Genomic DNA, 144,179 nt, shown 5'->3' with positions numbered 1-144,179 from the left:
ATTCTGCTGGTGAGGTCACTGTGTACATACATTACATTACTTATCCTGTACTGATCCTGAGTTATATCCTGTATTATACTCCAGAGCTGTACTCACTATTCTGCTGGTGAGGTCACTGTGTACATACATTACATTACTTATCCTGTACTGATCCTGAGTTATATCCTGTATTATACATACAGAGCTGTACTCACTATTCTGCTGGTGAGGTCACTGTGTACATACATTACATTACTTATCCTGTACTGATCCTGAGTTATATCCTGTATTATACTCCAGAGCTGTACTCACTATTCTGCTGGTGAGGTCACTGTGTACATACATTACATTACTTATCCTGTACTGATCCTGAGTTATATCCTGTATTATACTCCAGAGCTGTACTTACTATTCTGCTGGTGAGATCACTGTGTACATACATTACATTACTTATCCTGTACTGATCCTGAGTTATATCCTGTATTATACTCCAGAGCTGTACTTACTATTCTGCTGGTGAGATCACTGTGTACATACATTACATTACTTATCCTGTACTGATCCTAAGTTATATCCTGTATTATACTCCAGAGCTGTACTCACTATTCTGCGGGTGAGGTCACTGTGTACATACATTACATTACTTATCCTGTACTGATCCTGAGTTATATCCTGTATTATACTCCAGAGCTGTACTCACTATTCTGCTGGTGAGGTCACTGTGTACATACATTACATTACTTATCCTGTACTGATCCTGAGTTATATCCTGTTTTATACATACAGAGCTGTACTCACTATTCTGCTGGTGAGGTCACTGTGTACATACATTACATTACTTATCCTGTACTGATCCTGAGTTATATCCTGTATTATACTCCAGAGCTGTACTCACTATTCTGCTGGTGAGGTCACTGTGTACATACATTACATTACTTATCCTGTACTGATCCTGAGTTATATCCTATATTATACTCCAGAGCTGTACTCACTATTCTGCTGGTGAGATCACTGTGTACATACATTACATTACTTATCCTGTACTGATCCTGAGTTATATCCTGTATTATACTCCAGAGCTGTACTTACTATTCTGCTGGTGAGATCACTGTGTACATACATTACATTACTTATCCTGTACTGATCCTAAGTTATATCCTGTATTATACTCCAGAGCTGTACTCACTATTCTGCTGGTGAGGTCACTGTGTACATACATTATATTACTTATCCTGTACTGATCCTGAGTTATATCCTGTATTATACTCCAGAGCTGTACTCACTATTCTGCTAGTGAGGTCACTGTATACATACATTACATTACTGATCCTGTACTGATCCTGAGTTATATCCTATATTATACTCCAGAGCTGTACTCACTATTCTGCTGGTGAGGTCACTGTGTACATACATTACATTACTTATCCTGTACTGATCCTGAGTTATATCCTGTATTATACTCCAGAGCTGTACTCACTATTCTGCGGGTGAGGTCACTGTGTACATACATTACATTACTCATCCTGTACTGATCCTGAGTTATATCCTGTATTATACTCCAGAGCTGTAGTCACTATTCTGCTGGTGAGGTCACTGTGTACATACATTACATTACTTATCCTGTACTGATCCTGAGTTATATCCTGTATTATACTCCAGAGCTGCACTCACTATTCTGCTGGTGGAGTCACTGTGTGCATACATTATATTACTTATCCTGTACTGATCCTGAGTTATATCCTGTATTATACTCCAGAGCTGTACTCACTATTCTGCAGGTGGGGTCACTGTGTACATACATTACATTACTGATCCTGGGTTATATCCTGTATTATACCCTATTTTCAGCCTCTGAATCCTACAGAATTGTGAGTGCAGCTCTGAAGTACACTGCTCAAAGAAATAAAGGGAACACTGCGATAACACATCCTAGATCTGAATGAACTAATCGTATGAAAAACTTTCGTCTTTACATAGTTGAATGCGCTGACAACAAAATCACACAAAAATGATCAATGGAAATCAAATTTATCCCCCCATGGAGGTCTGGATATGGAGTCACACTCAAAATCACAGTGGAAAACCCCACTACAGGCTGATCCAACTTTATATAATGTCCTTAATACAAGTCCCAATGAGGCTCAGTAGTGTGTGTGGCCTCCACGTGCCCGTATGACCTCCCTACAACGCCTGGGCATGCTCCTGATGAGGTGGAGGATGGTCTACTGAGGGATGTCCTCCCAGACCTGGACTAAAGCATCCGCCACCTCCTGGACAGTCTGTGGTGGATGGAGCAAGACGTCCCAGATGTGCTCAATCGGATTGAGGTCTGGGAAACGGACGCCCCCCCCCCCTAAAGAAATGCCACCCCACACAATTACTGACCCACTGCCAAATCAGTCATGTTGGAGGAAGTTGCAGGCAGCAGAACGTTCTCCACGGCGTCTCCAGACTCTGTCACATGTGCCCATTGTGAACCTGCTTTCATCTGTGAAGAGCACAGGGCACCATTGGTGAATTTGCCAATCTTGGTGTTCTCTGGCAAATGCCAAACATCCTGCATGGTGTTGGGCTGTAAGCACATCCCCCACTTGTGGACATCGGGCCCTTATACCACCCTCATGGAGTCTGTTTCTGGCAGTTTGAGTGGACACATGCACATTTGTGGCCTGCTGGAGGTCATTTTGCGGGGCTCTGGCAGTGCTCCTCCTGCTCCTTCTTGCACAAAGGCGGAGGTAGAGGTCCTGCTGCTGGGTTGTTGCCCTCCTACAGCCTCCTCCACGTCTCCTGATGTACTGGCCTGTCTCCTGGTAGCGCCTCCATGCTCTGGACACTACGCTGACAGACACAGCAAACCTTCTTGCCACAGCTCGCATTGATGTGCCATCCTGGATGAGCTGCACTACCTGAGCCACTTGTGTGGGTTGTAGACTCATGCTACCACTAGAGTGAAAGCACCGCCAGCATTCAAAAGTGACCAAAACATCAGCCAGGAAGCATAGGAACTGAGAAGTGGCCTGTGGTCACCACCTGCAGAACCACTCCTTTATTGGGGTGTCTTGCTAATTGCCTATAATTTCCACGTGTTGTCTGTTCCATGTGAAATTGATTGTCAATCATTGTTCTTCCTGAGTGGACAGTGGGATCTCACACAAGTGTCAGTGACTTGGAGTTACATTGTGTTGTTTATGTGTTCCCTTTATTATTTTGAGCAGTGTATATACATTGTGTTGGTTACGTGTTCCCTTTATATATTTTTGAGCAGTGTATATACATTGTGTTGTTTACGTTCCCTTTATTATTTTGGAGCAGTGTATATACATTGTGTTGTTTATGTTCCCTTTATATATTTTTGAGCAGTGTATATACATTGTGTTGTGTAAGTGTTCCCTTTATTATTTTGAGCAGTGTATATACATTGTGTTGTTTACGTGTTCCCTTTATGTTTTTTGAGCAGTGTATATACATTGTGTTGTTTATGTTCCCTTTATGTTTTTGAGCAGTGTATATACATTGTGTTGTTTATGTTCCCTTTATGTTTTTTGAGCAGTGTATATACATTGTGTTGTTTATGTTCCCTTTATGTTTTTTGAGCAGTGTATATACATTGTGTTGTTTATGTTCCCTTTATGTTTTTGAGCAGTGTATATACATTGTGTTGTTTATGTTCCCTTTATGTTTTTTGAGCAGTGTATATATATTGTGTTGTTTACGTGTTCCCTTTATATATTTTTGAGCAGTGTATATACATTGTGTTGTTTATGTTCCCTTTATGTTTTTTGAGCAGTTTATATACATTGTGTTGTTTATGTTCCCTTTATGTTTTTTGAGCAGTGTATATACATTGTGTTGGTTACGTGTTCCCTTTATTATTTGAGCAGTGTATATACATTGTGTTGTTTATGTTCCCTTTATATATTTTTGAGCAGTGTATGTACATTGTGTTGGTTACGTGTTCCCTTTATTATTTTTGAGCAGTGTATATACATTGTGTTGTTTATGTTCCCTTTATGTTTTTTGAGCAGTGTATATACATTGTGTTGTTTACGTGTTCCCTTTATATATATTTGAGCAGTGTATATACATTGTGTTGTTTACGTGTTCCCTTTATTATTTTGAGCAGTGTATATACATTGTGTTGGTTACGTGTTCCCTTTATATATATTTGAGCAGTGTATATACATTGTGTTGTTTACGTGTTCCCTTTATGTTTTTGGAGCAGTGTATATACATTGTGTTGTTTACGTTCCCTTTATTATTTTGGAGCAGTGTATATACATTGTGTTGTTTATGTTCCCTTTATATATTTTTGAGCAGTGTATATACATTGTGTTGTTTACGTTCCCTTTATTATTTTGAGCAGTGTATATACATTGTGTTGTTTATGTTCCCTTTATGTTTTTTGAGCAGTGTATATACATTGTGTTGTTTATGTTCCCTTTATGTTTTTGAGCAGTGTATATACATTGTGTTGTTTATGTTCCCTTTATATATATTTGAGCAGTGTATATACATTGTGTTGTTTATGTTCCCTTTATGTTTTTGAGCAGTGTATATACATTGTGTTGTTTATGTTCCCTTTATGTTTTTTGAGCAGTGTATATACATTGTGTTGTTTACGTGTTCCCTTTATATATTTTTGAGCAGTGTATATACATTGTGTTGGTTACGTGTTCCCTTTATATATATTTGAGCGGTGTATATACATTGTGTTGTTTATGTTCCCTTTATATAATTTTGAGCAGTGTATATACATTGTGTTGGTTACGTGTTCCCTTTATTATTTTTGAGCAGTGTATATACATTGTGTTGTTTACGTGTTCCCTTTATATATATTTGAGCAGTGTATATACATTGTGTTGTTTACGTGTTCCCTTCATGTTTTTTGAGCAGTGTATATACATTGTGTTGTTTATGTTCCCTTTATATATATTTGAGCAGTGTATATACATTGTGTTGTTTACGTGTTCCCTTTCTGTATATTTGAGCAGTGTATATACATTGTGTTGGTTACGTGTTCCCTTTATATATATTTGAGCAGTGTATGTACATTGTGTTGGTTACGTGTTCCCTTTATTATTTTTGAGCAGTGTATATACATTGTGTTGTTTATGTTCCCTTTATGTTTTTTGAGCAGTGTATATACATTGTGTTGTTTACGTGTTCCCTTTATATATATTTGAGCAGTGTATATACATTGTGTTGTTTACGTGTTCCCTTTATTATTTTGAGCAGTGTATATACATTGTGTTGGTTACGTGTTCCCTTTATATATTTTTGAGCAGTGTATATACATTGTGTTGTTTACGTGTTCCCTTTATGTTTTTGGAGCAGTGTATATACATTGTGTTGTTTACGTTCCCTTTATTATTTTGGAGCAGTGTATATACATTGTGTTGTTTACGTTCCCTTTATTATTTGAGCAGTGTATATACATTGTGTTGTTTATGTTCCCTTTATATATTTTTGAGCAGTGTATATACATTGTGTTGTTTACGTTCCCTTTATTATTTTGAGCAGTGTATATACATTGTGTTGTTTATGTTCCCTTTATATATATTTGAGCAGTGTATATACATTGTGTTGTTTATGTTCCCTTTATGTTTTTGAGCAGTGTATATACATTGTGTTGTTTATGTTCCCTTTATGTTTTTTGAGCAGTGTATATACATTGTGTTGTTTATGTTCCCTTTATGTTTTTTGAGCAGTGTATATACATTGTGTTGTTTACGTGTTCCCTTTATATATTTTTGAGCAGTGTATAAACATTGTGTTGTTTACGTGTTCCCTTTATGTTTTTTGAGCAGTTTATATACATTGTGTTGTTTATGTTCCCTTTATGTTTTTTGAGCAGTGTATATACATTGTGTTGGTTACGTGTTCCCTTTATATATATTTGAGCGGTGTATATACATTGTGTTGTTTATGTTCCCTTTATATAATTTTGAGCAGTGTATATACATTGTGTTGGTTACGTGTTCCCTTTATTATTTTTGAGCAGTGTATATACATTGTGTTGTTTACGTGTTCCCTTTATATATATTTGAGCAGTGTATATACATTGTGTTGTTTACGTGTTCCCTTTATATAATTTTGAGCAGTGTATATACATTGTGTTGTTTACGTGTTCCCTTTATATAATTTTGAGCAGTGTATATACATTGTGGTGTTTACGTGTTCCCTTTATGTTTTTTGAGCAGTGTATATACATTGTGTTGTTTATGTTCCCTTTATGTTTTTTGAGCAGTGTATATACATTGTGTTGGTTACGTGTTCCCTTTATTATTTGAGCAGTGTATATACATTGTGTTGTTTATGTTCCCTTTATATATATTTGAGCAGTGTATATACATTGTGTTGTTTATGTTCCCTTTATATATATTTGAGCAGTGTATATACATTGTGTTGTTTACGTGTTCCCTTTATATATATTTGAGCAGTGTATATACATTGTGTTGTTTACGTGTTCCCTTTATATATATTTGAGCAGTGTATATACATTGTGTTGGTTACGTGTTCCCTTTATATATATTTGAGCAGTGTATATACATTGTGTTGTTTACGTGTTCCCTTTATATATTTTTGAGCAGTGTATATACATTGTGTTGTTTATGTTCCCTTTATATATTTTTGAGCAGTGTATATACATTGTGTTGTTTACGTGTCCCCTTTATATATATTTGAGCAGTGTATATACATTGTGTTGTTTACGTGTTCCCTTTATATATTTTTGAGCAGTGTATATACATTGTGTTGTTTACATGTTCCCTTTATATATATTTGAGCAGTGTATATACATTGTGTTGTTACGTGTTCCCTTTATATATTTTTGAGCAGTGTATATACATTGTGTTGTTTATGTGTTTCCTTTATGTTTTTGAGCAGTGTATATACATTGTGTTGTTTATGTTCCCTTTATATATTTTTGAGCAGTGTATATACATTGTGTTGTTTACGTTCCCTTTATTATTTTGAGCAGTGTATATACATTGTGTTGTTTATGTTCCCTTTATGTTTTTGAGCAGTGTATATACATTGTGTTGTTTATGTTCCCTTTATATATATTTGAGCAGTGTATATACATTGTGTTGTTTATGTTCCCTTTATGTTTTTGAGCAGTGTATATACATTGTGTTGTTTATGTTCCCTTTATGTTTTTTGAGCAGTGTATATACATTGTGTTGTTTATGTTCCCTTTATGTTTTTTGAGCAGTGTATATACATTGTGTTGTTTACGTGTTCCCTTTATATATTTTTGAGCAGTGTATAAACATTGTGGTGTTTATGTTCCCTTTATGTTTTTTGAGCAGTTTATATACATTGTGTTGTTTATGTTCCCTTTATGTTTTTTGAGCAGTGTATATACATTGTGTTGGTTACGTGTTCCCTTTATATATATTTGAGCGGTGTATATACATTGTGTTGTTTATGTTCCCTTTATATAATTTTGAGCAGTGTATATACATTGTGTTGGTTACGTGTTCCCTTTATTATTTTTGAGCAGTGTATATACATTGTGTTGTTTACGTGTTCCCTTTATATATATTTGAGCAGTGTATATACATTGTGTTGTTTACGTGTTCCCTTTATATAATTTTGAGCAGTGTATATACATTGTGTTGTTTACGTGTTCCCTTTATATAATTTTGAGCAGTGTATATACATTGTGGTGTTTACGTGTTCCCTTTATGTTTTTTGAGCAGTGTATATACATTGTGTTGTTTATGTTCCCTTTATGTTTTTTGAGCAGTGTATATACATTGTGTTGGTTACGTGTTCCCTTTATTATTTGAGCAGTGTATATACATTGTGTTGTTTATGTTCCCTTTATATATATTTGAGCAGTGTATATACATTGTGTTGTTTATGTTCCCTTTATATATATTTGAGCAGTGTATATACATTGTGTTGTTTACGTGTTCCCTTTATATATATTTGAGCAGTGTATATACATTGTGTTGTTTACGTGTTCCCTTTATATATTTTTGAGCAGTGTATATACATTGTGTTGGTTACGTGTTCCCTTTATATATATTTGAGCAGTGTATATACATTGTGTTGTTTATGTTCCCTTTATATATATTTGAGCAGTGTATATACATTGTGTTGTTTACGTGTTCCCTTTATATATTTTTGAGCAGTGTATATACATTGTGTTGTTTATGTTCCCTTTATATATTTTTGAGCAGTGTATATACATTGTGTTGTTTACGTGTCCCCTTTATATATATTTGAGCAGTGTATATACATTGTGTTGTTTACGTGTTCCCTTTATATATTTTTGAGCAGTGTATATACATTGTGTTGTTTACATGTTCCCTTTATATATATTTGAGCAGTGTATATACATTGTGTTGTTACGTGTTCCCTTTATATATTTTTGAGCAGTGTATATACATTGTGTTGTTTATGTGTTTCCTTTATGTTTTTGAGCAGTGTATATACATTGTGTTGTTTATGTTCCCTTTATATATTTTTGAGCAGTGTATATACATTGTGTTGTTTATGTTCCCTTTATATATTTTTGAGCCGTGTATATACATTGTGTTGTTTACGTGTTCCCTTTATATATATTTGAGCAGTGTATATACATTGTGTTGTTTATGTTCCCTTTATGTTTTTGGAGCAGTGTATATACATTGTGTTGTTTACGTGTTCCCTTTATGTTTTTGAGCAGTGTATATACATTGTGTTGTTTACGTGTTCCCTTTATATATTTTTGAGCAGTGTATATACATTGTGTTGTTTACGTGTTCCCTTTATGTTTTTTGAGCAGTGTATATACATTGTGTTGTTTACGTGTTCTCTTTATGTTTTTGAGCAGTTTATATACATTGTGTTGTTTATGTTCCCTTTATGTTTTTTGAGCAGTGTATATACATTGTGTTGTTTACATGTTCTCTTTATGTTTTTTGAGCAGTGTATATACATTGTGTTGTTTACGTGTTCCCTTTATATATTTTTGAGCAGTGTATATACATTGTGTTGTTTACGTGTTCCCTTTATGTTTTTGAGCAGTGTATATACATTGTGTTGTTTACGTGTTCCCTTTATATTATTTTGAGCAGTGTATATACATTGTGTTGTTTACGTGTTCCCTTTATGTTTTTTGAGCAGTGTATATACATTGTGTTGTTTACGTGTTCTCTTTATGTTTTTGAGCAGTTTATATACATTGTGTTGTTTATGTTCCCTTTATGTTTTTTGAGCAGTGTATATACATTGTGTTGTTTACGTGTTCCCTTTATGTTTTTTGAGCAGTGTATATACATTGTGTTGTTTATGTTCCCTTTATATATTTTTGAGCAGTGTATATACATTGTGTGGTTTACGTGTTCCCTTTATGTTTTTTGAGCAGTGTATATACATTGTGTTGTTTACGTGTTCCCTTTATGTTTTTTGAGCAGTGTATATACATTGTGTTGTTTGTGTTCCCTTTATGTTTTTTGAGCCGTATATAATGGATGACAGTGGAAGAAAGAAAAAAATCTCTAAGCCTAATAAATATCTGTCCCTTCGATTCACCAAAACTGAGTCTCCAGCTGAACCATAAAAACCCTTATTTGATACATGGAAATTCTCTTTTTTTTCTTTTACATTATTTCTGTGTTGTATATTATTTGGTGACTCTTCTCCCTATTAACCCTTTCCTCCATCATGCCCTTCACTTGTCCCCTGTATACAGGAACGCTCTCATACCTACGATGTTGGACCAGTCGGCTTCACTCTCCTTTGGTCGATACAACAACTTAATGGATGAGATGGGTCCGTCTCCTGTAAACTTATGAAGTGGAGCGAGGATCAGATGCCGGCTGCCCCGGGCCAGCACACGGGGCGGCTCCAGAGGTTGGGGCGGCACTGCGATAGAGAACAGAAAGAACAGTACAGCATCAATAAGGTGGGTCAAAGGTACAAAGAGAATGGCAGAGGATACGCTGTATCCACATTTTATCTCCAAAATTCCGTGTAGTACTAAAATGTGCAGTACCAGCTATGACCACTAGGTGTTCAGTGAGTCAAGTGACTGCACTTTCTGGCATGTTGCAATCTTTACATTACATTGTTTAATTACTGTATATTGTGTCTCCAGACGTATCCATTCGCACGCACTTTATATTTCCATTGTTAACCCTTCCTGCTTGTTTTCAGTGAATGGGAATTTTTTTTATTGCATTTCAGAAACGTTCCTTGATCACACAGTGGGTGGAGAAGTCATTCTGCTGTACTTCAACCTGATAGATCTAATAGGCTACATTCAGTATTCTAGTCATCTCCAAACTGTGGCCCTCCAGATGTGTCAAAACTACAATTCCCAGCATGCTCGGAATTGCAGAGAGACCCTTGTCCAGCCTTCTTCTCTCTGACTAAAACAAAACACTCCATCTTGGAAATGAAAAACTTATAGACAGGATTTTACCCAGGTAGAGCATATGTGGCCAAGACAACTAACAAAGTGGTCCTGAAACTATGGACTTACAGATGTTGCAAAACTACAACTCCCAGCATGCCCGGACAGCCGTTGGCTGTCCGGGCATGCTGGGAGTTGTAGTTTTGCAACATCTGGGAGGGGGGGGGCACAGTTTGGAGACCACTGTTGTAGATCAATAACCATAATGATTTACCTCTGACCAGCACTTGAAATTTGCGGCTGTCCTGCCCCCCGCTGGTGGAGACGCGACATTCCCAGAAACCGTGGTCGGACAGCGTCAGTGCGGGCACGCTGAACTTACAGGTGCTGCGTTCGGAGTCCAGCACAGCCTGACTGGCCTGAAATGGAAAAGAGAAATCATCACTGGTCCTTATCTGGCCAATGTCATTGTTTATAAAGATAATATGTTATATAGTAGTGATCTACAGCCTGTGGAACTACAAGTCTCAGCTTATCCTGAGGCTGATTAACTGGGACTTGTCATTCCACAACAGACCACAGCTATATAGAATCTATATACAGTATAAGTGTTTATCATGAGTTATAAAAGCCCCATTGTGTCTTGCCAGTCAAACTGTGACTCCCATCATGTACTGCCAGTTAAACTACGACTCCTATTATATCTTGCCAGTTAAACTACAACTCCCATCACTTCCTGCCAGTTAAACAACGACTCCCATCACGTTCTGCCAGTCAAACTACGACTCCCATCACGTCCTGCCAGTCAAACTACGACTCCCATCACGTTCTGCCAGTCAAACTACGACTCCCATCATGTCCTACCAGTCAAACTACGACTCATATCATGTCCTTCCAGTCAAATTACGACTCCTATCATGTCCTGCCAGTCAAACTACGACTCCCATCATGACCTGCCAGTCAAACTACGACTCCCATCATGACCTGCCAGTCAAACTACGGCTCCCATCACATTCTGCCACTGAAACTACGACTCCCATCATCTCCTGTCAGTCAAAGTACGACTTCCATCACATTCTGCCACTGAAACTACGACTTCCATCATGTCCTGTCAGTCAAACTACGACTCATATCATGTCCTTCATGTGAAATTACAACTCCCATCACGTCCTGCCAGTCAAACTATGACTCCCATCATGTCCTGCCAGTCAAACTACAACTCCCATCATGTCCTGCCAGTCAAACTACAACTCCCATCATGTCCTGCCAGTCAAACTATGACTCCCATCACGTTCTGCCAGTTCAACTACGACTCCCATCACGTTCTGCCAGTAAAACTACGATTCCTATCACGTCCTGCCAGTCAAGTTATGTCATCCATCATGACCTGGCCCATTTTTGGCTCGCCAGGTGTTAAAAACTACACCTCCCATCATGCTCTCAGAATAATACTACAACTAATATCATACCCTGCCAGTCAAGCTACAACTCCCATCATGCTCCTACCAATTACTGGTCTACAACTCCCATCATGTCCTGACGGTAAAATTACTTTTGTGAGCACAAGATTATACTTTGTGATACTTTATAATCTTTAGATACTTTTCTATATATGAAAGTAGTTTTGTGCTTTGTCAGACAATGCTCTGTAATCCCTCTTGTCCCGGGACTTACACTGAGGACGACCCCGTCGGGGCGGCGCAGCACAATACTCTCCCGCACCGGCTGAGGCTTCCCGGACGCTGCACAAATCAGAATCGCAGCGGAATTCAGGTTATACTCAACCTGGGTGGGAAGATCAATGATCTGAGGAAGATGATCTGCCGGGAGGAAGAAGAGGGCAAAATAATAAGACGTCAGATAAGATGCCTGGATGTCATCATAGGGTATAATAATAATAATAATATAATTATAACAACTACAATAATAATGATATTAATAATAATTATAACAACTACAATAATAATAATGATATTAATAATAATTATAACAATAATAATAATGATAATATAATTATAACAACTACAATAATAATAATGATATTAATAATAATTATAACAACAATAATAAAAATTATAATAATAATATAATTATAATAACAACAACAATAATAATGATATTAATAATAATTATAACAACAATAATAAAAATAATGATATTAATAATAATTATAACAACAATAATAATAATGATAATAATAATAATTATAACAACAATAATAATAATAATAATAATAATAATATAATTATAATAACAACAATAATAATAATAATGATATTAATAATAATTATAACAATAATAAAAATAATGATGATAATAATAATAATATAATTATAACAACTACAATAATAATGATATTAATAATAATTATAACAACAATAATAAAAATAATGATAATAATATAATTATAACAACTACAATAATAATAATGATATTAATAATAATTATAACAACAATAATAATAATATAATTATAATAACAACAACAATAATAATAATGATATTAATAATAATTATAACAACAACAACAATAATGATAATAATAATGATACATTAGATAAACTGCACCCCATCATGGATGTCATCATTGGGTATAATAATAATAATAATATCATAATTATTAATAGCAACAAAAACAACATCAATAATAAATCAAATAAACTACACCCTATCATGGATGTCATCATTGGGGATAATAATAATAATGATATTATTAATGTTGTTATTATTATTATTATCAACAACAGCAATAATAATAATATTAATAATGATAATAATTTAAGCTATTACACTGTAACAAACCCTACCCCGCTGGACAGGCTTTATTTTTCTATTCACTTACTGCAAGCAAAGATCTTTAAATTGGTACAAAATATTAAAAGCTATAGGCTATGTTCAGTATTCTAGATCAGTGGTCTCCATCAGTGGCCCTCCAGATGTTGCAAAACTACAACTCCCAGCATGCCCGGACAGCCTTCATCTGTCCGGGCATGCTAGGATTTGTAGTTTTGCAACGTGTGTAAATTGATAACCATAACGATTTACCTCCGACCAGCACTTGAAATTTGCAGCGCAGCACGATACCCTCCCCCCATAATAATATAACAAGAAATACTGAAATACTCTGTGCTGCTGGGCTACTCTGTGCCCCCCCCCCCCCCCCCCCCCCCAAAAGGTCATCACGATCATCACACTATTACACTGCTCTCCTGAAATACTTTGTGCTGCTTTGGGTCAAGTCCTGGAGAAAAAAAGTGAGGGAACTCACCCAAGATTTCCACTCAAGGGCTGGTCCTGCAGGACTCCTGCTTATGGGAACAGTGTTCCTGCTAGGAAAAAAGTGCAGGTACTCAGTTTCCATGCATTCCTGCAGGACTTGAGCCCTGACCCCCGATCCTTACAATATGTCATTCTCAGTGTGTGTCTTCCCGAAAGATCAGCTCCCCTGAAATCCTCTGTACAGCTTGGAACCCTATTTCTTTCATTATTTTACTTTCATTACACTTCCCCTTAAGTACTCTGTGCTGCTGAGGCCCTGCTCCTTCCACTGCTTAAAGTGGTACTCCCATGGAAAAAAAAAAATTCTTTTTTTAAATCAACTGGTGGCAGAAAGTTAAACAGATTTGTAAATAAATTCTATTCAAAAAATCTTAATCCTTCCAGTACTTATCAGCTGCTGTATGCTCCACAGGAAGTTGTGCAGTTCTTTCCTGTCTGACCACAGTGCTCTCTGCTGACACCTCTATCCATGTCAGGAACTGTCCAGAATAGGAGCAAATCCCCATAGTAAACCTCTCCTGCTCTGGACAGTTCCTGACATGGACAGAGTTGTCAGACTGGAAAGAACTACACAACTTCCTATGCAGCATACAGTAGCTGATAAGTACTGGAAGGATTAATATTTTTAAATAGAAGTAATTTACAAATCTGTATAATGTTCTGGTACCTGTTGATTTAAAAAAAAAAAAATGTTTTCCACCGGAGTACCCCTTTAACTCAACTCACATTCTGTAATCCCCTGCCCCGTCCCCACACTATCAGCACGCCTTTCTCCTGAATTACTCTGTACTGGTGGAGACCCCTTTCCCTCCCCTTTGTGACCCCCCACATGATCAGCCAGTTGCTGAAATACTTTGTACTGCTGTGATAGTTCCCCTGAATAACGTTCTATCAAGTCTCCATACCTGACTTCTCGCAGTGCTGCCCATGCCAGCCGTTGGGGCACACACAGCCACTGAACCTGTTACAGGACCCCCCGTTTTGGCACTCGCACTTCAGGGCGCAGTTGGCTCCGTACATTCCCTGCAGACATTCTGTGAGAGAATAAAAACACAATCCAAGAAACAGGTTGTAAGTCAGGTGTGAGGTGCCAGGGCGATGCCAACTGATCCTCAGGGCAGGGAAATACATCAAAACCAGTTTATCAGTAACTGAGATTAATCAAAACCGTGCCCACAATGCCAATACTACATCTATATCAGATATGTGGATGATGGGTGACATGCTGACGCCCAATGCATTAGCTTCTGCCTTTAAATTGGCATTGGCAAAAAAAGTGGCCTAGGGCGGTAAAGTAAGAAATCATTACATCCCTGTTGGGCTAGGGCAGTAATCGTATTAGTGGTATCCACCCTAGTGGAGATAAGGCAGTGAAGGGTTAATTCTAATATTCCTGGTGGTCTATATAAGAGAAAAGTGTTAATAATAACATCCCTGGTGGTTTAGGGCAGTGAAAGGGTTAATTATATAATCCCTGATTAATAATAACATGCACTTTGGGCCAGTGCAGTAAATGCTTTAGTGATATCCTCCCTGGTGAGATAAGGGAGTGAAGAGGTTAATGATAACGTCTCTGGTGTTCTGGGGCAGCAAATGGGTTAATAATATCATTCATGGTTAATAATATTATCCGTTGTGGGCTTGGGCAGTGAAGAGGTTAATGATGACATCCCTGGTGGGCTAGTACAATGAAGAGGATAATGATATAATCTCTGGTGGGCTGGGGCAATGAAGAAGTTAATTATATCATCCCTGGTGGGCTGGGGCAGTGAAAATTTTATCATATCATCCATGGAGGGCTAGGGCAGTGAATAAGTTATGATATCATCCATGGAGGGCTAGGGCAGTGAATAAGTTAAAGATATCATCCTTGGTGGGTTAGGGCAGTGAAGAGTTTAATGATAACATCCCTGGTGGACTAGGACAGTGAAGAGGTTAATTATATAATCCCTGGTAGGCTAGGACAGTGAAGAGGTTAATTATATAATCCCTGGTAGGCTAGGACAGTGAAGAGGTTAATTATATAATCCCTGGTAGGCTAGGGTAATGAAGTATTAAGTGTTAGGATGTTTAATGAGAGGCACAGTAATGGCAGCTTCTTAAATCTTCAGGAAGGGTTGCCCATTGCTGGGCCTCAGTGGTCATCATGGGACCCATAAGCCCAGAGGATCCTTTTGCCAGCCCAGTGACACAACATACAGGTTGACCCTAATGTCAGGACATAAACTAATTCGGTACCTGTTTGGCAATGTGTCCCGGACCAGCCACTTCCACAAGAACATCCGTAGGGGTCGGGAAGACAGAAGGTGAGACCCTTACACCCGTGGGGTCTCCGGCACGTCTCCTGGCAGTTTCTGCCAAAGTTTCCTTCTCTACAAGCTACAGAATACGATGGAAATAATAGAGGACTTAGAACATTCCAAAATAATGGAGGACTTAGAACATTCCAAAATAATGGAGGACTTAGAACATACCAAAATAATAGAGGACTTAGAACATTCCAAAATAATGGAGGACATAGAACATGCCAAAATAATAGAGGACTTAGAATATTCCAAAATAATGGAGGACTTAGAACATACCAAAATAATGGAGGACTTAAAACATGTCAAAATAATGGAGGACTTAGAACATTCCAAAATAATGGAGGACTTAGAACATACCAAAATAATGGAGGACTTAGAACATTCCAAAATAATAGAGGACTTAGAACATACCAAAATAATAGAGGACTTAGAACATTCCAAAATAATGGAGGACTTAGAACATACCAAAATAATGGAGGACTTAGAACATGTCAAAATAATGGAGGACTTAGAACATTCCAAAATAATGGAGGACTTAGAACATACCAAAATAATGGAGGACTTAGAACATTCCAAAATAATAGAGGACTTAGAACATACCAAAATAATAGAGGACTTAGAACATTCCAAAATAATGGAGGACTTAGAACATTCCAAAATAATGGAGGACTTAGAACATGCCAAAATAATGGAGGACTTAGAACATTCCAAAATAATGGAGGACTTAGAACATACCAAAATAATGGAGGACTTAGAACATGCCAAAATAATGGAGGACTTAGAACATTCCAAAATAATGGAGGACTTAGAACATTCCAAAATAATAGAAGACTTAACATTCCAAAATAATGGAGAACTTAGAACATTCCAAAATAATAGAGGACTTAGAACATACCAAAATAATGGAGGACTTAGAACATACCAAAATAATGGAGGACTTAGAACATTCCAAAATAATAGAGGACTTAAAACATTCCAAAATAATGGAGGACTTAGATCATGCCAAAATAATGGAGGACTTAGAACATTCCAAAATAATGGAGGACTTAGAACATACCAAAATAATGGAGGACTTAGAACATGCCAAAATAATGGAGGACTTAGAACATTCCAAAATAATGGAGAACTTAGAACATTCCAAAATAATAGAGGACTTAGAACATACCAAAATAATAGAGGACTTAGAACATGCCAAAATAATAGAGGACTTAAAACATGCCAAAAAAATGGAGGACTTAGAACATTCCAAAATAATGGAGGACTTAGATCATGCCTCCATTCATGTCTATGGGAGGGGGCATGTCTATGGGGGGATGTCTCACCCCCTCCCATAGAGATGAATGGAGGGGGCATGGCATGATATCACGCCCACCCAAACCTGGCGTTCTGAACATAAATGAAGACCCACAAATTCCGGAGGAACATGTCTCAAATTCAGTGATTCCCAACCTGTGCGTCTCCTCAGACATTGCAAAACTACAACTCCCAGCATGAGGCTGTCAGGGATAACTGGGGGTTGTAGTTTAGAGCAGCAGGAGGGGGATCACAACTCTAAATGGTCCAATTATGACATCATTTTTCTTCCACAAAGCTCGGCCCGTATAGATTACCCTGACGGTCCCCCTCACCCTTCTCACAGTGGGTTCCCATGAACCCCGGGGCACAGATACATTCCCCGCTGCTGTCATCGCACACTCCACCATTCAGACAGTCCAGGCAATCCTTCTGACACGATGGACCCCACTTATTGTCCGGACACCCTGCAAAAGACCACAAATGGGAACATTACAATGGAAGCCCAACAATTCTGTGGCCTGTGTAAGATTTGGGGACATTCCTGACCTCTTACGATGAGTCTGAAGAAGGCGCTGAAGAGGGGGCTCATCCCCATGAAGCCGGCGCTGTACACCCCACCTTGGCTGTGCTGCACCGAACTGAAGGTGAGCTGGGCCATCCCGCTATTCACGTCATTCCTGTATGTTGTCTTCAAGAAGGTTCCTGGAATGCAAGGGTTAATATGTGACAACTAAAAACCAGGACACAAACAGACATGGACAGAACAACTCCAAGTATTCAGTGATGGAGTAAGTCAAAAAGTAGAAAAAGCAATAAATAACAGAAGAATGGGGGCAAAAGTGAAGTCTGACCCCTGGCTGATCCTGTGATTCACATCTATGAACAGGTAACATCCCTGGTAGTCTAGGGCAGTGAAGAGGTTAATGATAACATCCCTGGTAGTCTAGGGCAGTGAAGAGGTTAACGATAACATCCCTGGTAGTCTAGGGCAGTGAAGAGGTTAACGATAACATCCCTGGTAGTCTAGGGCAGTGAAGAGGTTAATGATAACATCCCTGGTGGCCTTCAGTAGTGCAGAGGCAGTGGAATAGGGCAGTGAAGGTTTTAATTATAACATTCCTGGGGGGTTAAGTCTGTGAAGGGGTTAATTATTACATCTCTGGTGGACTAGGTCAGTGAATAAGTTAATTATGGGACAACAAGGGTAATGTTTATCCTTATGAAGGGGTTAAATATAACATTCCTGGTGAGATAGAGAAGTGAAGGGGTTGATAAAACACTTCTGGTGGGCTGCAGCAATGAAAGGGTTGATGATAAAATTCCTGGTTGTCAAGGGCAGTGAATGAATGAATTGTAACATCCCTGGTGGTCTAGAGTCGTGCAACAGGTTAACTACAACATTCCAGTTGGGTTAGACCAATAAAGTTACAGCAGTGAAGAGGTTAATGACAGCATCCCTGGTGGGCTATGGCAGTAAAGGGGTTAATGATTATATACCTGGGGAGCTAGGGCAGTAAAAGGGTTAGTGATCATATACCTGGTGGGCTAGGGCAGAAAAAGGATTAATGACAACATCCCTAGTGGGCTATGGCAGTAACGGGGTAAATGATTATATACCTGGAGAGCTAGGACCCTAAAAGGATTAATGGCAACATCCCTGGTGAGCTAGGGTAGGAAAGAGATTAATAACAGCATCCCTGGTGAGCTAGGGTTGGAAAGGTATTAATAACAGCATCCCTGGTGGGCTAGGGTAGGAAAGGGATTAATAACAGCATCCCTGGTGGGCTAGGGCAGTAAAAAGGTTAATAACAACAAAACTTCTCTGGGAGTGAAGAGGTTGATGCTGGCATCCCTGGTGGTCTAGGGTAGTTCACAATCCTCCACTATAGTCCACTACCATAGGTGTTCGGTTGTTGTTGTTTTTTTGTATCATCTTGGTGTTTGGCTGAGTCTGTCACCTCTGCCAAGATCATCCAGACAAGAAATTTACTCCAGGTAACATCTCCTCCTCGTCCTCACAAAGCCCCCAGACCACCAGGACAACCAATATACTGGCATAGGTTTCTATGATTTTGAAGGAACGGTGTTAGAACACAGAAATGAGATCCAGAGGAGGACAATATGTGTATAAGGACACCATTCAGGACCATGTGCAGCTACTATCTCTGCCCCCTATGGTGCTTCCTGTCTGGAGGAGACATCACTCTTCATCTGGATAATCTTTCTTTAGGTTATAATGCACAGAAATCCCCCATGGCCCATCACCCACCATTGTACTTCCACAGGATGTCCGGGTGCTGGGACTTCGTGACTTTGGCTTGTAGTTGGGCGTCTTGGTTCACACTGACGGTCACCGTCACCTTCACCGGAACCAGATCAGCTGAAGGCAAAACCGAAGAGGTTAGTACTGAGTACGGATGATACATTTACTCTGCCTGCAGCTGCCACTAGAGGGAGCTCAGTGCATACTGCTTCTATATTGAGCTCAATGATAACAATGTATACAGTATGCTGCCTCTAGTGGTGGCTGCAAGCAAACAGAATGTTATCATGCAACTCTATGAGGGGAATTTACTAAGACTAGAGCATTACAGGTAAGTCTTAGGTAAAATCTTGCGCCCATTTGATTTGGCAGATTATTTAGGAGGCGCCGTCCACTCTTCATCAGCTGCCCATATACCGCACAGTAATATCTACACCAGCTACATAGATGGCAGCTATGGTTTATGCTAGTTAACTGGCGTAAATCAGAGCTGTCAGCAGGTTGTTAGGGTATACAGTAAGGGCTGGATGGAGCATTTCATTACTGTAACTGGGTCATGTGATCACCAGTCTGACCCACACAAAAAAAAGCAGTACTTAATGTGTCAGAGGAAGTGGTCAGTCCTGGTTCAGCTGACTTCCTGTGAACTACAGGATGACATAATTACCTATCAGAACCCTGCTGCTCGCTCCTAGACTCCTCCCAGCTCTATCTGTACACTGCTGCTGCTATCTATATAAGATCAGGATATATAGTAGTCATGCACATCCCATCCAGCTCTATCTGTATACTGCTGCTGTTATCTCTATGGGATCAGGATAAATAGTAGTTATACACCCCCCCAGCTCTATCTCTATACTGCTGCTATCCCTATGTAATCAGGATATATAGTAGTTATACACTTCCCCTCCAGCTCTATCTGTATACTGCTGCTGCTATATCTATGGGATCAGGATATATGGTAGATATACATCTTTCCTCCAGTTCTATCTGTACACTGCTGCTATCTCTATGTGATCAGGATATATAGTAGTTACATACCTCGCCTCCACCTCTATCTGTATACTGCAGCTATCTCTATAAGATCAGGATATATACAGTATTAGTTACACACTTCCTCTGCAGCTCTATCTGTATACTGCTGCTATCTCAATGTGATAAGGATATATATTAGTTATATACCTCCCCTTAGGCTGTGTTCATAAATTGCATTTTCATTTGTTTTTGTTCATTTTTTTCCAGGTGCAGTGATCAGACTCCACCCTTCTCTCTACAAAGCCAGAGGATCCATGGGAAATGTAGGCAGCATTAGGAAATCATTTCAGTGATGGAAGTGTAATCAGTATAGATGAAAACTCCCATGCCTGCCACATCAGCTAAAACAGGTAGGCACCAGGCATACACAAGAACCTCTACGTTATTTTCTAATAATAACCTGTGCTGCACTATATAAGCAAAGAAAAAAATTAACCCTTTTATTGCAACGATTTTAAAGTTTTCAAAGATCTGGCGCTCTGTATCATCAGTTGTAACTTGTAGTAATCTGGAGGCCGCAGGCGTCTCGGACGCTTCCTTTGTTTTCGCGCTCTCCGCCTCTTATCTCTCCTTCTTTCTCTTTCCGGCTTTTAACAACTATCAGAGAATTTCTCCTGTAAAGTGAAAGTCGCTTCCTAAAAAATTTGTCGCCGTCAAGTAAATGTGTCACTTACTAATTTTACTCCTTGGGAACTGCTGGAAAATTAAAAGGGGTTATCCAGGAAAAAAAACTTTTTTTTTTTTATAAATCAACTGGCTCCAGAAAGTTAAACAGATTTGTAAATTACTTCTATTAAAAAATCTCAATCCTTTCAGTACTTATGAGCTTCTGAAGTTAAGGTTGTTCTTTTCTCTCTAAGTGCTCTCTGATGACACCTGTCTCGGGAAACGCCCAGTTTAGAAGATGTTTCCTATGGGGATTTGCTTCTAAACTGGGCGTTTCCCGAGACAGGTGTCATCAGAGAGCACTAAGACAGAAAAGAACAACCTTAACTTTAGAAGCTCATAAGTGCTGAAAGGATTAAGATTTTTTAATAGAAGTAATTTACAAATCTGTTTTTAACTTTCTGGAGCCAGTTCATATATATATATATATATATATATATATATATATATATATATAAAAAGGTTTTTCCTGGATGACCCCTTTAACTTATTTACTGCGTTTATTGGAGCGGCGACAAGACCTCCGCTACCGTACAGAACGGAGGAAGGAAACACAATCAGGAGGATAAGAGCCGGGTTCCACGGTTACTCGCAACAAAAAAATGTAATGCGAGACACAACAAGTCTGAAGAGGCCGACGGGGTAATTAGAGGGAATATCCGTGTTATGGAAAAAAACGTTTAATCAACGTATAATGAAAGATTCTGCAACTTTGGAATGTTCTTTGTGTTAATTTGCTGTTTTCTGGATCCTTCCAGTCAATGAAAGAATCGATAACCCGTTTGTTATAATTGTATCAAGTCTAGAGCTGAAGTCCTGTACTGATACAATGTAACAAACTGAGGAGAGGAGAAAGATTTGTGTTTTTTCTAACCAGAGTGCCTCCAGCTGTTGCAAAACTACAACTCCCAGCATGCCCGGACAGCCAAAGGCTGTCCGGGCATGCTGGGAGTTGTAGTTTTGCAACTGCTGGGGGCACACTGATTGGAAAAGACTAGTCTAAGGGTGCGTTCACATGGAGTAAATCAAGAGTAATTCACGCCGCAAAATTTACGAGCAGAAAAAAGAATTTAATTTTCGTGCGAAATTTGCACGAACTTTGCGCGGAAACTGCACGGAATTGTGCATGGAATTGCGTGCGGAAATGGGGGAGAAAAAAGTGAAGGGTTTTTCAGCCATTTCCGCACGAATTCCGTGTGAATTCCGCGAAAACGTTGTCTAGCGGAATTTTTTTTCCATTGATTTCTGCTCGCAGATTCCGCTTGAGGAATGAACATGTTATTTCTTCAAGCGGAACTGAATTCAGCGCCGGAATTCCGCTAGCAGAATTTCCGCAGTGTGAACAGGACAGTGGAAAAAAACATTAAAGGGGTATTCCAGGAAAAAACTTTTTTATATATATATGAACTGGCTCCAGAAAGTTAAACAGATTTGTAAATTACTTCTATTAAAAAATCTTAATCCTTTCAGTACTTATGAGCTTCTGAAGTTAAGGTTGTTCTTTTCTGTCTAAGTAATCTCTGATGACACGTGTCTCGGGAACTGTCCAGAGTAGAAGCAAATCCCCATAGCAAACCTCTTCTAAACTGGGCGTTTCCCGAGACACGTGTCATCAGAGATCACTTAGACAGAAAAGAACAACCTTAACTTCAGAAGCTCATAAGTACTGAAAGTATTAAGATTTTTTAATAGAAGTAATTTACAAATCTGTTTAACTTTCTGGAACCAGTTCATATGTAATAAAAAAAAAAAAAGTTTTTTCCTGGATAACCCCTTTAAATTATTTACTGCGTTTATTGGAGCGGCGACAAGACCTCCGCTACCGTACAGAACGGAGGAAGGAAACACAATCAGGAGGATAAGAGCCGGGTTCCACAGTGACTTGCAACAAAAAAACGTAATGCGAGACGCAACAAGTCTGAAGAGGCCGACGGGGTAATTAGAGGGAATATCCGTGTTATGGAAAAAACGTTTAATCAACGTATAATGAAAGATTCGGAAACTTTGGAATGTTCTTTGTGTTAATTTGCTGTTTTCTGGATCCTTCCAGTCAATGAAAGAATCGATAACCCGTCTGTTACAATTGTATCAAGTCTAGAGCTGAAGTCCTGTACTGATACAATGTAACAAACTGTGAGGAGAGGAGAAAGATTTGTGTTTTTTCTAACCAGAGTGCCTCCAGCTGTTGCAAAACTACAACTCCCAGCATGCCCGGACAGCTAAAGGCTGTCCGGGCATGCTGGGAGTTGTAGTTTTGCAACTGCTGGGGGCACACTGATTGGAAAAGACTAGTCTAAGGGTGCGTTCACATGGAGTAAATCAAGAGTAATTCACGCCGCAAAATTTACGAGCGAAAAAAAGAATTACATTTTCACGAAATTTGCGTGGAATCTGCTCGGAATTGCGCATGGAATTGCGTGCGGAAATGGGGGATAAAGAAATGTCGGGTTTTTCAGCCATTTTCGCACGATTTCCGCAAAAACGTTGTCTAGTGGAATTTTTTTTAACCATTGACTTCTATTGATTTCTGCTCGCGGATTCCGCTTGAGGAATGAACATGTTCTTTCTTCAAGCGGAACGGAATTCGGCGTCGGAATTCCGCTAGCAGAATTTCCGCAGTGTGAACAGGACAGCGGAAAAAAAACATTAAAGTCAATGAGCAGAGGAGATGAGCATTAATTTGGGGAAGAGAATTCAAGAGGAATGACTAGAGTAAATTCCTCTTGAATTAGCTGGGTTCAACTACGGTTCCCGCATACGTTTTCTATCAAAAACCGTATGGGAAAAAAACGGATGGAACAGTATGGGAAAAAGTAAACCGTATACTGTTTTTAAAAGTGCATACAGTTCCGTCAGTTTTTATAGAAAAAAAAAAACATAAGTTTTTTAAAATGTTGTCCATTTTTAATGGGAGGGGTCTATACGTTTTTCCCATATGGAACCGTATATATGTGCGTTTCCCATTGACGTCCATGTTAAAAAAAAACGTATGCGGTTGCAGTACGTATGCGGTTGCAGTACAGTTTTTAAACCGGAGTCAAAACCATGGTTGACCGTACTGCACGTAAGTACCGTACTGCAACCGCATACGTTTTTTTTTAACATGGACGTCAATGGGAAACGCACATGTATACGGTTCCTTACTGGAAAAACGTATACGTTTTTACTTTGCACATGCGCATTTGAATCCTAAAGTCCCCACCCAAGACCCCTCCCATTAAAAATGGACAAGATTTTCAAAAACGTATGTTTTTTTTTTTCGATAAAAACTGACGGAACTGTATGCACTTTTAAAAACAGTATACTGTTTAAAAACGCATGCGGTTTACTTTTTCCCATACTGTTCCATCCGTTTTTTTCCCATACAGTTTTTGATAGAAAACGTATGCGGGAACCGTAGTTGAAAAACGTAGTGTGAACCCAGCCTTAGTCCGTGTGAACACATGCACCGATTTTTTAGCGGGTTTTTCTCGGCTGTCTGCAGCAGATTTTCCGTGGCGGAATGTACACTGCGGAAAATCCGCCCCAAGCGCCATTGAAGTCAGTAGGGACTGTGGCAGATTTTCCGCAGCATAAATTCCGCCGCGAAAAATCTGCTGCGGACAGCCGAGAAGAGCCCGCCCACTTTCAAATACGCAGCGGAAGACCCGCTAAGAAATCTACACGTGTGAAAGTACCCTAAGGCTGTCTTGGCATGCTGGGAGTTGTAGTTTTGCAACAGCTGGAGGCACCCTGGTTAGAAAACACTGTATTAGCAACACATAGTTTGTTACATTGTATCAGTACAGGACTTCAGCTCTAGACTTGATACAATTATAACAAACGGGTTATCGATTCTTTCATTGACTGGAAGGATCCAGAAAACAGCAAATTAACACAAAGAACATTCCAAAGTTGCAGAATCTTTCATTATACGTTGATTAAACGTTTTTTCCATAACACGGATTTTCCCATTAATTACCCCGTCGGCCTCTTCAGACTTGTTGTGTCTCGCATTACGTTTTTTTGGTGCGAGTAACCGTGGAACCCGGCTCTTATCCTCCTGATTGTGTTTCCTTCCTCCGTTCTGTACGGTAGCGGAGGTCTTGTCGCCGCTCCATTAAACGCAGTAAATAACTTAATTTTCCAGCAGTTTCTCAAGGAGTAAAATTACTTACTTGACGGCGACAATTTTGTGAGGAAGCGACTTTCACTTTGTTTGTTTGGAAAACACTGCTTTAGGGCAACATGGTGACTGACATTTAAATCCAATATAAAGTAAAATATATGATTTACAACTTTACCTTGCTCTGAACTCCCAGCATATACAAAGCCATAAATTATTAAAGGAGATCTCCGGCGAAAATGAACCTATCCTGTGGTCGCAACAGAACACGCCCCATTCATTTCTATGGGAGCACGGAACAGACCTCAGTACAGCATTCGGGCATCATTGGCAGATAGGGGATAAGTTCATTTTCGCCAGAGTTCTCTGTCTGCCTGCAGCTGCCACTAGAGGGAGCTCAGTTCATACTGTTTCTATATAGAACTCAATAATAGCACTGTATACAGTATGCTGCCTCTAGTGGTGACTGCAAGTAGAGATGAGCAAATTTTAGAAAAATTCAATTCGACCGATTCGCCAAATTTCCCCCAAAAATTTGTTTCAGTCAGAATTTATTTGTGGCAAATCGCTATTAAAAATGGCTTTTTCTGGCCTACAGAGAGACTCAATAGGGATGTAGAACACTTTTTCTTGCTGTAACACGCATCGGGTGTGTGCTGGGTTAGTGAAATAATACTGTTATTCAGTATGACATGCAGATCAGAGGCGTCGCTATTAGAATCACTGTCGCAGAGCAGCACAATGAGAGAACCTGGAGGTGGCTGAAGCATGAGGAGAACATATGGTGGCTGAATGACACAGCCTGGAGGTGGCCATATAGTGCCTGTATGACACAGCGTGGAGGTGGCAGCAGCATGAGGAGAACATATAGTGGCTGAATGACACAGCCTGGAGTTGGCAGCAGCATATAGTGGCTGAATGACACAGCCTGGAGTTGGCGGAAGCATGAGGAGACCATATAATGGCTGAATGACACAGCCTGGAGGTGGCAGCAGCATGAGGAGACCATATAGTGGAAGTATGAGACAGCTTGGAGCTGGCATCAGAATGAGGAGAACATATGGTGGCAGAATGAGACAGCCTGGAGCTGGCATCAGCATGAGGAGAACATATGGTGGAAGAATAATACAGCCTGGAGGGGGCATCAGCACGAGGAGAACATATGGTGGCAGAATGAGACAGCCTGGAGGTGGCATCAGCACGAGGAGAACATATGGTGGCAGAAGGAGACAGCCTGGACGTGGCAGCATGAGGAGTCCTGAAACGGACCCGGTGACAGAATGGTGCAGTGGGTGGCAATACCAGTACCCGGTGACGAAGGTGGGTGAAAAAAGGAGAACTTGGCATCAGATGTGTGGCATCAGGCAGGTGGCAGGATCAGAATAGTAGCTGAGGCAGGTTGGCAGAAGAAAATGGTATGCACAAGTAAGTATTGAGGATATGCATTACATAAAACTTAACTTTTAATAATATTCTTAGGATAAAATATATGGACCGAAATTTTTTTTTTTTTATCAAACCAAAGGAAAGGTGTGAAAAAAAACCCATGTGCCACCTACACCACCAAGTATTCATGTGATGAAAGACCTCTAAAAGGGGAAAGGGAACAACGTATGGTCCATTGTAACCGTTGGGGGAAAACACTTACCCTGTAAGGCCCTACTCTCGCCCTATTAATTCCCTTCTTGGCAAGTGTTACTCACCCTAAAAAGGGCGGCCCCACACAGGAACCTCTCCCTATTTCCAACTAAAAACCCTGGGAAATGGCAGTGTTTGTAGGGGGAAATAGGAACAGGTTCCTGTGTGGGGTCGCCCTTTTTAGGGTGAGTAACACTTGCCAAGAAGGGAATTAATAGGGCGATAGTAGGGCCTTACAGGGTAAGTTTTTACCCCCACACTGGACCATACATTGTTCCCTTCCACCTTCTAGAGGTCTTTGCATCACATCAGTACTTGGTGGTGTAGGTGGCACATGGGTTTTTTTGCACACCTTTCCTTTGGTTTGATTTCAAAACAATTTTGGGTCCATATATTTCATCCTAAGAATATTATTAAAGTTAAAGGGGTACTCCGGTGAAAACCTTTTTTTCTTTTAAATCAACTGGTGGCAGAAAGTTAAACATATTTGTAAATTACTTCTATTAAAAAATCTTAATCCTTCCTGTACTTATTAGCTGCTGAATACTACAGAGGAAATTCTTTTCTTTTTGGAATGCTCTCTGATGACATCACAAACACAGTTCTCTCTGCTGACGTTATTATAATAATAGTAATGCTTTATTTATTGTTGTCCTTAGTGGGATTTGAACCCAAGTCCCCAGCACTGCAAGGCAGCAGTGCTAATCACTGAGCCACCATGCTGCCCTTAGCATACATCTGCTATGCATCTGCTATAAATGGTTGCTAAAATGGACAGAGATGTCAGCAGAGAGCACTGTGCTCGTGATGTCATCCGTGTTCCAAAAAGAAAGGAATTTCCTCTGTAGCATTCAGCAGCTAATAAGTACTGGAAGGATTAAAAAATTTTAATAGTAATTTACAAATATGTTTAACTTTCTGCCACCAGTTGATTTAAAAGAAAAAAGTTAAAGTACCCCTTTAAGCTTTAGCTAATGCATATCCTCAATACTTACTTGTGGTCTGATGCAGAGGAATGTCTGTAACTGGGGAGCAGCGCCTTAAACATGTTTGGCACTATCCATACAGTGATCCCTCAACTTACAATGGCCTCAACATACAATAGTTTCAACATACAATGGTCTTTTCTGGACCATTGTAAGTTGAAACCAGACTCAACATACAATGAAAATCTGGACAAAGACAGTCCAGATCTGTGAAACTTGTCAATGGCCGAGAGAACTGACCAATCAGAATGGGCAATTTACTGGTAAAAATCCCTGTATTACTGAAGTGTATGCACTGACTGATGTCTGGCAGCGCCCCCTACAGTACAGGGAGGTATTACATGTTCTGTACTCTTTGCCTGTATTACTGAAGTGTATGCACTAACGATGTCTGGTAGCGCCCCCTACAGTACAGGGAGGTATTACATGTTCTGTACTCTTTACCTGTATTACTGAAGTGTATGCACTGACTGGTGTCTGGCAGCGCCCCCTACAGTACAGGGAGGTATTACATGTTCTGTACTCTATACCTTTATTACTGAAGTGTATGCACTGACTGGTGTCTGGTAGCGCCCCCTACAGTACAGGGAGGTATTACATGTTCTGTACTCTTTACCTGTATTACTGAAGTGTATGCACTGACTGGTGTCTGGTAGCGCCTCCTACAGTACAGGGAGGTATTACATGTTCTGTACTCTTTACCTGTATTACTGAAGTATATGCACTGACTGATGTCTGGTAGCGCCCCCTACAGTACAGGGAGGTATTACATGTTCTGTACTCTTTACCTGTATTACTGAAGTGTATGCACTGACTGGTGTCTGGTAGTGCACCGTACAGTACAGGGAGGTATTACATGTTCTGTACTCTTTACCTGTATTACTGAAGTGTATGCACTGACTGGTGTCTGGTAGCGCCCCCTACAGTACAGGGAGGTATTACATGTTCTGTACTCTTTACCTGTATTACTGAAGTGTATGCACTGACTGGTGTCTGGTAGCGCCCCCTACAGTACAGGGAGGTATTACATGTTCTGTATTCTTTACCTGTACCAGGTTTAGCTGCTCCTTTGGACACCAGGTGAGGGCGACTCCATGTAAATTTTTTAGGACATTGCATGTACTGTACAGGACCCCGAAGAAGCTCCTGTCCTCTACATAGACCAGTGTTTCCCAAGCAGGGTGCCCCCAGCTGTTGCAAAACTACAATTCCCAGCATGCCCGGACAGCCTTTGGCTGTCCGGGCATGCTGGGAGTTGTAGTTTTGCAACAGCTAGAGGCTCCCTGCTTGGGAAACACTGACCTAGACAGTGATTTACAGCTCCCAGCAGATCTTTCTTACTTTTATATGTAAGGATTTTCTTTATCTATATTAGTTATCTACTTATTTTTCTTTAATTCTCACTTTTTCCTATTTTTGGATGACATTTTGGGGCTTTAGAACCAATTACCAGGTTTCCATAAAGTTCTGGTCTCAACATACAATGGTTTCAACATACAATGGTCGTCCTGGAACCAATTAGTATTGTAACTTGAGGGACCACTGTATTTGTGAAGTGTTGGTGGCGCCATGGTCAATCTACTCTGAGGCTTCAGGCATTGGTGGGTGGAAATCCTGGCTGATCCATCCCTGATTCATCTTCACAGAGGTCAGTCGCTCCACATTTTTCGTGGACAGACGAGTTCTCCTTGGGGTTACAATGTGAGAAGGTTTATTCCCACGGAACAGCTGCAAAGGATTACAGATCCATAGCGGGGAGTGCGAGCCGGCACAGCTCTCAGACGGGGGGCACAACACTGAAGGCTACTGGTGGAACGTCACTGCGGACGCTTCTTCCGGCCCAGGTGTACACGAGGTGCCCCTTGTATACGAGATATCCATGTACTCATATTGGTTATGACCGGAGTTGCCCTTTAGGTTCCCTCACTTACCGTAGGGGCCATTATATGGGTAGAGGATCTTCGTCTGCTCGGTTGGCCCCTTGGCGGTGCAGAAAAAGACGCCAACGAGTTCCTGGGTGGAGAATCCACTGGCCTGAACCTCCTTGTCCAGCGCTTTGGTCTTGAACGGCGGCGCAGAAGGGATGAGCACAATCTTATTATCGCGTTCGATGCGCAGATCCGAGCTCTTCATATCCCGCTCCCCGGTGACACATGATAACGATAAATCCACTTTACGGTGCTCGGGGGTGAAGGAAACCAACGTGACATCTAACACCGCGCCTGCAAGGTACAAGACACAGGGTTACACAGCGCCAAAGGCTGAATCCATAATTATTGTTATTACTATTCTAATTATTATTGTGAATATTATTCAGTGGGTACAACAATGGATCAACCACAGAGGTCACATGTTTGTTCTGTTCGCTTGGTGCAGAAGTGGTTACAAGTCCTTTACCCCAGAGCAGATGGTGGAGGAAGCTGATGGATCACTATAGCAGTGCCCTGCCGAAACAGCGCTGGAGGATCCACACAATACAGACGCCCTAATAAACCTGGTGGAGAGATAGAAGACTGCTGAGAAACTCCTCTCTGGGGCCGATACATCAAAATTGTTTCCTTGGGGCCCCGAGGAGGTATCATCATCTGGGGGGCAAAAAGCAGCACATTGTCCTATGATGGCAGAGCCCATGGAGTGTGATGTGACAAGACGATGCTCCCTGCACTGCTGTGCCAAACCAAACAGGGGCACCAAAATACTGTCAGGTGACTGTCAATGACGACATGGGGACTGCACTCAGAGACAAGGGAGTGATGTGTGTATATGGTGATGTACACTCCACAGCTGCACTCACTATTCTGCTGGTGAGGTCACTGTGTATATACATTACATTACTTATCCTGTACTGATCCTGAGTTATATCCTGTATTATACTCCAGAGCCGTACTCACTATTCTGCTGGTGAGGTCACTGTGTACATACATTACATTACTTATCCTGTACTGATCCTGAGTTATATCCTGTATTATACTCCAGAGCCGTACTCACTATTCTGCTGGTGAGGTCACTGTGTACATACATTACATTACTTATCCTGTACTGATCCTGAGTTATATCCTGTATTATACTCCAGAGCCGTACTCACTATTCTGCTGGTGAGGTCACTGTGTACATACATTACATTACTTATCCTGTACTGATCCTGAGTTATATCCTGTATTATACCCCAGAGCTGCACTCACTATTCTGCTGGTGTGGTCACTGTGTACATACATTACATTACTTATCCTGTACTGATCCTGAGTTATATCCTGTATTATAGCCCAGAGCTGTACTCACTATTATGCTGGTGAGGTCACTGTGTACATACATTACATTACTTATCCTGTACTGATCCTGAGTTATATCCTGTATTACACTCCAGAGCTGTACTCACTATTCTGCTGGTGAGGTCACTGTGTACATACATTACATTACTTATCCTGTACTGATCCTGAGTTATATCCTGTATTACACTCCAGAGCTGTACTCACTATTCTGCTGGTGAGGTCACTGTGTATATACATTACATTACTTATCCTGTACTGATCCGGAGTTATATCCTGTATTATACTCCAGAGCTGTACTCACTATTCTGCTGGTGAGGTCACTGTGTACATACATTACATTACTTATCCTGTACTGATCCTGAGTTATATCCTGTATTATACATCCAGAGCTGTACTCACTATTCTGCTGGTGAGGTCACTGTGTACATACGTTACATTACTTATCCTGTACTGATCCTGAGTTATATCCTGTATTATACTCCAGAGCTGTACTCACTATTCTGCTGGTGGGGTCACTGGGTACATACATTACTTATACTTATGTGATAAAAATGATTTTATACTGTATATATATATATATATATATATATATATATATATTAATCAGATTTTTTAAAATTTAATTTATATATATATATATATATATATATATATATACACATAATTAAAAAAAAGCTTTAATAATATTTATAAGATTTAAAAAAAGTTTTTTAATTATATAATTAAAAATGTATTTAAAAATCTTATATATATCAATAAGTTTTTTTATTAAAGTATATATATATCATTAAAAAAAACTTTAATAATGATTTCATAAAAAGATAAAAATATTTATATTCTTATATATTGGATTTGTACGTTTTTTTATTAAAGTTTTTTTAATTATATCATTAAAAATGTTATAGAAAAATTATTTTATATATATATATATATATATATATATATATATATATATATATATATATATATATATTGGATTTTTTTAAATTAAATCTTTATTAAAGTTTTTTTTAAATGATATATACTGTATATACTTTAATAAAAATGTCATTTAAAAAATCTTATTGAGATATATATATATATGATTTTTTATTACATTTTTAAATATATAATTAAAAAACTTTAATTAATTAACATTTTGATAATTTAAACTTTAATAAATAATCTAATATGTAATAATATATTTTTTTATTAAATCTTTATTAAGGTAAAAAAAATTACCGTATATACTCGAGTATAAGCCGAGTTTTTCAGCACGATTTTTCATGCTGAAAACACCCCCCTCGGCTTATACTCGAGTGAACTCCCCCACCCGCAGTGGTCTTCAACCTGCGGACTTCCAGAGGTTTCAAAACTACAACTCCCAGCAAGCCAGGGCAGCCATCGGCTGTCCGGGCTTGCTGGGAGTTGTAGTTTTGAAACCTCCGGAGGTCCGCAGGTTGAAGACCACTGCGGCCTTCAACATCATCCAGCCCCCTCTCACCCCCTTTAGTTCTGAGTACTCACCTCCGCTCGGCGCTGGTCCGGTCCTGCAGGGCTGTCCGGTAAGGAGGTGGTCCGGTGAGGAGGTGGTCCGGGCTGCTATCTTCACCGGGGAGGCCTCTTCTAAGCGCTTCGGGCCCGGCCTCAGAATAGTCACGTTGCTTTGACAACGACGCAGATGCGTCGTTGTCTAGGCAACGGCTCTATTCCGGGCCGGAAGCGCGGAGAAGAGGCGCCCCCGGTGAAGATAGCAGCCCGGACCACCTCCTCACCGGACCACCTCCTTACCGGACAGCCCTGCAGGACCGGACCAGCGCCGAGCGGAGGTGAGTACTCAGAACTAAAGGGGGTGAGAGGGGGCTGGATGATGTTGAAGGCCGCAGTGGTCTTCAACCTGCGGACCTCCGGAGGTTTCAAAACTACAACTCCCAGCAAGCCCGGACAGCCGATGGCTGCCCGGGCTTGCTGGGAGTTGTAGTTTTGAAACCTCTGGAGGTCCGCATGTTGAAGGCCGCAGTGGTCTTCAACCTGCGGACCTCCGGAGGTTTCAAAACTACAACTCCCAGCAAGCCCGGACAGCCGATGGCTGCCCGGGCTTGCTGGGAGTTGTAGTTTTGAAACCTCTGGAGGTCCGCAGGTTGAAGACCACTGAGGGCGAATGATGAGAAGAGGATGATGAAGGGGGGGGGGTGTGGGGATGATGAAGGGGGGTGGGGATGATGAAGGGGGGGGTGTGGGATGATTACAAGGGGATGATGAAGGGGGGATGTGTGGGATGATAAGGGGATGTGTGGGATGATGACAAGGGGATGATGAAGGGGGGATGTGTGGGATGATAAGGGGATGTGTGGGATGATGACAAGGGGATGATGAAGGGGGGATGTGTGGGATGATGACAAGGGGATGATGAAGGGGGGATGTGTGGGATAAGGGGATGTGTGGGATGATGACAAGGGGATGATGAAGGGGGGGATGTGTGGGATAAGGGGATGTGTGGGATGATGACAAGGGGATGATGAAGGGGGGATGTGTGGGATGATGACAAGGGGATGATGAAGGGGGGATGTGTGGGATGATAAGGGGATGTGTGGGATGATGACAAGGGGATGATGAAGGGGGGATGTGTGGGATGATGACAAGGGGATGATGAGGATGTTAATGACGGGTCTGGATGATGACAGGGGGGGATGAGGTATTTCCCACCCTAGGCTTATACTCGAGTCAATAACTTTTCCTGGGATTTTGGGTTGAAATTAGGGGTCTCGGCTTATACTCGGGTCGGCTTATACTCGAGTATATACGGTATATATATATATATATATATATATATATATATATATATATATATATATACACACTTTAATAAAAATTTTACTTAAAAATCCTATTCATATATGTGTGTATATATATATATATATATATATATATATATATATATATATTATACATATATCAATAGAATTTTTAAGTTACATTTTTATTAAAGTGTGTACATATACATATATATAAATTTTTTTACTTTAATAAAGATTTAATAAAAAAATATATTATTACATATTAGATTATTAAAGTTTAAATTATCAAAATTTTAATTAAAGTTTTTTAATTATATATTTATATATTTAAAAATGTAATAAAAAATCATATATATATATATATATATATATCTCAATAAGATTTTTTAAATTACATTTTATTAAAGTATATACAGTATATATCATTTAAAAAAAACTTTAATAAAGATTTAATTTTAAAAAATCCAAATATATATATATATATATATATATATATATATATAATTTTTTTTTTTTCATTAAAGATTTAAAAAATAATTATAATAACATTATCCCCATGTTGTCAACTGGAAATATTAAACAGTTACATATTGTAAACAAACATTTGGGGACATCACATGGAAACCACAAGCATGAAAGAAGTAAAAATCTTCTATATGTCCTTTTATATATAAGTACTGTAACCAAGGACATGATGTCCGAAACCCTTTGCTTATTTATTTTAAATGGGCGCTGTCAGATACAAAAACCTTTGATATGTTGTAAAGCAGGTATAACCAATAGGTTTTGCAATTTCTTTCATAAGAACATTTTCAGTATTTCATATAGAAAAACCCAGTCAAACAACTGTCCCCTCTGCCTGCCTGGACACATACCAGTCCTGCTGTGTCCATGAGTCATCACCTATGTCATGGACACACTTCCTTGATTGACAGCTGTGAGCTGTTTGCTAAGGCTAGGGGAGATGTGAGCAGACAGCATACTGAGGGAGGGGGCGGAGACCTGCACAGTGAGGCCACGCCCCCTCCCTTTTAGAGGAATTCAGACTAGTGATCTAAATTAAAAGTGTAATAAAATAAATAAATAAAGGTGCTAGACACATAAAAATTACATGTACATGGTCAGGATTAGGTACTGAGTGATATATTTGTTGGATCTGATGGGTACGCTTTAAATTTGATGTGTCTGTGTCTCTATTCTAATGGATCTTGACTAGAGATGAGCGAACTTACAGTAAATTCAATTCGTCACGAACTTCTCGGCTCGGCAGTTGATGACTTTTCCTGCGTAAATGAGTTCAGCCTTCAGGTGCTCCGGTGGGCTGGAAAAGGTGGATACATTCCTAGGAAAGAGTCTCCTAGGACTGTATCCACCTTTTCCAGCCCACGGGAGCACCGGAAAGCTGAACTAATTTATGCAGGAAAAGTCATCAACTGCCGAGCCGAGAAGTTTGTGACGAATCGAATTTACTGTAAGTCCGCTCATCTCTAATCTTGACGGTAGAGCAGTGTATCCTAACCAGGGTGCCTCCAGCTGTTGCAAAACTACAACTCCCAGCATGCCCGGACAGCCGTTGGCTGTCCGGGCATGCTGGGAGTTGCAGTTTTGCAACAGCTGGAGAGCAACAGGTTGGAGACCACTGATCTATAGCGTCTTTATTTGTTCATTTTGCAGTGACAGCCGAATCCTCATCGTCACAATCTGCAACAATTGCACAAGAATTACCTGGAACGAGTACGGCAATAAATTTAACCCCTTCCGTTCTAATCTCCAAGTCCTGGGCCACAGACCCTGGCACATTAGGATCAAAGGTTCTATTCTGGATGTGATCATTGTTAAAGGGCAACTCTACCTAAATTCCACACTGGGCGTTGTAGTTTTGTAACAGCTGGAGGCACGCTGGTAGGGAAACACTGGTATAGAAGAAGTTTTCATCCTTGTAAATCACCATCTAGAATGTTCACAATATCTGATAATGGTGACCGATTGATTCTATTCACCTGCCCTATAGTCTGCCTTGTCACAGCCTAACATGACTGACATTGCATTTATACTACACAGCAGATGAGATACAATATAATTAAGTGCTGCCCCTTTAAGAACCCTTTTCAATGTAACAATGTGGCTGTTGTTTCATCTCCCTATGAGAATACCGCCCATCCATCCTTTGTATCCTATTATATGTTCATTTTGTGTAACTTTTTAAAGGGGCATTATTATTATTATTAATTTTTTTATCAACTGGTGTCAGAAAGTTAAAGGGGAATTCCGGGTCAAAACTTTTTTTTTATATATATATCAACTGGCTCCGGAAAATTAAACAGATTTGTAAATTACTTCTATTAAAAAATCTTAATCATTCCAATAGTTATTAGCTTCTGAAGTTGAGTTGCTGTTTTCTGTCTAACTGCTCAATGATGATGTCACGTCCCGGGAGCTGTGCAGTTCCTATGGGGATATTTTCCCATCATGCACAGCTCCCGGGACGTGACATCATCAATGAGCAGTTAGACAGAAAACTTAAGCAGCTCATAAGTACTGAAAGGATTAAGATTTTTTTTTATAGAAGTAATTTACAAATCTGTTTAACTTTCCGGAGCCAGTTGACATATAAAAAAAAGTTTTTGCCTGGATAACCCCTTTAATGTTACTATTCATTCACAGCAAGCAGAAATCTTGGTAAGTAACTTAAAGGGGTTATCCAGGCAAAAACTTTATATATCTCAACTGGCTCCAGAAAGTTAAAAAGATTTGTAAATTACTTCTATTAAAAAAAATCTTAATCCTTTCAGTACTTATGAGCTGCTTAAGTTGAGTTGTTATTTTATGTCTAAGTGCTCTCTGATGACACGTGTCTCGGGAACTGTCCAGGGTAGAAGCAAATCCCCATAGCAAACCTCTTGTACTCTGTGCAGTTCCCAAGACAAGCAGAGATGTCAGCAGAGAGCACTATTGCCAGACAGAAAAGAATGACTCAACTTCAGCAGCTGATAATTATATGCAGGATTAAGATTTTTTTAATAGAAGTAATTTACAAATCTGTTTAACTTTCTGGAGCTAGTTGAGATAGTATATATATATATAAATAAGAAAAAAAGTTTTTTCCTGGAATACCCCTTTAAATGGGGTATGTAAGAAATATGCTAAATTTGTCATTTTATTACTCACTATTATCACAAACTCTGTTGTCAGTGAGTGGAAATTTTTCATTTAAAGGCTGGATGTCAGTCCATAGCTGGGAGTTGTTACAGTGTATCAGTATGGAGATGGATTCCAGGACAGGAGAAATAAATGTGACTTTTGTCTAGACTGATAGATTGTAACAAACCCATCAGCTGTGTGAAGGAGCATAGGTCAGGATGGGTTTTCATCTTTGAATTTAAAGGGGTACTCCGGTGGAAAACAAACGTTTTCAAATCAACTGATCCCAGAAAATTCGACAGATTTGTATATTACTTCTATATAAAAATCTTAACCCTTCCAGTACCTATCAGCTGCTGTATGCTCCACAGGAAGTTGTGTAGTTCTTTCCAGTCTGACCACAGTGCTCTCTGCTGACACCTCTGTCCGTGTCAGGAATAGTGTTGAGCATGAATATTCGCAATGCAAATTTTTATCGCGAATATCGGCACTTCGCGATTTCGCGAATATTTAGAATATAGTGCTATATATTCGTGATGATGAATGTTCTTTTTTTTTTGTTTAGGTTTTTTTTCAGTGGGTCTGTTTTTTATTTTTATTTTTTTTTTTTCACATGCAAATTTTCGCAAGGAAAAAAAAGTGAATGAACATAGCAAATATTCGAATTTCGCGAACATAGGACAAATAATCGTCAATATATTCGCGAAATATCGCAAATTCGAATATGGCCCCTGCTGCTCATCACTAGTCAGGAACTGTCCAGAGTAGAAGCAAATCCCCATAGCAAACATCTCCTGCTCTGGACAGTTCCTGATATGGACAGAGGTGTCAGCAGAGAGCACTGTGGTCAGACAGGAAAGAACTACGCAACTTCCTGTGGAGCATACAGCAGCTGATAATTACTGGAAGGATTAGGATTTTTACATGGAAGTAATTTACAAATCTGTATAACTTTCTGGCACCCGATGATTTAAAAACATTTGTTTTCAACCGAAGTACTTCTCTAAGCAATGTTTCTATTCACTCACAGCAAGCAGAAATCGTACTAAGCACACAGTACGTTAGAAATCAGATTTTTTCACTATTTTTAACGTCTCTGTTTTCAGTGACTGGAAACGTGTTTGTGTCTTTTTTTTTGTTTTTTGTTTCTTTATATACAAAAGGCTAAAACCCCATCCTGTTTACATAAAGGTGTTACAGTGTATCAGGATAGGTAAGTCTGGAGTGCAGGACAGGGGACATATAGAGGATGTGCTTGTATCTCACAGAGGATTGTTTAGACCAGTAGTCTCCAAGCTGTGAACCTTCAATGTCCAGGCATGCTGGGAGTTGTAGTTCTACAGTTTGGAGACCACTGGTTTTGACTTGTAACAGTGTTTCCCAACCAGGGAGCCTCCAGCTGTTGAAAAACTATAACTCCCAGCATGCCCGGACAGCCAAAGGCCAATATTTCCCGGCCAGAGTGCCTCCAGCTGTTGCAAAACCACAACTCCCAGCATGCCCGGACAGCCAAAGGCCAATATTTCCCAGCCAGAGTGCCTCCAGCTGTTGCAAAACCACAACTCCCAGCATGCCTGGACAGCCAAAGGCCAATATTTCCCTGCCAGAGTGCCTCCAGCTGTTACAAAACCACAACTCCCAGCATGCCTGGACAGCCAAAGGCCAATATTTCCCGGCCAGAGTGCCTCCAGCTGTTGCAAAACCACAACTCCCAGCATGCCTGGACAGCCAAAGGCCAATATTTACCAGCCAGAGTGCCTCCAGCTGTTGCAAAACCACAACTCCCAGCATGCCTGGACAGCCAAAGGCCAATATTTCCCAGCCATAGTGCCTCCAACGGTTGCAAAACCACAACTCCCAGCATGCCCGGACAGCCAAAGGCTGTCCGGGCATTCTGGGAGTTGTAGTTTTGCAACAGCTGGAGGCACCCCGGTTGGGAAACACCGACTTGTAGACTAGATCAGGATGATGAATATAAACAGTGAAGCAGAAATCTTGGGAAGTAATTATAACAAGGTTTATTAAAAAGTTGATTAACTTTTCATTTTACGGTACTGTTTTCAAGACCTCTGCTTGCTGTCAGTAAGTGAAAACATTTTGTTTTATGTTGATACAGTGTGAGTACGTGTATATAACAGGTAGTATCCATTGGCTTCACTGAAACATTGAAACAAAATCATCACTGGTATGAGCAGGTCCAAACAACGAATGTTCACTGACAACAAGCACAGGCAGAGATCTTGAAATTATAGGGGTTATACAGGATTTAAAAAAAAGCAATATATATATATATATATATATATATATATATATATAGACTTTATCTCAAAAACAGCACCACTCCCTGTCCTTAGATTGTGTGTGGTATTACAACTCAATGCTATACAGTTCAATGGAGCTGATCTGCAATACCATAAACAAACTGAGGACAAAAGTGGCGCTATTTCTGGAAGAAAGCAGCTATGTTATTTTTTTGTTTTGTTTTTTAAAGAAATCCAGGTTATTACTTGTCGTCTGCATTACTCTGGTGTAGTCCTATTCAAGATGAGGTCATAAATTTAAAGGGGTATTCCAAGAAAAAACTTCATATTATATATATATATATATATATATATATATATATATATATATATATATATCAACTGGCTCCAGAAAGTTAAACAGATTTGTAAATTACTTCTATTAAAAAATATTAATCCTTTCAATAATTATCAGCTGCTGAAGTTGAGTTATTCTTTTCTGTCTGGCAACAGTGCTCTCTGCTGACATCTCTGCTTGTCTCGGGAACTGCACAGTTTAGAAGAGGTTTGCTATGGGGATTTGCTTCTAAACTGGGCGGTTCCCGAGACAGGTGTCATCAGAGAGCACTTAGACAGAAAAGAACAACTCAACTTCAGCAGCTCATAAGTACTGAAAGGATGAAGATTTTTTTTTTTATAGAAGTATTTTACAAATCTGTTTAACTTTCTGGAGCCAGTTGATATATAAAAAAAAGTTTTTTCCTAAATAACCCCTTTAATGAGTGCCCCCCCCCCCATGAGATCACATGACGCATAATTTATCTAACCATTATTGGGAACGAAATCTTGTTTTTACCTATTTCCGTGGAAAGCAAAGATCCTATTACGAAAAGCAGATAATGGAGCCGCCTCCGCATTGTCCTAAATCCGATCCAGAGGTGAGAAGGTCCCGGTGCCGTCCACGTGTCCAGGAATCACATCCACATCTTGTCACCTCCAGACACTAAAGGTCAAAACACAAAAATATTCCAAAAATATCACCCCAGAAATTCCATCCAATACCAGAAAACCAGCGTCAGTGATGAAAGTGATGGCGGCGATATCCGATGAGATGGCGTCAATAATCGATTGGTTGTTACAATGTATCCGGCCGTGGACCCCCGTCACATGATCACCTGCTCCTCCATAGATCGTCGGCTGGTACTACAAATCCCAGATTGTTAAGGAGGAATATTCCTCAGCCGGACCCCCAGCTCTGCTCCCTGTGACTTTCTCACGTTCGCCCACCTCGGACTTCTATAGAGTTCTGGGATTTGGACATGGAAAGAGGAAAAAGGCGTCACAGAGGAGCGAAGCACAGGAAGCGCCGGAGCTCAGCACTCAGCACAGGCCTCGGAGTATAGGAAATCACAATGTGACTAAGTCTGGGAAAAGAAGATGACCGAGCCCCCCGCCCCCGACTTCCCTGAGAGCGAACACATTGTTATATTATACACCACAGACCGGGATGATAACAGATAGGACTCAGCCTGCAGGTGACCCCCCCTCTCCACATCAGAATATCAGATATTGATTGAACATCTATAGATCTATATGAGGAACCAAAGCATTGTGGGTAACTTCTTATCACAGAAAACAACTCAACTTCCTGTAATCCGGGCACATTCCATTATATTGTCCTGGAGAATAAAGACGTTTGTTTACTGCAGTGAAGTAAGAAGATCAGATAAAGTGACATAAAAAGTCAGAACTACAACTACTATATACATCAGATACAATTATATAGAAATCCAACTGTATTATACTCCAGAGCTGTACTCACTATTCTGCTGGTGAGGTCACTGTGTACATACATTACATTACTTATCCTGTACTGATCCTGAGTTATATCCTGTATTATACCCCAGAGCTGTACTCACTATTCTGCTGGTGAGGTCACTGTGTACATACATTACATTACTTATCCTGTACTGATCCTGAGTTATATCCTGCATTATACTCCTGAGCTGTACTCACTATTCTGCTGGTGAGGTCACTGTGTACATACATTACATTACTTATCCTGTACTGATCCTGAGTTATATCCTGTATTATACTCCAGAGCTGTACTCACTATTCTACTGGTGAGGTCACTGTGTACATACATTACATTACTTATCCTGTACTGATCCTAAGTTATATCCTGTATTATACTCCAGAGCTGTACTCACTATTCTGCTGGTGAGGTCACTGTGTACATACATAACATTACTTATCCTGTACTGATCCTGAGTTATATCCTGTATTATACTCCAGAGCTGTACTCACTATTCTGCTGGTGAGGTCACTGTGTACATACATTACATTACTTATCCTGTACTGATCCTGAGTTATATCCTGTATTATACTCCAGAGCTGTACTCAATATTCTGCTGGTGAGATCACTTAGTACATACATTACATTACTTATCCTGTACTGATCCTGAGTTATATTCTGTATTATACTCCAGAGCTGTACTCAATATTCTGCTGGTGAGATCACTGTGTACATACATTACATTACTTATCCTGTACTGATCCTGAGTTATATCCTGTATTATACTCCAGAGCTGTACTCACTATTCTGCTGGTGAGGTCACTGTGTATATATACATTACATTACTTATCCTATACTGATCCTGAGTTATATCCTGTATTATACTCCAGAGCTGTACTCACTATTCTGCTGGTGAGGTCACTGTGTACATACATTACATTACTTATCCTGTACTGATCCTGAGTTATATCCTGTATTATACTCCAGAGCTGTACTCACTATTCTGCTGGTGAGGTCACTGTGTACATACATGACATTACTTATCCTGTACTGATCCTGAGTTATATCCTGTATTATACTCCAGAGCTGTACTCACTATTCTGCTGGTGAGATCACTGTGTACATACATTACATTACTTATCCTGTACTGATCCTGTGTTATATCCTGTATTATACTCCAGAGCTGTACTCACTATTCTGCTGGTGAGGTCACTGTGTACATACATTATATTACTTATCCTGTACTGATCTTGTTATGTCCTGTATTATACTCCAGAGCTGTACTCACTATTCTGCTGGTGAGGTCACTCTGTATATATACATTACATTACTTATCCTGTACTGATCCTGAGTTATATCCTGTATTATACTCCAGAGCTGTACTCACTATTCTACATTACTTATCCTGTACTGATCCTGAGTTATATCCTGTATTATACTCCAGAGCTGTACTCACTATTCTGCTGGTGAGGTCACTGTGTACATACATTACATTACTTATCCTGTACTGATCCTGACTTATATCCTGTATTATACTCCAGAGCTGTACTCACTATTCTGCTGGTGAGGTCACTGTGTACATACATTACATTACTTATCCTGTACTGATCCTGAGTTATATCCTGTATTATACTCCAGAGCTGTACTCAATATTCTGCAGGTGAGGTCACTGTGTACATACATTACATTACTTATCCTGTACTGATCCTGAGTTATATCCTGTATTATACTCCAGAGCTGTACTCACTATTCTGCTGGTGAGGTCACTGTGTACATACATTACATTACTCATCCTGTACTGATCCTGAGTTATATCCTGTATTATACCCCAGAGCTGTACTCACTATTCTGCTGGTGGGGTCACTGTGTACATACATTACATTACTGATCCTGTACTGATCCTGAGTTATATCCTGTATTATACTCCAGAGCTGTACTCAATATTCTGCTGGTGAGATCACTGTGTACATACATTACTGATCCTGTACTGATCCTGAGTTATATCCCGTATTATACTCCAGAGCTGTACTCACTATTCTGCAGGTGAGGTCACTGTGTACATACATTACATTACTTATCCTGTACTGATCCTGAGTTATATCCTGTATTATACTCCAGAGCTGTACTCACTATTCTGCTGGTGAGGTCACTGTGTACATACATTACATTACTTATCCTGTACTGATCCTGAGTTATATTCTGTATTATACTCCAGGGCTGCACTTATAATTCTGCTGGAGAAATCACAGGGTAGTGTGCGGCTCTATCTTCTTGGCCTCATCAGCGCAGGACACTTCATATAGTAGACGCTGAATTTCGTTTTGGTTTATTTTTTGGATGGTTCTAGAAGTAGTGGGAGAGCGGAGAATATGTTCAGGAACCAAGGAAATGAGGAACAATAGAGCGAGGTAAAGTCTGGGCCACGTAGATTGTGCGGTAGATTTTACACATGGAGGCACATTGTTCCCTCCGCGCTCACACGATGGCGATCACTGGAGACGTCTTCTGTTTATTTTCTGGACTCTCTGATCAGCTTCCAGTGTTCTGGATTTCCCAGGATATGAGCCAAAAAAACAAAATGGCCCCTGGTCTCTGATCAGTACTAGTGGGGGTCACAGGGGTAAGTGGGTGGATCACAGGTACTACTGAAGTACAGGGGTCACTATTAATAATTCCCCCCTGTGCTTCCATACAGGATTAATGCCCCCAGTGCCCCATATAGTAATAATGCCCTCTTTGCCCATGCAGTAATAATGCTCCCTGGGCCCCCATAAATTAATAATAACCCTGGGCCCCCCATACAGTAATAATGCCCCTGGGCCCCCCATACAGTAAGAATGCCCCTGGGCTCGGCAGTTGATGACTTATCCTGTGTAAATTAGTTCAGCTTTCCGGTGCTCCCGTGGGCTGGAAAAGGTGGATACAGTCCTAGGAAAGAGTCCCCTAGGACTGTATCCACCTTTTCCAGCCCACGGGAGCACCTGAAAGCTGAACTAATTTATGCAGGATAAGCCATCAACTGCCGAGCTGAGAAGTTTGTGACTAATCGAATTTACTGTAAGTTCGCTCATCTCTATACACAACAACAGACAGAACCTGCCCCATTTATATGAGTTGGAGTTGCTAATGGGCATTCTCTGTGACCTTTTCAGAGGTCATTCTACACGAAGGTTGAAGGCTGATATCTGCAGTGAATGGTGGTGGATCCAGTGTTATCTATATATTGCTGTCACCTTTCACTGTGCTCCTGTCTGTGCTATGAAGAAAGGCATTATGGGAAAATGATCTGTACACAACAGGAAACTGCAGCTTAGATTTAGACCTAATGGCCAGAATGGAAACTGCAAAAAATGTGTTCAACATAAAAGCCTGATGTAACCAATAGGACATTTTCTGGTGACACTTTCCCTTTAATAAGAGGCACAGCCATGGGGGGGGGGGGGGGGGGGGGAATAGCAATAGCTCACTATCCCTTATCAAGAAATCCTTGAGTCTCTTCTTGTGTCAAGTTTTATATATTCTTCAGAGTCATTTCTTTTTGGGTGGATGACAACTAGGGATGAGCGAATCGAATCTGACGAATCCAAATTCGTTACGAATTTCAGGAAAAATCCGAATATCACCGTGATTCGATCGCACCAATGGTTTCATTAAACTCCATTTAGTGCGGTCCAGGCTCCAGGACATCTAAGATGGCGGCTCCACATGTCAGGACATCGGGCAAGGCGGGATGACCCTGAATCACATCGGTGTTGCGAGCGTTCAGGGTCCTGAAGCAGACACTGTTGGGGAACCTGAGGAGGACATCAGTGACGTGCACACAACTGTTGATGATGATGAATTGGGAGCCGGGTGCAGAAGGGGCTTCATCATCATCAGGAGAAGAGAGTTGCAGGTTGCCCCTGAGGCAGCAGCTGAGTCAGCAAGGCGGTAGCACGGTTGGCAGTCAGCATGGTGGCAGAAGTGGAAATTCTGGAGCCAAACGTGCCCGGGGGAGACCACCTGCTTCACAGCAGCCTACCTTCCCGGGAGGTAGTGCAACAGGGGTCTCTGGAGTTGGCGGCAGTAGTAGTGCAGATTGTTGGGGGGGAAATCATCTACTCTGCGGTCTGGCAGTTTTTCATCAAGTATCCTGAGGATGTTAACATGGCCACATGCAATTTAAAAAAATATCTTTAATCTATTCAATTGTGAGGCCCTATGGTCTCATCAGGCTGCGGCCACCTCCAGGCTGGGTCATTCTGTCACCATATGGTCTCCTCCAGCAGCCGCCACCTCCAGGCTTGGTCATTTTGCCACATTTTGGTCTCCTCATGCTGCTGGCACATTACATACAATTTTTAATGTTAATCTATTTAAAATCTTCAATTTTAATTTTAAAATATATCTTCAATCTTTTCAATTGTGAGGCCCTAGGGTCTTGTCAGGCTGCTGCCACCTCCAGGCTTGGTCATTCTGTCACATTTTGGTCTCCTCAAGCTGGTGCCACTTCCAGACTGTGTCATTGTGCCGCCATGTGGTCGCCTCATGCTGCTGGGACATTACATAAACATTTTCATGTTAATCTATTTAAAATCTGCAATTAAAATTTTAAAATATATCTTTAATCTTTTCAATTGTGAGGCCCTATGGTCTCATCAGGCTGTTGCCACCTCCAGGCTGTGTCATTCAGCCACTATATGGTCTCTTCACACTGATGCCACCTCCAGGTTCTGTCATTGTGCTGCTCTGCGACATTGATTCTAATAGCGACGCCTCTGATCTACATGAATAGCAGTATTATTTCACTACCCCAGCACACTCCATATGCGTGTTACAGCTCTCTCTAGGCCAGAAATAGCCGTTTTTAACAGCGATTTGCCGCAAATAAATTCCGACCAAACACAATTTTTTTTTCGGAAAATTCGGCGAATCAGCAGAATCAAATTTTTCAAAAATTCGCTCATCTCTAATGACAACCAATATGGCCGCCAGTTGTTTGTCATCTACAAGTAACAGCTGTACAGAGGCGACTAATAATCTCTTCTAGAGGTTCCATCCAGTGCGCACTGCGGAATTGTGTTTCTATTTTTATGATAATATTTCATTGTTGTTTTCTTGCTGGACCCTTCAGATGCTTCGGGGGCTCACGTGGGTCACTTCATCTCCAGAGCCCAGATACCAGAACAATAGGGAGGAAGTCTGGGTAATGTCTCCCCCCACGGCCGTCTTGGGTTCGGGGGTCCCTGGACTCGGCCTTAGAAGTTGTTTTCTTTCCTGTAATTCATCTCCGCCTGGCACGGAGCCGACTCCGCTCTATACACAGCGCCGCCATCACAGTCCTCATACGAGGATTTATAGAAAGAAGAAAATATTTAGGAGATAATTCTTGAATTCCTGGATTGTTTTTTATTCCTTAAATAAATGATATTATTCCTTATTGTTATATAACATCCTTACAGATTAAAGGGGGTTTTGAACCAACTAAATTGCAGCCGTATGGCCAGGACAGGGGTCCCAGGATGCATTGATGCCCACGTATTCAGAGAAACCACAGCCTAGATACAATAGTGATACATCAGCTTAATGATCATGTGACCATAGAAACCACAGCCTAGATACAATAGTGATACATCAGCTTAATGATCATGTGACCATAGAAACCACAGCCTAGATACAATAGTGATACATCATCTTAGTGTAACCATAGCCTAGATACAATAGTGATACATCATCTTAGTGTAACCACAGTCTAGATACAATAGTGATACATCCTCTTAATGATCATGTGACCATAAAAACCACAGCCTAGATACAATAGTGATACATCATCTTAGTGTAACCACAGCCTAGATACAATAGGAATACAGCCTCTTAGTGTAACCACAGCCTAGATACAATAGTGATACATCAGCTTAATGATCATGTGACCATAGAAACCACCGCCTAGATACAATAGTGATACATCAGCTTAATGATCATGTGACCATAGAAACCACAGCCTAGATACAATAGTGATACATCAGCTTAATGATCATGTGACCATAGAAACCACAGCCTAGATACAATAGTGATACATCAGCTTAATGATCATGTGACCATAGAAACCACAGCCTAGATACAATAGTGATACATCATCTTAGTGTAACCATAGCCTAGATACAATAGTGATACATCATCTTAGTGTAACCACAGTCTAGATACAATAGTGATACATCCTCTTAATGATCATGTGACCATAAAAACCACAGCCTAGATACAATAGTGATACATCATCTTAGTGTAACCACAGCCTAGATACAATAGGAATACAGCCTCTTAGTGTAACCACAGCCTAGATACAATAGTGATACATCAGCTTAATGATCATGTGACCATAGAAACCACCGCCTAGATACAATAGTGATACATCAGCTTAATGATCATGTGACCATAGAAACCACCGCCTAGATACAATAGTGATACATCATCTTAGTGTAACCACAGCCTAGATACAATAGTGATACATCATCTTAGTGTAACCACAGCCTAGATACAATAGGAATACAGCCTCTTAGTGTAACCACAGCCTAGATACAATAGTGATACATCAGCTTAATGATCATGTGACCATAGAAACCACAGCCTAGATACAATAGTGATACATCAGCTTAATGATCATGTGACCATAAAAACCACAGCCTAGATACAATAGTGATACATCATCTTAGTGTAACCATAGCCTAGATACAATAGTGATACATCATCTTAGTGTAACCACAGTCTAGATACAATAGTGATACATCCTCTTAATGATCATGTGACCATAAAAACCACAGCCTAGATACAATAGTGATACATCATCTTGGTGTAACCACAGTCTAGATACAATAGTGATACATCCTCTTAATGATCATGTGACCATAGAAACCACCGCCTAGATACAGTAGTGATAATTCATCTTAGTGTAACAACAGCCTAGATACAATAGTGATACATCATCTTAGTGTAACCATAGCCTAGATACAATAGTGATACATCATCTTAGTGTAACCACAGTCTAGATACAATAGTGATACATCATCTTAATGATCATGTGACCACAGAAACCACAGCCTAGATACAACAGTGATACACCATCTTAATGATCATGTGACCATAGAAACCACAGCCTAGATACAATAGTGATACATCATCTTAATGATCATGTGACCATAGAAACCACCGCCTAGATACAGTAGTGATACATCATCTTAAAGGAGAACTATCGTTCAGGAACACTTGTCCCCTATCCATAAGTGTCTGATCATGGGGGGTCTGACTGCTGGGACACCCTGTGTTCTCCTGCACGGCACCCCCGCAGTCCCCAGGAAGAGAGCGAGTCGACCCCTGCAGGAAGCAGCAGCCAACACCCCCCTCCATGTATTACTATGAGAAAGCCGGAGAGCCGGGGTCCCATGCAGGAGATTGCGAGGGGTCCCAGCAGTCGTACCCGCCACCATCTATAACTTATCTACTAACCTTTGGAGGATAAAATTTTCGGCCCGATATTTCACTTTTAATAATTGTGTAATATATATGTATTTATACAGAGTGTAAAGGGTTATGATTTCTACTTTTACTGTAGCAAGATGAATGATGCCTTGGTCACTTGATCCTCCTAACCAGTGGTTGGAAGGGAAGTCCCTCGTCCAACCTCTCTCTATAAAAAACGAAATAGTGGACCCAAAACCTTTTAGTGCAGGGGTCTCCAAACTTTGGTTCTCTAGAAGTTGCAAAACTACAACTCCCAGCATGCCCAGACAGCCATTGGACATCACTTTGTCAGTCATCTAGGCCTGGCTTATGGGAGAGCAACATCTCCTAGCCCTACGCAGTCACAAAGTGTGCACATTTACAAGCTCTGCTATTATTAGGCTTACTGTACCTACACAGTGCCGGAACGTCATGAAGGTTTTTTTTACTGCAACATTTCGGGTATAATGGGTGTAAATAAAAGTCTACATTTTGCCCATAATAAACCAATCTGTAAAGACCCTCAGCAGTAGTTTTAGTAACTTTGGGCTGAGAACATATTTCATCTGCATTAGTCATTAAATGTAATAAAATGCTCCTCAGAAATTGCTAAATTCACTAAAGCTGCTAAAACAGCATTTAAAGGGACAGTGACCAAATATCCATTCATCTGGCTCATAAGTTGTAACATTCCAAACTGTATCAAAACAATTGTATTGTACTGGAATTGCACAGAACATTTCAGTAAATATGTTAAAAAATATTTAATGGAATCCTTGTGTCTAGAGGTCTCATTCCTGCACCTCAGGAACAACTCCTAGACAAAAGATAGTAGTTGGGTCACAGAGAATATCTGGTTAGCTCCACCACCCTGTAATGCGGCTTAACAGTTGAAGGACTACAACCACTACTTTCCCATCCAGGGTGCCTCCAGCTGTTGCAAAACTACAACTCTCAGCAGGCCCGGACAGCCTTAGGCTGGTGTTTCCCAACCAGTGTGCCTCCATCTGTTGCAAAACTACAACTCCCAGCATGCCCGGACAGCTTTAGGCCAGTGTTTCCCAACCAGTGTGCCTCCAGCTATTGCAAAACTACAACTCCCAGCATGCCCGGACAGCTTTAAAGGAGTACTCTAGTGCAGAGTATTCCTGCTCCGTTCTGCCCGAGCTGCAAAATAAATGAAAATGAACCATCATTCACCTCCCTGGGTTCCCGCGGAGCGCCACTACAGCTGATCGGTACTCCAGTGCATCTCCTTCATACTTCCGGGTGTAACGAAGCGTCACATGGCGCTCAGCCTATCGCCGGCCGAGGCTGAACATCGCGGCGGCCGGCGATAGGCTGAGCGCCATGTGACGCTTCGTTACACCCGGAAGTATGAAGGAGATGCACTGGAGTACCGATCAGCTGTAGTGGCGCTCCGCGGGAACCCAGGGAGGTGAAGATGGTTCATTTTCATTTATTTTGCAGCCCGGGCAGAACGGAGCAGGAATACTCTGCACTAGAGTACTCCTTTAAGCCAGTGTTTCCCAACCAGTGTGCCTCCAGCTATTGCAAAACTACAACTCCCAGCATGTCCGGACAGCCTTAAGCTGGTGTTTCCCAAACCAATGTGCCTCCAGCTATTGCAAAACTACAACTCCCAGCATGCCCAGACAGCTTTAGGCTGGTGTTTCCCAACCAGTGTGCCTCCAGCTATTGCAAAACTACAACTCCCAGCATGTCCGGACAGCCTTAAGCTGGTGTTTCCCAAACCAATGTGCCTCCAGCTATTGCAAAACTACAACTCCCAGCATGCCCAGACAGCTTTAGGCTGGTGTTTCCCAACCAGTGTGCCTCCAGCTATTGCAAAACTTCAACTCCCAGCATGTCCGGACAGCCTTAAGCTGGTGTTTCCCAACCAGTGTGACTCCAGCTGTTGCAAAACTACAACTCCCTGCAAACCCGGACTTGGGCCATTGTTTTTAAACCGGTGATTTTCCAACTTTTCCAAAACTACAACTTCCAGCATGCCCGGACAGCCTTTGGCTGTCCGGGTATGCTGGAAGGTGTAGTTTTGCAGCAGCTGGAGGCACCCTGTATGGGGAACACTGCAGTAAGGCTGTCTGGGCATGCTGGGAGTCTTAGTTTTGCAATAGCTGGAGGCACACTGGTTGGGGAACATGGCAGTAAAGCTGTCTGGGCCTGCTGGGAGATGTAATTTTGCAACAGCTGGAGGCACACTGGTTTTGAAACACTGCCTTATAAGACAAAACCCATCCCGGGCCGGTGCCAGGATTCCGGTTTATCCTCATTTGACCAAGAAGTGTCAAATATTAATGGAGAAAATAGTTCTTGGTGTAATCGTCTTGCGGTTTGTTCAGGCTCCTCGGGGGGTTAAGTTCTTGGCTTCTCCTTCTTCTCCCTTTGTCTGGAGACGTCTTCCTGTTATTGTTGAGGACAGTCGTGGAGTTTTCTTCACATCCTGAGACTCCTTGTGCCGCTGATTCTCAGGCTGCAGGTCCTGGTGTTGTTGAGGATGTCACCGCTTTGTCTTCAGGTTCCTCGCGTAGTAAATGGCGCGCCCTCCGCTTCCTGCTCCAGTCCTAGAAATATGGAGGAGGCCACGAGGATGAGGAGGAGAAATTCATAACACAAATAGAGAAACACGGCCGCACATCCACCATTTGTAATTTCATCTACTTTCTTCTCAGGATCATTAAAAAACTAACAGGTTGTTATTAAAAAGTTTGATCAAAAAGTGCAAATCCACTCGGCACGTCAAGGCCACCTCGTCAGAGTGGGTCCCTAACCTGACACTGGCGTAGGGACCACAGCCTCCGAGACCCCATGCCCAACGGGGGGAACGACCCAGTGGCCAGGCAGCCCCACTACTGCCCGACCAAGCCCCTGACTCTGGGCTGCACCCACCCCCCCCGCAGACAAAGCATTACAGAAACAATGGCCGCCGCAGAGAACCGCACCAGTATGAAACCTACCATGTGCTCCCCGCCAGTATGTACATTTGTAGTTAGACAACATACAGCAGTCGGCACTTCAACCCTATTCTATAGCATTATTCCTTGGACACTGGGTTAGCACAATGCAGGTTTCCTCCCGGGGAACCGTGAAGCACTGGAGCTGCACCTGCTGCGCTGCGGAAAACCATCGAATAGGAAGAAGTCCTTACAAATCCAACAAAGCAGAAATAATGGGCCGTATTCACCAGCTTAAAAGTGCAGAACGGTGCTTGATTCTTTATTTTCAGAGGTGCAGAACATCTCACAAGAGCTCCAGCATGAACGCCTCATCAGACCCTGCCCTCTTAGGTGCATATCCCCTTAAATACTCTCACCTGTGACGTGCACGGAGGAGGGACCAGCAGGCTTACAAAGATAACATATGAAATACAATAAAACCATAAAAATACTCTTTAGGCAATGCAATTTCTTCTGTTTTTACAGTGTGTTGTATTATCTGGGCTCTGTATGGTTGTATTATCTGGGCTCTGTATGGTTGTATTATCTGGGCTCTGTATGGTTGTATTATTTGGGCTCTGTATGGTTGTATTATCTGGGCTCTGTATGGTTGTATTATCTGGGCTCTGTATGGTTGTATTATTTGGGCTCTGTATGATTGTATTATCTGGGTGCTGTACGGTTGTCTTATCTGGGCGCTGTATGGTTGTATTATCTGGGCTCTGTATGGTTGTATTATCTGGGTGCTGTACGGTTGTATTATCTAGGCTCTGTATGGTTGTATTATATGGGCGCTGTATGGTTGTATTATCTGGGCTCTGTATGGTTGTATTATCTGGGCTCTGTATGGTTGTATTATCTGGGCTCTGTATGGTTGTATTATATGGGCTCTGTATGGTTGTATTATCTGGGCTCTGTATGATTGTATTATCTGGGTGCTGTACGGTTGTATTATCTGGGCTCTGTATGGTTGTATTATCTGGGCTCTGTACGGTTGTCTTATCTGGGCGCTGTATGGTTGTATTATCTGGGCGCTGTATGGTTGTATTATCTGGGCTCTGTATGATTGTATTATCTGGGCGCTGTACGGTTGTATTATCTGGGCGCTGTATGGTTGTATTATCTGGGCAGTGTATGGTTGTATTATCTGGGTGCTGTATGGTTGTATTATCTGGGCGCTGTATGATTGTACTATCTGGGCGCTGTTTGGTTGTATTATCTGGGCACTGTACGGTTGTATTATCTGGGCTCTGTATGGTTGTATTATCTGGGCTCTGTACGGTTGTATTATCTGGGTGCTGTACGGTTGTATTATCTGGGCGCTGTATGGTTGTATTATCTGGGTGCTGTATGGTTGTATTATCTAGGCTCTGTATGGTTGTATTATCTGGATGCTGTATGGTTGTATTATCTGGGCTCTGTATGGTTGTATTATCTGGGCGCTGTACGGTTGTATTATCTGGGCGCTGTATGGTTGTATTATCTGGGCACTGTACGGTTGTATTATCTGGGCTCTGTACGGTTGTATTATCTGGGTGCTGTACGGTTGTATTATCTGGGCGCTGTATGTTTGTATTATCTGGGTGCTGTATGGTTGTATTATCTAGGCTCTGTATGGTTGTATTATCTGGATGCTGTATGGTTGTATTATCTGGGCTATGTATGGTTGTATTATCTGGGCGCTGTATGATTGTACTATCTGGGCACTGTACGGTTGTATTATCTGGGCTCTGTACGGTTGTATTATCTGGGTGCTGTACGGTTGTATTATCTGGGCACTGTACGGTTGTATTATCTGGGCTCTGTACGGTTGTATTATCTGGGTGCTGTACGGTTGTATTATCTGGGCGCTGTATGGTTGTATTATCTAGGCTCTGTATGGTTGTATTATCTAGGCTCTGTATGGTTGTATTATCTAGGCTCTGTATGGTTGTATTATCTAGGCTCTGTATGGTTGTATTATCTGGATGCTGTATGGTTGTATTATCTAGGCTCTGTATGATTGTATTATCTGGATGCTGTACGGTTGTATTATCTGGGCGCTGTATGGTTGTATTATCTGGGCGCTGTATGATTGTACTATCTGAGACCACTGTGTTGTAGTATTTGGGCATTATACAATATGTTATAAAAATGCAGCAAACAACCTAAAGCGGTGACTATCGGGCCCCATCTCTACATTCTTCTGGCACCGACCATATGATCTGATAATATAATGGGGTTTGTGGAGAGGGAAGTCCAGTCCAGCTCCGCACTATCCATAGACTGAGGACGACAAACTCTCCTGGGCCCCGGTCTGAGCCCCATAGCAGCTGCCTGTACAGCCTTGTCCACCATACGTTGGCATTGTACCCACTTAACTTGTATGTAGACCACAGGGTGAGGCCGGGTCTCCCATCCACATGGCTTCCCTATATTGTCGTACGCAGCTTCAGTTTGGGACTATTCCTAGATTATTGGAGTTTTTCCAGGCTTCTCCTCGAGCCGTTCAGTGTTGGGGTCAGGGGCGGCGGAGAGGTCTCAGGCAGCAGAAGTGGAGATAAAACTGCAGGAAATAGGAGGTGAAGGAGACAGATAATGGACCCCACCTATAGGGAAAGCGCTTAAAATAGCAAATCCATGGAACTGAGTGATAGTCACATTGTATTCTGCAGAACATTTCCAGGGATTCTTCATCCATGGGCGCAGACTGTTGTATGGGGGCACCTGGGGGCTGGCGGAGTATGAATGTCTCTGACACCCCTGGGGTGATTTGCCAGACGGCCTCCAATGACAGAACCCTTGGAATGGGTCATCCACACCCTATATACCTGCTTTGTTTCCATTCAATGGATAAACCATTGTTCTGACCCCGCTCCGCTCTCACAGCTGGGGGGTCGGTGCAGTGTCTCGGGCATAGGCAATCTTCTCTCATACTGGATTTCTGACTCCTGCTGACAAATTTTACAAACCCATCAGAAAGACTGAATCTAAGCAGTGAATATTTTTATCCACTGACAGCAAGCAGAGATCTTGAAAAAAAGTGCAAAATTGTGTGTAGTGTGAAGCCTATTAGACCGATATCATGTCGGGCATTTTATTTATTCACCTCTATATAGTAAAGCTTTGGTGTTTAGAGACTGTGATACATGTGACCCAAACTGTTGCAAATGTAATTAGACCTAGAAGTAGATCTAGGCTGGAAAGCTCTGCAATAGTGCCACCTAGTGGTCAGTCCCTGCAGCTGCAAATTCACTTGAGTTAACAAAACTGCAAGTGGTGAAGCTAGAGGCGCAGCCAAAAAGTACTAATTCACACCTTACGGAATTGTTGCAGATTTTTTTTTACTTAAACGCTTAGTGAACAGTAAGGCAGTGTTTCCCAACCAGGGTACCTCCAGCTGTTGCAAAACTACAACACCCAGCATGTCCAGACAGCCTAAGGCCAGTGTTACCCAAGCAGTATGCTTCCAGCTGTGGCAAAACTACAATTCCCAGCATGCCCGGACAGCCAACGGCTGTCCGGGCAGGCTGGGAGTTGTAGTTTTGCAACAGCTGGAGGCACCCTGGTTGGGAAACACTGCAGTAAGGTTAAAGGGGTACTCCCGTGGAAAGCATTTTTTTTTTTTTTAATCAACTGGTGCCAGAAAGTTAAACAGATTTGTAAATTACTTCTATTAAAAAATCTTTACCCTTCCAGTACTTTTTAGCAGCTGTATGCTACAGAGGAAATTATTTTCTTTTTGAATTTCTTTCCAGTCTGACCACAGTGCTCTCTGCTGACACCTCTGTCCGTGTCAGGAACTGTCCAGAGCAGCATATGTTTGCTATGGGGATTTTCTCCTGCTCTGGACAGTTCCTGATATGGGCATCAGGTGTCAGCAGAGAGCACTGTGAACAAGACAAAAAAAAGAAATTAAAAAAGAAAATAATTTCCTCTGTAGCATACAGCTGCTAAAAAGTACTGGAAGGGTAAAGATTTTTTTAAATAGAAGTCATTTACAAATCTGCATAACTTTCTGGCACCAGTTGATTTAAAAAATGTTTGCTTTAAAATTTTGATTTAAAAAGATTTTTTTTTCCACCAGAGTACCCCTTTAAGTTTCTTTTACAAAAAAATTTTTTATAAATAAATAAATGCTTAAATAAAAGCTGGCCTGTCATTTTGCTCTCCCAAGATGCAGTTTTTGTTGGTTTTTGTCTAGATTTCTGGTCAAGCGAATGCAAACATGCTGCCATTTTTTGAGAACTGTCACTGAGCCCAAAATTCCCTATTGATTTTTGGCTAATATCTGTGCGACTGTTATGCCGTTTTTGCATAATAAATAAAAAAAAATATATATATATATATATATATCCAATTGGTATAGGTCACAGCAAAAAGTATGCAGACTCCCAATTTCAAAAAGGCTGTGGTCTTTATTTAGGTCATCAGCAATGCAACGTTTCGGCTATAGTGTAGCCTATAGCCGAAACGTTGCATTGCTGATGACCTAAATAAAGACCACAGCCTTTTTGAAATTGGGAGTCTGCATACTTTTTGCTGTGACCTATACCAATTGGATGTTCTATATCTGGACTGGTTATCCGGATGGTCACGGGCATAAGAGCAGGGACTAGTGCTGTCTTCCTCCTTGGACGTATATATATATATATATATATATATATATATATATAAACAGGTATTTAACTCAGGGAGAGTTCACCACTCCTGGTGTGACGGAGCTTTCAAGGGCCACTAAGCACTCCGCAGGCATTCTGGATAGGGGAATATGCAAATCAGCTCATTACATCACCTTCTCAGGCGATGTTCCCTCAGCTTAGCTACAGTTACGGAATATAAAAAGCTAATCAGGATTAATGCCAAGCCAGAACTCTCTCTCCAGAAGGAAAGAGTACCCATCTGCAGACAGCTGTATATATATATATATATATATATATATATATATATATAAAGAAGTGTCTAAGTGATGAATCACAAGTCTTTTATTGTCCTGCGCTCCCGGGGGGATGTTGTGCACTGACTTCCCTGCCAGGTGCGCGGCCATTGTGATGTAAGCGTGCCGTCCCTGCGCTTCTGCACTAAACAAACACCCCACAGAATAATGCCGCCATTACTTCATATGATGTCCATTCCAAAATAACAGAATAGAGAAGAGTACGGCCATGTTCACACCTCGGAATTTCCGCACGGATTGGAATTCCGCACGGAGATTCTGCAGCAGCAGAGTCCCATTGTATTCAACCAGATTCTGCTGGGCTGTGCACACGGCAGAATTTCAGCGCAGACGTTTCTGACACGGAAATTTTGATTTCGAACCTGTCCATTCTTTCTGCGGACTCTGCACGGAATGCATTGCCGTCTATGAGATGGCGCATTCCTGTGCGGTCCTAGCGCCAGCACATTATGGCGGAGACCGCAGTCTTCGGAATGTCCGCATGGAGATTTTCCGTCCGGACATTCCGACGTGTGAACATAGCCTTACTATATTGACCTGAATGCCAGATCTTAGTAATAGTTGCTGTGTTGATCATGTTAACCCATTCTGGATCAGATCCCTACTGCAGTAGCGTGTGACGCTGATCATATGGGATCCTATTCAGGAGCAGTGTATTGTAAACAGCGCCATTTTATTCCACAAGATTAAAAAAAACATGGGGCACTCTGACACAAGAGATATTCTCAGACTCCGCCATAAGTATTGTTCCCATTCAGTGACTGCAAGCAGAGATCTTAAGCAACTAAAACACAAAGTAAGTGGAAGGTATCCAGTCATTGTAAATGTAACAATAACATTTTGTGCGACCTTGATGTGACCTGGAGAGGCAACTGGAAAGCACATGCGCGAATAATGGCGATTTTTCTGTATTAGACAGTGGGGGGCGCTGTAGGCCGTTAAGCAGACATGTATTGTGGGGCCGTCACCTTTAAAATGCATAAGTGAGTAAAGGAATGAATCTGCATCACATTTGTAAAGCTTGAACATTCCCGTGCGGAAACTATTGGGATGATTCAGGGACTTCAATACTTCCAGGATGATGACCCAGGACCGATCTCCGGTTATGACCTTCTTGAGGGATTTCCCCTCATTGGTCGCGGTTTGATGTCATTACCGACAGCAGAACATATTTTACCATGACTTGTCTAATGCCAAGATCCTGGGTCAATATCTCAGACACAGACAATCTCGGGCAAACATACATATGGTCCCCAGGAAGTTCCCCAGTCAGTCTCCTTCTCCCTCTGGCAGTCATAACTATAGTCCCCAGTATATTCCCAGGTCAGTCTCTTTCACCCTCTATCAATAATAAATACGGCCCCATTAAGATCTCCAGTCAATCTCCTTCACTCTCGGTCAAACATACATATAGTCTCCAGGAAGTTCCCCAGTCAGTCTCCTTCTCCCTCTGGCAGTCATAAATATAGTCCCTGGTATATTCCCAGGTCAGTCTCTTTCACCCTCTGTCAATAATAAATAAGGCCCCATTAAGATCTCCAGTCAATCTCCTTCACTCTCGGGTAAACATACATATAGTCCCCAGTAAGTTCCCCAGTCAGTCTCCTTCTCCCTCTGGCAGTCATAAATATAGTCTAGTCCTGTCTAAACTGTGTTGCTGGCTATGGCAGCGATGTACCACCTATCCCATAACCCCCATTGATGTATACTCCTACTACTACCACCACCATCATCCTCATTGTCATTATGTAACTGTTCTTCTGGCGTCTCATGATTAGCGTTGAGCACGAATATTCGTAATGTGAATTTTCATCGCAAATATCGTCAGTTTGCGATTTTGCGAATATTTAGAATATAGTTCTATATATTCTTAATGATGATTATTCAGGGTTTTTTTCACATGCAAATTTTTATGCGAATTGTCCATGCAAATTTTCGAATATGCGAATAATCGTCAATATATTTGCGAAATATCACGAATTCGAAAATGGCCCCCGCCACTCATCACTACTCATGATTTCTCTTTATAGTCTCTCAGTCCTGAGACCTGTGAACGTCCTAAAACAGGAAACATTACTGACCCCAGTGATGACGGCTCCAAGCGCTGAAAGCATAAAATGCGTGGGACTGGGCATCCGGAAGAGAAGATGAAAGGGAGGAAAACGCAGGGGGAGGGGCTTCAGGAGCATAATACAAGTCATTATTAGGGATGGAGGATCTGCCAGGGGTAAATACTTTAATAAAGGTCCAACAATCTTATATCATCCAGAGGCTGCAAACCAGTAGAGACTTAATATTTCTCACAGCTGAGGGTTTGTTACAACATATCCAGTCTTACAAATCCTTTGAGGCATTAGTCTATAAACTGCGGACCTCCAGTTGTTGCAAAACTACAACTCCCAGCATACCCGGACAGCCGTTGGCTGTCCGGGCATGCTGGGAGTTGTAGTTTTGCAACAGCTGAAAGCACCCTGGTTGAGTAGCACCGGCCTAAGGCTGTCTGGGCATGCTGGGAGATGTAGTTTTGCAACAGCTGGAGGCGCGCTGGTTGGGAAACAATGACCTTCAGCTGTCTGGGAATGCTGGGAGTTGAAGTTTTGCAACAGCTGGAGGCTCACTGGTTGGAAAACACTGGCCTAAGGCTGTCTGGGCATGCTGGGAGTTGTAGTTTTGCAACAGCGGGAGGTCCACAGATTGGAGCCCACTGCTTTAGAGCCAAAACTTCAGACTGATACATTGTGACCAATTGTCAAGACAAGAGAGAGATTTACATAGCAAAGGATACAATTCTATCAACAGATGTAAGGAGCAATGATCTCAGTCACTGACAGCAAGCAGAGCCCCCATTACTTTCCACAGTCAGTCTCCTTCTCCCTCTGGAAGTCATAAATATAGTCCCCAGTACATTTCTCAGTCAATCTCCTTCTCCCTCTGGCAGTCATAAATATGCACTCCTCTAATTTTAATTTTTTATTTTTTTGTGCAAAGCACAAAATTCACATTCACAGTCAGTTTTCTTCTCCCTCTGGCAGTCAAAAATATAGTCCCCAGTAAGTCCCCCAGTCATTCTATCTCCCCCTCTGACATTCATAACGATAGTCTCCAATACGTATTTTTGTACACTGCACATGTCATTGGCTCAGTGTGCGCAGATCAACTTGTTAAAAAATCATGCAACTATACTATGCAACTATGCGCAATTTCTTAAAACTAGACACAAAAAAAAACACCAGAAAAACTGCACAGCTAATAAATCCGCCCCCAAAGGGGACATATATTAAAGAAAACTGATGAAAAAAATAGCAAATCTTGGTGTCACACTTTTTTTCCACAAAGCACAGGAAAAGTTGCAATCTTAGTCCCCAGGACAATCCACGGTCAGCCTCCTTCTCCCTCTGGCAGCCATAAATGTAGTCCCCAGTACATTAATGTAGTCTCTAGTAAGTCTCCCAGTCAGTCTTTCTTCCTCTTTGGCAGACATAAATATAGTCCCCAGTACATTCCATGGTCAGTTTCCGTCCTCCTCTTGCAGCCATATATATAGTCCCCAGTACAGTCTCCTTCACCCTCTTGCAGCCATATAGATAGTCCCCAGTACAGTCTCTTTCACCCTCTTGCAGCCATATATATAGTCCCCAGTACATTTCATGGTCAGTCTCCTTCCCCCTCTTGGAGCCATATATTGTATATAGTCCCCAGTACAGTCTCCTTCAGCCTCTTGCAGCCATATATATAGTGCCCAGTACATTCCATGGTCAGTCTCCTTCCCCCTCTTGCAGCCATATATATAGTCCCCAGTACAGTCTCCTTCACCCTCTTGCAGCCATATAGATAGTCCCCAGTACATTTCATGGTCAGTCTCCTTCCCCCTCTTGGAGCCATATACTGCAGGGCCGGCCTTAGGGGTGTGCAAGCTGTGCGGCCCCACAGGGCTCCATAGCAACAGGGGCGCCGGGTGGCCGGCACAGCTCGCAGTTTAACAGGCCGGCCGAAGATGGGGAGAAGCCATAGGCGTGCGCACGGGGTGTGCCAGGTGTGCCTGGGCACACCCTAATCAAGCCCGGGGAGGGTGGGATCCGCGGCCACCACTAAGCAGCCTGCAGGGGCCCCCGTCACATTCTGGACATCCCTGTGTCCCGAAAGATCTTTTCAGGACACAAGGATGTCTCGTTACCTCTCTGCGGCAGCCCCCCGCGTTAACTTTCAAAACGCAGGGGCTGCCGGGAGATAGGGCATGCAGGGACAACACTGACGTCCCGTGCGCGCGCCCATAGCAACAGCAGAGCGGAGCGGAGCAGCGAGGAAGAGGACGCGCGCATGGTAAGTTACCTGTATGTTGTACGTCATCTTCAGTGTTCCGACCACCACTCCTCCGGTCCCAGGACTTACTGCTACGGTCTATAGGCCATAGCAGTAGATCGTGACCCCGAAGCAGTGGTCGGACATACAGCCTCCAGCCATACACTGTGGGGAGCTATATGGCACCTAATGTGGGGAACTATACTGTACCTAATGTGGGGAACTATACTGCGCTTAATGTGGGGAACTATACTGCACCTAATGTGGGGAACTATACTGCACCTAATGTGGGGGAACTATACTGCACCTAATGTGGGGAACTATATGGCACCTAATGTGGGGAACTATACTGCACCTAATGTGGGGGAACTATACTGCACCTAATGTGGGGAGCTATACTGCACCTAATGTGGGGAACTATACTGCACCTAATGTGGGGGACTATACTGCACCTAATGTGGGGGACTATACTGCACCTAATGTGGGGAGCGATACTGCACCTAATGTGGGAGACTATACTGCACTTAATGTGGGGGAACTGTACTGCACCTAATGTGGGGAGCTATACTGCACCTAATGTGGGGAAACGATACTGCACCTAATGTGGGGAACAATACTGCACCTAATGTTGGGGAACTATACTGCACCTAATGTGGGGAACAATACTGCACCTAATGTTGGGGAACTATACTGCACCTAATGTGGGGGAACTATACTGCACCAAATGTGGGGAACTATACTGCACCTAATGTGGGGAACTATACTGCACCTAATGTGGGGGAACTATACTGCACCTAATGTGGGGGAACTATACTGCACCTAATGTGGGGAACTATACTGCACCTAATGTGGGGAACTATACTGCACCTAAAGTGGGGGAACTATACTGCACCTAATGTGGAGTAACTATACTGCACCTAATGTGGGGGAACTATACTGCACCTAATGTGGGGGAACTATACTGCACCTAATGTGGGGAACTATACTGCACATAATGTGGGGAACTATACTGCACATAATGTGGGGAACTATACTGCACCTAATGTGGGGAACTATACTGCACCTAATGTGGGAGACTATACTGCACCTAATGTGGGGAACTATACTGCACCTAATGTGGGGAACTATACTGCACCTACTGTGGGGGACTATACTGCACCTAATGTGGGGAGCTATACTGCACCTAATGTGGAGAACTATACTGCACCTAATGTGGGGGAACTGTACTGCACCTAATGTGGGGAACTATACTGCACCTAATGTGGGGGACTATACTGCACCTAATGTGGGGGAACATACTGCACCTAATGGGGGGGAACTGTACTGCACCTAATGTGGGGGAACTATACTGCACCTAATGTGGGGGAACTATACTGCACCTAATGTGGGGAACTATACTGCACCTAATGTGGGGAACTATACTGCACCTAATGTGGGGGAACTATACTGCACCTAATGTGGAGTAACTATACTGCACCTAATGTGGGGGAACTATACTGCACCTAATGTGGGGGAACTATACTGCACCTAATGTGGGGAACTATACTGCACATAATGTGGGGAACTATACTGCACATAATGTGGGGAACTATACTGCACCTAATGTGGGGAACTATACTGCACCTAATGTGGGAGACTATACTGCACCTAATGTGGGGAACTATACTGCACCTAATGTGGGGAACTATACTGCACCTACTGTGGGGGACTATACTGCACCTACTGTGGGAGACTATACTGCACCTAATGTGGGGAGCTATACTGCACCTAATGTGGAGAACTATACTGCACCTAATGTGGGGGAACTGTACTGCACCTAATGTGGGGAACTATACTGCACCTAATGTGGGGGACTATACTGCACCTAATGTGGGGGAACATACTGCACCTAATGGGGGGGAACTGTACTGCACCTAATGTGGGGAGCTATACTGCACCTATTGTGGGGGGACTATACTGCACCTAATGTGGGGGAACTATACTGCAACCTAATGTGGGGGAACTATACTGCACCTAATGTGGGGGAACTATATGGCACCTAATGTGGGGGAACTATACTGCACCTAATGTGGGGGAACTATACTGCACCTAATGTAGGGAGCTATACTGCACCTAAGGTGGGGGAACTATACTGCACCTAATGTGGGGAACTATATGGCACCTAATGTGGGGGAACTATATGGCACCTAATGTGGGGGAACTATACTGCACCTAATGTGGGGAACTATACTGCACCTAATGTGGGGGAACTATACTGCAACCTAATGTGGGGGAACTGTACTGCACCTAATGTGGGGGAACATACTGCACCTAATGTGGGGAACTATACTGCACCTAATGTGGGGGAACTATACTGCACCTAATGTGGGGAACTATACTGCACCTAATGTGGGGGACTATACTGCACCTAATGTGGGGGAACATACTGCACCTAATGGGGGGAACTGTACTGCACCTAATGTGGGGAGCTATACTGCACCTATTGTGGGGGGACTATACTGCACCTAATGTGGGGGAACTATACTGCAACCTAATGTGGGGGAACTATACTGCACCTAATGTGGGGAACTATATGGCACCTAATGTGGGGGACTATACTGCACCTAATGTGGGGGAACTATACTGCACCTAATGTGGGGAACTATATGGCACCTAATGTGGGGGAACTATACTGCACCTAATGTGGGGAACTATACTGCACCTAATGTGGGGACCTATATGGCACCTAATATGGGGGAACTATACTGCATCTGATTAAGGGGGACATGGGACTGATTAAATATTTAAAAAAAATATTTGTTACAATGTTTTTTTCCTCTTTGTATATGTTTATTGGGTAATAGAGGGGGGGCACAAGGTTAGCTCGCACAGGGCGCCTGAACAGCTAAGGCCGGCCCTGGTCCCCAGTACATTTCATGGTCATTCTCCTTTCTCTTCTTGCAGCCATATATATAGTCCCCAGTACATTTCATGGTCAGTCTCCTTCCTCCTCTTGCAGTCATATATATAGTCCCCAGTACATTTCACGGTCAGTCTCCTTCCTCTTCTTGCAGCCATATATATAGTCCCCAGTACATTTCATGGTAAGTCTCCTTCCTCTTCTTGCAGCCATATATATAGTCCCCAGTACATTTCATGGTCAGTCTCCTTCCTCCTCTTGCAGTCATATATATAGTCCCCAGTACATTTCACGGTCAGTCTCCTTCCTCTTCTTGCAGCCATATATATAGTCCCCAGTACATTTCATGGTAAGTCTCCTTCCTCTTCTTGCAGCCATATATATAGTCCCCAGTACATTTCATGGTCAGTCTCCTTCCTCCCCTTGCAGCCATATATATAGCCCCCATTACAGTCTCCTTTCGCCCTTTGTCACAATTTTTCACCAGAACCTCCACAAACACCATTGATACTTTCTCCCCAATGTCTATCAGGAAGCTGCAGAACTTTTCATTTCTCAATCATCCAGGAAACCACCGGAGCTTTCCCGCAGACTCCTGGCACTTCCCTCCGCTCCTTATCTGGTGTTTGAGCAGTGGGCACGGCGCTCGTATAGTGCCAAGGTGTATGCAGTGTGCCAGCCCCCTCCCCCAGGCTGGAGCTGTGTACAGGATGGTATGAAGCTCCTGGGAGACTCTCCAGATCCTGCAGGTAGACAGACCCCTCCCCCCCCCCCAAACACACCATACAACCCTCCACCAAACACACACACACACCATACAATCCACCCCCCCCCCCCCCAAACACACACACACCATACAATCCCCCCCCCCAAACACACACACACACCATACAATCCCCCCCCCCCCAAACACACACACACCATACAATCCCCCCCCCCCCAAACACACACACACACCATACAATCCCCCCCCCCAAACACACACACACACCATACAATCCCCCCCCCAAACACACACACACACCATACAATCCCCCCCCCAAACACACACACACACCATACAATCCCCCCCCCCAAACACACACACACACCATACAATCCCCCCCCCCCCAAACACACACACACCATACAATCCCCCCCCCCCAAACACACACACACACCATACAATCCCCCCCCCCCAAACACACACACACACCATACAATCCCCCCCCCCAAACACACACACACACCATACAATCCCCCCCCAAACACACACACACACCATACAATCCCCCCCCCCCAAACACACACTCACACCATACAATCCCCCCCCCCAAACACACACACACCATACAATCCCCCCCCAAACACACACACACACCATACAATCCCCCCCCCCAAACACACACACCATACAATCCCCCCCCCAAACACACACACACACCATACAGTCCCCCCCTGTTGTCTTCCTTCTCACATGCTGGACGTTACACTTTAACCAGCTCCTGCACCTTTGGACTCTCCCGTCTCCTCCCATCACCTTCAGGGAGAGGACAGGTAGGAGACGCTGTGGATGGGAGGTGGGACATGGCTGCCCCCCTGAGCGCTGTACATACAGGTGAGGGCGGGTTGTACCTGTATATACAATCTTCTCCTGTCTATAGATCATGGGGGGAATTATTAAGGCTTCACACCACAAAACTAGCGTAAAAAAGTTCACTTTTCTTTCACAAAACATTTTGCACAATTGTCGGCAGCAAAAGGGTGTGAAAAAAGGGGCAAATCTTTTACGTTAGTTTTCAACTTTTTGATGGTAGAAAGGAGCCCCCCCCGTATCTGCGCAATTTGGGGGATTTATCGTGTATTGTATATTATACGTTGTGTATTTTGAACTAAATCGTCGGACGATTTATAAAGATTTACACGACTCGCACTGTACTATATGGGGGTCGGTGTATTATATGGGGGTCGGTGTACTATATGGGGGTCGGTGTACTATATGGGGGTCGGTGTATTATATGGGGGTCGGTGTACTATATGGGGGTCGGTGTATTATATGGGGGTCGGTGTATTATATGGGGGTCGGTGTATTATATGGGGGTCGGTGTATTATATGGGGGGTCGGTGTATTATATGGGGGGTCGGTGTATTATATGGGGGTCGGTGTATTATATGGGGGGTCGGTGTACTATATGGGGGTCGGTGTATTATTTGGGGGGTCGGTGTATTATATGGGGTTCGGTGTATTATATGGGGGTAGGTGTATTATATGGGGTCGGTGTACTATATGGGGGTCGGTGTATTATATGGGGGTCGGTGTATTATATGGGGGTCGGTGTATTATATGGGGGTCGGTGTATTATATGGGGGTTGGTGTATTATATGGGGGGCGGTGTATTATATGGGGGTTGGTGTATTATATGGGGGGCGGTGTATTATATGGGGGGCGGTGTATTATATGGGGGACTGTGTATTATATGGGGGTCGGTGTACTATATGGGGGTCGGTGTACTATATGGGGGTAGGTGTATTATATGGGGGTCGGTGTATTATATGGGGGTAGGTGTATTATATGGGGGTCGGTGTACTATATGGGGGTCGGTGTATTATATGGGGGTCGGTGTATTATATGGGGGTCGGTGTACTATATGGGGGTCGGTGTATTATATGGGGGTCGGTGTATTATATGGGGGTTGGTGTATTATAGGGGGGTCAGTGTATTATATGCGGGTTGGTGTATTATATGGGGGGTCGGTGTATTATATGGGGGTAGGTGTATTATATGGGGGTCGGTGTATTATATGGGGGCGGTGTATTATATGGGGGGTCGGTGTATTATATGCGGGTTGGTGTATTATATGGGGTCGGTGTATTATATGGGGGTCGGTGTATTATATGGGGGTCGGTGTATTATATGGGGGTCGGTGTATTATATGGGGGTCGGTGTATTATATGAGGGTCGGTGTATTATATGGGGGTCGGTGTATTATATGGGGGTCGGTGTATTATATGGGGGTCGGTGTATTATATGCGGGTTGGTGTATTATATGGGGGTCGGTGTATTATATGGGGGTCGGTGTATTATATGGGGGTCGGTGTATTATATGGGGGTCGGTGTATTATATGAGGGTCGGTGTATTATATGGGGGTCGGTGTATTATATGGGGGTCGGTGTACTATATGGGGGTCGGTGTACTATATGGGGATCGGTGTATTATATGGGGGTTGGTGTATTATATGGGGGTCAGTGTATTATATGGGGGTTGGTGTATTATATGGGGGTCGGTGTATTATATGAGGGTCGGTGTATTATATGGGGGTCAGTGTATTATATGGGGGTCGGTGTACTATATGCGGGTTGGTGTATTAGATGGGGGTCGGTGTACTATATGGGGGTCGGTGTATTATATGGGGGTCGGTGTATTATATGGGGGTCGGTGTACTATATGGGGGTCGGTGTATTATATGGGGGTCGGTGTATTATATGGGGGTCGGTGTATTATATGGAGGACTTCGTAATATATAGAGAACGGTGTATTATATGGGGGGTCAGTGTATTATATGGGGGTTCGGTGTATTATATGGGGTCAGTGTATTATATAGGGGGGTCGGTGTATTATATGGGGGACTGTGTATTACAGTCATGGCCGTAAATGTTGTCACCCCTGAAATTTTTCTATAAAATGAAGTATTTCTCACAGGAAAGGATTGCAGTAACACAGGTTTTGCTATACACATGTTTATTCCCTTTGTGTGTATTGGAACTAAACCAAGAAAAAGGAGGAAAAAAAGCAAATTGTACATAATGTCACCAAACTCCAAAAATGGTCTGGACATAATTATTGGCCCCTTAACTTAATATTTGGTTGCACACCATTTGGAAAAAATAAGTGAAATCAGTGTCTTCCTATAACCATCAATAAGCTTCTTACACCTCTAAGCCGGAATGTTGGACCACTCTTCCTATAAGCATCAATAAGCTTCTTACACCTCTCAGCCGGAATGTTGGACCACTCTTCCTATAAGCATCAATAAGCTTCTTACACCTCTCAGCCGGAATGTTGGACCACTCTTCCTATAAGCATCAATAAGCTTCTTACACCTCTCAGCCGGAATGTTGGACCACTCTTCCTATAAGCATCAATAAGCTCCTTACACCTCTCAGCCGGAATGTTGGACCACTCTTCCTATAACCATCAATAAGCTTCTTACACCTCTCAGCCGGATTGTTGGACCACTCTTCCTTTACAAACTGCTCCAGGTCTCTTATTGGAAGGCGCCTTTTCCCAACAGTAATTATAAGATCTCTCCACAGGTGATCAATGGGATTTAGATCTGGACTCATTGCTGACACTTCAGAACTCTCCAGCGCTTTGTTGTCATCCATTTCTGGGGCTTTATGACGTATGTTTGGGGTCATTGTCCTGCTGGAAGACCCAAGATCTCAGACACAAACCCAGCTTTCTGACACTGGGCTGTACAGTGCGACCCAAAATCCATTGGTAATCCTCAGATTTCATGATGTCTTGTACACATTCAAGGCCCCCAGTGCCAGAGCCAGAGGCAGCAAAACACCCCAAACATCACTGACCTCCCCCATATGTCACTGTAGGTACTGTGTTCTTTTCTTTGTAGGCCTCATTCTGTTTTCGGTAAACAGTAGAATGATTTGCTTTACCAAAAAGATCTATCTTGGTCTCATCTGTCCACAAGACGTTTTCCCAGAAGGATTTTGGTTACTCAAGTTCATTTTGGCAAAATGTAGTCTTGGTTTATTATGTCTCTGTGTCAGCAGTGGGGTCCTCCTGGGTCTCCTCCATAGTGGGGTCCTCCTGGGTCTCCTCCATAGTGGGGTCCTCCTGGGTCTCCTCCATAGTGGGGTCCTCCTGGGTCTCCTCCATAGTGGGGTCCTCCCGTGTCTCCTCCATAGTGGGGTCCTCCCGTGTCTCCTCCATAGTGGGGTCCTCCCGGGTCTCCTCCATAGTGGGGTCCTCCCGGGTCTCCTACATAGTGGGGTCCTCCCGGGTCTCCTCCATAGTGGGGTCCTCCCGGGTCTCCTCCATAGTGGGGTCCTCCTGGGTCTCCTCCATAGTGGGGTCCTCCTGGGTCTCCTGCCATAGTGGGGTCCTCCTGGGTCTCCTCCATAGTGGGGTCCTCCTGGGTCTCCTGCCATAGTGGGGTCCTCCTGGGTCTCCTCCATAGTGGGGTCCTCCTGGGTCTCCTCCATAGTGGGGTCCTCCTGGGTCTCCTCCATAGTGGGGTCCTCCTGTGTCTCCTCCATAGTGGGGTCCTCCTGGGTCTCCTCCATAGTGGGGTCCTCCTGGGTCTCCTCCATAGTGGGGTCCTCCCGTGTCTCCTCCATAGTGGGGTCCTCCCATGTCTCCTCCATAGTGGGGTCCTCCTGGGTCTCCTCCATAGTGGGGTCCACCTGGGTCTCCTCCATAGTGGGGTCCTCCTGGGTCTCCTCCATAGTGGGGTCCTCCTGGGTCTCCTCCATAGCGTTTCATTTCATTTAAATGTCGACGGATAGTTCGCGCCAACACTGATGCTCCCTGAGCCTGCAGGACAGCTTGAATATCTTTGGAACTTGTTTGGGGCTGCTTATCCACCATCCGGATTATCCTGCGTTGACGCCTTTCATCCATTTTTCTCTTCCGTCCACACCCAGGGAGATTATCTACAGTGCCATGGGTTGCAAACTTCTTGATAATCTTGCGCACTGTGGACAAAAGTATGGCATATACCCTTAGATTTATTATTGTTGTATATTTTATACCTATGCGCGGATACTTGATCATGCACTTTATTAGTAAATACCTCTTATCCTATGTTTTCGGGCGGTTGCATTGATATTACACTTTAACATGCACTTTATTTTGTAGCGACGCGTGACATTGAGCATTAGGATTATATCCTAGACATTCGGTTTCACACATTACTCTATCTGGTGTTCACCTAATATCAATGTGGATTCCCCTTATTAGTGCTCATGCACATTGTTTGGGGTTCACACCACTAGTCCCCTATATACAGTACATATATATATATATATATTTTTTTTTTTTTTGTATAGTAATTTAATCAGTACATCTTCCCACATATATTTTTGTATTTATATATGTGTTTTACACCTAGCCCCTTGTACACACTTCTCAGCTTACACTATGTATTGCTGCTTATTTAGCACTTACGGTATTTAAATAGCTCGATTATAACCTATTAGGTTGTATTCTTATATTTCTCATTTTACCCGCAATATTGGAGTATTTTAGATGATATATATACTTATGACAATGTTTATCTAACACCAATGTGTTTTCTTTCAGTAAATCTCATCTCTCCATGATTGACTCTGTTCTTGTTGGTGGTGGTAAGTGTTCACACACGTAGGTTTTGTTTTGTGTTATATGTTTTTTCACTCACTCTATTGTATTTATATCATATATACCATGACGCTCTGTAAGCCATTATCCCCTATATATACTGACCCCCCGTCATTTGTCATCTGTTTTGGGGTCTCTGTCCTCTGCCCCAATCCTGCTGCCAAGTCTCTTCAGATGCCTGACAGTCTGTGGACTTTCTCACTAGACGTACAGTGTAATGGAGTTTGGTCATTCTAGGAGCTGACCCCTACATTGTGGCATATTGTGATGATGACCAAATAATGACGCTATACATCCGCGGTCTCCAACCTGTGGCTTGCCAGCTGTTGCAAAACTACAACTCCCAGCATGCCCGGACAGCCGTTGGCTGTCCGGGCATGCTGGGAGTTGTCGTTTTGCAACAGCTGGAGGGACAGTGGTTTCTGTAACAGAGGATTGTAACAAACCCTCAGCTGTGAGAAGTCGTAGGTCGGCCCGTTCTCAGCCTGGATTAAATAAACAGGTTACAGTTCACATTTACAATGTAACATTTCCCCCCCTGATTATCTTGTCTTCTCTTTGGCAGCGTTCATCAGCATGAGGCTCATCCTGTTCCTCACATTGCTCCTCCTGGCAGCGTCTGCACACCCCTGTACACTGAGCACTCAGGTATGTGATCCCCACTATAATTACTACTATAATCAGTACTACAATCTCTACTATAATCCCTTCTATAATTCCTTCTATAGTCCAAAATATAATCCCCTATATTGTCCCTACTATAATCCCTTCTATAGTCCCTACTATAATTCCTTCTATAGTCCCAAATATAATCCCCTATATTGTCCCTACTATAATCCCTTCTATAGTCCCTACTATAATTCCTTCTATAGTCCCAAATATAATCCCCTATATTGTCCCTACTATAATCCCTTCTATAGTCCCTACTATAATTCCTTCTATAGTCCCAAATATAATCCCCTATATTGTCCCTACTATAATCCCTTCTATAGTCCCTACTATAATTCCTTCTATAGTCCCAAATATAATCCCCTATATTGTCCCTACTATAATCCCGTCTATAGTCCCTACTATAATTCCTACTATAATCTCTACTAAAATCCCTATTAGAATCTGACAATTGTTATTACTATAACCTCTATTATAGTCCCTACTATAATCCCTAATATAGTTTATATTATAATCCATACTACAGTCCCTAATATAACCCCTATTACAGTCTTCATAATAATCCCTCCTACAGTCTCTACAATAATCCATATATAGTCCCTATTATAACCCCTACTATAGTCCTTACTTTAGTCCCTATTGTAATCCCTATTATAGTCGTACTTTGGTCCTTATTATAATCGCTATAGTCTTTACTATAATCCATACTACTGTCTCTACTATAGTCCCTACTATGAACCCTGCTACAGTCTTTATAATCCATTCTACAGTCCCTGCTAAATTTCCTACTATAATCCCTATTATAGTCCTTACTTTAGTCCCTATTGATAACCCATACCATAGTCCTTAAATCCTTACTATTATCTACACCAGTCTCTGCCAAAGTCCCTACTTTAATCCCTACTACAGTCCCTACGGTAAACCCTACAATAGTCTTTATTATCCATACTACAGTCCCTACTATATTCCCTTCTATAGTCCTTACTATAAAATTAGGTTCATACAATGGAATCTGTGGCCTGGGATTCCAAGGACGACCAGCGCACAGACTGAATCAGTCCGGGCATTGTTGTCCCCATCGACAGTAATGGGACTCTGCTGGACCAGAATCTCCGAGCGTAATTTCAAAACCGAATTACGCTTGTAAATTCCTCATTCTGAACCCAACCTGATCCCCAAAATTAGTTTTTCAATTTTACCGATCCAGGAATAGAGACCCTAACAGGGCGGAGTCTGGGGGAAAATACATATAATACTACAATATAGGATCCATTCTGTAACCGTGACTACAGGGGGCGCACTACTAATGTAATGGCTATAGAAGGGCATTGGTTTAATAGATGGTGGACACTAATCTTCTGTGTTGGCTTCTATCTAGGGCCGTGCAGACTGCAGCCAATCAGGACTCACTAAGGTTCCTCTCACCCTCCCCCGTAATCTCAGATACCTGGACCTATCGGCAAACTCCATCCATCACTGGAAACCATTTCCCACAACGTTTTCAGGACTAGTTTACCTCAACCTGTCGGGGAATCCCTTACGCTTTCTCCCAGCCGGAGCTTTCAGGAACTTGTCCCATCTCCGAGCCTTGGACCTGAGCCATTGTGGGATCTCCAGAATACACTCCGATGCTTTTAAAGGGCTGCTCCGTCTACGGACCCTGATCTTAAGAGATAACCCACTGAAAGCCATAAATATACGGAACATTAGGGGATTAACCAGACTGGATGTGAGGGGCACCGCCATGATGGCATCACCCAGAATGGGGCTCCTGATGGACCAGTTGGCAGGAAAAAGATTCTGTGACTGCTCATCCAGGAGACAACTTCATGGATTCCGTGATCGAGGTATTGGGGAAGGTGTTATGGGAGGACGGTCATTGGTGGGTGGGTGGTGGTGACCACTGGGGAAGGTATTATGGGAGGACGGTCATTGGTGGATGGGGGGATAGTGACCACTGGGGAAGGTGTTATGAGAGGACGGTCATTGGTTGGTGGGTGGGTGATGGTGACCACTGGAGAAGATGTTATGGGAGGACGTTCATTGGTGGGTGGTGACCACTGGGGAAGTTGTTATGGGAGGACGGCCATTGGTGGGTGGGTGGTGGTGACCACTGAGGAAGGTGTTATGGGAGGACGTTCATTGGTGGGTGGTGACCACTGGGGAAGGTGTTATGGGAGGGAGGTCGGTCATTGGTGGGTGGGTGGTGGTGACCACTGGGGAAGGTGTTATGGGAGGACAGTCATTGGTGGATGGGGGTATAGTGACCACTGGGGAAGGTGTTATGGGTGGACGGTCATTGGTGGATGGGGGGATAGTGACCACTGGGGAAGGTGTTATGGGAGGACGGTCATTGGTGGATTCTCAGTCATTGTGTAAACTAGATATGAACCTTATCGTAACCCCCAATTGCTCATTCAAAAGGACCAAATACCTCATAGAAACAACTGGAATGACGGCTGCACTTGAGCGCAGACCATTGAATTCTATGGGAGTTATCGCTTGTTTAACATGAGAATTACCCTTTAGGTTCTGTCCATCCAAAAAGAGAAGACATCACTACAACAGGCCAAAAGGGGTTAAACTAATGTGCACCACTGCACCCACTAAGCAGAACCCCAAAAGCGAGGATAAAAAACAAGCACTTCCTGGTAACGCAGAGTCACATGATTCCCTTTATCCAGTCAGCAGCTCTGAAAATTATCATGTAATTACACCCTACAGCAGTGCTCCCCAATCTGACACCCTACAGCAGTGCTCCCCAATCTGACACCCTACAGCAGTGCTCCCCAACCTGACACCCTACAGCAGTGCTCCCCAATCTGACACCCTACAGCAGTGCTCCCCAACCTGACACCCTACAGCAGTGCTCCCCAACCTGACACCCTACAGCAGTGCTCCCCAACCTGACACCCTACAGCAGTGCTCCCTAACCTGAGGCTCTACAGCAGTGCTCCCCAACCTGACACCCTACAGCAGTGCTCCCTAACCTGACACCCTACAGCAGTGCTCCCCAATCTGACACCCTACAGCAGTGCTCCCCAACCTGACACCCTACAGCAGTGCTCCCTAACCTGACACCCTACAGCAGTGCTCCCCAACCTGAGGCCCTACAGCAGTGCTCCCCAACCTGAGACCCTACAGCAGTGCTCCCCAACCTGACACCCTACAGCAGTGCTCCCCAACCTGACACCCTACAGCAGTGCTCCCTAACCTGACACCCTACAGCAGTGCTCCCCAATCTGACACCCTACAGCAGTGCTCCCCAACCTGACACCCTACAGCAGCGCTCCCCAATCTGACACCCTACAGCAGTGCTCCCCAACCTGAGGCCCTACAGCAGTGCTCCCCAACCTGACACCCTACAGCAGTGCTCCCTAACCTGACACCCTACAGCAGTGCTCCCCAATCTGACACCCTACAGCAGTGCTCCTCAACCTGACACTCTACAGCAGTGCTCCCCAATCTGACACCCTACAGCAGTGCTCCCCAACCTGACACCCTACAGCAGTGCTCCCCAACCTGACACCCTACAGCAGTGCTCCCCAACCTGACACCCTACAGCAGTGCTCCCTAACCTGACACCCTACAGCAGTGCTCCCCAATCTGACACCCTACAGCAGTGCTCCCCAACCTGACACCCTACAGCAGTGCTCCCTAACCTGACACCCTACAGCAGTGCTCCCTAACCTGACACCCTACAGCAGTGCTCCCCAACCTGAGACCCTACAGCAGTGCTCCCCAACCTGAGGCTCTACAGCAGTGCTCCCCAACCTGACACCCTACAGCAGTGCTCCCCAACCTGAGGCTCTACAGCAGTGCTCCCCAACCTGACACCCTACAGCAGTGCTCCCCAACCTGACACCCTACAGCAGTGCTCCCCAACCTGACTCCTTACAGCAGTGCTCCCTAACCTGACACCCAACAGCAGTGCTCCCCAACCTGACACCTTACAGCAGTGCTCCCCAACCTGACACCCTACAGCAGTGTTCCCCAACCTGACACCCTAAAGCAGTGCTCCCTAACCTGACACTCTACAGCAGTGCTCCCCAACCTGACACTCTACAGCAGTGCTCCCCAATCTGACACCCTACAGCAGTGCTCCCCAACCTGACACCCTACAGCAGTGCTCCCCAACCTGACACCCTACAGCAGTGCTCCCCAATCTGACACCCTACAGCAGTGCTCCCCAACCTGACACCCTACAGCAGTGCTCCCCAACCTGACACCTTACAGCAGTGCTCCCCAACCTGACACCCTACAGCAGTGCTCCCCAACCTGAGGCCCTACAGCAGTGCTCCCCAACCTGACACCCTACAGCAGTGCTCCCCAACCTGACACCCTACAGCAGTGCTCCCCAACCTGAGGCCCTACAGCAGTGCTCCCTAACCTGACACCCTACAGCAGTGCTCCCCAACCTGACACCCTACAGCAGTGCTCCCCAACCTGACACCCTACAGCAGTGCTCCCCAACCTGAGGCCCTACAGCAGTGCTCCCTAACCTGACACCCTACAGCAGTGCTCCCCAACCTGAGGCCCTACAGCAGTGCTCCCCAACCTGACACCCTACAGCAGTGCTCCCCAACCTGACACCCTACAGCAGTGCTCCCCAACCTGAGACCCTACAGCAGTGCTCCCCAACCTTACACCCTACAGCAGTGCTCCCCAACCTGACACCCTACAGCAGTGCTCCCCAACCTGAGACTCTACAGCAGTGCTCCCCAACCTGACGCCCTACAGCAGTGCTCCCCAACCTGACACCTTACAGCAGTGCTCCCTAACCTGACACCCTACAGCAGTGCTCCCCAACCTGAGACCCTACAGCAGTGCTCCCCAACCTGACACCCTACAGCAGTGCTCCCTAACCTGACACCCTACAGCAGTGCTCCCCAACCTGACACCCTACAGCAGTGCTCCCTAACCTGAGGCCCTACAGCAGTGCTCCCTAACCTGACACCCTACAGCAGTGCTCCCCAACCTGACACCCTACAGCAGTGCTCCCCAACCTGACACCCTACAGCAGTGCTCCCTAACCTGACACCCTACAGCAGTGCTCCCTAACCTGACACCCTACAGCAGTGCTCCCCAACCTGACACCCTACAGCAGTGCTCCCTAACCTGAGGCTCTACAGCAGTGCCCCCAACCTGACACCCTACAGCAGTGCCCCCAACCTGACACCCTACAGCAGTGCTCCCCAACCTGACACCCTACAGCAGTGCTCCCCAACCTGACACCCTACAGCAGTGCTCCCCAACCTGACACCCTACAGCAGTGCTCCCCAACCTGTGACTCTACAGCAGTGCTCCCCAACCTGACACCCTACAGCAGTGCTCCCCAACCTGACACCCTACAGCAGTGCTCCCCAACCTGACACCCTACAGCAGTGCTCCCTAACCTGTGACTCTACAGCAGTGCTCCCCAACCTGACACCCTACAGCAGTGCTCCCTAACCTGAGGCCCTACAGCAGTGCTCCCCAACCTGACACCCTACAGCAGTGCTCCCTAACCTGACACCCTACAGCAGTGCTCCCTAACCTGACACCCTACAGCAGTGCTCCCTAACCTGTGACTCTACAGCAGTGCTCCCCAACCTGACACCCTACAGCAGTGCTCCCTAACCTGAGGCCCTACAGCAGTGCTCCCCAACCTGACACCCTACAGCAGTGCTCCCCAACCTGACACCCTACAGCAGTGCTCCCCAACCTGACACCCTACAGCAGTGCTCCCCAACCTGACACCCTACAGCAGTGCTCCCTAACCTGACACCCTGCAGCAGTGCTCCCCAACCTGACACCCTACAGCAGTGCTCCCCAACCTGACACCCTACAGCAGTGCTCCCCAACCTGACACCCTACAGCAGTGCTCCCCAACCTGACACCCTACAGCAGTGCTCCCCAACCTGACACCCTACAGCAGTGCTCCCCAACTTGACACCCTACAGCAGTGCTCCCCAACCTGAGACTCTACAGCAGTGCTCCCCAACCTGACACCCTACAGCAGTGCTCCCCAACCTGACACCTTACAGCAGTGCTCCCCAACCTGACACCCTACAGCAGTGCTCCCCAACCTGACACCCTACAGCAGTGCTCCCTAACCTGACACTCTACAGCAGTGCTCCCCAACCTGACACCCTACAGCAGTGCTCCCTAACCTGAGGCCCTACAGCAGTGCTCCCTAACCTGAGGCCCTACAGCAGTGCTCCCTAACCTGACACTCTACAGCAGTGCTCCCCAATCTGACACCCTACAGCAGTGCTCCCTAACCTGAGGCCCTACAGCAGTGCTCCCCAACCTGACACCCTACAGCAGTGCTCCCTAACCTGACACCCAACAGCAGTGCTCCCTAACCTGAGGCCCTACAGCAGTGCTCCCTAACCTGACACCCTACAGCAGTGCTCCCTAACCTGAGGCCCTACAGCAGTGCTCCCTAACCTGACACCCTACAGCAGTGCTCCCCAACCTGACACCCTACAGCAGTGCTCCCCAACCTGACACCCTACAGCAGTGCTCCCCAACCTGACACCCTACAGCAGTGCTCCCCAACCTGACACCCTACAGCAGTGCTCCCCAACCTGACACCCTACAGCAGTGCTCCCCACCTGACACCCTACAGCAGTGCTCCCCAACCTGACACCCTACAGCAGTGCTCCCCAACCTGACACCCTACAGCAGTGCTCCCCACCTGACACCCTACAGCAGTGCTCCCCAACCTGACACCCTACAGCAGTGCTCCCTAACCTGACACCCTACAGCAGTGCCCCCAACTGGAGGTTCTATAACTCCCAGTATACCTTTACAGCTACCTGATGGGAGTTGTAGGTTTGCATCCCCTGGAGTGTCACAGGATGAGAATCACTGCTCTTATATAAAGAGGAAATCCATAGTGACGGGTTCTCTGTATATTGCACTTGTCCTGTTTCCATGAAATGTCACCTGACTTAAGACTGTCCAGTGAATGATTTACATGGGGATAAAAAATAGAATAACAAGTCACCTGTCGGCTGCTTATATAAGTCTATAATAAGTGCAATGTCATCGCCCCATAAAGAAGGTGAAGGTTATAACATGTTGTTCTATAAATATAAGAATCGTGTTCAAGCTCATTGATTGCAATAGACATGGTGTCACTTTTCATATGTCCTGTGGGGGCGCTGTTGGGGAATTCAACACTTACTATCAAGCTCCTTCAACTGGGGTCGGCCTATTGTGCCCTTCTATCAAAATGGAAAACCCCATAGCAGCATCCACTCCACACCCCAGGTAAAAATTTGTATTAATGTGCATAAAGAAGCCAAGGAAAGATGGAAAAATCTCCAAAAGGCATCAAATTACAGATTAGACATTCTTATAATATGTCAACAAAAGTTACATTTTATTTCCATCATTTACACTTTCAAAATAACAGAAAACAAAAAATGGCGTCTGCAAAAGTTTGGGCACCCTGCAGAGTTAATATCTTGTACTGCCCCCTTTGGCAAGTATCACAGCTTGTAAACGCTTTTTGTAGCCAGCCAAGAGTATTTCAGTTCTTGTTTGAGGTATCTTTGTCCATTCTTCCTTACAAAAGTCTTCCAGTTCTTTGAGATTTCGGGGCTGTCTGTCACGCACTGCTCTTTTAAGGTCTATCCATAGATTTTTAATTATGTTGAGGTCAGGAGATTGTGAAGGTCATGGCAAAACCTTCAGTTTACGCCTCTTGATGTAATCCCCCGTGGATTTCGAGGTGTGTTTAGGATCATTATCCATTTGTAGAAGCTATCCTCTCTTTAACTTCAGCTTTTTCACCGATGGCATCAAGTTAGCATCCAAAATTTGCTGAAATTTTATTGAATCCATTTTTCCTTCTACTCGTGAGATGTTCCCTGTGACACTGGCTGCAATACAACCCCAAAGCATGATTGATCCACCCCCATGCTTAACAGTTGGACAGAGGTTCTTTTCATTAAATTCTCTTCCCCTTTTTCTTCAAACGTACCTTTGCTCATTCCGGCTAAAAAGTTCCATTTTAACCTCATTGGTCCACAGAACTTGTTTCCAAAAGGCATCAGGCTTGTCTATCTGTTAATTTTCAAAGTTCAAACGCTGATTTTTGTGGTGAGGACATAGAAGAGGTTTTCTTCTGATGACTCTTCCATGAAGACCATATTTGTACAAGTATCTTTTTATAGTGGAATAATGTACCACAACTCCAGTGTCTGCCGGATCTTTCTGGAGGGATTGTGCAGTCAAACGTGGGTTTTGAATTGGTTTTCTCCCAATCCTGCGAGCTGTTCTGTCTGATATTGTTCTTGGTCTTCCAGATCTTACTTTAACTTCCACTGTTCCTGATGACTGCCATTTCTTAATTACATTCCGATCAGAGGATATTGACATCTGAAAACGTTTTGCTATCCTCTAATAGCCTTCTCCAGCTTTGTGAGCATCAACTTTTTTTCAGTTTCAGATTTCTAGACAACTGCTTAGAAGAACCCATGGTGCTGATTGTTGGGGCAAGGTCAGACGAGTCTGGGCATTTAAAACCTTTGAGATTGACATCACCTGGTCTTCCCAGATGCTGATTGAGAACAATCCATGACACTGACAGGTCTCAGCTTTGCAAAGGGGGCAGTGCATGTTATAAATTCTGCAGGGTGCACAAACTTTTGCAGACGCCATTTTTTTGTTTTCTGTTGTTTTGAAAGTGTAAATGATGGAAATAAAATCAAATTTTTGTTGACATATTATAAGAATGTCTAATCTGTAATTTGATGCCTTTTGGAGATTTTTCCATCTTTCCTTGGCTTCTTTCTGCACATTAATGCAAATTTTTACCTGGGGTGCCCAAACACATAACCGGAAATTGCTGTGCCGATAACAGCTCTACGGCTGTATTGTTTAAGTCACATGGCGATCACTGTTAGAAACGCACAGAATTTTATTTCTAGTCTTTGTTTAGAAATAATAATAATCAAAAAATAATAAAATAATAATGATGATGATGATAAATAATAATGATGATGGTAAAAATAATAATAATAATAATATAATAATGATGATGATGATGATGAAAATAATAATAATAAAATAATAATAATTATGATGATGATGATGATGATGATGATGATGATGATGATGAAAATAATAATAATAATAATAATAATGATGATGTAAATAAAAATAATAATAATGATGATAATAATAATAATAAAAATAATATAAAAAATTAATTGTTCACACAACGGAATCTCTGTGCAGAATTCTGATCTATCATTGTTGTGAATAAGTCTTCTGCTGAGCCGTTCACGCTGCGTACTTTTGGTGGCGTAAAATTCCGCCGCGAAAATTCACAAGCCGAAAGAACAAAACATGTTACGTGCCGACCGCATTGCTGTCATCGGTATCGACGCAGATTGGTGCGGTCCTAAGGCCGAAGGATTTTGGAATATCTTCGGGAGGAGGTTACGCAGTGTGAACGCATCTTTATAAAGAAGAACTCCTGTTCCCCATAGCAACTAAAACAGAAAGCTGTGCTGCCATTGGTTGTCATGGGCAACTATTTCTCTTTTCGACAGTTATTTATTCCCCCAAGTTGTTTTTTTTATAATTTTTTTTTTTTTAAAAGCACATGTAAATTGCCATTAAAAAGACAAAAAATAAAATAAATAAAAAAACAACGGGAAAAAAAGAAAAAGAAAATCACCCCGCCCTGAGGGTCAAAAGGGTTAACGTGCGTCCAGCTATCCTTCCCTATGTCAGTGAGAGATCAGTGTTGGTTGGAGTTGCCCTTTTAAAAAAAAAATGTTTTAATTTTTTTAATTTTATTTTTTTAAAGCACATGTAAATTGTTATTAAAAAGATAGAAAACAAAACAAAAAAACAACGGGAAAAATAAGAAAAAGAAAATCACCCCGCCCTGAGGGTCAAAAGGGTTAAAGTGCGTCCAGCTATCCTTCCCTATGTCAGTGAGAGATCAGTGTTGGTTGGAGTTGCCCTTTATTTATCTTTATTCAGTAACAAATCCTGATAATAGTCATGGCGGCTCATTAAAGGGGCGGGGCTATGACAACCAGTCATGTGTTTCCATGGTTACTATTAGGTGTGTCATTACTGTGTGTCTTCTATAGAACTGTGGACTCTAAATTGTGCATCCCCTAGCTGTTGCCAAACTACAACTCCCAGCATGCCCGGACAGCCAACGGCTGTCCGGGCATGCTGGGAGTTGTAGTTTGGCAACAGCTGGAGCCACAGCTTGGAAACTACTCTACAGGACCTGATAGCTACACCCCGGACCCCTGAGAGAGGTGGGGGGACCCCATGTGTCACATATGTAGAATGTATTAGAAGGTCGGAGGTCCCCTTTATACGTAATAACAATTTATACATTTTTATTAAATACAAAAAAAAAACGGAATAACGGCGAAACTGAACCCGTTTGACGCTTTTCTCCTTCTAGCATCCGGTGACTTCTGCTCCTGTGCGGCCCTGACAGAGGGGAGTGATCTCCATGTACACACGGCGAGCAAGGCCGGCGGCGAGGTCGTGAAACGTTACGTCCGTGACGCCAATGCCGTCTCCAACGACAGCCTGTCCTCCAACCGCAGTAAGTTGTGTCCTGTCCCTGACAGATCTGCCGCGTCCTCGCTTTATCACGTTCTGCATTGCAGCAGAGAACTTTAAAGAAGTTTTTATTATTATTATTATTATTATTAGAGATGAGCAAACTTACAGTAAATTCGATTTGTCACGAACTTCTCGGCTCGGCAGTTGATGACTTTTCCTGCATAAATTAGTTCAGCTTTCCGGTGCTCCCGTGGGCTGGAAAAGGTGGATACAGTCCTAGTAGAATGTATCCACCTTTTCCAGCCCACCGGAGCACCTGAAAGCTGAACTAATTTATGCAGGATAAGTCATCAACTGCCGAGCCGAGAAGTTCGTGACGAATAGAATTTACTGTAAGTTCGCTCATCTCTAATTATTATTATTTTATAGATAGGGGTTTGAGTTTAAAAAAAAATTATAATAGTAATATTTGTGCCAGCCCTATTTTTGTGCAAAAAATTTTTGTGCAAACTCCAACTAGAGATGAGCGAACTTACAGTAAATTCGATTCGTCACGAACTTCTCGGCTCGGCAGTTGATGACTTATCCTGCATAAATTAGTTCAGCTTTCAGGTGCTCCTGTGAGCTGGAAAAGGTGGATACAGTCCTAGGAGACTCTTTCCTAGGAATGTATCCACCTTTTCCAGCCCACCGGAGCACCGGAAAGCTGAACTAATCTATGCAGGATAAGTCATCAACTGCCGAGCTGAGAAGTTTGTGACGAATTGAATTTACTGTAAGTTCGCTCATCTCTAACTCCAACTTTGCAAAATATAGATTTATTTTATTATTATTATTATTTTTTTTTTTTTTTACAGAAAAAAAGCTTTGGGAAAAAAATTGTGCAATGTTGCCTGACTTTTCAGGAAAAAAAAAATGCGCAAAAACTGTTATCGGGAAACAAAAGGTTTTGCCCGGCTTTGCAGGAAAAATAATTGCACAAAAACAGCTTTCTGGGGGGAAAAAAAAATTGCAACATTTTATTTACAACTTTCATTAAAAAAAATTTTTTTTTTTGGGGGGTGGAGGGGGGGTTATTGTTTGCACAGATTTTTGAACGATGGGAAACATGGTGCGCAAATCTGTGTTTTTTTTTTTTCTAGTTGGTGCGCGCAAAATTTCTTATATAGAGCAGGTAATTTCATAAATCTGCTCAAATGACAGGAAGCCCCTGGGGGGGGGGGGGGAGGTGAAAAGCTCACGCACATTCCGGTCACTGAAGTACATTTTCGTCAAAAGTATTTTTGCGCAAGTTATAAATTTAGCGCATCAACCAGCACATCTGCTTACAGTGCCCCCTGCAAAAAAAAAAAAAAATTAGATGATAATTTTGGCGCAAGTCAATGCGCTAAATAAAAACACACTGCGCGCTTGATTGGACGGGTGTGCGCCAGTTGGTACATTTCCCCCTTTTGTACTTCAACTGCAATTTTAAAGGGGTAGTCCAGTGGTGAAAAACTTATCCCCTATCCTAAGGATAGGGGGATAAGTTTGAGATCGCGGGGGGTCCGACCGCTGGGGCCCCCTGCGATCTCTCTGTACGGGGCCCCGGCTCTCCGCCGAGATAGCGGGTGTCGACCCCCGCACGAGGCGGCGGCCGACACGCCCCCTCAATACATCTCTATGGCAGAGCCGGAGATTGCCGAAGGCAGCGCTTCGGCTCTGCCATAGAGTTGTATTGAGGGGGCGTGTCGGCCGCCGCCTCGTGCGGAGGTCGACACGCCCCCTTCCCGCGGGCTGTCGGGGCTCCGTACAGGAGATCGCAGGGGGCCCCAGCGGTCGGACCCCCCGCGATCTGCAACTTATCCCCTATCCTTAGGATAGGGGATAAGTTGCTCACCACTGAATCACCACTGGACTACTCCTTTAAGATCCCCGCTTGCTGTCAGGGAATGGGAACATGAAGACGGAACGTTCCCTCCGTTGCAGTGCTTTCCAACCTGGGTGCCTCCAGCTGTTGCAAAACTACAACTCACAGCATACCTGGACAGCCAAAGGCTGTCCAGGCATGCTGGGAGTTGTAGTTTTGCAACCACTGTAGGCAAACTGATTGGGAAATACTGCCCAAATGCTGTCTGGGCATACTGGGAGTTGTAGTTTTGCAACAGCTGGAGACACACCGGTTGGGAAACATTGCCCAAAGGCTGTCTGGGCATGCTAGGAGTTGTAGTCTTGCAACAGCTGGAGGCCCACTGGTTGGGTAACATTGCCCAAAGGCTGTCTGGGCATGCTGGGAGTTGTAGTTTTGCAACCACTGTAGGCAGACTGATTGGGAAACGCTGCCCAAATGCTGTCTGGGCATACTGGGAGTTGTAGTCTTGCAACAGCTGGAGGCACACTGGTTGGGAAACATTGCCCAAAGGCTGTCTGGGCATGCTGGGAGTTGTAGTTTTGCAACAGCTGGAGGCACACTGGTTGGGAAACATTGCCCAAAGGCTGTCTGGGCATGCTGGGAGTTGTAGTCTTGCAACAGCTGGATGCCCACTGGTTGGTTAGCATTGCCCAAAGGCTGTCTGGGCATGCTGGGAGTTGTAGTCTTGCAACAGCTGGAGGCACACTGGTTGGTAAACATTGCCCAAAGGCTGTCTGGGCATGCTGGGAGTTGTAGTTTTGCAACAGCTGGAGGCACTCTGGTTGGGAAACATTGCCCAAAGGCTGTCTGGGCATGCTGGGAGTTGTAGTTTTGCAACAGCTGGAGGCACTCTCATTGGGAAAACACTTTTCGGTTTCTTTCCTTTGTATCAGCAGGGTCCTGTTCCCGGCAGCAGGGGGCAGTGTTACACTTTTAAAGTAATACTTTAATAATCAAAATTCCAAACAACCAATCAGTTACGGTACTAAAAACCGCTTTGCAGGCTCCACCCCTTTGTCAAGGCTCCTCCCCTATGTCTGTAAGAAGTAAATGCCCGGAAGTCTCCTTTTCCTTCATTATCTTCGTTTTTCATCGCTCGCCCTCACCATTAGCAAGTTATGCTGCAGTATAAAGCAGGGGGGGGGGGGGAATATTCAGCATTTTTAAATCATGAAATGAAAAACTAAAAAGTATGAAACTGAGGTGCAATACCTGACATGACCAGAGGACAGGGGTGGCGCTGTTTCAGGAATAAAATCAGCTGTGTTTTTTTAAATCCCGGATAACCCCTTGTTTGTTGCTTCTTTCTGTGATTGTTCCTCTCACAGGGAGGAGGATGTGAGTGTTTCCTGCTCCACAGGTGCAGCCGACGCCAAGCGCCAATATTGGCCAAAATTAGCGGTGACGAGGTGCTGGGCGGGATGGTTTAATGTTTGACTCTGGTTTCGTGTACGCTGCCGTCACATCTGACTCCTCAGCTACTTCCAGTTTCCTTGATTGTACGGGGTTAATACCGCGCACGCCCTCCGCTCGCTCATATTTCACTGTTTGGCGATTGTTTTTCTGTGTCTCACTGTACACAAGAGCTTGGTAACCAGAACCTTAAAGGGGCACTCCACTGGGAAATATCAACCAGTGCCTGAAAGTGAAACAGATTTGTAAATTGCTTCTATTTAAAAATCTTAATCCTTCCAGTACTTATCAGCTGCTGTATGTTCCAGAGGAAGTTCTTTTCTTTTTGGATTTCCTTTCTGTCTGACCACAGTGCTCTCTGCTGCCACCTCTGTCCATGATGCATTTTCTTATTAAAACTGTGTTTTTAGAAAAATATTATTACGAGGAAAAAATGATTTGACCTATAATCACAATTGAGGTGTTTTATGAAGATTTTAACTCTTTAGGTTGTGTTCACTTGTTGAATTTTTTGCTGATTGTTTGACACATTTCCACAGCATTTTGGCTTATTTTCCAAAATTACACTAAAAATGTCATGTTATTAATGTATGTGCAGTAACAAAGCGACATTTTGCCATGATTATGGGACGATCATAACAAACAGAAAAAAACGCAGATTAAAAACTTGTTAACACAGCTTCAGAGGATGTGTATAACTACTATATATCCTGATCTCATAAAGATAGCAGCAGTATACAGATAGAGCTGGAGGGGAGGTGTATAACTACTATATATCCTGATCTCATAAAGATAGCAGCAGTATACAGATAGATATGGAGGGGAGGGGTATAACTACTATATATATCCTGATCTCATAAAGATAGCAGCAGTATACAGATAGAGCTGGAGGGGAGGTGTATAACTACTATATATCCTGATCTCATAAAGATAGCAGCAGTATACAGATAGAGCTGGAGGGGAGGTGTATAATTGCTATATATCCTGATCTCATAAAGACAGCAGCAGTATACAGATAGAGCTGGAGGGGAGGTGTATAACTACTATATATCCTGATCTCATAAAGATAGCAGCAGTATACAGATAGAGCTGGAGGGGAGGTGTATAACTACTATATATCCTGATCTCATAAAGATAGCAGCAGTATACAGATAGAGCTGGAGGGGAAGTGTATAACTACTATATATCCTGATCTCATAAAGATAGCAGCAGTATACAGATAGAGCTGGAGGGGAGGTGTATAACTACTATATATCCTGATCTCATAAAGATAGCAGCAGTATACAGATAGAGCTGGAGGGGAGGTGTATAACTACTATATATCCTGATCTCATAAAGATAGCAGCAGTATACAGATAGAGCTGGAGGGGAGGTGTATAACTACTATATATCCTGATCTCATAAAGATAGCAGCAGTATACAGATAGAGCTGGAGGGGAGGTGTATAACTACTATATATCCTGATCTCATAAAGATAGCAGCAGTATACAGATAGAGCTGGAGGGGAGGTGTATAACTACTATATATCCTGATCTCATAAAGATAGCAGCAGTATACAGATAGAGCTGGAGGGGAGGTGTATAACTACTATATATCCTGATCTCATAAAGATAGCAGCAGTATACAGATAGAGCTGGAGGGGAGGTGTATAACTACTATATATCCTGATCCTATAGAGATAGCAGCAGTATACAGATATAGGTGGAGGGGCAGATAGCAACAGTATACAGATAGAGCTGGAGGGGAGGTGTATAACTACTATATATCCTGATCCCATAGAGATAGAGCTGGAGGGGAGGTATATAACTACTATATATCTTGATCCTATAAAGATAGCAGCAGCAGTATACAGATAGAGCTGGAGGGGGAAGAGTATAACTACTATATATCCTGATCCTGTACAGATAGCAGCAGTATACAGATAAAGCTGTAGGGGAGGTGTATACCTACAATATATCTCGATCTCATAGAGATAGCAGCAGCAGTGTACAGATAGAGCTGTAGGGGAGGTGTATAACTACTATATATCTCGATCTCACAGAGAGAGCAGCAGCAGTATACAGATAGAGCTGGAGGGGAGGTGTATACCTACTATATATCCCAATCTCATAGAGATAGCAGCAGCAGTATACAGATAGAGCTGGAGGGGGAGGAGTTATGTTGTCTATGTCGGTGGTCCCGGTCCGGATGTTGACATTGATTCTGTTTCCTTCTCCACAGCTGATCCCTCTCTGGCCTCCCCGGTGTCTCAGGGTCGGAGTTGGCCGTACCTTTTGGGGTTCGTCCTGATTGCGGGCACCGTGTCGCTTCTCATCGCTATCGCCGCCAAGTGCAAACTCTTCCACCGCTATTTCCGCAGTTATCGCCATCGCCCTTTGACCCAGAACGAATGGGCCACGGAATCCCAGAACGAGCTGCCCGGCGTCCCCCTCCCCCCGCAAGACGACGAGGACGGGTTCATAGAGGACAATTATATCCAACCCGAGGACCATCGAGAGGAACTGGACGAGGACCAAACTCAGATCCATCATGAAGAACTATAGGACGTGAGAGGAGGAGGACTCCCAGGATTTGGCTTATTTGGTTTCCATGGACAACTTTAAAGGAGACCATAGTCCGAAAGTATAAGATATAGACCTACACATGGGTCTGGGGGTCCCAGGGGCCCATGGAGAGCAAGTGCCATAGGGACCAATACTGCAACAGTATTTTTAATGTTGTTGTGGGTCGAGGTCAATGGTCTCCAACCTGTTGCTCTCCAGCTGTTTGGCCGCTGGGAGTTGTAGTGCTGCAACGGCTGGAGAGCCACAGGTTGTGGAACACTGATCTAGATGGATACATCTGAAGATCTTGTCACCTATAAAGGCCACAAGGATGATCACTTGTCATCAATGGTTAACACTCCAAATACTCCAATCACACCGACACTCTGTTCACAATTGAAGCTCCGACGCCTTTTCCCTTAGCTTCATCAGGGTCATTTTTATGTATTAATAAAAAACATAAGAAAAATCCACATTTTCTTACCTGTTATTATTTGCAGTTTATAATCATTCTGGAATTGCTCTCTCCATGCCAGTGTTTTCCAACCAGGGTGCCTACAGCTGTTGCAAAAACTACATCTCCCAGCATGCCCGGACAGCTGAAGGCACCTTGGTCTGGAAACGCTGCTCTGTGAAGTGACTTTCTGAACAAGCTGAGCTGCAGTGTAAAGTAAGGAAGACAGAGCCGCATCCTATTCCTGTCTTCTTTTTTTTAACCCCTTAAGGACTCACCAATTCTACTTTGCAGTGACATCAGTCATTTTACCCAAAATTCCACGACGAAACGAAAAAAAAAAAATCATTGTGCAACAAAATTGAAGAAAAAAACGCAATTTTGTAAATTTTGGGGGCTTCCGTTTCTACACATTACATTTTTCGGTAAAAATGACACCTTATCATTATTCTGTAGGTCCATACGATTAAAATGATCCCCTACTTATATAGGTTTGATTTGTCGCACTTCTGGAAAAAATCACAACTACATGTAGGAAAATGTATATGTTTAAAATTGTCATCTTCTGACCCCTATGACTTTTTTATTTTTCTGCGTATGGGGATGATTGAGGGATGATTTTTTGCGCTGTGATCAGAAGTTTTTATCGGTACCATTTTTGTTTTGATCGGACTTTTTGATGGCTTTTCATTATTATTTTTTAATGGTATAAAATGGAAGCAAAAATACGCTATTTTGGATATTTTTTTGCGCGTACGCCATTGACCGTGCGGTTTAATTAACGATATATTTTATAGTTCTGACATTTACACACGCGGCGATACCACATATGTCTATATTTATTGTTATTTACATAGTTTTTTTTAATGGGAAAAGGGGGGTGATTATGACTTTTATTAGGGAAGAATTTATTAACACTTTTTTTCACTTTATTTTTGCAGTGTTATAGCTCCCATAGGAGACTATAACACTGCACACACTGATCTCTTATACTGATCATTGTTATCCCATAGGAGACTATAACACTGCACACACTGATCTCTTATACTGATCATTGTTATCCCATAGGAGACTATAACACTGCACACACTGATCATTATTATCCCATAGGGATTATAACACTGCACACACTGATCTGTTATACTGATCATTGTTATCCCATAGGAGACTATAACACTGCACACACTGATCTCTTATTCTGATCATTGTTATCCCATAGGAGACTATAACACTGCACACACTGATCTCTTATACTGATCATTGTTATCCCATAGGAGACTATGACACTGCACACACTGATCTCTTATTCTGATCATTGTTATCCCATAGGAGAATATAACACTGCACACACTGATCTCTTATACTGATCATTGTTATCCCATAGGAGAATATAACACTGCACACACTGATCTCTTATACAGATCATTATTATCCCATAGGAGACTATAACACTGCACACACTGATCTCTTATACTGATCATTGTTATCCCATAGGAGACTATAACACTGCACACACTGATCTCTTATACTGATCATTGTTATCCCATAGGAGACTATAACACTGCACACACTGATCTCTTATACTGATCATTGTTATCCCATAGGAGACTATAACACTGCACACACTGATCTCTTATACTGATCATTGTTATCCCATAGGAGACTATAATACTGCACACACTGATCTCTTATACTGACCATTGTTATCCCATAGGAGGCTATAACACTGCACACACTGATCTCTTATACTGATCATTGTTATCCCATAGGAGACTATAACACTGCACACACTGATCTCTTATACTGATCATTGTTATCCCATAGGAGACTATAACACTGCACACACTGATCTCTTATACTGATCATTGTTATCCCATAGGAGACTATAACACTGCACACACTGATCTCTTATACTGATCATTGTTATCCCATTTGAGACTATAACACTGCACACACTGATCTCTTATACTGATCATTGTTATCCCATAGGAGACTATAACACTGCACACACTGATCTCTTATACTGATCATTGTTATCCCATAGGAGACTATAACACTGCACACACTGATCTCTTATACTGATCATTGTTATCCCATAGAAGACTATAACACTGCACACACTGATCTCTTACATTGATCATTATTATCCCATAGGAGACTATAACACTGCACACACTGATCTCTTATACTGATGATTGTTATCCCATAGGAGACTATAACACTGCACACACTGATCTCTTATACTGATCATTGTTATCCCATAGGAGACTATAACACTGCACACACTGATCTCTTATACTGATCATTGTTATCCCATAGGAGACTATAACACTGCACACACTGATCATTATTATCCCATAGGGATTATAACACTGCACACACTGATCTGTTATACTGATCATTGTTATCCCATAGGAGACTATAACACTGCACACACTGATTTCTTATACTGATCATTGTTATTCCATAGGAGACTATAACACTGCACACACTGATCTCTTATACTGATCATTATTATCCCATAGGAGACTATAACACTGCACACACTGATCTCTTATACTGATCATTGTTATCCCATAGGAGACTATAACATAGTACACACTGATTTCCTACACTGATCATTGCCATGCATTAACATGGCATTGACCAGTGTTATCGCTGCTCGACTGCTCCTACCTGGAGCTCTGGTACGGAGCAGTCATTCGGCGATTGGACACGCAGGAGGCAGGAAGGGATTCTCCCCGTCTCCTACAAGCTATTTGGGATTTTGCGGCGGTCCCGAACAGCCCCACTGAGCTGCCGGGAAGCTTTCGGTTCCACTTCAGACGTATCAGAATCTTTAAGGCGGCAGTGTCTCTACAAATAAATTATGGGATGTCTGGATACCATTTTTTTATCACTTATACATTAATAAAGTCAATGCAAGAAACACGGAGACGGACGCAATCATAATCCTGGTTTATTGTCATATATATTAGATTCTCATTAAATAATCATTTCTCTGTACTGTAAAAATAGATTCTGTCTGTACCTCCATATATATCAGCATCTCAGATGCATCACTGTACATAGAGGGGCCCCCCGCAGGGGGACTGGGGGCCCCAATAGAGGACGGGGTCATGTGAGGTCATTGGATGGAAAGTGCTGGGAGAGGTGAAGGTCACTGAGGAGCCACAAATGTCATTTATGAATCTGGATACAATGTTACAAATTCTGAGAGCTGCTGTATTACTTATACTCTAGTCACAACTAGAGCTGCTGTATTATATCGTTACTTATACTCTAGTCACAACTAGAGCTGCGGTATTATATCGTTACTTATACTCTAGTCACAACTAGAGCTGCTGTATTATATCGTTACTTATACTCTAGTCACAACTAGAGCTGCGGTATTATATCGTTACTTATACTCTAGTCACACCCAGAGCTGCTGTATTACTTATACTCTAGTCACAACCAGAGCTGCTGTATTATATCGTTACTTATACTCTAGTCACAACTAGAGCTGCTGTATTATATCGTTACTTATACTCTAGTCACAACTAGAGCTGCTGTATTATATCGTTACTTATACTCTAGTCACATCCAGAGCTGCTGCATTATATCGTTACTTATACTCTAGTCACAACTAGAGCTGCGGTATTATATCGTTACTTATACTCTAGTCACAACTAGAGCTGCTGTATTACTTATACTCTAGTCACAGCTAGAGCTGCTGTATTATATCGTTACTTATACTCTAGTCACATCCAGAGCTGCTGCATTATATCGTTACTTATACTCTAGTCACAACTAGAGCTGCTGTATTATATTGTTACTTATACTCTAGTCACAACTAGAGCTGCTGTATTATATCTTTACTTATACTCTAGTCACAACTAGAGCTGCTGTATTATATCGTTACTTATACTCTAGTCACATCCAGAGCTGCTGCATTATATCGTTACTTATACTCTAGTCACAACTAGAGCTGCTGTATTATATCATTACTTATACTCTAATCACAACTAGAGCTGCTGTATTATATCGTTACTTATACTCTAGTCACAACTAGAGCTGCTGTATTATATTGTTACTTATACTCTAGTCACAACTAGAGCTGCTGTATTATATCGTTACTTATACTCTAGTCACAACTAGAGCTGCTGTATTATATCGTTACTTATACTCTAGTCACACCCAGAGCTGCTGCATTATATCATTACTTATACTCTAGTCACATCCAGAGCTGCTGTATTATAACGTCTCTTATACTCCAGTCACATTCAGAGCTGCTGTATTATAACGTCACTTATACTCCAGTCACAACTAGAGCTGCTGTATTATATAGTTACTTATACTCTAGTCACAACTAGAGCTGCTGTATTATATCGTTACTTATACTCTAGTCACATCCAGAGCTGCTGTATTATAACGTTACTCATACTCCAGTCACATCCAGAGCTGCTGTATTATAACGTCACTTATACTCCAGTCACATCCAGAGCTGCTGTTAAATGATATTAGATTATATTTATGCTCTAGTCACATCCAGAGCTGCTGTTAAATTATATTAAATTATATTTATGCTCCAGTCACATCCAGAGATGCTGTTATATGATATTAGATTATATTTATGCTCCAGTCACATCCAGAGCTGCTGTTAAATATTAGATTATATTTATGCTCTAGTCACATCCAGAGCTGCTGTTAAATAATATTAAATTGTATTTATGCTCTAGTCACATCCAGAGCTGATGTTAAATGATATTAGATCATATTTATGCTTCAGTCACAGCCAGAGCTGCTATTTTTGATGATTTTTTTAAATATATTCTAGTCCAGTGGTCCCATATCTGTGAACCTCCAGCTGTTGCAAAACTACAACTCCCAGCATGCCCGGACAGCCAACGGCTGTCGGGGCATGCTGGGAGTTGTAGTTTTGCAACAGCTGGAAGTCTACAGGTATGAGACCACTGCGGTAGTCACATACTGCTCTGCATTAACCTGCTATTATATCATTACTTTTACTCCAGTCACTTCCAGAGCTGCATTTACAGTTCTGACGATACATCAGTTGTTAAACTCCAATCACATCTAGAGATGCTTTCACAATTCTTCTGCCTTCTCTTATAAGGAAATTTAAAAAAAAATTGGGCATTTTTGGGGCAATTTTTTGGGCAAAACCCATTATTATTTTTTGGATCTGCCTGAAGGTTAAAGAAGCACTCCAGCCAAGGCTATTATTAGAGAATAATGTGGAGGTCCTTGTGCATGTCTTGCGTTTACCTGTTTTAGCTGATTTGGCAGGAATGAGGTTTTCAGCCATCCTGATACCAATTCCATTACTGAAATGATTTCCTAATGCTTCCTACATAAATCCTTTTGGCTTTGCAGAGAGAGAGGGGGTGTGGAGTCTCATCACACACCTAATTGTTTAATTAGACTGCTGGGGGGAGCGTTCAGGAGCAATCGGATGATGTAGTTTACAGGAAGTCAGCTGACCTAGGACTGACCAATTCCTCTGAGATATAATACGCTGTGATTTTCTGTGGGTCAGACTGGGGATCACATGACCCAGTCACAGTAATGAATGGCATAGATGCAGCTGTGCTAGGATAAAACAGGTGGTGCTGTAGGACTAATGATGGTGAGTGTACATGATATGTGCAACTTTAAGCATGCTGGGAGTTGTAGTTTTGAAACATTACGGTACCACAGCAGAGCAAGAAAAAGAGAGCTAATTTCTTCTAAAAACAGTGCCACCCCTTGTCCTCAGGTTGTATGTGTTATTACAACTTGGCTTCATTCACTTCCATGGAACTGCGCTGCAATACCACACACAACCTGAGGATAGAGGGTGGCGCTGTTTTTTTTGGAAAACAATTTCCTCTGTTTTTCTAATCCTGGTTAAACCCCCCTTAATAAACCAGCAGGGGGCAGCAGAGGATCAGGACAGCATGTGTGCAGCACTAACTGGAGTATCCAGCTGAATTGTGAGTGCAGCTCTGGAGTAAAAGATACAAAACTATTCAAAATTAGTCCGAACTGAGGCGACTGAACACATTCTGAGCCAATTTACTCTGCAATATGATCAAAGCTGCATGTAGAGGGTTAAAAATAGACAATGGAAGTGGAAATGTGCAAAGTACAAAGTGCACAGGGGTGAAACATGAGGATGAAGGGCGGGGGTGCCTGAACAATATACATAATCTGTTATGTGACACCAGGAGACCAGTCAGCAGACAATGTCATCCCTATGGTTGCAGAGGATGGAGCTGTCACTATCCTGGGCAGACACCATGCTGGGAATTGTAGTTTTGAAACAGCTGGAGGCACACGTGGTGAAACACTGGCCGAATCGGCGTCTTTTGTTTTTAATTCCATAATGTTTTTATCTTTAGAGTCGTACAAGGATACTTGTCACAGAACAGACTAGAAAGCACTGTGTCTCCAGCTGTTGCAAAACTAAAACTCCCAGCATGCCCAAACAGCCTTTGGCCAGTGTTTCCCAACTGGGGTGCCTCCAGCTGTTTCAAAACTACAACTCCCAGCATGCCCGGACAGCCATTGGCTGTGTTTCCCAACCAGTGTGCCTCCAGCTGTTGCAAAACTACAACTCCCAGCATGCCCAGACAGCCTTTGGCCAGTGTTTCCCAACTGGGGTGCCTCCAGCTGTTGCAAAACTACAACTCCCAGCATGCCCAGACAGCCTTTGACCAGTGTTTCCCAACTGGGGAGCCTCCAGCTGTCGCAATACTACAACTCCCAGCATGCCCAGACAGCCTTTGGCCAGTGTTTCCCAACTGGGGTGCCTCCAGCTGTTTCAAAACTACAACTCCCAGCATGCCCGGACAGCCATTGGCCAGTGTTTCCCAACCAGTGTGCCTCCAGCTGTTGCAAAACTACAACTCCCAGCATGCCCAGACAGCCTTTGGCCAGTGTTTCCCAACTGGGGTGCCTCCAGCTGTTTCAAAACTACAACTCCCAGCATGCCCGGACAGCCATTGGCCAGTGTTTCCCAACCAGTGTGCCTCCAGCTGTTGCAAAACTACAACTCCCAGCATGCCCGGACAGGCTTAGGTCAGTGTTTCCCAACTGGGGAGCCTCCAGCTGTTGCAAAACTACAACTCCCAGCATGCCCGGACAGCCAACGGCTGTCTGGGCATGCTGGGAGTTTTAGTTTTGCAACAGTTAAGGAGGGGGGCATGACAGTTAGCGATCAGCTTATTTCTGGGGCATACTCCATATAAGAGGCACCTGCAGCACTACACACGGCGTGTGATTCTAGGGGCCCCGATACATTGGGGGCCACCACTATCCGGCTCTAAATCCCAGTAACAGGAAGAACTGATACAAAAGGAAACATCTGGTTCTGATACTTTCTGTTACATTGTATCTAAACCTCCTCTATCTGCTGTTTATGGGGTTTCCCAGCATGCATTGCGTGCACTATTGTCTTTCTTTGCTCTCAATGTTTGGCCCCATTGTGTCAATGACGCTGCGGGGGGTGAAGGGTCAAGGACCCCCCGGGGGGACAGTAGAGGGCGCTGCAAGGAACTGCTGGATTGTCACCTGTTACTTTAAATATAGAACAGAGCAACTTTTTAATCTTTTTTATCTTTTTTTTGTGTACATTTTGCCCCCAAAACTTATCTGGGACCCCTCATGATTTCTAAAAGGGAACCCTGACTGAATAGAGCTATGGGTCACTATTCTATGTTCTCCTGATTGGTGGGGGTCTCCGTGCTCGGTGTGTTGCTTTGGACGGCAGTTATTGGTGTTTTCTTCCAATAAACAGCGCCACCTCTGTCCTCAGGTTGTGTGTGGTATTACAGCTAGGCTCCGTTCACTTTAATCGAATTGAGTTGCAATACCACCTATAAACTGAGGACAAAGGGTGGCGCTGTTTGTGGGAGAGAGCAACTAATAGTAGAATTACGCAAAATCGCAGTGCGTCCGCAGCCTCAGTAACTCTGGATTATAATTTTGCGGGTGTTGGACTGAGTTACGTGTTTTACTCTATTCAAATCCAGAGCTGCTAAATTCCTGAGACCAGAGAGCAGTGCATTGTGGGAGCTCAGATCAGACACCATCAGCTTTGGATGTGACTGGAGCCTCGGGAATGTCAGGTGTGCGGACGGATAACAATGACGAATCACCGGAGAGGTCACAGAAATCTGCGCACATAACTGGGGGGGGGGAGCAGGATTTTCTACATGGTGGAGGAACAGGAACATTCTTGTCTTTGTTACAGTAAACAGAGTGAAGGGGTTAAAGATTAAGAATGTTCCAAGAACTCAGGATTGCTGACTAAACATTGTATAAAATCAGGTACAAAGACCGCGGAGCCGACCGCCCACTGCGACCGGATGAAGAATAGATTATTGGATGGAGGCCAATGGGAGTTTTATAGGCGCCGTCATGTCCACATCATGACCCTATTATCTCCCCATCATGACATCATCATGACCCTATTATCTCCCCATCATGACATCATCATGACCCTATTATCTCCCCATCATGACCTCAACCTCACAACATCATGACTCTATAATCCTTTCATGACCTCCACCTGACCCTCTTATGGTCTCACCATGACATCATTATAATGCTATCATGACCTAATTGTGATTTCCCAATGACCTCCACATGACATCATGTCCTCATTATGACTTCATATTATCGTTTCCACAATATGGCAAACCTTACGATAAATCAAAACCCCACCATGACATCATCTTACAGGTGCCACAATGAGATGAAAAAGCAAGAGATGATCCAGCAATTCAAAAGGAATGTACGGCTCTATTAGAAAACTTCACATCACATATGCCATATTGACGCGTTTCGAGCGCATGCGCTCGAAATGTGTCAAGTTGGCGCATGTGATGTGAAGTTGATGCATGTGCTCGAAACGCGTCAAGTTGGAGTATGTGAAGTGGATGCATGTGCTCGAAATGCGTCAAGCTGGCGCATGTGATGTGAAGTTGATGCATGTGCTCGAAACGCGTCAAGTTGGAGTATGTGATGTGAAGCGGATGCATGTGCTCGAAACGCGTCAAGCTAGCGTATGTGATGTGAAGTGGATGCATGCGCTGGAAACACGTCAAGTTGGCGTATGTGAAGTGGATGCATGCGCTCAAAACGCGTCAAATTGGCGCATATGATGTGAAGTGGATGCATGTGCTCGAAACGCGTCAAGTTGGCATATGTGATGTGAAGTGGATGCATGCGCTCAAAACGCGTCAAGTTGGCGCATATGATGTGAAGTGGATGCATGTGCTCGAAACGCGTCAAGTTGGCGTATGTGATGAAGTGGATGCATGCGCTCGAAACACGTCATGTTGGCGTATGTGATGTGAAGTGGATGCATGCGCTCGAAACGCGCCAAGTTGGCGTGCGTGATGTGGAAACATGCGCTTGAAACGTGTCAAGTTGGTGTATGTGATGTGATGTGGATGCATATTTTATCTGAAAATTTCTAATAAAGCCCTACGTTCCTTTGAATTGCTGGATCATCTCCTGCTTTTTCGTATCATCATACCCTAACCATGACATCATCATACCCTAGCCATGACATCATCATACCCTAGCCATGACATCATCATACCCTAACCATGACATCATCATACCCTAGCCATGACATCATCATACCCTAGCCATGACATCATCATACCATAACCATGACAATTTTGGCTCAGATCCACAGAATTTGGTAAAATTCAGAAGAGCTCGACTCCACTTGTCACTTTGGCTTGGACGGCTTAGATGAGGTTGGCCAAACTTGAGGTGGTGTTCTGCCGCTGATGTAGTTGCCCAGAGATGGAGAAGACCCCGATATTACGGGGACTAAAGCGTCTAGAACAACAAGGTCTACAATAGATGACTAGAAGGAATATAAAGAGTCCGAGGATGATGACTAATCCCACCACGACCAGCGTCACCCCCACGGTGTGCATGGTGACCAGTATGGAGGGGTAGCCTGGAGGGTCCCCAGTAAAGGAAAGTACAAGTAGGGCGACACCACAGGCCAGGATGACTAAGGAGCTGACCAGGAACACCAGCGAGTCCGACAGCCCCCCGCTCTTCAGCATATTGATGTGTTCCCGTCTGGTCAGACATTGCATGTCCTGGATAGCAGAGCTGAGAAGCTGCTTCAGTAGAACCAACAGGGCGAGAATACAAAGGGTGGCCCCGACCCCCATCCTCCACTCCCCCGATGGACTGGTGGTAGTGGAGAGAAGAACAATCCCACCAATGCCACAAGCCAAGATCAGAAGCACCGAGAAGCTGTAGCATAATATGGACTTCACCGGCTCCCGAGACCACCACAGTTCTGTGTGCTCCTCCAAGGCGTCGCTCTGGATCCGTTCTTGGTTGGGTGAAGCCCTCGGGGGCGGTAACTCATCAATGGATGACATGGTTACAGGAGAGGAACAAACGGGAAAACTTAAAATCTCAGCAAAATATCAAGGATGGGTCTCCAGGGATCTGGCCATGATGGAGAAGAGGATGCTGGGAGATTATGGATCACAGTTCAGAGATGATGGAGCCGCGGCACATGTCATTGAGAGGACTTATAATACAGACCGGGCCGAGGCTCTCAGGAAGACAAAGGGCCACTAAGACTCTGCGGGGCCACGTCATAGGGGCCACAACTTCCTTCCTGTAGATCATGAGAAGGACAACATCTTCTTCTTTGATGCCCGTGAACAGGGTCGCCTCTCAGTCCTCAAAGTGACGCGTCATCTAAAAGATGAAAGAATCAATGAATTAGGATTTGATTAACCATCCTGGAAAAGGCGGACGAACAATGGCGCCAATGTATAAGACCACGTGCAAAACGTGAAACAATTATACGGAAAACTGGGTCAAGTGTGCCAAATAATACTTATAAGAGAAAAGGGTGGGAAAAGTATCACCTGCCAGGGAGAGAGTGCAACCTAGTGTGAATGTAACTATTAAGCTTCTGTGGCTCATCTGAGAACTGTAACTATCAAGATGGCAGTGCCTCTGTATGTGAAGAAACCTTCAGAACATCTGATCTGTCTGGAATACATTGGTCTTTAATTGTTACAATATGTTACCAGAACCTGCAACTATTATCACAGAGACACAACAGAACCTGCAACTATTATCACAGAAACAAAGCAGAACCTGCAACTATTATCACAGAGACACAACAGAACCTGCAACTATTATCACAGAGACAACAGAACCTGCAACTATTATACACAGAGACACAACAGAACCTGCAACTAGTATACACATAGACACAACAGAACCTGCAACTATTATCACAGAGACACAACGGAACCTGCAACTATTATCACAGAGACACAACAGAACCTGCAACTATTATCAGAGAAACAAAGCAGAACCTGCAACTATTATCACAGAGACACAACAGAACCTGCAACTATTATCAGAGAAACAAAGCAGAACCTGCAACTATTATCAAAGAGACAAAGCAGAACCTGCAACTATTATCACACAGAGACACAACAGAACCTGCAACTATCATCACAGAGACACAACAGAACCTGCAACTATTATCACACAGAGACACAACAGAACCTGCAACTATTCTCACAGAGACACAACAGAACCTGCAACTATTATCACAGAGACACAACAGAACCTGCAACTATTATCACAGAGACACAACAGAACCTGCAACTATTATACACAGAGACACAACAGAACCTGCAACTATTATCACACAGAGACACAACAGAACCTGCAACTATTATCACAGAGACAAAGCAGAACCTGCACCTATTATCACAGAGACACAACAGAACCTGCAACTATTATCACAGAGACACAACAGAACCTGCAACTATTATACACAGAGACACAACAGAACCTGCAACTATTATCACAGAGACACAACAGAACCTGCAACTATTATCACAGAGACACAACAGAACCTGCAACTATTATCACAGAGACAACAGAACCTGCAACTATTATCACACAGAGACACAACAGAACCTGCAACTATTATCACACAGAGACACAACAGAACCTGCAACTATTATCACAGAGACAAAGCAGAACCTGCAACTATTATCACAGAGACACAACAGAACCTGCAACTATTATCACACAGAGACACAACAGAACCTGCAACTATTATCACAGAGACAACAGAACCTGCAACTATTATCACACAGAGACAACAGAACCTGCAACTATCATCACAGAGACACAACAGAACCTGCAACTATTATCACAGAGACTGCAACTATTATCACAGAGACACAAAAGAACCTGCAACTATTATCACACAGAGACACAACAGAACCTGCAACTATTATCACACAGAGACACAACAGAACCTGCAACTATTATTACAGAGACACAACAGAACCTGCAACTATTATCAAAGAGACACAACAGAACCTGCAACTATTATCACAGAGACACAACAGAACCTGCAACTATTATCACACAGAGACAACAGAACCTGCAACTATTATCACACAGAGACACAACAGAACCTGCAACTATTATCACAGAGACACAACAGAACCTGCAACTATTATCACACAGAGACAACAGAACCTGCAACTATTATCACACAGAGACACAACAGAACCTGCAACTATTATCACAGAGACACAACAGAACCTGCAACTATTATCAAAGAGACACAACAGAACCTGCAACTATTATCATAGAGACACAACAGAACCTGCAACTATTATCACACAGAGACACAACAGAACCTGCAACTATTATCACAGAGACACAACAGAACCTGCAACTATTATCACACAGAGACAACAGAACCTGCAACTATTATCACACAGAGACACAACAGAACCTGCAACTATTATCACAGAGACACAACAGAACCTGCAACTATTATCAAAGAGACACAACAGAACCTGCAACTATTATCATAGAGACACAACAGAACCTGCAACTATTATCACACAGAGACACAACAGAACCTGCAACTATTATCACAGAGACACAACAGAACCTGCAACTATTATCACAGAGACACAACAGAACCTGCAACTATTATCACAGACACAACAGAACCTGCAACTATTATCATAGAGACACAACAGAACCTGCAACTATTATCACAGAGACACAAAAGAACCTGCAACTATTATCACACAGAGACACAACAGAACCTGCAACTATTATGCCAGAAACACAACAGAACCTGCAACTATTATCACAGAGACACAACAGAACCTGCAGCTATTATCACACAGAGACACAACAGAACCTGCAACTATTATCACAGAAACACAACAGAACCTGCGACTATTATCACACAGAGACAACGGAACCTGCAACTATTATCACAGAGACACAACAGAACCTGCAACTATTATCAGAGAAACAAAGCAGAACCTGCAACTATTATCACAGAGACACAACAGAACCTGCAACTATTATCAGAGAAACAAAGCAGAACCTGCAACTATTATCAAAGAGACAGAGCAGAACCTGCAACTATTATCACACAGAGACACAACAGAACCTGCAACTATTATCACACAGAGACACAACAGAACCTGCAACTATTATCACAGAGACACAACAGAACCTGCAACTATTATACACAGAGACACAACAGAACCTGCAACTATTATCACACAGAGACACAACAGAACCTGCAACTATTATCACAGAGACAAAGCAGAACCTGCACCTATTATCACAGAGACACAACAGAACCTGCAACTATTATCACAGAGACACAACAGAACCTGCAACTATTATACACAGAGACACAACAGAACCTGCAACTATTATCACAGAGACACAACGGAACCTGCAACTATTATACACAGAGACACAACAGAACCTGCAACTATTATCAGAGAAACAAAGCAGAACCTGCAACTATTATCAAAGAGACAGAGCAGAACCTGCAACTATTATCACACAGAGACACAACAGAACCTGCAACTATTATCACACAGAGACACAACAGAACCTGCAACTATTATCACAGAGACACAACAGAACCTGCAACTATTATACACAGAGACACAACAGAACCTGCAACTATTATCACACAGAGACACAACAGAACCTGCAACTATTATCACAGAGACAAAGCAGAACCTGCACCTATTATCACAGAGACACAACAGAACCTGCAACTATTATCACAGAGACACAACAGAACCTGCAACTATTATACACAGAGACACAACAGAACCTGCAACTATTATCACAGAGACACAACAGAACCTGCAACTATTATACACAGAGACACAACAGAACCTGCAACTATTATCACAGAGACACAACAGAACCTGCAACTATTATCAAAGAGACACAGCAGAACCTGCAACTATTATCACACAGAGACACAACAGAACCTGCAACTATTATGCCAGAAACACAACAGAACCTGCAACTATTATCACAGAGACACAACAGAACCTGCAGCTATTATCACACAGAGACACAACAGAACCTGCAACTATTATCACAGAAACACAACAGAACCTGCGACTATTATCACACAGAGACAACAGAACCTGCAACTATTATCACACAGAGACACAGCAGAACCTGCAACTATTATCACAGAGAGACACAACAGAACCTGCAACTATTATCACAGAGACACAACAGAACCTGCAACTATTATCACACAGAGACACAACAGAACCTGCAACTATTATCACAGAAACACAACAGAACCTGCAACTATTATCACAGAGACACAACAGAACCTGCAACTATTATCACACAGAGACACAACAGAACCTGCAACTATTATCACAGAGACAACAGAACCTGCAACTATTATCACAGAGACACAACAGAACCTGCAACTATTATCACAGAGACAACAGAACCTGCAACTATTATCACAGAGACAACAGAACCTGCAACTATTATCACAGAGACAACAGAACCTGCAACTATTATCACAGAGACAACAGAACCTGCAACTATTATCACAGAGACACAACAGAACCTGCAACTATTATCACAGAGACACAACAGAACCTGCAACTATTATCAGACATAGACACAACAGAACCTGCAACTATTATCACAGAGACACAACAGAACCTGCAACTATTATCACAGAAACACAACAGAACCTGCGACTATTATCACACAGAGACACAGCAGAACCTGCAACTATTATCACACAGAGACACAACAGAACCTGCAACTATTATCACAGAAACACAACAGAACCTGCAACTATTATCACAGAGACACAACAGAACCTGCAACTATTATCACAGAGACACAACAGAACCTGCAACTATTATACACAGAGACACAACAGAACCTGCAACTATTATCACACAGAGACACAACAGAACCTGCAACTATTATCACAGAGACAAAGCAGAACCTGCAACTATTATCACACAGAGACACAACAGAACCTGCAACTATTATCACAGAGACACAACAGAACCTGCAACTATTATCACACAGAGACAACAGAACCTGCAACTATTATCACACAGAGACACAACAGAACCTGCAACTATCATCACAGAGACACAACAGAACCTGCAACTATTATCACAGAGACATAAAAGAACCTGCAACTATTATCACAGAGACACAACAGAACCTGCAACTATTATCACAGAGACACAACAGAACCTGCAACTATTATCACAGAGACACAACAGAACCTGCAACTATTATCACAGAGACACAAAAGAACCTGCAACTATTATCACACAGAGACACAACAGAACCTGCAATTATTATCACACAGAGACAACAGAACCTGCAACTATTATCACAGAGACACAACAGAACCTGCAACTATTATCACACAGAGACACAACAGAACCTGCAACTATTATCACACAGAGACAACAGAACCTGCAACTATTATCACACAGAGACACAACAGAACCTGCAACTATTATCACACAGAGACAACAGAACCTGCAACTATTATCACAGCGACAACAGAACCTGCAACTATTATCACACAGAGACACAACAGAACCTGCAACTATTATCACAGAGACACAAAAGAACCTGCAACTATTATCACACAGAGACACAACAGAACCTGCAACTATTATCACAGAGACACAACAGAACCTGCAACTATTATCACACAGAGACACAACAGAACCTGCAACTATTATCACACAGAGACACAGCAGAACCTGCAACTATTATCACACAGAGACACAGCAGAACCTGCAACTATTATCACACAGAGACAACAGAACCTGCAACTATTATCACAGAGACACAAAAGAACCTGCAACTATTATCACACAGAGAAACAACAGAACCTGCAACTATTATCACAGAGACACAAAAGAACCTGCAACTATTATCACAGAGACAACAGAACCTGCAACTATTATCACACAGAGACACAACAGAACCTGCAACTATTATCACACAGAGACACAACAGAACCTGCAACTATTATCACAGAGACAACAGAACCTGCAACTATTATCACACAGAGACAGCAACTATTATCACACAGAGACACAACAGAACCTGCAACTATTATCACACAGAGACACAACAGAACCTGCAACTATTATCACAGACACACAATAGAACCTGCAACTATTATCACAGAGACACAACAGAACCTGCAACTATTATCACAGAGACACAACAGAACCTGCAACTATTATCACAGAGACACAACAGAACCTGCAACTATTATCACACAGAGACACAACAGAACCTGCAACTATTATCACAGAGACACAACAGAACCTGCAACTATTATCACACAGAGACACAACAACCTGCAACTATTATCACACAGAGACACAACAGAACCTGCAACTATTATCACAGAGACACAACAGAACCTGCGACTATTATCACACAGAGACACAACAGAACCTGCAACTATTATCACACAGAGACACAACAGAACCTGCAACTATTATCACAGAGACAACAGAACCTGCAACTATTATCACAGAGACACAACAGAACCTGCAGCTATTATCACACAGAGACAACAGAACCTGCAACTATTATCACACAGAGACACAACAGAACCTGCGACTATTATCACAGAGACAACAGAACCTGCAACTATTATCACAGAGACACAACAGAACCTGCAACTATTATCACAGAGACACAACAGAACCTGTAACTATTATCACAGAGACAACAGAACCTGCAACTATTATCACACAGAGACACAACAGAACCTGCAACTATTATCACACAGAGACACAACAGAACCTGCAACTATTATCACAGAGACACAACAGAACCTGCAACTATTATCACAGAGACACAGCAGAACCTGCAACTATTATCACAGAGACACAACAGAACCTGCAACTATTATCACAGAGACACAACAGAACCTGCAACTATTATCACAGAGACACAGCAGAACCTGCAACTATTATCACACAGAGACACAACAGAACCTGCAACTATTATCACAGAGACAACAGAACCTGCAACTATTATCACACAGAGACACAACAGAACCTGCAACTATTATCACACAGAGACAACAGAACCTGCAACTATTATCACACAGAGACACAACAGAACCTGCAACTATTATCACAGAGACACAACAGAACCTGCAACTATTATCACACAGAGACACAACAGAACCTGCAACTATTATCACACAGAGACACAACAGAACCTGCGACTATTATCACAGAGACAACAGAACCTGCAACTATTATCACAGAGACACAACAGAACCTGCAACTATTATCACAGCGACACAACAGAACCTGTAACTATTATCACAGAGACAACAGAACCTGCAACTATTATCACACAGAGACACAACGGAACCTGCAACTATTATCACACAGAGACACAACAGAACCTGCAACTATTATCACACAGAGACACAACAGAACCTGCAACTATTATCACACAGAGACACAACAGAACCTGCAACTATTATCACAGAGACAACAGAACCTGCAACTATTATCACACAGAGACACAACAGAACCTGCAACTATTATCACACAGAGACAACAGAACCTGCAACTATTATCACACAGAGACACAACAGAACCTGCAACTATTATCACAGAGACACAATAGAACCTGCAACTATTATCACACAGAGACACAACAACCTGCAACTATTATCACAGAGACACAACAGAACCTGCAACTATTATCACACAGAGACACAACAGAACCTGGAACTATTATCACACAGAGACACAACAGAACCTGCGACTATTATCACAGAGACAACAGAACCTGCAACTATTATCACAGAGACACAACAGAACCTGCAACTATTATCACAGAGACACAACAGAACCTGTAACTATTATCACAGAGACAATAGAACCTGCAACTATTATCACACAGAGACACAACGGAACCTGCAACTATTATCACACAGAGACACAACTTAACCTGCAACTATTGTCACAGAGACAACAGAACCTGCAACTATTATCACAGAGACACAACAGAACCTGCAACTATTATCACAGAGACACAACAGAACCTGCAACTATTATCACAGAGACACAACAGAACCTGCAACTATTATCACAGAGACACAACAGAACCTGTAACTATTATCACAGAGACAACAGAACCTGCAACTATTATCACACAGAGACACAACGGAACCTGCAACTATTATCACACAGAGACACAACAGAACCTGCAACTATTATCACAGAGAGACACAACAGAACCTGCATTTATTATCACACAGAGACACAACAGAACCTGCAACTATTATCACTCAGAGACACAACAGAACCTGCAACTATTATCACAGAGAGACACAACAGAACCTGCAACTATTATCACACAGAGACACAACAGAACCTGCAACTATTATCACACAGAGACAACAGAACCTGCAACTATTATCACACAGAGACACAACAGAACCTGCAACTATTATCACAGAGACACAACAGAACCTGCAACTATTATCACAGAGACACAACAGAACCTGCAACTATTATCACAGAGACAACAGAACCTGCAACTATTATCACACAGAGACACAACAGAACCTGCAACTATTATCACAGAGACACAACAGAACCTGCAACTATTATCACACAGAGACAACAGAACCTGCAACTATTATCACACAGAGACACAACAGAACCTGCAACTATTATCACACAGAGACACAACAGAACCTGCAACTATTATCACAGAGACAACAGAACCTGCAACTATTATCACAGAAACACAACAGAACCTGCAACTATTATCACACAGAGACACAACAGAACCTGCAACTATTATCACACAGAGACAACAGAACCTGCAACTATTATCACAGAGAGACAACAGAACCTGCAACTATTATCACACAGAGACACAACAGAACCTGCAACTATTATCACAGAGACACAACAGAACCTGCAACTATTATCACAGAGAGACACAACAGAACCTGCAACTATTATCACACAGAGACACAACAGAACCTGCAACTATTATCACAGAGACACAACAGAACCTGCAACTATTATTACACAGAGACACAACAGAACCTGCAACTATTATCACAGAGACACAACAGAACCTGCAACTATTATCACAGAAACACAACAGAACCTGCAACTATTATCACACAGAGACACAACAGAACCTGCAACTATTATCACAGAGACACAGCAGAACCTGCAACTATTATCACACAGAGACAACAGAACCTGCAACTATTATCACACAGAGACACAACAGAACCTGCAACTATTATCACAGAGACACAACAGAACCTGAAACTATTATCACAGAGACACAACAGAACCTGCAACTATTATCACAGAGACACAACAGAACCTGCAACTATTATCACACAGAGACACAACAGAACCTGCAACTATTATCACACAGAGACAACAGAACCTGCAACTATTATCACACAGAGACACAACAGAACCTGCAACTATTATCACAGAGACACAACAGAACCTGCAACTATTATCACACAGAGACACAACAGAACCTGCAACTATTATCACAGAGACACAACAGAACCTGCAACTATTATCACATCGCAAACCTGAAAGAACAGAATTCAACATTACAGGATTATAGACACAGAGAGGTAAATAGATACAAACATGAGAATATATACTGTATATGTAATTATATAAGTTAGGTTTTGGGTTGGATTTGATGGACTCTTTTGTTAGATGTATCCACCATATGTATCTAAGTAAGTTGTAACACTTATTCCCCTGTACTCACCTCCCCCTGTGCTTACCTTCCCCCTGCACTCACCATCCACCTGTACTCACAATCCACCTGTACTCACCTCCACCTGCACTCACCTCCACCTGCACTCCTCTTCCCCTTGTACTCACCTCCCCTGCACTCACCTTTCCCCTGCACTCCTCTTCCCCCTGCACTCACCATCCACCTGTACTCACCTTCTCCCTGTACTCACCTTCTCCCTGTACTCCTCTTCCCCCTGCACTCACCGTCCACCTGTACTCCTCTCCCCACTGCACTCACCATCCACCTGTACTCACCTTCTCTCTGTACTCACTTTCTCCCTGTACTCCTCATCCCTCTGCAATCATCATCCACCTGCACTCATATTTCCAGCTGCACTCACCTTCCCACTGCACTCCCTTTCCCCCTGTACTCACCTCCTCCCTGCACTCACCTCCCCCTGTACTTCCATTTCCCCTGTACTCCCCTCTCCCTTGTACTCCCCTCCCGCTGTACTCCCCTCCCCCCTGTACTCCCCTCCCCTCTCCCCTGCACTCACCTCTCCCCTGTACTCCCTTCTCTCCTGTAATCCCCTCTCCCCTGTACTCACTTCCCCCCATGCACTCCCCTCTCCCCTGTACTCACCTCTTCCCTGCACTCCCCTCTCTCCTGTACTCCCCTCTCCCCTGTACTCCCCTCTCCCCTGTACTCACCTCCCCCCTGTACTCACCTCCCCCCTGCACTCCCCTCTCCCCTGTACTCACCTCTTCCCTGCACTCACCTCTCCCCTGTACTCACCTCCCCCTACACTCCCCTCTCTCCTGTACTCACCTCCCCCCTGCACCCCCCTCTCTCCTGTACTCACCTCCCCCCTGCACTCCCCTCTCCCCTGCACTCCCCTCTCCCCTGTACACCCCTCTCCCCTGCACTCCCCTTTGCCCTGCACTCCCCTCTCCCCTGCACTCCCCTCTCCCCTGTACTCCCCTCTCCCCTGCACTCCCCTCTCCCCTGTACTCCCCTCTCCCCTGTACTCCCCTCTCCCCTGTACTCCCCTCTCCCCTGCACTCCCCTCTCCCCTGTACTCCCCTCTCCCCTGTATTCCCCTCGTACTCCCCTCTCCCCTGCACTCCCCTCTCCCCTGCACTCCCCTCTCTCCTGTACTCCCCTCTTCCCCCTGCACTCCCCTCTTCCCCCTGCACTCCCCTCTCCCCTGCACTCCCCTGTACCCACCTCCCCCTGCACTCCCCTCTCTCCTGTACTCCCCTCTTCCCCCTGCACTCCCCTCTTCCCCCTGCACTCCCCTCTCCCCTGCACTCCCCTCTGCCCTGTACCCACCTCCCCCTGCACTCCCCTCTCCCCTGTACTCACCTCCCCCTGCACTCCCCTCTCCCCTGTACCCACCTCCCCCCGTCACTCCCCTCTCCCCTGCACTCCCCTCTCTCCTGTACTTCCCTCTTCCCCCTGTACTCCCCTCTCCCCTGCACTCCCCTCTCCCCTGTACTCACCTCCCCCTGCACTCCCCTCTCTCTTGCACTCCCCTCTCCTGTACTCACCTTCCCCCTGCACTCCCCTCTCCCCTGTACTCCCCTCTCTCTCCTGCACTCCTCTCTCTCCTGCACTTCCCTCCCCCCTGAACTCCCCTCTCTCCTGCACTCCCCTCTCCCCTGTACTCACCTTCCCCCTGTACTCCCCTCTCTCTCCTGCCCTCCTCTCTCCTGCACTCCTCTCCCCTGTACTCACCTTCCCCCTGTACTCCCCTCTTTCCTGTACTCCCCTCTTCCCCCTGCACTCCCCTCTTCCCCCTGCACTCCCCTCTCCCCTGCACTCCCCTCTGCCCTGTACCCACCTCCCCCTGCACTCCCCTCTCCCCTGTACTCACCTCCCCCTGCACTCCCCTCTCCCCTGTACCCACCTCCCCCCGTCACTCCCCTCTCCCCTGCACTCCCCTCTCTCCTGTACTCCCCTCTTCCCCCTGTACTCCCCTCTCCCCTGCACTCCCCTCTCCCCTGCACTCCCCTCTCCCCTGTACTCACCTCCCCCTGCACTCCCCTCTCTCTTGCACTCCCCTCTCCTGTACTCACCTTCCCCCTGCACTCCCCTCTCCCCTGTACTCCCCTCTCTCTCCTGCACTTCCCTCCCCCCTGAACTCCCCTCTCTCCTGCACTCCCCTCTCCCCTGTACTCACCTTCCCCCTGTACTCCCCTCTCTCTCCTGCCCTCCTCTCTCCTGCACTCCTCTCCCCTGTACTCACCTTCCCCCTGTACTCCCCTCTCTCCTGCACTCCCCTCTCCTGTACTCACCTTCCCCCTGTACTCCCCTCTCCCCTGTATTCACCTTCCCCCTGTATTCCCCTCTCTCCTGCACTCCTCTCTCCTGCACTTCCCTCTCCCCTGTACTCACCACCCCCCTGCACTCCCCTCTCCTGCACTGCCCTCTCTCCTGCACTCCTCTCTCCTGCACTTCCCTCTCCCCTGTACTCACCTCCCCCTGCACTCCCCTCTCCCCTGTACTCACCTTCCCCCTGTACTTCCCTTTCTCCTGCACTCCTCTCTCCTGCACTCCCCTCTCCTGCACTCCCTTCTCCCCTGTACTCCCCTCTCTCCTGCACTCCTCTCTCCTGCACTCCCCTCTCCTGCACTCCCTTCTCCCCTGTACTCCCCTCTCCCCTGTACTCCCCTCTCTCCTGCACTCCTCTCTCCTGCACTCCTCTCTCCTGCACTCCCCTCTCCCCTGTACTTACCTGCCCCCGGTGCTCTGGAGGATGAGGTGCACTATATGGCTGCAGTTTGCAGGAGGGCGCAGTGAGGTGCCCCCCGCACATTGTGGCCCCTCTCATTGCTGTCACACACTGACTCTTGGCACTGGCCTCACTCCCTGTCACCAAGTTCCCTGCAGGCTCCGGAGGAGGAGGGGCCCCTGTAACCCTTCACATCCCGGCCCAGCAGCTGCAGCAGGAAACCCCAAAGTGCAGGGGACACTGCCCACCCCCCTCCGAGTCCTCAGTCCTTGAATCATCTTCTGTCAGTTCTTGTCACACTCATTTCCTTATGTTTCTAGAAAAGTTGGGTGTCCATTATATTCACTCAGCTTTCCCAGATTCCTGAATGGCAGCACAGGCTGGGTTCACACTGCATTCTGTGGTTCGGTTTCACTGGGTTCATTTTCTTAAAGGTGGACGACGCAGTGTGAAGAAATAAAGGAACACTCATCCCAATAAGAAGAAGAATAAGAAGAAGAAGAAGAAGAAGAATAAGAAGAAGAATAAGAAGAAGAATAAGAAGAAGAATAAGAAGAATGCAGGCACAGTGAGAGCGGCTGATAACAGAGAATAACAGCTCAAACACTACAGAAAACTGTGCAAAACCACTTTTCCTTCCTTTCCTTGTTTTACCTTAATACAGTTAAATAACAAAAAACTTTCTTATACATCATTGTATTTCAATTCCTCACCATCTTCAAGATGTCTGTTTGCTGTCAGTGAATGGGAACCTTTTTGTTTGCATCCCAACCGAATGAATACTTTACAAATGTGACGAGTCCAGACAATGCTCTAAGAGCTAAACACAGCATCACCACAAATCCTTGTACAATGTATTGGTGCAGGTAAGATGCATCAGTCCTTATGTTTAGCTCACAGAGCATTGTCTAGACTGGATACAATTGTATCACTTCTCAGCTGAGAGCAGGACTAGCTATGTACAATGTATCAGTCTGGGGTCCAGGATGTTTAGCTCACAGAGCATTGTCTAGACTGGATACAATTGTATATACTTCTCAGCTGAGAGCAGGACTAGCTATGTACAATGTATCAGTCTGGGGTCCAGGATGTTTAGCTCACAGAGCATTGTCTAGACTGGATACAATTGTATATACTTCTCAGCTGAGAGCAGGACTAGCTATGTACAATGTATCAGTCTGGAGTCTAGGATGTTTAGCTCACAGAGCATTGTCTAGACTGGATACAATTGTATATACTTCTCAGCTGAGAGCAGGACTAGCTATGTACAATGTATCAGTCTGGGGTCCAGGATGTTTAGCTCACAGAGCATTGTCTAGACTGGATACAATTGTATATACTTCTCAGCTGAGAGCAGGACTAGCTATGTACAATGTATCAGTCTGGGGTCCAGGATGTTTAGCTCACAGAGCATTGTCTAGACTGGATACAATTGTATCACTTCTCAGCTGAGATCAGGACTAGCTATGTACAATGTATCAGTCTGGGGTCCAGGATGTTTAGCTCACAGAGCATTGTCTAGACTGGATACAATTGTATCACTTCTCAGCTGAGAGCAGGACTAGCTATGTACAATGTATCAGTCTGGAGTCCAGGATGTTTAGCTCACAGAGCATTGTCTAGACTGGATACAATTGTATCACTTCTCAGCTGAGAGCAGGACTAGCTATGTACAATGTATCAGTCTGGGGTCCAGGATGTTTAGCTCACAGAGCATTGTCTAGACTGAATACAATTGTATCACTTCTCAGCTGAGATCAGGACTAGCTATGTACAATGTATCAGTCTGGGGTCCAGGATGTTTAGCTCACAGAGCATTGTCTAGACTGGATACAATTGTATCACTTCTCAGCTGAGAGCAGGACGAGCTATGTACAATGTATCAGTCTGGTGTCCAGGATGTTTAGCTCACAGAGCATTGTCTAGACTGGATACAATTGTAACATCCCCTCAGCTGTGGGAAGTGTGTATTATACAATATTCTCAGAATGAGATGTCATCCTTCCTCACAGGTTATATGTTATTTTTATCATTTCTGATTTTTTATTAACTTTGGGGACAATAACCTAAAAATTTTCCTGACATCTATGGAACAAGGAAACGCTGCGGAACAAATGTAAAGAAGGCGGAACGTCACCTGAGATACCGAACCGACAGCCGGAGAACTGGTTTACAGTATCAGTATATTGTATGTTATAGTATCAGTATATTGTATGTTATAGTATCAGTATATTGTATGTTATAGTATCAGTATATTGTATGTTATAGTATCAGTATATTGTATGTTATAGTATCAGTATATTGTATGTTATAGTATCAGTATATTGTATGTTACAGTATCAGTATGTTGTATGTTATAGTATATTGTATGTTATAGTATCAGTATGTTGTATGTTACAGTATCAGTATATTGTATGTTACAGTATCAGTATGTTGTATGTTACAGTATCAGTATGTTGTATGTTACAGTATCAGTATGTTGTATGTTACAGTATCAGTATGTTGTATGTTATAGTATATTGTATGTTATAGTATCAGTATGTTGTATGTTACAGTATCAGTATGTTGTATGTTACAGTATCAGTATATTGTATGTTATAGTATCAGTATATTGTATGTTATAGTATCAGTATATTGTATGTTATAGTATCAGTATATTGTATGTTACAGTATCAGTATGTTGTATGTTACAGTATCAGTATATTGTATGTTATGATATCAGTATATTGTATGTTATAGTATCAGTATGTTGTATGTTATAGTATCAGTATATTGTATGTTATAGTATCAGTATATTGTATGTTATAGTATCAGTATATTGTATGTTATAGTATCAGTATATTGTATGTTATAGTATCAGTATGTTGTATGTTACAGTATCAGTATGTTGTATGTTATAGAATCAGTATATTGTATGTTATAGTATCAGTATATTGTATGTTATAGTATCAGTATGTTGTATGTTATAGTATCAGTATGTTGTATGTTATAGTATCAGTATGTTGTATGTTATAGTATCAGTATGTTGTATGTTATAGTATCAGTATATTGTATGTTATAGTATATTGTATGTTGTATGTTACAGTATCAGTATATTGTATGTTATAGTATATTGTATGTTGTATGTTATAATATCAGTATATTGTATGTTATAGTATCAGTATATTGTATGTTACAGTATCAGTATGTTGTATGTTATAGTATCAGTATGTTGTATGTTACAGTATCAGTATATTGTATGTTATAGTATCAGTATGTTGTATGTTATAGTATCAGTATGTTGTATGTTACAGTATCAGTATATTGTATGTTATAGTATCAGTATATTGTATGTTATAGTATCAGTATATTGTATGTTATAGTATCAGTATGTTGTATGTTATAGTATCAGTATATTGTATGTTATAGTATCAGTATATTGTATGTTATAGTATCAGTATGTTGTATGTTATAGTATCAGTATGTTGTATGTTATAGTATCAGTATATTGTATGTTATAGTATCAGTATATTATATGTTATAGTATCAGTATGTTGTATGTTATAGTATCAGTATGTTGTATGTTATAGTATCAGTATGTTGTATGTTATAGTATCAGTATATTGTATGTTATAGTATCAGTATATTGTATGTTATAGTATCAGTATATTGTATGTTATAGTATCAGTATATTGTATGTTATAGCATCAGTATATTGTATGTTACAGTATCAGTATATTGTATGTTACAGTATATTGTATGTTATAGTTTCAGTATATTGTATGTTACAGTATCAGTATGTTGTATGTTATAGTATCAGTATGTTGTATGTTACAGTATCAGTATATTGTATGTTATAGTATCAGTATGTTGTATGTTATAGTATCAGTATGTTGTATGTTATAGTATCAGTATGTTGTATGTTATAGTATCAGTATGTTGTATGTTATAGTATCAGTATGTTGTATGTTACAGTATCAGTATATTGTATGTTATAGTATCAGTATGTTGTATGTTACAGTATCAGTATGTTGTATGTTATAGTATCAGTATGTTGTATGTTACAGTATATTGTATGTTATAGTATCAGTATGTTGTATGTTATAGTATCAGTATATTGTATGTTATAGTATCAGTATGTTGTATGTTATAGTATCAGTATATTGTATGTTATAGTATCAGTATATTGTATGTTATAGTATCAGTATATTGTATGTTATAGTATATTGTATGTTATAGTATCAGTATGTTGTATGTTACAGTATCAGTATATTGTATGTTATAGTATCAGTATATTGTATGTTATAGTATCAGTATGTTGTATGTTATAGTATCAGTGTATTGTATGTTATAGTATCAGTATGTTGTATGTTATAGTATCAGTATATTGTATGTTATAGTATCAGTATATTGTATGTTATAGTATCAGTATGTTGTATGTTATAGTATCAGTATATTGTATGTTATAGTATCAGTATATTGTATGTTACAGTATCAGTATATTGTATGTTATAGTATCAGTATATTGTATGTTATAGTATCAGTATATTGTATGTTACAGTATCTGTATATTGTATGTTATAGTATCAGTATGTTGTATGTTACAGTATCAGTATATTGTATGTTACAGTATCAGTATATTGTATGTTATAGTATCAGTATGTTGTATGTTATAGTATCAGTATGTTGTATGTTATAGTATCAGTATATTGTATGTTACAGTATCAGTATGTTGTATGTTATAGTATCAGTATGTTGTATGTTATAGTATCAGTATATTGTATGTTACAGTATCAGTATATTGTATGTTACAGTATCAGTATATTGTATGTTATAGTATCAGTATATTGTATGTTACATTATCAGTATATTGTATGTTATAGTATCAGTATATTGTATGTTATAGTATCAGTATGTTGTATGTTACAGTATCAGTATGTTGTATGTTATAGTATCAGTATGTTGTATGTTATAGTATCAGTATATTGTATGTTATAGTATCAGTATGTTGTATGTTACAGTATCAGTATATTGTAAGTTACAGTATCAGTATATTGTAAGTTACAGTATCAGTATATTGTATGTTATAGTATCAGTATGTTGTATGTTATAGTATCAGTATATTGTATGTTATAGTATCAGTATGTTGTATGTTATAGTATCAGTATGTTGTATGTTACAGTATCAGTATGTTGTATGTTATAGTATCAGTATGTTGTACGTTACAGTATCAGTATGTTGTATGTTATAGTATCAGTATGTTGTATGTTACAGTATCAGTATATTGTATGTTATAGTATCAGTATGTTGTATGTTATAGTATCAGTATGTTGTATGTTACAGTATCAGTATGTTGTATGTTATAGTATCAGTATATTGTATGTTATAGTATCAGTATGTTGTATGTTATAGTATCAGTATGTTGTATGTTACAGTATCAGTATGTTGTATGTTATAGTATCAGTATATTGTATGTTATAGTATCAGTATGTTGTATGTTATAGTATCAGTATATTGTATGTTATAGTATCAGTATATTGTATGTTATAGTATATTGTATGTTATAGTATCAGTATGTTGTATGTTACAGTATCAGTATATTGTATGTTATAGTATCAGTATGTTGTATGTTATAGTATCAGTATATTGTATGTTATAGTATCAGTATATTGTATGTTATAGTATATTGTATGTTATAGTATCAGTATGTTGTATGTTACAGTATCAGTATATTGTATGTTATAGTATCAGTATGTTGTATGTTATAGTATCAGTATATTGTATGTTATAGTATCAGTATATTGTATGTTACAGTATCAGTATATTGTATGTTACAGTATATTGTATGTTATAGTATCAGTATGTTGTATGTTATAGTATCAGTATATTGTATGTTATAGTATCAGTATGTTGTATGTTACAGTATCAGTATATTGTATGTTATAGTATCAGTATATTGTATGTTATAGTATCAGTATATTGTATGTTATAGTATCAGTATGTTGTATGTTATAGTATCAGTATGTTGTATGTTACAGTATCAGTATATTGTATGTTATAGTATGTTGTATGTTATAGTATGTTGTATGTTACAGTATCAGTATGTTGTATGCTATAGTATCAGTATATTGTATGTTATAGTATCAGTATATTGTATGTTATAGTATCAGTATGTTGTATGTTATAGTATCAGTATATTGTATGTTACAGTATCAGTATATTGTATGTTATAGTATCAGTATGTTGTATGTTATAGTATCAGTATATTGTATGTTACAGTATCAGTATATTGTATGTTATAGTATCAGTATGTTGTATGTTATAGTATCAGTATGTTGTATGTTACAGTATCAGTATGTTGTATGTTATAGTATCAGTATATTGTATGTTATAGTATCAGTATATTGTATGTTATAGTATCAGTATATTGTATGTTACAGTATCAGTATATTGTATGTTATAGTATCAGTATATTGTATGTTATAGTATCAGTATGTTGTATGTTATAGTATCAGTATGTTGTATGTTACAGTATCAGTATATTGTATGTTATAGTATCAGTATATTGTATGTTATAGTATCAGTATGTTGTATGTTATAGTATCAGTATGTTGTATGTTATAGTATCAGTATGTTGTATGTTATAGTATCAGTATGTTGTATGTTATAGTATCAGTATATTGTATGTTATAGTATATTGTATGTTATAGTATCAGTATGTTGTATGTTACAGTATCAGTATGTTGTATGTTATAATATCAGTATATTGTATGTTATAGTATCAGTATATTGTATGTTACAGTATCAGTATGTTGTATGTTACAGTATCAGTATGTTGTATGTTACAGTATCAGTATATTGTATGTTATAGTATCAGTATATTGTATGTTATAGTATCAGTATATTGTATGTTATAGTATCAGTATGTTGTATGTTATAGTATCAGTATGTTGTATGTTATAGTATCAGTATATTGTATGTTATAGTATCAGTATATTGTATGTTATAGTATCAGTATGTTGTATGTTATAGTATCAGTATATTGTATGTTATAGTATCAGTATATTGTATGTTATAGTATCAGTATATTGTATGTTATAGTATCAGTATATTGTATGTTATAGTATCAGTATATTGTATGTTATAGTATCTGTATATTGTATGTTATAGTATCAGTATGTTGTATGTTACAGTATCAGTATATTGTATGTTATAGTATCTGTATATTGTATGTTATAGTATCAGTATGTTGTATGTTACAGTATCAGTATATTGTATGTTATAGTATCAGTATGTTGTATGTTATAGTATCAGTATATTGTATGTTATAGTATCAGTATATTGTATGTTATAGTATCAGTATATTGTATGTTATAGTATCAGTATATTGTATGTTATAGTATCAGTATATTGTATGTTATAGTATCAGTATGTTGTATGTTATAGTATCAGTATATTGTATGTTATAGTATCAGTATATTGTATGTTATAGTATCAGTATATTGTATGTTATAGTATCAGTATATTGTATGTTATAGTATCAGTATATTGTATGTTATAGTATCTGTATATTGTATGTTATAGTATCAGTATGTTGTATGTTACAGTATCAGTATATTGTATGTTATAGTATCTGTATATTGTATGTTATAGTATCAGTATGTTGTATGTTACAGTATCAGTATATTGTATGTTATAGTATCAGTATGTTGTATGTTATAGTATCAGTATATTGTATGTTATAGTATCAGTATATTGTATGTTATAGTATCAGTATATTGTATGTTATAGTATCAGTATATTGTATGTTATAGTATCAGTATATTGTATGTTATAGTATCTGTATATTGTATGTTATAGTATCAGTATGTTGTATGTTACAGTATCAGTATATTGTATGTTATAGTATCTGTATATTGTATGTTATAGTATCAGTATGTTGTATGTTACAGTATCAGTATGTTGTATGTTATAGTATCAGTATGTTGTATGTTATAGTATCAGTATGTTGTATGTTATAGTATCAGTATGTTGTATGTTATAGTATCAGTATGTTGTATGTTACAGTATCAGTATATTGTATGTTATAGTATCTGTATATTGTATGTTATAGTATCAGTATGTTGCATGTTATAGTATCAGTATATTGTATGTTATAGTATCAGTATGTTGTATGTTATAGTATCAGTATATTGTATGTTATAGTATCAGTATATTGTATGTTATAGTATCAGTATGTTGTATGTTATAGTATCAGTATATTGTATGTTATAGTATCAGTATATTGTATGTTATAGTATCTGTATATTGTATGTTATAGTATCAGTATGTTGTATGTTATAGTATCAGTATATTGTATGTTATAGTATCAGTATGTTGTATGTTATAGTATCAGTATATTGTATGTTATAGTATCAGTATATTGTATGTTATAGTATCAGTATGTTGTATGTTATAGTATCAGTATATTGTATGTTATAGTATCAGTATATTGTATGTTACAGTATATTGTATGTTATAGTATCAGTATGTTGTATGTTATAGTATCAGTATGTTGTATGTTATAGTATCAGTATGTTGTATGTTATAGTATCAGTATGTTGTATGTTATAGTATCAGTATATTGTATGTTATAGCATCAGTATATTGTATGTTATAGTATCAGTATATTGTATGTTATAGCATCAGTATATTGTATGTTACAGTATCAGTATATTGTATGTTACAGTATATTGTATGTTATAGTTTCAGTATATTGTATGTTACAGTATCAGTATGTTGTATGTTATAGTATCAGTATGTTGTATGTTACAGTATCAGTATATTGTATGTTATAGTATCAGTATGTTGTATGTTATAGTATCAGTATGTTGTATGTTATAGTATCAGTATGTTGTATGTTACAGTATCAGTATATTGTATGTTATAGTATCAGTATGTTGTATGTTACAGTATCAGTATATTGTATGTTACAGTATCCGTATATTACAGTATATTGTATGTTATAGTATCAGTATATTGTATGTTACAGTATCAGTATATTGTATGTTACAGTATCAGTATATTGTATGTTACAGTATCAATATGTTGTATGTTACAGTATCAGTATATTGTATGTTACAGTATCAGTATGTTGTATGTTATAGTATCAGTATATTGTATGTTACAGTATCAGTATATTGTATGTTACAGTATCAGTATATTGTATGTTACAGTATCAGTATGTTGTATGTTATAGTATCAGTATATTGTATGTTATAGTATCAGTATGTTGTATGTTACAGTATGTTGTATGTTATAGTATCATTATATTGTATGTTATAGTATCAGTATGTTGTATGTTACAGTATCAGTATATTGTATGTTATAGTATCAGTATGTTGTATGTTATAGTATCAGTATATTGTATGTTATAGTATCAGTATATTGTATGTTATAGTATCAGTATATTGTATGTTACAGTATCAGTATATTGTATGTTATAGTATCAGTATATTGTATGTTATAGTATCAGTATATTGTATGTTACAGTATCAGTATATTGTATGTTACAGTATCAGTATATTGTATGTTACAGTATCAGTATATTGTATGTTACAGTATCAGTATATTGTATGTTATAGTATCAGTATATTGTATGTTATAGTATCAGTATATTGTATGTTATAGTATCAGTATGTTGTATGTTATAGTATCAGTATGTTGTATGTTATAGTATCAGTATGTTGTATGTTATAGTATCAGTATGTTGTATGTTACAGTATCAGTATATTGTATGTTACAGTATCAGTATATTGTATGTTACAGTATCAGTATATTGTATGTTATAGTATCAGTATGTTGTATGTTATAGTATCAGTATATTGTATGTTATAGTATCAGTATATTGTATGTTATAGTATCAGTATGTTGTATGTTATAGTATCAGTATGTTGTATGTTACAGTATCAGTATATTGTATGTTATAGTATCAGTATGTTGTATGTTACAGTATCAGTATATTGTATGTTATAGTATCAGTATATTGTATGTTACAGTATCAGTATATTGTATGTTATAGTATCAGTATATTGTATGTTATAGTATCAGTATGTTGTATGTTACAGTATGTTGTATGTTACAGTATCAGTATATTGTATGTTATAGTATCAGTATGTTGTATGTTACAGTATCAGTATATTGTATGTTATAGTATCAGTATATTGTATGTTACAGTATCAGTATATTGTATGTTATAGTATCAGTATATTGTATGTTACAGTATCAGTATGTTGTATGTTATAGTATCAGTATATTGTATGTTACAGAATCAGGCCTCCAATCACGTGAGGGAAAATGCAGAGAAACATGCCGTAGAGCGCAGAGCAGTGTTTTCCAATCAGGGTGCCTCCAGCTGTTGCAAAACTACAACTTCCAGCATTCCAGCATGTTGGGAATTGTAATTTTGCAACAGCTGGATTCACACTGGTTGGGAAACACTGGCCCAAAACTGTCCAGGCATGCTGGGAGTTGTAGTTTTGCAACAGCTGGAGGCACACTAATTGGGGACCACTGGCCTAAGACTGTCCGGGTATGACAGACATTTATGACACAGTTAGGAGAGTCAGGATATTCTCAGCACTTTTGATAACGCGGATTAGTTACTCACCTGTAATTCCCTGGATCACAAACAAAATTCCATTACTTGTGCAGCTCGGAGATATTGTTTCCTGTTCTCAGGCATTTGTAAATAATGGGTCCTGTTGTTACCAATATACAACTGATATCTCTGTGATATGAATCCCCCCTCCGAGGCCCAGACCCCATAGTCCTGTGATGTGAGCGCGGCCTGATACTGAGATTATAGGAGCCAAGACAATGGGGGGCTCAGTCATCAATGACTCCATCACCACATTATATGATCCCTATGTGCGTATTTTACACCCACTAACACCCTGGAAAAGGCCGCGGCCCCAAAAATAATCACAGCAACTCCAGGAGGACAATAAATATTGTATATAGGTCACTGGTAGGAATCCTGATATATAACCATATAATGAGTGTATGGCGGTGACCTCACATTATAGCACTGACTCATCCGCAGTAATTTCTCTTATACTAAGGAGCGTCTGACAACAGAGAAAAGAGCTGATAATGGGGACAATTATATCTACTTCGTATTAGATGGAATTTTATCAGCAGAAATATCATAAATATCATACATTAACTTCAGAAACTAAAACTGCAACCCAAACCCCATCCAAATACTATAATACTGCTCCTATATACAAGAATATAACTACTATAATACTGCTCCTATATACAAGAATATAACTACTATAATACTGCCCCTATATACAAGAATATAACTATTATAATACTGCTCCTATATACAAGAATATAACTACTATAATACTGCTCCTATATACAAGAATATAACTACTATAATACTGCCCCTATATACAAGAATATAACTATTATAATACTGCCCCTATATACAAGAATATAACTACTATAATACTACTCCTATATCCAAGAATATAACTACTATAATACTGCTCCTATATACATGTATATAACTACTATAATACTGCTCCTATATACAAGAATATAACTATTATAATACTGCCCCTATATACAAGAATATAATTACTATAATACTGCTCCTATATACAAGAATATAACTACTATAATACTGCTCCTATATACAAGGATATAACTACTATAATACTGCTCCTATATACAAGAATATAACTACTATAATACTGCTCCTATATACAAGAATATAACTACTATAATACTGCTCCTATATACAAGAATATAACTACTATAATACTGCTCCTATATACAAGAATATAACTACTATAATACTGCCCCTATATACAAGAATATATCTACTATAATACTGCTCCTATATACAAGAATATAACTACTATAATACTGCTCCTATATACAAGAATATAACTACTATAATACTGCCTCCTATATACAAGAATATAACTACTATAATACTGCTCCTATATACACGAATATAACTACTATAATACTGCTCCTATATACACGAATATAACTACTATAATACTGCTCCTATATACAAGAATATAACTACTATAATACTGCCCCCTATATACAAGAATATAACTACTATAATACTGCCCCCTATATACAAGAATATAACTACTATAATACTGCTCCTATATACAAGAATATAACTACTATAATACTGCCTCCTAGCTGAGAGGTTGTGTGTGTGTAGCTCTCCTGATGTCTGGAGAAAGCCCAGGGAGGGGCCACCCTGGGTGGGGAAGCTCCCCAAGCAAGGCCCAGGCTTCTCGGCCTATTCTGGGAATTAATCCCCAGACACCACAAACCATGGATGAAAATCCTAAAGTTTCTCTGGATGTAAGAAATGTTCAGAATGTTGTCAGTTCTGGTGCAGTAAGAAGCACAGATGAGAAGAAAGTTGTGGAAGTGAGGAAAGAAACTTCATCAAGTCAGGTAATGGCTGCAGGTACAATCCACCCCTCCTGCAGTCAGACAGAGGAGAACATCCCTGGAGAAGCAGACCATGCAGGAGAATCTGCAGCAGCCTGTCCTGATACGTTCTGACCGCACACGATACGGGAGCGGGAGCAGCGCAAAAGTTACAAGCACGCCAGAGGGAGTACACCAGGAAGGCTTCAGGGGGCCACAAGTGCGGTCACTGAGAAGAACCAGGGGCCCAGTCCCCAGTCTGGAGATTGTGACCCTGCAGCAGTGACCACAGCACCGAGACAGATCCCACCTCAGAAGCAGAGTCCTGTGAGTACCCCACCAGCGCGGCCCCCCAATACTCAGCGGGCACCTGAACTATGTCTGGCCGAGCAGATCCCAGCTCTGGTAAAGAGACTTGAGACTGTAAAAAAGACTAAGTTACAGCTGCAGAAACAGATAGACTGTGTGTACAAACTAAAGGCAGCAAACCCCAATAACCAGGCTGTACATGATAAGAAGCTGAGCTCCCTCGCTGTGCAGCTCGCTGACACTGTGCAGGACATGGAGGACGTATTGGACCAGATGGGACCAGTCGCTGAGACCTTCAGAAATCAGCAGCGATTTGAGGGATATAAGGAAAGACCAGCGCCAAAGTCATCTACTGCTGCACCTAAGTCTTCAGCCTCACCAGGGGACACCCAGCAGTCCTGTACAAGACAAGAGGACATCCAGCAGTCCTGTGCAAGACCACTCCTCAGACCAGCCAGCTTCCCTTTTGAAAAAGGAAATTTGTACAGACAAGCAGAAGCAAGCGTCCAGCAACATCAGAGACCTGCAGAGACTCCTCCAGAGGTACCACAAGTCCCAGCAGTCAGCACGGTGAAGCAGGACTATGGACACATACCTGAAGGTAACTATGTAACAGTAGTGCAGTCACCACAAGCCCCTGGGGGCAGTAGAGAGCAGCAGGACTGTGGACTCTTACCTGAAGGCAGCAGTGCAGCAGAGAGTTCACAGGATATGGCTCTGCAGGGCTTGCTGGGCTCTGTAGTGCAGGATCATACTGCCAGTGACTGCAATGATATGACTGTATGTGATATTACTGATAATGTGTCTGCAGAGGGGGGCGCTTCACAGTCTGTGTGGGATCTGGGGTCATCTCTGGGGTCAGGTCCACCATTAGTTCAGCCTCCAGAGGCTTGTGACCCCCAGAGTATAGAGGTTGATGGTGGGGAGGGGGCTGTACAGTCTGATGCACAACACTTCCCCCCTTTAGTCACACAAGTGTCAGACCCCCCTAGTACGGCTGGTCAGCAGCCATCACAGCGCCCCCAAGTACAGCAGGAGGGTAGAAGTAGTGGCGCTTCCTCTGGTAATGCCTGGAGCCGCGGGTCACCATTCATGTCCAATGTGAATTATACAGGTCAGGCTTTCAAGAGGAGGAACGTGGTCAGGTTCAGACATAGAGGGGCCAAGGAGGAGCTGCCTGACAGGAGGTTTGTGGTCCGTGAACTTCTGTGCCACCAAATGGGCTTCCTGCCATCTAACATCCTGGCAGTGATAAACCTTCCTGACAGGCAGGGCTATGACGTCAGCTTCAAACTCATGTCTGACCTGGATCGCTTCTGGGCCCATGTCACCCGGGTGAGAGATGCTGATGGCTGGAATAAGTTCAGCTTTGTCCCCATCTCCAGACCGGACACAGCGAATGTCACCATTATATTCTGGAACGAGTCTGTCCCCCCCCAGGATATTGTTGTGTGGTTAAAGAGACACTGTGACCTAATGTCAGACCTGACTAAGACCAGGGATGAGGACGGCATATGGACGGGAGGGTGGAAGGTCCTGGTGAAGTTACGGCAGATTAATAACATTACCCAACATCTGCCCAATTCTTTCTTCATTGGTCGGGAGAAAGGGGTTTGTTTCTATGCAGGTCAGCCCAGAAAATGCTTCAAGTGTGGGAAGACCGGTCATATCGCGAGTGTCTGCACCCTGGTGAAGTGTAATTTATGTGGGGAGATCGGCCATGTCAGCGCCACCTGCCAGAATATCCGCTGCAACCTCTGTGGTAAGACCGGTCACTCCCACAGGGACTGTCCTGACGCCTGGCATAACATCTGTAAGGACTTCCCTGATGAGGACCTGCTGGAGGGGGCAGAGGACCTGGAGGAGGAGACGTTGGTGTCAGGGTCAGCAGTGACACAACCTGAGCCTCAGCATAACATGGGTGACACTAGAGGTGACGATATGGGTGACAATATTGGTGACACTAGCGGTGACAATATGGGTGACAATATTGGTGACACAGTGCCCGACCAGTCCCAGCCAGGAGCCACTGAGGGGAACAGGGAGGTCACTGAGCAGGTTGTGGCCATGTCTTCTTCTGCCCCAGCATCAATAAATCCACAGAAGAGACGGAAGAAAGACAAAACCAGCCGTAAGCCTGAGGAGGGATGGACCACTGTCCAAAAACCTTCCAAAAAGAAAGTAGACCCCGGGTCAGGTGTAATGACCATCACAAATAGGTACAGTGTCCTATCAGAGTCAGACGTTGAGGAAGAGATGGAGAGGGAGCTAAAGAGAGTGATAGATGAATTTAATGAAGACCAAGAGGGCGATCCCCCCACAAAAAAGAGACCCCCACGAGCAAAACGTCTGTCCGAATCGGACATGGAAACAGGTGGTCAGCAGGAGGGCTCGGACTCAGATCTGTGATGATGGGGGTGACATCTCTGCTTCTTCTGCTTTCCTTTGTTATGATGGCCGACTTTACCCTTAAAGTGTTCTCCAGTAATGTGAACAGTGTCAGAGTGAGGAGGACCAGACATGTCGTATATGACCATCTAAAGTCTATTGATGCTGACATCATCTTCTTACAGGAGACACGTTTAAATACTCAAGGACTGTTACGTGAGGCAGAGCGTGAATGGCGGTCTGGTCCATCCTTTTGGTCACTGGCTGTGGAACCAAGTGCCGGGGTCTCTATCCTGTTTACCACCAATGATGTAACTATACATAGGCTGACAGAGGTATTGATGGGAAGGTGCCTAATGCTAGAAGTTACTATTCGGGGTAGAAGGCTCCGACTCATTAATATCTATGGTTCACAGACAGTGACTGAAAGGGTTAACCTTTATAATGAAGTGAAGCCATATCTCTTCACGTCTGTCCCCGTCATCTTGGCTGGAGATTTTAATGCCTCCAGAACATCTAGTGACAGATCCTCTAATAGACCTCTGACACGAGACTCCAAGGTCTTAAACAACATCATTCTACAGGCCGGGTTGTCAGATGTGTTTGTGCAGGGTGGTCGGAAACCAAAATTTACCTATTTCTGTGGTGGAAGAAGTAGTCGTATAGATTTAGCTCTGGTTAGTCCCACAGAGACCATTGGTGAGAAGGATGAGAAGATCGTCCCTTATTCTGACCATCTGGCCTTATATTTTTGTCTGGGTGTCACACAGGGTCCTGAGACAGGTAGAGGGTTGTGGAGACTGAATTCCAGTCTATTAGAGGATCCTTCTGTGCAGAGACAGGTTCACTCTCTTATACAGGGTCAACTAGAGAGGGTGGACTTCTATGATGATATGGCCGACTGGTGGGAGGATGTCAAGGATGAGATCAGAACCCTCTTAAAGAGACTGTCAGTTATAAAGGGGAAGAGTAAGTATGGCCAGTATCTCAAGCTGCGGAAAGAATTGGAGTCACTATATTCGGCGGGTGGGGACCAACAAAGGATAGACCGGCTGAAATCTGGGATAAGGCAGTATCAGTACAGCAGGTATACCTCCCTGGTTCTTGAGAGGGATTATGGGTCCTTAGGGTCTCCTGATCCCTTTGAGAATTGCCGGGAGCGGGTGGCAAATAAATCTGTCACCGGTCTCACTGACTCCCAGGGTGTTTTGCAGGAATCTCGGGAGGGTATCCTGGGGGTGGTGAGATCGTACTATGCTGACTTGTTTCAGAGGAAGGTTTTGGATAGAGACAAGATGACCCAATTCTTGGAGACAACTCCGCTCCCTGATACTAATGATTTGGACTTTTCTCCTTTGACAGCAGAATTGACGGTGGCGGAGGTCAAAGAGGCCATTGATAAGTTACATGTGAAGAAGGCACCAGGTCCGGATGGGATAACAGCAGAATTCTATAAGACATTCAGAGACCTCTTGGCCCCAATCCTCGTGGATGTTTATACAAATTGTCTAGAAAGTCACCTGATGCCTCCATCCATGAGAGTGTCCTCGCTGATTCTGCTGTCGAAAGGTAAAGAGCCGAGTGACATCAAGAACTGGAGGCCAATTGCCCTCTTGAATGTCGACAGGAAGATTCTGGCAAAAATCCTGTTTTCTAGGTTAGTTTGTCTGTCCCCGGCACTGTTGGCAGGCTGTCAGTATGGCACAGTAAAAGGGCGGAACATCTCTGGGGCAGTGATCTCCATAAGGGAGATGTTTGAGAGATGTAAAGCCCTGAGGTGTGGGAGATATGTTGTGAGTCTTGACCAGGCTAAAGCCTTTGACAGAGTAGATCATGAGTATCTATGGGCCACTTTGTCAAAGTACGGTATTCCGGGACAATTCATCGATTGGCTGAAGACTTTGTATTGTGAGGCCGAGAGCTTTCCTCTGATCAATGGTTGGCAGGGTGACACCTTCAGGGTTGAGGCGGGGGTGAGACAAGGTTGCCCACTGAGTCCGCTGCTGTATGTATTTGCCTTAGACCCGTTTCTGAGGTTACTGCAGGAGTGTGGTTTTCAGGGGGTGCCAGTCCCCCACTGCCTGCCCCTGAGTGTTGCTGCCTACGCGGATTATGTGACTGTAGTGATATCTGAGCCTCGTGAGGTGGAGATGTTGTCTGCGGCCATCAGAAGTTACTCGGAGGCCTCAGGGTCTCTGGTCAACCTTGAGAAGAGTCAAGCTCTCTGGGTATCAGATACTGATCCAGATTTTGATCTGACCCAATTTGTGAGAGCCTCCTCCTATATTAAAATCCTAGGGGTCAAATTCGGGAGGGACGATAACGCCAAACTAAATTGGGAAGAGAAGTTGGAAGCCGGAAATGCAAAGGTTCAGCGATGGAAGAACTGGAGGCTGACCTATAGAGAAAGGGTTAAAATGTTGAAGACTTACCTGGTCCCCGTCTTTTTGTATGTCTCTGTTGTTTTTCCTTTGCCAGAATCTTTCTCTGCTCGGCTCTTTAGCCTGTTCTTCCAAATGTTCTGGGGGAACAGGTTGAACCTGATAAAAAGAGGGGTCACCTACCTACAGAGGAGAGAGGGTGGGTTGGATATGCTGAATCCAAGGGTGTTCTTTGACTCCATGTTTCTAAAAGTTAATTTTGGTTGCCTGGACTCAAACAACAGCTCCCTGTGGGCGAATAGTATCAGGGACTGGATATTGCCTTTTGCAGAGTCTTGGGTGCGAGGCGGCAGTCTCAAGAGGGGGAGATGGACGCGTGACTACCTCCCCCCCCTACCTGGAATACGGGCTCAGATGTCTGAAGAGATGGCGCATTGAGAAGTCCTATATAGAGAGTAAGCCAAGGAAGGATCTATACGTAAGGGTTTGTAGGGCTTTCTTCTGCTCTCCACTTGCCTTGAGGGACTGTGTGACCAGCACTTTACAAGAAAGTCTAAAGTTCCTCAATGGGAAACGACTCCCCGCAAAATTCTTTGACATAGCTTGGCTGTCGCTCCATGGGAGGCTCTTTGTCAGGGGTAACCTGAAATATCTAAGTGTCTCAGATAGGAACTGTCCTCTGGGTTGTCAGCAGGAGGAGACTATGGAGCATTTCATATCTGACTGCAGGGCCGGGAGGAGGATATGGGAAGAAGTGTCCGGTAAGCTGAACATCCCATTACTGCAGAACCTGACGTATCCTGACATCATATATGCTGTACCATCCAGTAACAGGACTGTAGACAGGGGGACTATGTACATAATAATTACTATCACTAAATATTACCATTGGCACATGAGAACTAGAGTGTCCATACACAACGAGCCATTCCACCACATCACAGCAGTAAGCCAGATCATGTCCGAGCTCCAGTGGGTAAAGTCATTAGAGATACGGAGGAACCAAAATAATGGGAAATTATGGAGGAATGTCTCTTTGGTTTAACACGGATGATGTCATGTTATTTTATTTTATTTTTTGTGTTTTTCCTTTTCCAGCAAATGCGGACTTTCTAAGTTTAATATTACTCTGTACATACTCTAGTTGAGTAGTCATTGTGTGTACAATGCTTGTTATTTTTGTTTTGCATTGTAAGAATTTATGTTAATTGTAATTTTGTTTGTTTTCACAATAAAAATTGCCTCCTATATACAAGAATATAACTACTATAATACTGTCTCCTATATACAAGAATATAACTACTATAATACTGCTTCTATATACAAGAATATAACTACTATAATACTGCTCCTATATACAAGAATATAACTACTATAATACTGCTCCAATATACAAGAATATAACTACTATAATACTGCTCCTATATACAAGAATATAACTACTATAATACTGCCCCCTATATACAAGAATATAACTACTATAATACTGCCTCCTATATACAAGAATATAACTACTATAATACTGCTCCTATATACAAGAATATAACTACTATAATACTGCCCCCTATATACAAGAATATATCTACTATAATACTGCTCCTATATACAAGAATATATCTACTATAATACTGCTCCTATATACAAGAATATAACTACTATAATACTGCTCCTATATACAAGAATATAACTACTATAATACTGCTCCTATATACAAGAATATAACTACTATAATACTGCTCCTATATACAAGAATATTACTACTATAATACTGCCTCCTATATACAAGAATATAACTACTATAATACTGCTCCTATATACAAGAATATATCTACTATAATACTGCCTCCTATATACAAGAATATAACAACTATAATACTGCCCCTATATACAAGAATATAACTACTATAATACTGCTCCTATATACAAGAATATATATACTATAATACTGCTCCTATATACAAGAATATAACTACTATAATACTGCTCCTATATACAAGAATATAACTACTATAATACTGCTCCTATATACAAGAATATAACTACTATAATACTGCTCCTGTATACAAGAATATAACTACTATAATACTGCTCCTATATACAAGAATATAACTACTATAATACTGCTCCTATATACAAGAATATAACTACTATAATACTGCTCCTATATACAAGAATATAACTACTATAATACTGCTCCTGTATACAAGAATATAACTACTATAATACTGCTCCTATATACAAGAATATAACTACTATAATACTGCTCCTATATACAAGAATATAACTACTATAATACTTCCTCCTATATACAAGAATATAACTACTATAATACTGCTCCTATATACAAGAATATAACTACTATAATACTGCTCCTGTATACAAGAATATAACTACTATAATACTGCTCCTATATACAAGAATATAACTACTATAATACTGCTCCTATATACAAGAATATATCTACTATAATACTGCTCCTATATACAAGAATATAACTACTATAATACTGCCTCCTAGCTGAGAGGTTGTGTCTGTGTAGCTCTCCTGATGTCTGGAGAAAGCCCAGGGAGGGGCCACCCTGGGTGGGGAAGCTCCCCAAGCAAGGCCCAGGCTTCTCGGCCTATTCTGGGAATTAATCCCCAGACACCACAAACCATGGATGAAAATCCTAAAGTTTCTATGGATGTGAGAAATGTTCAGAATGTTGTCAGTTCTGGTGCAGTAAGAAGCACAGATGAGAAGAAAGCTGTGGAAGTGAGGAAAGAAACTTCATCAAGTAAGGTAATGGCTGCAGGTACAATCCACCCCTCCTGCAGTCAGACAGAGGAGAACATCCCTGGAGAAGCAGACCATGCAGGAGAATCTGCAGCAGCCTGTCCTGATACGTTCTGACCGCACACGATACGGGAGCGGGAGCAGCCCAAAAGTTACAAGCACGCCAGAGGGAGTACACCAGGAAGGCTTCAGGGGGCCACAAGTGCGGTCACTGAGAAGAACCAGGGGCCCAGTCCCCAGTCTGGAGATTGTGACCCTGCAGCAGTGACCACAGCACCGAGACAGATCCCACCTCAGAAGCAGAGTCCTGTGAGTACCCCACCAGCGCGGCCCCCCAATACTCAGCGGGCGCCTGAACTGTGTTTGGCCGAGCAGATCCCAGCTCTGGTAAAGAGACTTGAGACTTTAAAAAAGACAAAGTTACAGCTGCAGAAACAGATAGACTGTATTTACAAGCTAAAGGCAGCAAACCCCAATAACCATGCTGTACATGACAAGAAGCTGAGCTCCCTCGCTGTGCAGCTCGCTGACACTGTGCAGGACATGGAGGACGTATTGGACCAGATGGGACCAGTCGCTGAGACCTTCAGAAATCAGCAGCGATTTGAGGGATATAAGGAAAGACCAGCAACAAAGTCATCTCCATCTACTGCTGCACCCAAGTCTACAGCCTCACCAGGGGACACCCAGCAGTCCTGTACAAGACAAGAGGACATCCAGCAGTCCTGTGCAAGACCAGTCCTCAGACCAGCCAGCTTCCCTTTTGAGAAAGGGGATTTGTACAGACAAGCAGAAGCAAGCGTCCAGCAACATCAGAGACCTGCAGAGACTCCTCCAGAGGTACCACAAGTCCCAGCAGTCAGCACGGTGAAGCAGGACTATGGACACATACCTGAAGGTAACTATGTAACAGTAGTGCAGTCACCACAAGCCCCTGGGGGCAGTAGAGAGCAGCAGGACTGTGGACTCTTACCTGAAGGCAGCAGTGCAGCAGAGAGCTCACAGGACATGGCTCTGCAGGGCTTGCTGGGCTCTGTAGTGCAAGATCATTCTGCCAGTGACTGCAATGATATGAATGTATGTGATATTACTGATAATGTGTCTACAGAGGGGGGCGCTTCACAGTCTGTGTGGGATCTGGGGTCATCTCTGGGGTCAGGTCCACCATTAGTTCAGCCTCCAGAGGCTTGTGACCCCCAGAGTATAGAGGTTGATGGTGGGGAGGGGGCTGTACAGTCTGATGCACAACACTTCCCCCCTTTAGTCACACAAGTGTCAGACCCCCCTAGTACGGCTGGTCAGCAGCCATCACAGCGCCCCCAAGTACAGCAGGAGGGTAGAAGTAGTGGCGCTTCCTCTGGTAATGCCTGGAGCCGCGGGTCACCATTCATGTCCAATGTGAATTATACAGGTCAGGCTTTCAAGAGGAGGAACGTGGTCAGGTTCAGACATAGAGGGGCCAAGGAGGAGCTGCCTGACAGGAGGTTTGTGGTCCGTGAACTTCTGTGCCACCAAATGGGCTTCCTGCCATCTAACATCCTGGCAGTGATAAACCTTCCTGACAGGCAGGGCTATGACGTCAGCTTCAAACTCATGTCTGACCTGGACCGCTTCTGGGCCCATGTCACCTGGGTGAGAGATGCTGATGGCTGGAATAAGTTCAGCTTTGTCCCCATCTCCAGACCGGACACAGCGAATGTCACCATTATATTCTGGAACGAGTCTGTCCCCCCCCAGGATATTGTCGTATGGTTAAAGAGACACTGTGACCTAATGTCAGACCTGACTAAGACCAGGGATGAGGACGGCATATGGACGGGAGGGTGGAAGGTCCTGGTGAAGTTACGGCAGATAAACAACATAACCCAACATCTGCCCAATTCTTTCTTCATTGGTCGGGAGAAGGGGGTTTGTTTCTATGCAGGTCAGCCCAGAAAATGCTTCAAGTGTGGGAAGACCGGTCATATCGCGAGTGTGTGCACCCTAGTGAAGTGTAATTTATGTGGGGAGATCGGCCATGTCAGCGCCACCTGCCAGAATATCCGCTGCAACCTCTGTGGTAAGACCGGTCACTCCCACAGGGACTGTCCTGACGCCTGGCATAACATCTGTAAGGACTTCCCTGATGAGGACCTGCTGGAGGGGGCAGAGGACCTGGAGGAGGAGACGTTGGTGTCAGGGTCAGCAGTGACACAACCTGAGCCTCAGCATAACATGGGTGACACTAGAGGTGACGATATGGGTGACAATATTGGTGACACTAGCGGTGACAATATGGGTGACAATATTGGTGACACAGTGCCCGACCAGTCCCAGCCAGGAGCCACTGAGGGGAACAGGGAGGTCACTGAGCAGGTTGTGGCCATGTCTTCTTCTGCCCCAGCATCAATAAATCCGCAGAAGAGACGGAAAAAAGACAAAACCAGCCGTAAGCCTGAGGAGGGACGGACCACTGTCCAAAAGCCCTCCAAAAAGAAAGTAGACCCCGGGTCAGGTGTAATGACCATCACAAATAGGTACAGTGTGTTGTCAGAGTCAGACGCTGAGGAAGAGATGGAGAGGGAGCTAAAGAGAGTGATAGAGGAATTTAATGAAGACCAAGAGGGTGATCCCCCCACAAAAAAGAGACCCCCACGAGCAAAACGTCTGTCCGAATCGGACATGGAAACAGGTGGTCAGCAGGAGGGCTCAGACTCAGATCTGTGATGATGGGGGTGACATCTCTGCTTTTTCTGCTTTCCTTTGTTATGATGGCCGACTTTACCCTTAAAGTGTTCTCCAGTAATGTGAACAGTGTCAGAGTGAGGAGGACCAGACACGTCGTATATGACCATCTAAAGTCTATTGATGCTGACATCATCTTCTTACAGGAGACACGTTTAAATATTCAAGGACTGTTACGTGAAGCAGAGCGTGAATGGCGGTCTGGTCCATCCTTTTGGTCACTTGCTGTGGAACCAAGTGCCGGGGTCTCTATCCTCTTTACCACCAATGATGTAACTATACATAGGCTGACAGAGGTATTGATGGGAAGGTGCCTAATGATGGAAGTTACTATTCGGGGTAGAAGGCTCCGACTCATTAATATCTATGGTTCACAGACAGTGACTGAAAGGGTTAACCTTTATAATGAAGTGAAGCCATATCTCTTCACGTCTGTCCCTGTCATCTTGGCCGGAGATTTTAATGCCTCCAGAACAACTAGTGACAGAACATCTAATAGACCTCTAACCCGAGACTCCAAGGTCTTAAACAACATTATTCTACAGGCCGGGTTGTCAGATGTGTTTGTGCAGGGTGGTCGGAAGGCAAAGTTTACCTATTTTTGTGGTGGAAGAAGCAGTAGGATAGATTTGGCTCTGGTTAGTCCTACAGAGACGATTGGTGAGAAGGATGAGAAGATCGTCCCTTATTCTGACCATCTGGCCTTATATTTTTGTCTGGGTGTCACACAGGGTCCTGAGACAGGTAGAGGGTTGTGGAGACTGAATTCCAGCCTATTAGAGGATCCTTCTGTACAGAGACAGGTTCACTCTCTTATACAGAGTCAGCTAGAGAGGGTGGACTTCTATGATGATATGGCCGCCTGGTGGGAGGATGTCAAGGATGAGATCAGAACCCTCTTAAAGAGACTGTCAGTTATAAAGGGGAAGAGTAAGTATGGCCAGTATCTCAAGCTGCGCAAAGAATTGGAGTCACTGTATTCGGCGGGTGGAGACCAACAAATGATTGACCGGCTGAAATCTGAGATAAGGCAGTATCAGTACAGCAGGTATACCTCCCTGGTTCTTGAAAGGGATTATGGGTCCTTAGGGTCTCCTGATCCCTTTGAGAATTGCCGGGAGAGGGTGGCAAATTAATCTGTCACCGGTCTCACTGACTCCCAGGGTGTTTTGCAGGAATCTCGGGAGGGTATCCTGGGGGTGGTGAGATCGTACTATGCTGACTTGTTTCAGAGGAAGGTTTTGGATAGAGACAAGATGACCCAATTCTTGGAGACAACTCCGCTCCCTGATACTAATGATTTGGACTTTTCTCCTTTGACAGCAGAATTGACGGTGGCGGAGGTCAAAGAGGCCATTGATAAGTTACATCTGAAGAAGGCACCAGGTCCAGATGGGATAACAGCAGAATTCTATAAGACATTCAGAGACCTCTTGGCCCCAATCCTCGTGGATGTTTATACAAATTGTCTAGAAAGTCACCTGATGCCTCCATCCATGAGAGTGTCCTCGCTGATTCTGCTGTCTAAAGGTAAAGAGCTGAGTGACATCAAGAACTGGAGGCCGATTGCCCTCTTGAATGTCGACAGGAAGATTCTGGAAAAGATCCTGTTTTCTAGGTTAGTTTGTCTGTCCCCGGCACTGTTGGCAGGCTGTCAGTATGGCACAGTAAAAGGGCGGAACATCTCTGGGGCAGTGATCTCCATAAGGGAGATGTTTGAGAGATGTAAAGCCCTGAGGTGTGGGAGATATGTTGTCAGTCTTGACCAGGCTAAAGCCTTTGACAGAGTAGATCATGAGTATCTATGGGCCACTTTGTCAAAGTACGGTATTCCAGGACAATTCATTGATTGGCTGAAGACTTTGTATTGTGAGGCCGAGAGCTTTCCTCTGATCAATGGTTGGCAGGGTGACACGTTCAGGGTTGAGGCGGGGGTGAGACAAGGTTGCCCACTGAGTCCGCTGCTGTATGTATTTGCCTTAGACCCGTTTCTGAGGTCACTGCAGGAGTGTGGTTTTCAGGGGGTGCCGGTCCCCCACTGCCTGCCCCTGAGTGTTGTTGCCTATGCGGATGATGTGACTGTAGTGATATCTGAGCCTCGTGAGGTGGAGATGTTGTCTGCGGCCATCAGAAGTTACTCGGAGGCCTCAGGGTCTCTGGTCAACCTTGAGAAGAGTCAAGCTCTCTGGGTATCAGATACTGATCCAGACTTTGATCTTCCCCTATTTGTGAGAGCCTCCTCCTATATTAAAATCCTAGGGGTCAAATTCGGGAGACTAAATTGGGAAGAGAAGTTGGAAACCGGAAATGCAAAGGTTCAGCGATGGAAGAACTGGAGGCTGACCTATAGAGAAAGGGTTAAAATGTTGAAGACTTACCTGGTTCCCGTCTTCTTGTATGTCTCTGTTGTTTTTCCTTTGCCAGAATCTTTCTTTGCTCGGCTCTTTAGCCTGTTCTTCCAACTCTTTTGGGGGAACAAGTTGAACCCAATAAAAAGAGGGATCACCTACCTGCAGAGGAGAGAGGGTGGGTTGGATATGCTGAATCCAAGGCTGTTCTTTGACTCCATGTTTCTAAAAGTAAATTTTGGTTGCCTGGACTCAAACAACAGCTCCCTGTGGCCGAATAGTATCAGGGACTGGATATTGCCTTTTGCAGAGTCTTGGGTGCGAGGCGGCAGTCTCAAGAGGGGGAGATGGACGTGTGACTACCTCCCCCCGTACTTGGAATACGGGCTCAGATGTCTGAAGAGATGGCACATTGATAAGTCCTATATAGACAGAGTAAGCCAAGGAAGGACCTTTATGTGAGGATCTGTAGGGCTTTCTTTTGCTCTCCGCTTGCCTTGAGGGATTGTGTGACCAGCACTTTACAGGAAAGCCTTAAGTTGCTCAATGGGAAACGACTCCCCGCAAAGTTATTTGACATAGCTTGGTTGTCCCTCCATGGGAGGCTCTTTGTCAGGGGTAATCTAAAATATTTAAGTGTTTCTGATAGGACCTGTCCTCTGGGTTGTCAGCAGGAGGAGACTATGGAGCATTTCATATCTGAGTGCAGGGGCGGGAGGAGGATATGGGAAGAAGTGTCCAGTAAGCTGAACATCCCATTACTGCAGAACCTGAGGTATCCTGACATCATCTACGCTGTACCATCCAGTAACAGGACTGTAGACAGGGGGACAATGTACCTTCATTACTGTCATAAAATATTACCATTGGCACATGAGAACCCGAGTGTCCATACACAACGAGCCATTCCACCACATCACAGCAGTAAGACAGATCATGTCCGAGCTCCAGTGGGTAAAGTCATTAGAAATGAGGAGAAACCAAAATAATGGGAAATTATGGAGAAATGTTTCTTTGGTTTAACACAGATGATGTCATGTTGGTTTTTTTTTTTTTTTTTTTGTGTTTTTCCTTTTCCAGCAAATGTGGACTTTCTAAGTTTAATATTTCTCTGTACAGACTCTAGTAAGAATTTATTTTAATTGTAATTTTGTTTGTTTTCACAATAAAAATTGCCTCCTATATCTACTATATATAATCTATTACAGCCAATACATTTCCATTATGACAGGTTGGAGCCTTTTGTATCTTCTCTATTGTCTTGTTGTTCCATTGATCGCCTTTGCTTTACAGTAGAACAGTTTGTGCAGCCTATGGCGGTTCCCTCTCTATTAGGGGCGTGCAGTCACACTCTGTATAATACATGGCACAGGGTAATAATGGGGGCGCTGTTATATTCCACCCCCTCCTGTACTCTCATCATCATGAGCAGATTCTAGGTTCATACTGTCACTCTGTAACACTGCGGATGATGAGAGTCCTGCTCCTACCGGCTGCTGTTTGTTGTTTGCAGATAAGATCAGAACTTCGCTCCTCGGGTTCAGCGTTTGCGGTTGAGATCTGGACTTAGAACCGCTCCTTATTTCTTATTATCTAAAGGGAGGGTCCAGTGACGCGTTGTCCTTGGCGCTCCGATGGAGTAAACATAACACTGCGTACCCAGCTTTTTCACTCTCCTGAATGTCACATCTGTACACCAGTGTTTCCCAACCATTGTGCCTCCAGCTGTTGCAAAACTACAACTCCCAGCATGACCGGACAGCCTTTAGTGAATATCTTAGGCCGATACTTATCTGTATATAGTGAATATCTTAGGATAATACTTATCTGTATATAGTGAATATCTTAGGATAATACTTATCTGTATATAGTGAATATCTTAGGACAATACTTATCTGTATATAGTGAATATCTTAGGATGATACTTATCTGTATATAGTGAATATCTTAGGATAATACTTATCTGTATATAGTGAATATCTTAGGATAATACTTATCTGTATATAGTGAATATCTTAGGACAATACTTATCTGTATATAGTGAATATCTTAGGATGATACTTATCTGTATATAGTGAATATCTTAGGATAATACTTATCTGTATATAGTGAATATCTTAGGATAATACTTATCTGTATATAGTGAATATCTTAGGATGATACTTATCTGTATATAGTGAATATCTTAGGACAATACTTATCTGTATATAGTGAATATCTTAGGATGATACTTATCTGTATATAGTGAATATCTTAGGACAATACTTATCTGTATGTAGTGAATATCTTAGGATAATACTTATCTGTATATAGTGAATATCTTAGGATGATACTTATCTGTATATAGTGAATATCTTAGGATGATACTTATCTGTATATAGTGAATATCTTAGGATGATACTTATCTGTATATAGTGAATATCTTAGGATGATACTTATCTGTATATAGTGAATATCTTAGGACAATACTTATCTGTATATAGTGAATATCTTAGGATAATACTTATCTGTATATAGTGAATATCTTAGGATAATACTTATCTGTATATAGTGAATATCTTAGGATAATACTTATCTGTATATAGTGAATATCTTAGGATAATACTTATCTGTATATAGTGAATATCTCAGGACAATACTTATCTGTATATAGTGAATATCTTAGGACAATACTTATCTGTATATAGGGAATATCTTAGGACAATACTTATCTGTATATAGTGAATATCTTAGGACAATACTTATCTGTATATAGTGAATATCTTAGGACAATACTTATCTGTATATAGTGAATATCTTAGGACAATACTTATCTGTATATATCAGTGTTTCCCAAGCAGGGTGCCTCCACCTGTTTCAAAACTACAACGCCCAGCATGCCCGGACAGCCGAAGGCTGTCCGGGCATGCTTGGAGTTGTAGTTTTGCACCAAGTGAATACCATCCTGGTTGTCGACAATGTATAACATGGCGGTCTTCTTTCATTGCTCTGGAGCCCCCTCTGCCCACCTGTCCCGCCATCTTTCCCGTCTGTGGCAGGTGTGCCCGTAGGCTCAACAGGTGAGACTTATCCCACTTCCTCATTGATACCTGTCACTGCTTGGCACCTGCCCAGGTAAGTGACCTAAATGATGGGAGTAGTAGTGGTGCAGGGGACTCACCCACCTCACCGTCCAGGTCTCTGTATGGGGGAGGTCAGCGCCCCCTCCTCTGGATTGTTCCGTCTTCCAGGATCACCGCTCTTGTTTATCATTCACAGGTGGAAATTCTATCTCTTCCTCCTCGGCTCCATCCTGCTGCGCAGGGATTGGCTGAGGCCGCAGTGACGGGGGAGGGGGCGGAGACATTCCAGGTGATCAGTCGGCTCCACCTGCTGCTCAAACACCTTTTACACTTCCTTCATCTTATCTCGTCTTCTTCTTGTAGATACAATGTATTGGGAAAGTTTTCAGACCCTTTCACTTTTGTCACATTTTCTTACGTTGTTCCTTGTTGTGACGACAGAAGTTACATTTCTTTGCTAATTTAAGGAAAAACTAAAACTTTGCAGTGAGATAAGTATTCAGACCCTTCACTCACAGTAAAGTGGGTAGATTAGTGGGTTGGTAGGGAGGGGTAGGTAGTCACCCCCCCCCCCCCCCCCCCCCCACGTACGTACTTTGTCCCCTCTTAGTAATAACACATCCCCTCCCCAATGTGGTTTGTTTTCGGTAGAACCTCCCTATATGTAGTCCCCCCCATGTAGGTAGTTTCGCTCCATGTATATATGTATTACAGGGGGCCTTATCCCTTATATGATATAATTTACAGGGGGCCTTGTCCCTTATATATAATTTACAGGGGGCCTTATCCCTTATATGATATAATTTACAGGGGGTCTTATCCCTTATATGATATAATTTACAGGGGGCCTTGTCCCTTATATGATATAATTTACAGGGGGCCTTGTCCCTTATATGATATAATTTACAGGGGGCATTGTCCCTTATATGATATCATTTACAGGGGGCCTTGTCCCTTATATGATATAATTTACAGGGGGCATTGTCCCTTATATGATATCATTTACAGGGGGGTCTTATCCCTTATATGATATAATTTACAGGGGGTCTTATCCCTTATATGATATCATTTACAGGGGGCCTTGTCCCTTATATGATATAATTTACAGGGGGCATTGTCCCTTATATGATATCATTTACAGGGGGGTCTTATCCCTTATATGATATCATTTACAGGGGGCCTTATCCCTTATATGATATAATTTACAGGGGGCCTTATCCCTTATATATAATTTACAGGGGGCCTTATCCCTTATATGATATAATTTACAGGGGGCCTTGTCCCTTATATGATATAATTTACAGGGGGCCTTGTCCCTTATATGATATATTTTACAGGGGGCATTGTCCCTTATATGATATCATTTACAGGGGGCCTTATCCCTTATATGATATAATTTACAGGGGGCATTGTCCCTTATATGATATCATTTACAGGGGGGTCTTATCCCTTATATGATATCATTTACAGGGGGCCTTATCCCTTATATGATATCATTTACAGGGGGTCTTATCCCTTATATGATATAATTTACAGGGGGCCTTATCCCTTATATGATATCATTTACAGGGGGCCTTATCCCTTATATGATATCATTTACAGGGGGCCTTATCCGTTATATGATATAATTTACATGGGGCCTTTTCCCTTATATGATATAATTTACAGGGGGCCTTTTCCCTTATATGATATAATTTACAGGGGGTCTTATCCCTTATATGATATCATTTACAGGGGGTCTTATCCCTTATATGATATAATTTACAGGGGGCCTTATCCCTTATATGATATAATTTACAGGGGGCCTTTTCCCTTATATGATATAATTTACAGGGGGCCTTTTCCCTTATATGATATAATTTACAGGGGGCCTTATCCCTTATATGATATAATTTACAGGGGGTCTTGTCCCTTATATAATATAATTTATAGGGGTCTTATCCCTTATATAATATACAGTCCATGTCCTGCTCACTCTTCATCAGTGTTTCCCAACCAGTATGCCTCCAGCTGTTGCAAAACTGGAGGCACACTGGTTGGGAAACAATGCTCTACATATAGCCAGACTGTAGAGATCCCACCTGTATACCCCTGATATATACTCTGTGTATTAGTCACCACCCCGGACTCTGTATAAGAAGCACAGGGCCCTGATCCTCCTCCAGTGACGCATCTTCTACCGGGGACTCCTGGCACCTGATCCACAGAGCGGCCATTGTTCTCGGTGACACAAGGTCACATTGTCCCGGGCACATACAGTGTATTGTCTATTACTGTCATTAGCCTGGATATAAGCAGCGCTGAGGTCATCACGAGCGCGGCCTCCGGGACCTCGCAGCATCTGGGAGACGTTGGCACAAGTTCACATAAAACAGCAGATTATTAGAAATGTTACATAAGAAGACGGGAAACCAGAGTAATGGGAGGACTACAGGACCCAGAAAGATTATCGGAATTAGGGTTATTTAGTTTAGAAAAAAGAAGTCTTAGGGGCGACCTAATAACTATGTATAAATATATCAGGTGACAGTACAGAGATCTCTCCATGATCTATTTATACCCAGGACTGTATATATAACAAGGGGGCGTCCTCTACATATACAGGAAAGAAGGTTTCTACACCAGCACAGACGGGGTTCTTTACTGTAAGAGCAGTGAGACTGTGGAATTCTCTGCCTGAGGAGGTGTCATGGTGAACTCTGTAAAAGAATATAAAAGGGGTCTGGATACATTTTTGGAGAATAATAACATCGCTGGTTATATATAATAGATTTATAGGGACAGAACGTTGATCCAGGGATTTATTCTGATGCCATATTTGGAGTCGACAAGGAATTTTTACCTCTAGTCTGAGGGTTTTTTGTCTCCTCTGGATCAACTCAGTAGGGACTTATTAGGGTTATAGGTTGAACTTGATGGACTCTGCTCTATGTACAATGTATCAGTCTGGAGTCCAGGATGTTTAGCTCACAGAGCATTGTCTAGACTGGATACAATTGTATCACTTCTCAGCTGAGAGCAGGATTAGCTATGTACAATGTATCAGTCTGGAGTCCAGGATGTTTAGCTCACAGAGCATTGTCTAGACTGGATACAATTGTATCACTTCTCAGCTGAGAGCAGGACTAGCTATGTACAATGTATCAGTCTGGAGTCCAGGATGTTTAGCTCACAGAGCATTGTCTAGACTGTATACAATTGTATCACTTCTCAGCTGAGAGCAGGACTAGCTATGTACAATGTATCAGTCTGGAGTCCAGGATGTTTAGCTCACAGAGCATTGCCTAGACTGGATACAATTGTATCACTTCTCAGCTGAGAGCAGGACTAGCTATGTACAATGTATCAGTCTGGGGTCCAGTATGTTTAGCTCACAGAGCATTGTCTAGACTGGATACAATTGTATCATTTCTCAGCTGAGAGCAGGACGAGCTATGTACAATGTATCAGTCTGGGGTCCAGGATGTTTAGCTCACAGAGCATTGTCTAGACTGGATACAATTGTATCATTTCTCAGCTGAGAGCAGGACTAGATATGTACAATGTATCAGTCTGGAGTCCGGGATGTTTAGCTCACAGAGCATTGTCTAGACTGGATACAATTGTATCATTTCTCAGCTGAGAGCAGGACTAGCTATGTACAATGTATCAGTCTGGAGTCCAGGATGTTTAGCTCACAGAGCATTGTCTAGACTGGATACAATTGTATCACTTCTCAGCTGAGAGCAGGACGAGCTATGTACAATGTATCAGTCTGGGGTCCAGGATGTTTAGCTCACAGAGCATTGTCTAGACTGGATACAATTGTATCACTTCTCAGCTGAGAGCAGGACTAGATATGTACAATGTATCAGTCTGGAGTCCGGGATGTTTAGCTCACAGAGCATTGTCTAGACTGGATACAATTGTATCATTTCTCAGCTGAGAGCAGGACTAGATATGTACAATGTATCAGTCTGGAGTCCGGGATGTTTAGCTCACAGAGCATTGTCTAGACTGGATACAATTGTATCATTTCTCAGCTGAGAGCAGGACTAGCTATGTACAATGTATCAGTCTGGAGTCCAGGATGTTTAGCTCACAGAGCATTGTCTAGACTGGATACAATTGTATCACTTCTCAGCTGAGAGCAGGACTAGCTATGTACAATGTATCAGTCTGGGGTCCAGGATGTTTAGCTCACAGAGCATTGTCTAGACTGGATACAATTGTATCACTTCTCATCTGAGAGCAGGACTAGATATGTACAATGTATCAGTCTGGAGTCCAGGATGTTTAGCTCACAGAGCATTGTCTAGACTGGATACAATTGTATCATTTCTCAGCTGAGAGCAGGACAAGCTATGTACAATGTATCAGTCTGGAGTCCAGGAGGTTTAGCTCACAGAGCATTGTCTAGACTGGATACAATTGTATCACTTCTCAGCTGAGAGCAGGACTAGCTATGTACAATGTATCAGTCTGGAGTCCATGATGTTTAGCTCACAGAGCATTGTCTAGACTGGATACAATTGTATCATTTCTCAGCTGAGAGCAGGACTAGCTATGTACAATGTATCAGTCTGGAGTCCAGGATGTTTAGCTCACAGAGCATTGTCTAGACTGAATACAATTGTATCATTTCTCAGCTGAGAGCAGGACTAGCTATGTACAATGTATCAGTCTGGAGTCCAGGATGTTTAGCTCACAGAGCATTGTCTAGACTGGATACAATTGTATCACTTCTCAGCTGAGAGCAGGACTAGATATGTACAATGTATCAGTCTGGGGTCCAGGATGTTTAGCTCACAGAGCATTGTCTAGACTGGATACAATTGTATCACTTCTCAGCTGAGAGCAGGACTAGCTATGTACAATGTATCAGTCTGGAGTCCAGGATGTTTAGCTCACAGAGCATTGTCTAGACTGGATACAATTGTATCACTTCTCAGCTGAGAGCAGTACTAGATATGTACAATGTATCAGTCTGGGGTCCAGGATGTTTAGCTCACAGAGCATTGCCTAGACTGGATACAATTGTATCATTTCTCAGCTGAGAGCAGGACGAGCTATGTACAATGTATCAGTCTGGAGTCCAGGAGGTTTAGCTCACAGAGCATTGTCTAGACTGGATACAATTGTATCACTTCTCAGCTGAGAGCAGGACTAGCTATGTACAATGTATCAGTCTGGAGTCCAGGATGTTTAGCTCACAGAGCATTGTCTAGACTGGATACAATTGTATCACTTCTCAGCTGAGAGCAGGACTAGCTATGTACAATGTATCAGTCTGGAGTCCAGGATGTTTAGCTCACAGAGCATTGTCTAGACTGGATACAATTGTA

At 42.4% G+C, this 144,179-nt stretch overlaps 3 protein-coding genes across 7 annotated transcripts in view; 1 reads left to right on the top strand and 2 right to left on the bottom strand.

Annotated features, from left to right (window-relative positions):
* Positions 1-51,866, bottom strand: part of TIE1 (tyrosine kinase with immunoglobulin like and EGF like domains 1) — a gene marked incomplete at its 3' end in the record, with an annotated part of 68,326 nt that extends 16,460 nt beyond the window's left edge. Inside the window, 11 exon segments of one of the 3 annotated variants that reach the window (XM_056533026.1) lie at positions 9,679-9,837; positions 10,602-10,746; positions 12,002-12,147; positions 14,511-14,639; positions 15,844-15,984; positions 17,540-17,671; positions 17,754-17,909; positions 19,477-19,587; positions 29,832-30,122; positions 40,184-40,633; positions 51,574-51,866. In XM_056533026.1, the coding sequence (XP_056389001.1) occupies positions 9,679-9,837; positions 10,602-10,746; positions 12,002-12,147; positions 14,511-14,639; positions 15,844-15,984; positions 17,540-17,671; positions 17,754-17,909; positions 19,477-19,587; positions 29,832-30,122; positions 40,184-40,244 (1,471 nt within the window). 3 annotated transcript variants of the gene reach the window in all.
* A 13,297-nt stretch (positions 51,867-65,163) lies between these two features.
* C7H1orf210 (chromosome 7 C1orf210 homolog) lies at positions 65,164-87,563 on the top strand. Its single transcript, XM_056532430.1, has 6 exons — positions 65,164-65,283; positions 69,992-70,035; positions 70,614-70,696; positions 72,096-72,564; positions 81,150-81,296; positions 86,781-87,563. Exons 2-6 carry the CDS (start codon positions 70,008-70,010, stop codon positions 87,101-87,103), a joined length of 1,050 nt encoding a protein of 349 aa, XP_056388405.1. The 5' UTR covers positions 65,164-65,283; positions 69,992-70,007; the 3' UTR covers positions 87,104-87,563.
* A 4,932-nt stretch (positions 87,564-92,495) lies between these two features.
* TMEM125 (transmembrane protein 125) lies at positions 92,496-139,089 on the bottom strand. 3 transcript variants are annotated; one of them, XM_056533022.1, is made up of 2 exons: positions 138,958-139,089; positions 92,496-98,288 (listed from the first exon to the last, which is right to left on the bottom strand). In XM_056533022.1, the coding sequence occupies exon 2, from the start codon at positions 97,958-97,960 to the stop codon at positions 97,304-97,306; it is 657 nt and encodes a 218-aa protein (XP_056388997.1). In that variant the 5' UTR covers positions 97,961-98,288; positions 138,958-139,089; the 3' UTR covers positions 92,496-97,303. The 3 variants fall into 3 exon arrangements, with proteins under 3 accessions (XP_056388997.1, XP_056388999.1, XP_056388998.1); XM_056533024.1 differs by having other exon boundaries at positions 138,954-139,014; XM_056533023.1 differs by lacking the exon at positions 138,958-139,089 and adding an exon at positions 110,440-110,530.
* Positions 139,090-144,179: the final 5,090 nt, after the last annotated feature.

This window comes from Hyla sarda, chromosome 7 (assembly GCF_029499605.1).
Source record: "Hyla sarda isolate aHylSar1 chromosome 7, aHylSar1.hap1, whole genome shotgun sequence".
Taxonomy (NCBI): domain Eukaryota; kingdom Metazoa; phylum Chordata; class Amphibia; order Anura; family Hylidae; genus Hyla; species Hyla sarda.
The sequence above is the reverse complement of the archived record's forward strand: the minus strand, read 5'-3'. Positions and strand labels throughout refer to the sequence as shown.

Coding starts and splice junctions, on each gene's coding strand:
- C7H1orf210 (XM_056532430.1), top strand. CDS start 70,008: ATGATTGACTCTGTTCTTGTTGGTGGTG. Junction 70,036..70,613: donor CTCTGTTCTTGTTGGTGGTG/GTAAGTGTTCAC, acceptor TCTCTTTGGCAG/CGTTCATCAGCATGAGGCTC. Junction 81,297..86,780: donor CAGCCTGTCCTCCAACCGCA/GTAAGTTGTGTC, acceptor CCTTCTCCACAG/CTGATCCCTCTCTGGCCTCC.
- TMEM125 (XM_056533022.1), bottom strand. CDS start 97,960: ATGTCATCCATTGATGAGTTACCGCCCCCGAGGGCTTCACCCAACCAA.